The following is a 144179-nucleotide window of genomic DNA, read 5'->3' as shown; positions in this document are numbered from 1 at the left end:
AGATTACTGGTATGTTTCAGAAAAAAAACATATAAATATTTTTCCTAATACGTCATTAGTCCATTGCCAAGAAATGTCATTCAGGGCACTTGGAATGCCCTGATTTTTCATGTCACAATTTGTTTACTAATAGCTGCAGATTGTTTACTCAAGAGACATGGCAAGACCATATACAATTTGCTCCGTGTTTCGCAGTAAATAAATATTTTGTGAAAACACATATTTGGTCATGAAAAATTTTTGTGATGGTGAAAAATTTCTGATGACTGTAGTCAGCAATGTTTTAGGGATAAGTATTGATGTATTGGGAATTTCCTCTCTATTTAATGACAGTGATATGAATTAGTTTAAGATAGTAGGAATTAGAGATTTTTTTGTTGAGTCACATGTTGGAAATAACTAACAGATATGTAGGTGTGCTTTTTTTTTTTTTTTTTTTTTTTGCAGATGGACTTGATGATTTTTAAGGTCTATTTTGACCTGAGCTATTCTATGATTCTATGATTCTATAAAAAAATAACATTTTTATTAAAATTCTGGATAGTTTTCAGAAGCTATTAGAGTCAAACTGGTTTACCAAAACTCTAGCACAACTTTTTCTGTATCTTTTGTCACATGACATATACACTGGTCATTTCAGATATCATTATTTTACTTCTATGTCTCTCCATGAATTTTGTTTTCTTTCTAGTTTCCTAAAAATAAAATATCTTGTCAGAACTCTGAAAGAGTTTTTATTGACCAATATTTGCAGCACTGATTCTGCTCATGATTGCTGAAGCTCAAAATTACTTGCTACAATTGTTGTCAAGACAGAAATTTCACATTTCCATTGTGAAAACACATAATTCCACCCAACATTCTCAATAGAACATTGAGATATCAAATTTTCATTTCAAAGACAATATGTACATTTTTAAACATTACAAAAATCAGTTTTGCTATTCATATGTGTCTTGAAGAAAATATGGGATGTTGTAGATCAGCTGCAAGAGGAAATGGATAATAGACATTCTCATAGTTTTGAAGCAGCTTTGCAGACATGTTCCTGCTTCTGTTATTACCACATGCTTTCTTTACTGGGATATTCAGATTGTTTGAGCTATCTTGTTTGTTCACGGAGTTTAGTGCTATTTTGGTCCTATCTTAAAGAATGAATTGCATACACCAAACAATGAAGAAGCAAGACAAAGGTTAAGGAAAAGGTCCGTAAGCTACAATTTTCCTTTCAGAGGTGATTTCTGCTCTTTGATTTTAAATCACTGCACTATATTTTAAAGGTAGGATAAAATTATTTCCATAATTCTCTTTTTTCTCATCAAAGTATTTACGGATACTTCTACTGATACTGCAATTGTTGTACAGTAAGATAGATAGTTTCGAAACTTTCTAATCAAAGCATATCACTGTATTGTATTCAACATATACATAGGTTGCTCTGAAAGAAATGCCTTCTATTTATTTCCATGGAAATTACAACAGCTACAAAGAGTGCAATAACCCTGTTTGGTAAATTCTCACCTACATAATACTGTTTTTCATCATAGTCATATGCATTTTTACCAATTTGAACAAGAGCCCAAATGCTTCACTCATAAACATCTTAACAATGTGGAGATCAACTGCTGTCACAGTCACCACTGCTGAAACGCACCACCCACTGCCTGACTGTGCTCACATCCACTGTTTGGTTTTCGTCAGTGTTCAGCAAGCATCAGTGAATATCAGCAAGTGCCATTTTTTCTACATGGAGGAATTCAGTGACACACTGTTTCCTCATCTGCACTTCCATATCAGATGCCACTGAGCCAGAGTGCCCCTCTGCTTCCATCTGTCACTCAACAACAACACATAATGGAATATTGGCAGTAAGGTTCAACCTCTACTGCCATACCACCAATATCTGCCTCTGAAATTGCATGCCAACATCATAAAATAGCAGGTATTACTTTTGGACCTACACTTGCACTTACATGTGGTGACTACAGTCTAATTCATAGTGAAAAATCTGATCCAGTTGGGATGTTTAATGTATATTCTACAGTCTTTTGATATCATTGAACAAGTTAGAAATCCTAATCCTTTTAAAATAAAAACAATGCTGTGTTTTTTCAGCATTTATTTCCAGAAATTTTTATCCTTGAGAAATGGAGAAGTATGGTTCTTACTTTTTTTATAGGATAAATAAGATATATACAGTAAAATTTTGTGGAAGTCGTGGTGAAAACAGCCTAGTACTCTTTTGTAAAATTATTATCTTTCTTGGTTTAATAAACTTGTCACCTGCACAGCAGTTCATAAAATGTTTAAGCTAATGTTCCAGAATAACAAACTCAAATAATGATACTGCAAAAACATAATGGTAAGTGCACTTTGGTGTGAATAAATTAGAAAAGTCTCAGAGAGCACCAGATGAAGCCATCTGTGGAAGGTCTGAATGTTTCTGAGCAAAAGTCTGTTCATCTAGATGCTCCAAGGTAATGTGACCAGGTAAAGATTCTCTTTTATATCATTGGTACTGGTTGTCTCTAAAAATTTAGACTCGGGTTTCTAAACCCTTCCTTTGGATGAAAATCCTAAGAAGAAAAAAAAACCAACACAACTAGTTAGCATGAGATTCAGAGCTCTCGGCTGTGTCCGGAAGCAAGTATTTTCTTACTCCAAGCATGTTCATGAACCACTCTATCCCATCCAACTCTATAGAGAGTCTCACTGCAGAGCTTGGTGCAAGACAAACCACCTAGTATCAGATTTTGGTCCACACTGCTGGATATAGTGTAAATTTGTGGTTTTCCTTCATGTTGCTTAGTTCGGCTTCTTGCTGGGGTAAACGTCACTGTTACTTTCTTGCTAGGATGAACACCTTCTAAGTATAAATAATCTTCCATAGGTTAAAATTCAAAGCCTACTTAGCTCTTTCTCTTTGTTCACTTGCCCAGATGTATACTGCTTACCATGCCTTGAACTGTCAGAAGCTTGTTTTGTGTCTCAAGTTTTATTTAATTTACTGTCCAGTCTATTACTAAAAAGGGCAATGTGATCCTGGAGCAGAAGTGGCTCTGTACCCCTTGTCTTCCTCTCAACTCCTCTGTTGCCACAGAAGCAAAATAGCATGCTAATGATTTTGTGTCTAGTGGATAGCACAACAAAGAGTCCTTCACTACTCATCCTCTCATCTCCTGGGGAGTACAAGTGGAAATGGTGCCATAAAGAGATGATTTCTTCACTCCCAGGTTGTTAAATAAATGGATCAAATAGATCTTCCTGGATAATGAATCTTTAAATTCCTCAGTACCACCACATTTTCCTTGAAGAAGTCAGAGGTTTCCCACCAATTTTTATGACTGATATTACTGCACATGCTGCCAGATTAAATCCCTACACATCACATATGTGTTATTAAGTTTAAGTGATCCCAGCTGGATGAAGCTTCCTGTTGTCCTCCAAAGAATGTATCTCAAATCCTTTTCTCTCCTGTGGTATTTCTCACAATGTCTGTCATATCTGGCCCCATTCATAAAGGACTGATTTACTGACATTATTTTACAGCCAGGATAGATCAGGTGCCGTAGGGAATACCAAATTCACAGAAGATTAAACAAGTTTATGAAAGATATATATATGGATGGCTATTAAATGAGGCACAACTTTATTTACAGAGTTCCCACTGATTGGCAGAGACTGAGGAGGTTTAACAGTCTATACTTGTCATATTATTTTCCAAAGGATTGGTACTAGCACATATCAGAGATAAGACAAAAAACTTTGGATAAATTCTTGGTCTTGCATACTGTGGCCATACTTCTGTTCTTGTACTGTAACAGACTGGGGAATAAATCTCTTAGGAGCATAATAGGTTTCTCCAAGATTTCTCAGTGCCAGGATAGGATTTCTTCTTCACACCTTTTCATTTCTATGTTTTGTGTTTTTAATTCTATTACTTATAAGACCTACTTGAAAACCTGCTTGAGTTTATATTCCACTTGGTGCATTGATATTACATTCCATGTGGCTGCTCCCCCCCAGAATGAATTTCAAGCATATAAATAAACTCTGTAAACTCTTTCATGGCTAAACACAAGTGAATTGCGAAGTTGGAATGAAAAAGAAATTGGGAAAATTGCTCAGCTTCTTGGGATCAAAAGGGTCCAGCACTAATCATTGTCCAGTTAGTTTACACACGTTTCTTGCTACGTTGTTATTACTTCTGTCCTTTTTTTAATGAAGCAAACATTAAAGTAATATTATTTCAGTTGAGGGTTGGTATCTATAGCTTATACCTTGTGATGTTAATTAAAAACATAATTTTTATGTACTTATCACAAAGGAAATATCATTTCATTAAAATCCAATTAGATTCAGACAATATCTGTAAAGACTACTGAATAACTGCTGTTTGAACATAGTCTGCTTTGTTCTATTTTCATCACCCGAATAAAAGAAACCACAACAAACAAACCAAAGAAAAGGATTTTTTTTTTATTAATCTCTGAGGTTACAGATCCACTCGCATTTAGAACAGTGTTTTATGTGAAAAACATACCAAAGATTTCATGTTTCATAGACTGATGCATGAATGACCTTATTTTAAAAAATTCCTATTTTTCCTCACATACTTATGAATTAAAATATATTTTGGTAGAATGTCTGCTTTTCTCTCCGATAAAGTGATCTGACATTCTCACTAGTATTACTAATAAAGTACAGAGTTTAATGGATTGCTGCCTGCAAGAGTAATGAGAATTCTGGATAACACATGCTAAATGCAGTATGGAGTAAGAGTTGCTCCTCCATTTTGTCTTTCAATAATTAGCCATCTTGATGCACAGCCAGTTACTTGCTGTTGATTCCCTCATTGAATTTCCTTGAAAATAAGTATGAGTTTTATGAATTAGCTGGATCAGAAAATGCATAGTTCAGATTACTTTTTCCCTACGGGTGATATTTTGTGGGATCATACTTTTGGCTTTCAGTACAGACAATCAATAACTGAAGTAGTGAGGCTGTCACGTCTCTTCCTAATAGATCAGAAAAACAGTAGGAAAGAAATTGCTGATGGCTGTTGAAACTGGGATTTGACTAAGTGGAATTTTGTGCGTTGAATTTAAGCTGGAAAAATGTTGATCCCAAGTATAAAATGTGCATTGGACTTTTTGTTTCTGTGTTTAGAAGTTCCCTTAAGTCCTGCCACCAAAAAAAGCCATCCAGTGGAAAGGTAGGCAGCTAGTGATGAAGTTTGAACTGTCTGTGTCAGAAGGGTAGCTCCTTTAATTCAGCAGTTAAGAACGAGTGCCACAGAAAATAAGATGCCCACATAAGAACAGCAATTACAGCATTTCCTATCAGGACAATCTGTAATCACTGAGGCAGGAATGCTGATTCAAGAGGTTTGCAAAGGGATACTGATGTTGATGAGAGCTGAAACAAAATGGTTTTGTTTGTGCTAAGTAACTGAAGTTACAACCAAATACAGGTTAGGAAAAAATCTACGGTAAGATCAATGTTTGTGTTTTAACATTTTGTGGACAACAAATACAGTAATTGTCTGACACTTGCCTTATCTGCTTTAAAAAAAAAAAAAAAATCAGTAATTCTGTTGGAGAGTAGATTGTATTTTGATGATCTAGGTCATTGGGGAAGAAGAAACAATACTGCCAATCTGCTGTAGCAGTAGTATGTACTGTAAAATGGGATTTCCTAGTTTTGATGTCACTAGTGGTCTAGTGGGAGAGAATATAATGAGAGAATATCAGATAAGAAAAGATTAACAGAGAAGTTCATATATGCTGAGACCAGAGGGAGGTGCAGGAAAAGTAAAGGAAATTATATTAATGGTTAAATAGATAATTTATGAAAACAGCTGCAAAGTTATGAGACCAAAGTTCTATTATAAACTATTATATAAAAGACTATTATAGAAAATGAGATGTTGAAAAAAACTGTATGTTTTAGTGGAAATACAAATCAATATAAACTTCTATCAGAAATATTTTACCTTGAAATATATTTATTTGGGCCTCAAATAAATAATATCACTTGATGGTGAAAATAGAATCCTCTTTTTTTACTCATACATGCCTATATTTTATGAAGTGGCAAATAATTTGATTTTAGCTTCAGCTCCTAGCTCTTGTAAAACTTTCCAACGATTAAGTTGTAAATCTTAATCCAAAATCTGCTCCTTAATTCAGACTCTGAAATGACGTTTATAATAGGAAAAGGTTCATGGATGATAACAAGAACAGAATGTGACGCAGGTCTGACAGAATCAGCTTGGTTTTGTTGTGAGATCATTTGTAGAGACAAATAGTGTTTTCTTGAAAAGAAAAGCAATGGAGAAATGACCCCTCTCTGACATATCTGTTGGTACCAGGGCAAAGGCCAACCACATGCCTAATCCAGCCATCATGCAAGAAGTTTAGTAAGTGAAAAAAATCCTCAGTGTACTGCATATTATTATTGTAACTCTTCATTTCTAGAAGTCAGCATGGAATTGGAAAGCTGCTGCACAATTACTAAATAAATAAAGCTTAATAGATGGGCTTCACCAATCATCTCTGGCAGAAAAGCCATATTAAGCTCCATGTATTCTCCTCTTTCATTTAGAGAATTGCAGCTTTTGTTTCCCTTGTAAAGCTACATATTTTGCCAAAAGTCAAGTTGCGATGGATGTTTAATAGGAGTCTGACCTGATAGAAATGCTTATTATGTATTGTCAAGATGGAAATAAACCCTGGCAATACAAGCACAGAGCCTGATTCAACTCTCCTGATAGTCCAAGTAGTCTTTTTCATTCTTACATCAATGGGTATTTTTGTTGCACAAACCCCTCAGAATACAACCAAATATTATAATGCAGACCCCATTACAACACAGTAGTATTCACACTGGCTTCTCTGAGCAGTAGGCAATTTTTATATTAGCAAATTAAACTTGGAGCTGTATGAAACTTTTATTGTTCGCTTATTTGTCTGAGAGAAGTGATAATTTCATTACTGCTGTATTCAAAAATTGATTCAAGATGGAATGACACTTTCTTTTCTTCAAAACTGTCATATTTTATGTGATATAATTCAAAGTAAAAATGATTGTATTCTTTCTGTCATCTTGTAAAATCTTAGGTTTTCCAGAGTATTTGGAGAATTTGCAAAGAGATATTTTTCTCAAAGCTGAGGTTATGAATATAGAACTTAATGAGAGAAGCCAACACATTTTAGAAAGATCATTTTCTATAGTACAGGTGATGGTCTTAGTTCAGAGGTGCTGCAAACTTAGGCCTGTTAAAAAAGCTGTTCTGTTGCCACCTTCTTGTTACATCAACCCAAAGCATTTTGTCCATTAAGTCAACTTTCTCTGTTTTTAAAGGAAAAAGGATATGTCTGGAGGGCCAGATCCAAACAAGTGAAAATCATCAAAGAGTTGAACACTTCAGAAATCAGCTAAACAGAAGTGAATCAGTAGATCTAAACAATTTACCTTCCTTCTTCAAAGTTGATAGGTGATCTGAATTTGACTATTGAGTTGAAATACAATCTGACCAGAATATTTAGCAGAAACTGAAGCAAGAACCTGAAATAAATTCAATCCAGATTCTCCCGAGACTGAAAAGCTTAATAAGCTGTTCCAGTGAATGCATTTCTTCATTTTAAACTTTTGCTTGTGTGGTCAGCTGGTTGGTTTGCCTCACTCTGCTTCATGACATGTTTGATACTGAGGATAAACATGCAGTAAAAAAGGCTTTGAGCAAACATAGAAATTACTGGAAATACTTCTCAAATGTTTCCCTGTGAATTTTTATGAGCTATAAATGGTCTCAGATAATAATTTTTGCCTCCAAAATTTTGATAGCTACCTAGATCTTTTGAGACATATTTATCACTACCCAGAAGCTAAAAGGCTATGATCCAAGAAACAAAAATGTTAAATAAATTTAGGAAAAAAAAAATCTTTGAAGAAATACATGCTTTTCCTAGTTCTTCAGTGCTGATACATAGAAGTTTGTTTTGTTGTGTTTTCATCTTTTTCTGGTGACTTGTATTGGAAACATTCTTTAAGGGAATAAAACCCAAGCAAACAAATAGACAAAAATTTGGGCAGACACATTCTGATATTATTTAAGATGCAAGAAAAAGCAGATCTATGTGAGACTACTCGGAAAAAGCAGCAAGTGTGTCACTGACTTTGTACCATAGCAAAAACAGAAACATAACAGAACATGCAAGTTTGTCTAACAGTGTGTAGTATTCAAGTCTGATATTTAAAAATGGTTTTTTTTGTTTTTTTTTTTCTTTTCTCTAAAGGAAAAGCAGGCAGTTTTCAAGGAAAGCAGGGACATTTTAAGAACTTGACAAGTAGCCTACAATTGTGTCAGCAAATGTGAAGAATGGATGATGTGAGGGATCTTGAAAATGCTCTGACTAGACAAGGTACACTGCATCATAGACAAACAGTTTAACAATACTGGTGGCCAGTAAAACTGAGAGAACTGAGTTATTGGCAGCTTGTTTTATTTGTTTTTATTCTGCTTTGTTTTCCAATGGTCAGTGAAGAGCTGCAATAATAGAAGAGTGAGCAATATTTCATACTGAGTCATCAGAAGGACATTTAACATCTTCTCAAGCACCCTATCAAAGATCAGTTGGGATTTTAAACATGGTTCCTTCACTCATTATGAACATCTGTCTATATACTAAGAACATTTGTGTTAAAAGCTATTTTTTTTTGCCCTAGTGACAAAGGAACAGCAAAGCAATATGGAGACTTCAGACCTTCCTGATCTCTTGTTTGTGTATTATCCTCAGAATCCAGGAAAAATGTGACATAGTTAAGAATCTGCAAAGTATTTGTTTAGTCAAACTTTTTCCTGCACATGGTTATGTTGATTTTTTCCTATCATAAGTAAAGATTTCAATATTGGCAGCCTTAGCTTTCCCAAAACCATGAGGGTAGCCCCTTAGATCAAAGAAATTACACTACAAATTGCAAGTTTTCTCCTAAGCAGGGCTCTTTTTATGCAGTGTATGAAGTATCTTATAGACTGCAAGATTCTTCTGTTGAGTTGAATTTTTCCTTATTTGTCATCAGGATTTCTTTGAGTTCTTTCTGTTCCATGGGTTTTGTTCTGTTTTGCTTTTTTTTTCCTTTTTTTTTTTTCTCTCTTGTTTTGTCACAGTCCTTGAGCCTGAAAGCTTTGATTTTCTATATTTATTTATTTTTAATGAAAGCAGAGATTCTAATGTTACCAAATGAGTACTGGAGTTAGGACTTTAAATATCATGAGACTCGTGATAAAATCACTGGAGCCGGCAACGCTGCTTGAATTTGGCACGAGATCCTAAAGCTTTAAAGGAAAAAGCGTGACTCATCAAACTTGCCTGGAGAGTTAAGGGAGCTGGGGGCAAGGGCTAATGGGGGTATCCTTCCATTTCAGTACTTCAGAGAAAAATCTACAAGATACAGTCCAGTAATTGTGCCAAGAAAAGAAACTGCTTGCTGTACAGAGAATAGCAATTTCTAATTATGTACTGAAAAGAAGGGAATGTAGAACAGCAGTTTTATTAAAACAAACAAACAAATGAACAAACAAACAAACAAAAAAGGTGTAAATATTGCCCATTATCCAGAATTCCTTTAGGAAAAAGAAGGTAGTTAATAGACTGGACCTATATGTAATACATAACATAAAATCCTAAATGCTCTTTATACATTTGAAATGTTCTTCTGTAATAAGTCTTCCTATTCAGATGAAGTGAAATACAGAATTTAATCTTACATTTTCTCAGAGGAATTATATATATATTTGTCATAGTTTTGATCTCCTCTAGACGCTAACCTTAACTTACTGAATTATACATGATTAAGCATTAGATTAAATACATTTACATGTGTTAAGTCATAAAAAATCAAATCAGTTACTTACTGCTTTAAATTTCTGTAGATGTTGTGGTGTTTTGTTACTATGCTAGACTACCTTCTTAAGATTAGCAAGCCTAAATGTGCAAGAGAAAAATAGATAAACATTCCATCAAATTGTTTTATCATTCTTAGTGCTTGAATTCTTAAAATGGGGAATTTTTCAGGAAAATTTATATTTATCAAAATTTTTTCAGGGAAATCTTTTGCCATGCAAAGAAAATACTGGCTGTGTCCCTAATGCAGAGTCTTCAATGAAGAGTGGTAAGGATCTAGCTCATCTCTTTTTCAGGAAATGAACATGGTGGCCACCAATTTTGAGGGTTGCAATTTAACACCCATTTAGCTGCATACTGACTGCTGGACAAAGTGTCACAGTCCTTCAGAGACTCTGCATATCCACACTGCACTCTGTACTGCAGGAGAGACATGGATTCTGAATAAATGGTAGTTGAAGAAAGAAGTAGTCTCTACATATGGAGACTACAATCCTACCTTGCTTTTCTGAGCAAAAGATCCTGAGATCATTCCCAGAGCAGCCCATTTACTATCCTACCTTCCTGCAGGAGCACAGCATGGCTTCTGCCTAGTCAGTAAGCAGTTTTCATAACTGTACCGCGGAACAGAGGCCCCATTTCTAGAGGAGTAGGTACAAAGATTGCTAAGTGAAGAAATAGTTTCCACTAGCTATCTAATTCTCTATTTATCAGATTCTAATTCCATACCATGTACTAATGACCTGCAAAATGTCAAGTTAAATAATGACGTTTTTAAGTTAGTACTGCACAGAGCAGCATTTGAAACTAAAGGAAATAAGTTACTTTGTACTTGCTGATTAATAAATGCTAAATCAAATTAGTATGTATAAAGTTTATAGGGCATTTTTTTTTACAGGTTAGTAACTTATATACCAAACTTCAAATTCGGTGTTAATTTTCATGAATTCAGTTTCCAACACTGGAAAATAGTCTCATACAGTGTGAGTGCTGATAGTTCTCTTATCACAGAGACTCTAGTAGGTGCCACTGTAATAATCCATGCTCCTATAGTTATAGTCAACTTTTTTTATACCCTATAGAAGTGGTAAATAATATTGGGACAAAATGAGTCAGGATACTTAGGATTCACTGTAGCAAAGAGAATCAGAACAACAAAAGCACTCTCACTGATGAAATTGGAAATGTTTTTTTTTAATTAACACTTCTAATTAGAATTTAACATCTCACTAGCTTCGTATGGGATTTTTCGCTTCCTTAACCTCATGGAAACCTATCTATTGGCTCTAAATAGGCAGTCACTTACCATGCACCACTTGAGGATTTCAATTAATCCCAAATCCTCTAACTCCGGTGTGTGAACTTGCATTTTTCTCTGCATGCTATTCCCTCCTGTTTCAATTTTCTTACTAAGAACCTGCTGAACAGTTTTTTTCTTCTTCAATTCTTCCAGCCTCTCTATTTACCTTTCTATTTTAAAACAGTAGTATTTTGATTTAAAAATGATGGGACAATGCAATATGTAAGTAAGTACTGGAAAAAAATAGCTTAACATAACTCTGGAGAGACATGTAGCTAGAGAAACTGTATAGAAGCCTGAACCTAAATAAATTCTATCAGCTCTGAAGTAAAAAAACACAGCTTCTTAAAGATGCTTGGTTAAATTAATTTTGAAAGGCATTTAATTTGTTTAAAACAAGAAGATGCATGCTAATATTTTTACTGTATTTCTCTTCATATGATATATCTGAATATTTTTCTACAGCCATCTTTGAGCCTGATGAAACTTATCCCTCAACAACTAACTGGATATGGGGTTTTCAAGTATAACTTAGTTTCTTTGAACACTCACCCTGAAAGAGTCAACTTCCTTACCTCTTAAATAGGGTTTTTATTATAAAAAACAAAGATACTAACAAACAGCCAAGAATGGAAATGTAAAATAGTGTAGCTCAGAGTGGATTGAATTAATTCCCAGTACTGCAAACATGGTGGTTTCAAAGATATGAGAAGTTTCTCATCCTAGAGATGGGATGGATTATAATTTTTCCTTTAACAGTATCAGAAAATACATCTTCCTTGTGTTATTAATTAACGTTCCTAACAGGTTATACAATGACAGCCTTAAAGGCTGATCTTTTTTAGTACTCTTTGTGTATTTGTTACTTTTGAAATGAGTTTACTCTGACAGCAAACGAAATAAAATCTTCCATTCTAAGGATTCTATATGACTTGTTATTCACAAATAGCCCAGAGTTTGGCTTGTGATTTATTCACTTGATAAAAATGTGTCCACAGTGACATTAAATAACACCACTGTAGTCTAGCACCTACAGTCCTCTTGAACTTAAACATTTTAAGAATGATACTGCATGTGTTATAGACTTTTTTCCTTGTGTTTAGTTGAAAAATTTTCACCAACTACCCAAGGAAATCAAAATTCAGTCCCCCTAACCATAAGCATACAAACTTCCAGCTTAGAAGTTCTTCATGAAAATATTTACTGGACCTAGTGGAAATGTTTTTGCTAGGTGTCTTATAATACAACCTGAAAATTCCAGAGGGAAATAAATTACATGTAACTCTCTAAAAAACGCTGATGTAAATGTGCGAATGTGATTACAAGCGAAATTTCCTCCTATGGCAAGTAGTAGCAACAGTTTTCTCGCACCTACTACCAGCCATAAAATCATTAATGAGTGTTCTTAGTCTTACATAATGAAGGAAAGCAATAATGAAGTGAGATCTTTTATTTTTTTTTTTTTACTTTTTTTCACCTTTCCTGTTAAGTGGTTTGGAAGGGCCAAACTAACCTGGAATTAGTATTTATCCCAGAATAGATTATTATGTTCATATGATCATAGCCTGGAGTAATTTCTATGTTGACATAGGCTTCATTTTCTGAACCACTTTCCTCAGCATCAAGGTCTTCATCACTCATTACACCCAAAGATGCAAAAGCTCTCTAAAAAATGCTGTATTGGTCTTGCACGTTCTTGGATAGTCTTAAGTTTCTTCATGTACAGATTGCTTCTGAAATATAGCATCCATGTTTTCGGTCATATGAAAGGAAGATCATAGGATCATAGTGTAGAATTATGTTACTTGGAGATAAATTCTAATGAATACCACTTTGCTTTTCGCTGGTTTCTTAGTTCAGAAAGTGGATTGTTTTTATGCTTAGGCAAATTTAGCTAGGTAGACCACAAGATAACTTGTGTTAAATGAGCTTCCATGTACATGAAGTCCACAGAAATGTATGTGGAAAGCTGCTCGCACCATGATCTGATGGATACCATGGAGCGTTTTCCCTCTAAGACAAAGAGATGGATGACAGATGAAGTATCATTTATTCGGGGTTACATGCAGCATTATGGTTATGTGAAAAGTGAAAACAACCAAGACAAAAAGAGAATGCTAGTAGACCTTCTTAAGAGGTAGTGGTATTGGTACTCAAAGATATCACATACAGTATATTATGTGGACATTCCTGGAATGCTATGTGTGTACACAATAGTTTTATGGACGCCAAAGTCTGAAATGGCTCAGATACGCACCATAGATAGTAAAGAAAGAAGGAAAACTATGTCTTGACTAGAAAGCCATGGCTGATTGTAGCTGCTGTACTTTCACAATGTCCTTGAAAAATGCCTCAATTAATCACTAGTCCCCATGAATCTTCCTACAGATCAGTAGAGACCAGCTTTTGGCCCAACCTTCTCCAGAAATGCTCATAGACAAGCCCAAGTTAAATTTGGACTGGTAATGAGTCATGCTGGTCTTTGGTGAATGTTGAGAGATGTGCATAGTCACAGACAAAACATGATATGATGGAGAAGGATTAGGATTTTTTTTTTTTTTTTTTCCAACCCCCAAAAAGCAATTGAACTTTCTGGGGATAGAAAACTATTTTTGGAGTGAAACACATTTCTGGAGATTATATGGTTCTTTGAACAAGCATTCCAGATTTAAAATTTTGGTGTCAGTCAAGAAAACAGAATAGGGAAATGTGGGGAGGAACAGTCTGGAAATAGAAAAGGTGAGGCACACAGGCCATTTCACTGTCCTTGTGTTATTACAGAGTATAAACTTTTCTCTGTCTGCATATCCATGTATATGATTGTTGATTGTGGATATAGCAGTTACTTGTTCAGAAATGAGGGCTGTGATGATCACTGTCAAATTTTCAAAAAAGTGAAGTTCAAATTAAGCAAGCATCCTCTGACCGAGTACGAGCTGATACATTATGATCTGACATTTCATGAGCTTGTTTTTTTCTATATTAATTGTTGTTAGAACACCACCTTTCTAAAGAGCTCTTCAGTGAGCATGCCTGTAGTCATTAGCAAATTGGGTGCAGCTTGCCTGTTCAACTTAGTATCTTCTGACACAATTATTTTGGTGTGAAATAATCCACAGAAAACTAATCGTGGAATAATGCACCATCTTTAATGTTCTTTCTTCCCTCAGCTCTGATTCTCACTGCTGGCAAGTTTTAATATCAAAAGTTCCTTTTTGGCAGGTCAGAGAGATGCTAACACAAACCACTCCACAGAGACATATTGGAAGTGTTAGCTTTGTTTCCTAAATATTGGATCTTTTAATCAAATAATGCATTTAAGAGATTCTCTTGATCCTATCTTGTTTTCCAGCTAGCCATCACAAAGGTTGATATGCTGCATGGGGATAAGGAGTCAGAGATATATAGATGGAATCTGCTGAAAGAAAAACTTCAACAAAGAATTGCTGGAGGCAGCTTGGCACTAACATATTAGCTTAGGAAAATCAACCTGCAAGTAGATCAGAAAGAACCTTTCTTCTTCTGTTGCCTGTTTCCAACTCCTAGGAAAATAATCAAGGGGTAACTTTCTTTAAGATGGAATTGGATTTTGAACTCCCTTTGAAAAAGCATCAGCTCCTTTCCTAAATTCCCAGTAAAAAACAACTGTATTATTTCTTTTATCAACCTCTATCCTGCCCATTCTCTTTTTCTCTTAGGTGCTTGTTGTGGATGACTCACTGTTAAAAGGCACTGAGGCTCCTCTCTGATGCCCTGGCACAGTCTCAAGAGGTCCGCTGCCTCCTGAGAGCCAAGATCTCGGTCACTGCTAAAAGGGTGTTGCAACTCATCAAGAGCACAGACTACTATCCCCTGTTGCTCTTCTCTGTGGGTACAAATGATGCTATAACATGGAATGTGAGAAGAATCAAAGAATACTACAAAGCCTTGGGAGCAGAAGTGAAAAACATTGGAGCCCAAGTTATTTCTTCTCTGTTTTAACATTTGGAGGAAAGAGGTAAGCCAGGCAGAGATGTATAATACACACCAAACCCTGGCTATGTGGCTAGTGCTGTCAGGGCCAATTGAGGTTTTACGATAACAGGATCTTCTATGAAGATAATAATCTCTTATGGATGGAAACTACCTAACTAGAAAGGGCAGGGCAATTTTTGTGAACAGGCTGGCTAACTTATTGAGGCACACTTTAAACTGAAGGAACTGGGGAGTGGAGTACTTACTGCAACACTCATACTATTACAATTGACTGAATGAAGAATAAGCCAAGACAACAAATGTTTCTTAGCTGCCTTTAATGACAAAAGCCAGAAGGCAAGCCACCTCCAGAATGAATATGTTTAAGTGACATCTTCTTGTATCCTTCTAGGGATACATGCACTCTCTTCTTCCATAAAACTTCCATATGCTAATACACGCAGCATAAGAAAAAAACAGGAAGACCTAGAGATCTGCAAGCAGTCACAGGGCCACAAACTCACTGTGATCACAGAGACACAGTGCGACTGCTCACATGACTAGAATGCTGTCACAGATGGCTATGTCCTTTTAAAGAAAGACAGGCCAGTGAAACAGCAGAATTGCTCTTTATGTGAGAGAGCAACTATAAAGTATCAAGCTCCACCTGGAGATAAACAGTCACCAAGTGCGCTGCTCCTTGGTGAGAACTAAGGGGCAGACTAATATAGGCGATGCTGTTCTGGGTGTGTACTGATTGGATGTTGATGAGGCTTTCTGAAAACAGCTGGAAGTAGTCTCACAGTCCTGGGCACTGGTTTCTATGGGAGACTTCAACCATCCTGTACTGGATTAGCAACATAACTAGGAATGAGTGGCCTAGGAGGTTCCCATTATGCATTGAAGATAACTTTCTAAGGTTCTTACTAACAAGGAAGGGCTGGTTGAGAAGGTGAAAGTTGGGGGCATCTTAGGAGGCAGAGACGGTAAGATCACATAATGATAGTAGTATAGTGTTTGGAAGGGACCTCCAGAGACCATTGAGTCCAGCTTCCCTGCAAAGCAGGCCCCCTACAACAGGCTGCACAGTGGTCTTGAGTATCTCTGGAGATAGAGAATACAAAACCTCCGTGGGCAGCCTTGTGTGGAAAAAGTAAATCAATAACTTGGATTACTACCTTGAACTTCAGAAGAGCCAACCTTGACCTCTTCAAGGACCTACTTGATGGTTCTTGCGCAATAGAATTTTGGGAGGAAAGAGAGCCCTTAAGAGCTTGGCAAAACTCCAACTTCTTCCAACCTCAAGATTGGTGCATCCCTAAAAATAAGAAATCAGGGAAAGGTGAGATGTATATGGCTGAGGAAGGATCTTGTGATAAACTTAAAGGGAAGAAAAAAGGCTCACAAAATGTGTAAAAAGGGCTTGTCAACATGGGAAGAGTATAAGAATGCTGTCAGCGCCTGTGAGGATGCAACAAGGAAGGCTATGGCCCACATGGAATTTAATCTGAGAAAGGAGGCATAGGATAACAAGAGTTTTCTTTAAGTATGTCAACAGTTAAAGAAAAACTAAGGAAATTCCAGGCAATTGGAAGAGAAGAAGGTAATCAGGAGTAGTCAACATGGATTCACCAATGGGAAATTGTGCTTGACCAACCAGGTATCCAGTTAGGATGCCATTGCTGGCTAGGTAGGTGGTGAGAAAGCAGTGGATGTTGTGTACCTTGACATCAGCAAGGCGTTTGACGCTGTCTCCCACAACATCTGTGTAATGAAGCTTAGAAAGCGTAGGATAGATGAGCGGAATGTGAGGTGGACTGTGAATCGGCTGACTGGCAGAGCTCAGAGGGTTGTCAACAGTGGCACAGAATCTGGTTGGAAGCCTGTAACTAGCAGTGTTCCCCGGGGCTCAGTCTTGTTCAACATCTTCATCAGTGATCTGGATGATGGGATAAAGTACACCCTCAGCAAGCTTGCTGATAATACGAAGCTGGGAGGAGTGGCTGACACACCAGAAGGCTGTGGTGCCATTCCACAAGACCTGGACAGACTGGAGAGCAGGGCGGAGAGGCACCTGATGAGGTTCAGCAAAAGCAAGCGTAGATTCCTGCACCTGGGAAGAAATAATGGCATGCAGCAGTACAGGTTAGGTGCTAACCTGCTGGAGAGGAGCTCTGCAGAGAAGGACCTGCGTGTCCTGGTGGGCAACGGGTTGGCCATGAGCCAGCAGTGTGCCCTGGTGGCCAAGAAGGCCAGTGGTATCCTGGGGTGCTTTACAAAGAGTGTGGCCAGCAGGTCAAGGGAAGTGATCCTCCCCCTCTACTCTGCCCTGGTGAAGTTTCATCTGGAGTACTGTGTCCAGTTCTGGGTTCCTCGATTTGAAAAAGGTGGGGATCTCCTGGAAAGAGCCCAGTGCATGGTGAGAAAGATGTTAAAGTGCCTGGAGCATCTCTCTTATGAGGAAAGGCAGAGACACCTGGGACTCTTCAGTCTGGAGAAGAGAAGGCTGAGGGGACCACTTAGCTGTTTATAAATACCAGAAGTGTTGGAGCCAATTGATGGGGGCATACTCTTTTTGGTGTTTGAACTGAATAGAACTGGGGCAATGGACATAAACTGCTATGCAAGAAGTTCTATTTTAACACAAGAATAAATTTTTTTACTATGAGTGTGACAGTACTCTGGAGCAACATGAAGGGCAATATCTGCATTCAAGAGAAGCCTATATGGGGAATGAGAAACGATTGATGGGGTCTGCAAGCTTGACTGGGCTCAGATGCAGGAACCAGCCACAATGCTACATTTCATCACTTATAGAAGGATGCCTATGCTGTTACAAGTGCTGTATTTCAAGCCAAATTCAGGCCTGCTGTGAATGGGCACAACTCCACTGGCTTTGTAAAAAGCATGCCTTCCTGAAAGCAAGACAGGGAAGACTGTTTGAACAGTGTCAATAATTGCTCCTCTTTTTTTTTTTTTTTTTTTTTTTAATGCATTTTAAAAGGCATTGGAAGATCAGAGGCAGCAGCTAAAAGCTATGGTCTACAAATAGCATTAGTAAGAACTCAAAATAAAGACTTTGTACCACGGTTACATAGCACATGTAACACAAATAGCTAGGCACTGAGTGGTTGTTGATTAGCTATGAAAGAGTGGAAAGAAAACATGGAAAACCTCTTCTGTGTGTGTCTCCTATGATCTGAGGAGGTAGGTGCCATTCTTGATGAGGGGCCTCTGGAGGGAAAAAATGCAACTATAAACATCATTTTAAACAAAACAGCAGAGGTTTTGAGGCAAAATTGTTCCTTTGCTGCTTTTGGAAGTAGGACCTTGCATTGTGTTCCTCTCAGAGACCTTGGAAAGGTGAGCTCTAGTCTAGTGCAAACAAGGCTGCGGATAGAACTCTACAAGCATATGTGCCTATCTAAATTAGGGGTCCTCCATCTGCAGCGCCTTTGACATAAATTGTGTAATGGATGTAAGACAAGCCCAAACATACTGCTAGTGTTGCCACCAATCTATTGAAGAGCTCTTAATATCTGGTTTAATAGTTGATGTTAAAATAATAGTTCTACACAAAAATGTCAGTAAACCTAAAAATCTTTCCCTTCCCCAGCATTGCAATTGTCTTCAAAAATAAAAAAATTAAAAAACAAAAACAAACAAACAAAAACTACTCTGCATCTCCAAATATATGGCAATTATCATGTTAAACTGAAGATGATTTTATGCCCCTTTTATGACAAACTTCACATTAGTGTGCCTATACATTCCTCATTAAAACCACACTTATGATGAACTTTTTACAGGAGTATGCTTTTATTGAATATTGTAACCTGAAAAGCTTTATTTAAGTCAGTGATTTGCCCATATTACAGATTCCACCATCTTTATATGTTCCACATTTGGCTATTCCTCAGCTTGTTCCAGCCAAGTAGACACAGTACTGGTTATCTCCCATGAGCCGTGGTGCTCTAGTTTACTGGAGATCATAACTCTGGAGTACAGTTTGTTGCAGCACTAGTTAGCAGGTAATTTACAGACCTGCAGTTTTCTCAAGACTTTGCTTAAAAAGAAAAATGAAGGGCAAAGTTTTGTTTATCACATAATTGGATGTGTAGACCAAACTAATATGATACAAAATGTATTGCAAATTTATCATATCATTAGTGAAGGAATATATTTGTCTGTTGTGTATATTACTCTGTCACCAAAGTCATGTTTTTAGGATTGCTTTATAAAGGAGAACATAAATAATGTCCAGGAAACATGCAGTCAGATGAAAAACAACGTGATTGCTTTCATTGTTGCCAGCTTCCAAACAGTGGACATCACAGACTTCATTCAAGAGCAGCCAAGAGCTCTTTACAACTTTGCTCACTTCTAAGTCAGATTTTAAAGGAAGATTTGAGAGTGGGATAAATTATGGCAAAGTCTTCTTTCTGAGAATGAATGACCCAGTGTTCTACATAGCAGAGTTTTACAAGCACACTTCTTATGTGTGAACCTAACATTCTCTTACAGAAACTTCTTTTCTCCAGTCTCCCTGGGTAGACTATTTCCTAACAGACTTGGAAAGCTATAAATGCTTTCTTATGTTGCATATATGATATAGGATGCCTCACCTCAAGTCAATTCCAAGTTAATGGAGAAAAATAAACAACTGAATAATATCAAACAGTTCCTGATATTATAAAACAGGATGCCTCATATGCTGTTTTTGTAGGGGTGTGGGGGTGTGGGGGTGTGTGTGGGGAAACAGCACTGTCCTAAGAAAGCTATAAAGTCTTTCAATTTAGTTATGTTGAGCCAAGTAGGAAAAAAGCTGACAGAAGTTCCTCTGCCCTGAAATGTTATATATAATGCAATATACTGGTCCTGTAATTAGATATTTTGATGCCTGGCCATGTTGAGCTTCTCTCTTCCTTGATTCTTTGTCTGCTGCTACTTCCTGACCCTCTCACCACACACGTACAATCCCTTTTCTCACAGGCTGTAGCATTCAATGGAAATAGGGCATATTATCTCAATTTTATGCCTCCTTTTTGCTTTGAGTCTGTTCATGCTGGTTTGCCCTTACTGTGGCTCAGATCTGTAGTAGTAACTAGGTATTCTGTGCTCAGGTAACATCTGTATTTTTTTTACTCCTTACTATTGCAGGTATGTGAATTATAAATGTACAAATTCTATTGAAATTGTGATTCTTTTGAACACAGCATTGTATTGGTTGATTTCTGTTTCTTTTGTTATGTGGTACACCATGCTTAGCAATGGAATATGGACCAGTGGGGAAATTAAATTATGTATATAGTATCTGTGAGTGTGATAAACCTCCTCAGAAATCTTTGGATGTGCTTTTCTTCATTTTTTCTCCCTCTGGATGTTATTATTTTGCTTTTCAGAAGGACCTGCACAGGTTGCCTTTACAGCTCAAATTCTTTCCAGCTGAAGGTGCTGGAATGTCACCCTCTCACTTGCAGCAGGAGTTTGTATTTCTCGCTATTTTAAGGTCAAAGAGAAAAACAAACAATATTTTATAGCACTGATCTTGAAGATAAACAGGAATCATATTGCAGAATAATCTTGCTCTCAGAAAAGAAACAAATAAATTTAAGCAAAACTGACCTTGAGGTTGTATGAGGAAAGTAATATATGAGGGATGCTCTGAAAGAAATGCCTGCTATTTTATGATATTGGCCCTCGACATCAGAGGCAGATCTTGGTGGTATAGCAGTTGAGTCTGAAACTTCTCACCAATATTCTGTTACATTTTGTTGCCATGTGAGAGATGGCAGCAAGCAGTGGTCTTACACACTGGCATCTGACATGGAAGTGCGTATGAAGAAAAGGTGTGTCACTGTGTTAATCCACGTGGAGGAAATGGCACTCAATGACATTTATCAACATTTGTTGAATGGTTATGGAGATCAGACAGTGGATATGAGCAGAGTGAGGCAGTGGATGGTGCATTTCAGCAGCGGAGACAGTGGCTAGTGCTAGTGCAGGTTTTTACAGGCATGGCATCCAGGCTCTTGTTAATTGCTGATAAAAAAAAATGCATAGCTAATGGTAATGTCTGTTAACGAATAGTATTTTATAACTGAGAATTTTCTCTATCAAATACTGTCATTGTACTCTTTGTAGCTATTGTAATTTCTAAGGAAATTAATAGAAGGCATTACTTTTGGAACAACCTATGTAGATCCCCTTTAAAGCTAATCAACATAAAGCAGCTCAAAACTCCCACTTCTGAAAATTTACCTATTTTATTTCGGTGACCTCACATTCATGGAAATTTGTAGGAGCTTCCAGACTACAGAATTCAGAAAATCCTTGACATTGTGCTTTCCAGCAAGCCCAAACAGAAGAAACAGTTCCATTAGCAATTTGGCTGCTGATGCCCACAGGTATTCTGTAAATATGCTGTCCATCTTCAGTCGGACACAACAATTCTCTCTGTTCTTGGCCAAAATCTTTTGATGCAGAGGCCCCTGTCATCAGTTCTGGGCAGTTTGTATAGAGTTACAGCTCCTCCTTGGACCATTTCTCCCATTTGAAAAGTTGCCACAGTGAGTTCTCCAGCCTGCCAAGTTGGCAGATTCTATCCTTGAAACTGGAGAAGAGCCAGAAATTGTTGCAGCATTGTGAACCTTCCGTCTCAGTCAGTCATCAGCCTCTATCAGCACTCTTGCTTATGTTCACAGAGGAACTTCCTGATCATAATTTGCACTCAGCCAAAATCCCTCTGTCTTCATTTTAAGAAAGTGCTGAGCAGGGTCCTATTCAAATATTTGGATAGACTCATATAGGAGACCAAGTCTCTTGATAGTTTTCTTGGAGAATAAAGGAGACTTACTAATAAAATTTGGTTCAGCTTTCTTTCTCATATCTTTTCAGCATGAAGAGACATAGTCTAAATAACAGTAAAGGACTGAGGAATTGCCTGCCACATTGAATCTCATGTGTTTATTTACAGTAAAGTCAATTGGTAATCTTGCTAATTTCAGCAGCTAGAAAGTTTTCTGGTACTTTTCCATGCCAGCATTTCCTAATTGTTTGGATACTTTGGGACCATGAAGAACTATTGGAATGCTAAGCAATATACAGCCACGTGCAAAAGCTTATGATAGCTCTATTCCTTATCTTGAAATGCATGCACAATGGAAAATGAAGAAAATAGGAGAAATGATTGAGATTGCTCTCCAAAAAATATGTAGATATAGCTGAACGTTTTAGACTTCTTTGTGAGGTTGGAATGGCAAGTTTTCCTCCTACTGGTTTAACAAAATACAGGCATTTTCTAAGGTAGTTATTCTCTGCTTTAACTCTAGGCATCTGCTTGCTCAGAGGAAGGACTGAGGCCAGTGGTTACTCTGGGAGATTGTCAGGACACACTTACTCGAACGTCTGGCTCTATTCAAGTCAGTGGCCAAAGTCCTGTTTATTTCAGTGAAATCAGGATTGCAGCCCCAATGTTAGAAGCAGCTGCTTGTTGCAAATCACTCAGACAGCAGCCGGAATGCTGAGACCTGCAAGTGATTTAACAAAAGAGGAAAGAAATAAAGAAAAAAAAAAAGTAAAATGACTCACATTAGGTTCTGTGATTAAAGGCTTGTCTACCTAAATATGGTGGAGCCCTGAGGCACCAGGACAGGCAGGGAAGTTACTACATCCCAGAGGAACAAGTCCTGATCCATCTCAGAGGGATGGACTCACTGTGATGACTCAACAGAGGGAGTCTCGTGGGGCATCTCAGGATGTCATGGATCATACAAGATCTGGGGCATGGGATGTCTAGGGGAGAAATGTGGGGAAAAGAAGCGAACAGAGTGATTCAGGGAGGAGCAGGCATGGAAAAACGGAGAGAAAAGGGGTAAAAGTGGCTGATCTCAAGTATACAGGTACTGTTAATTCTCGTGTTTGTCCATGCCCTGCACCTGATCAAAGCATCCTGTCCTGTCTTCGTAATATAGTCAATTTCTAACAACTATTTTTTCTGGGTGAGGGCACTCTAATCAGGGTGCATGTGTGTGTATGGGACCTGAGTGCTAGCAGCAAAAAATATGATCCCCAGTCACGGGGACCTGTGTGCCTCTGTGTCAGCAGATGGAGAAACTGGAGTGCATGTGTATGGCGTGGGTGCATGTGTCGTTGTGAATCTACTACTGGCAAACAAGCTGGCCTTGCCATCAAGTTGGATAAAGTTAAATTCAATTCTTTTCTTCCCAAGCATTCCTTCTGGAGATAAAAACAGAAGCTGGTTCTTATGAATTCTTTTCTGTCATACCAACACAAGCATCACTGTTTAAACTCTATCCATAGCAAATTCTTCATGCCTTATTAAACTGCTCAGAGCAATATGTTCTTAACACAGTTATTACAAAACTCTCCTGACAGCATTTTCAGCAGCTGGAGTAGAAGAACATCAGTGTAGAGAAAGAGTGGAATTCACTTCATAGATTAAACACCTAAATCTGGTGTTGGCCCTTGGGTGACGTGAGGTAGGGCATCTGTTTTCTTACAGGCAATGGAGGACTCATCACTACATTTTTTCTGAAGCTGTTACACCCAAAGCATTCATGCAACTATCTGCACTGTGTGCAATTAACCATTAACCGTACATCTAAGTGGTGCTATAAATGCATGGCTATTTTTAATCCTGTTTACTCCTAGCACACATACCCTAAAAATAACAGAAAGTGTATTTGATAGCAGATTTCCCATCACACATTTGTCTTTCAGGACACACAAATACTTACTTTTTTCAGTTTTCTATCTCTTTTAAACAGAGATACAAGCTGCTGTCATTTTTTTATGCACCTAACTGCTGTGAATCTTTATCCCGTTTTAAAAAAAATATATTGCTGTTCTATTTTTATACCAGTGTTATTCAATTTCTCATCTGGAGAAAAACAAGGAATTAAGCAGGATGAGAGTCAGGCTCAAGATTGTAGTATTTGATGGTGCAACTCAGCTGTATGGAAGAACTGATTGACTGATTTCACATTGGAGCTATGAGATTTACAAAAGCACATTTTGATTTTGTATTTTATATCTTCTGCTATATTCTACATATGATTCTTTGACTGTGATCTCTATACTCAAGTAAGACAGTAGTTTTATTTTCATACATACCAGAATTTTGTAATGATATCGTCTTTACATGTTAGGCCCAATGACTGAAATAAAAATGACACATTTCCAATAGCAAGTCTGTTTGTCCTGTTTGGTAGACAAAAACTAATAAATAGCTCTACTTTAACAAGTTAACTTAATGTACATTAGTCCATATGCAAAGAACATCTAATTGATAATTTTCAAAGCAGAGTTATTTCTGTTTATTTTTCTTCATGTACAAAGTTTTTCTTGGTTGAGATGCCCCTGCTTGGGTTGTGAGTTAAGCAAAGTCACAGTCCCTATCACAGCCAAAACTGAACAATAGTAATTGAATCCTTTTCCTGTGCTTTATGAGTATTCTGATATTTGTGACACCTGGATTTCAGGTTGCTGCTCTTCTCTCTCCACACATTTTACTGAAACCTTTTATCATTTCTCAGCTTTCTTGCTGCCTTGTTGTTGTTGTTTTAAAACCTCTTTTCAACCAGCTGACTTTGAGCACTTGTCAGGGTCATGATATACCTATGTCATTTTTTATTTTTAGTTGAGAAACTAATTTTTTTCTTCTTCTAAGGCAGATATTTGCTATGGAATAATTCAGTTTGCGACAATATTACCTTCATCATTTCTTTGACAATCCCATCTGCATTTGGGAGGCATCCAAGTGTTCATGCCAGTTGTGTTCATTGCACAAGGATTTTGGCATCAAAACCACTGATGACACATATATATTTTTGAGGGGAAAAAAACCAACACAACAGTTTGTCAGTAGGCTTCTTTCTTCTTATTTTCAGTTCTGGCTGTCATCCCATAATATCATCAAAGTAGCTAGGTCTGTTGAGGATCGAGTACAGAGAGAAAGAAGTCAAGAAGCTTCAGAGGAAGGAAAAGAAATAGTGCAGAGCTGTCCAGTCCAATAGCCTGGGCTGGAAGTATACAGAAAAGGAAGCCAATTAAATTCTGAAGAAGAAGAAAGGATAAATGGGTCACAATGTGGGAGATGGGACGTTTCCCTTTCCTTGCCAAAAGTCTGCAAGGACTGAACAACAGCAGAGCTGGATTCCGAGGAACTGCATTTATTACGTAGTTGTAAATGCCCTTTGCTGAGATTTCTGACTCCAGAAATTTCTGTTTGACTGTCAACAGAGACAGTCGATTACAGGGATTATACAATATTTAAAGCTATGTTGCCAAATTCATTTTCACCACTTTCTCTTTTCCCACTGAAATGAAGGAGAGCATAAAAATTACAACTGCATCACCAAACTACGTTTCAATGCTTCACAATAAATGAAGCTGGAAGATACTCAGCAAGTTATTTGCCTCAGTATTCATTGGCAGCCAGGTTTCCTTCTCATGTCCATGAACCCCTAGGCAGGGTTTAGGGGAGCAAAATCCCTCCCACTGTATGAGCTGAGCAAGTCAGAGAGCTCCTCATGAGACTGCATACAAGTCTATGGAGACTGACAAAATGCATTGCAGAGTCCCAAAAGAAGTGGCTGACGTGGTTAATAAGCCACTTGTTGACATATTTAAAAAGTCATGGCTGCCAGACACAATCTATGGTGACTGGAAAAAGGGAACCATCAGTCTGGTGGCCTTCTATGATCGAGTAATGGCATCAATAGACAAAGGAAGGGCAACTGATATTGTCTGCCTGGATTTATGTAAGACCTTTGACAAGATCCTGTACAACACTGCTGTCTCTAAATTGGAGAGACATGGATTTGAAGGCTGAGTTATTAAGTAGATAACAAATTGGTTGGATAATCTCATCCAGAGATCAATGGGTTCTATTTCCACATGGAGGCCGGTGACAAGTGGTGTGCTCCGGAGATCTGTCTTGGGACCAATGATCTTCAACATATTTATAAATAACAGACAGTGGGATCATGTGCAACCTCAGCAAGTTTGCATATGACATTACAGTGAGTGTTGCAGTTGGCACCTTAAAATGGAGAGGTGCCATCCAGAGGCATGTGGACAGACTGGTATAGAGGAGGACCATGAAGATGATCAGGGGGTTGGAGCACCTCCCTAATGATGAAAGATTGAATGAGGTAAGCTTGTTTAACTTGGAGAAAAGGTTCAGGGAAGACTTGATTGCATTCTTCCAGAACATAAAGGCAGCTTATAAACAAGAGCACAAACAACTTTTCACAGAATCACAGAATTAGAGAATTACAGAGACTGGGAGTGAGCTCCAGAGATCTATTCAGTTCTATTCAGTTCAAACACCAAAAAGAGTATGCCCCCATCAATTGGCTCCAACACTTCTGGTATTTATAAACAGCTAAGTGGTCCCCTCAGCCTCCTCTTCTCCAGACTGAAGAGTCCCAGGTGTCTCTGCCTTTCCTCATAAGAGAGATGCTCCAGGCACTTTAACATCTTTCTCACCATGCACTGGGCTCTTTCCAGGAGATCCCCACCTTTTTCGAATCGAGGAGCCCAGAACTGGACACAGTACTCCAGGTGAAACTTCACCAGCCCAGGGTAGAGGGGGAGGATCACCTCCCTTGACCTGCTGGCCACACTCTTTGTAATGCACCCCAGGATACCACTGGCCTTCTTGGCCACCAGGGCACACTGCTGGCTCATGGCCAACCCGTTGCCCATTGGGACACGCAGGTCCTTCTCTGCAGAGCTCCTCTCCAGCAGGTTAGCATCTAACCTGTACTGCTGCATGCCATTATTTCTTCCCAGGTGCAGGAATCTACGCTTGCTTTTGCTGAACCTCATCAGGTGCCTCTCCGCCCTGCTCTCCAGTCTGTCCAGGTCTTGTGGAATGGCACCACAGCCTTCTGGTGTGTCAGCCACTCCTCCCAGCTTCGTATTATCAGCAAGCTTGCTGAGGGTGTACTTTATCCCATCATCCAGATCACTGATGAAGATGTTGAACAAGACTGAGCCCCGGGGAACACTGCTAGTTACAGGCTTCCAACCAGATTCTGTGCCACTGTTGACAACCCTCTGAGCTCTGCCAGTCAGCCGATTCACAGTCCACCTCACATTCCGCTCATCTATCCTACGCTTTCTAAGCTTCATTACACAGATGTTGTGGGAGACAGCGTCAAACGCCTTGCTGATGTCAAGGTACACAACATCCACTGCTCTCTCACCACCTACCTAGCCAGCAATGGCATCCTAACTGGCTACCTGGTTGGTCAAGCACAATTTCCCCTTGGTGAATCCATGTTGACTACACCTGATTACCTTCTTCTCTTCTGATTGCCTAGAGATGGCATTTTGAACAAGTTGTTCCATCACCTTTCCAGGGACCAAGCTGAGGCTGACTGGTCTGTATTTTCCCCGATCATTCTTCTTACCCTTTTTGAAGACTGGTATGACATTGGCTATCTTCCAGTCCTCTGGCACCTCTCTCCAAGACTTTTCTAAGATGATAGAGAGTATTTCACTGATCAGTTCTGCCAGGGAGCAGAATTACCTATGGTTTTAGAATACACAGTTTCATAGAAAGATCTGTAGTCACAGCAAATATATTGCCTGCTAGTGTAACAGCACTTGCTTTGACAGGGACCAAGTTACAGGTTTTAACTCTCAATACAATAAACACACCCATAAACTTTTCTGTTTATAATTACATATTACATATTTAAAATTGCTTTTATGTAGAACATTCTGTCCTCAGATGAGCTAAGCAATTCCATATTCTTCAAAATGTATATAATTATTTATTTATTTACTTATTTATTTTGTATAGTGCAGTAAGTTGTCATAGCTGCAGATTGCATTTTTCATTCCACTGTACTTTTGGTTCAGGATCTGTAAAAATCCTGGAGAACATGGGAAAATCTTTCAATTGCCTTTTCCCTATTGCAATGTTTCTCAATTTTATTCAAGATTATAGGCAGATTTAGTTGAGGGTTCATAAGACAAGAGTTTTTCTTGTATGATTATCAAGTGGCCAAGCACATAATCAACTTAGCACTGAAATATCGTAAGAAGTGTGACAGTAGATTACTTACGTCCCATTCTTTTTTTTTTTTTTTTTTTTTTTTTAGTGGTGTTATTAGCTACTAATATTAGGTTAGAGATAAAACCCTATCCTTTCATATCAACTTACATAAAATTTAGAGGTGAAAAACTGTCATCTATTACGTCCAAACATTGTTCAAAGAAATGTCAGCTGAGTAACTTTCTTCTTTACCCTTGAAAACTATCAAAATCAGCTATATTTATTTGGTCCTCAGCCTTTGTCTGTGGAAGAGTGGGATAAAGTGTATATGAACTGCCCAGGACTCTATTACAGTCAGTTTGGAAACAGACCCCAGAGAAAAAGTGTTTTAGGCAAAAGGAGAGAGGCTAGGGCACGCCCATAGTAACAACTAAGCATGAAAGAAAAGCATCATTGTTCTTTAGCACAGGAGAAGGTCAGCAATTCAATCTACTGTTTGTGTAAGAGAATGAGTAGGGGATATATATCCATGAATATAGGCAGGAGGTGCAATAGAGAAGAGTGCAATTGGAAGCAGAGAACATCTGTGGAATAGGAGGTGGTATCAAAGACAGACAACTGACTGAGTGCTTGTGGTGTCATTTCATCATTATTTATTCCTAGGTAACTCACATCTTATTCAGGTATTCGGTTGAGAGTGTTATATGTTAGACAGTATGAATTCAAGCTGCCTGTGAATTAGTGCAACAAAGTGTGAAGAAGCATTTCCAAAGGAAACAAAATAAAGTGAAATACATCTTGTAATCTATACGCTAAAGGCAAAGGGCCACAAAGACAACACTGTGTGTCAGTGCTACCTGCCTTAGTAAAAGACGAGGGGTTTGGAACTAAGAAATATGCTGATGGAAAATAAAACAAGTATACAAAAAAAACAAAACAAAACAAAAAAACCCTCTACCTCCCACTGATAGATGTGTGGTATATATTTTTAAAACACATTAGAAAGAGGTATTCTATATTTGAGGAAAAAAATAATATTTAGCAATTTTTAAGATTCTTGATAAATAAATCTGATGGCCATTAACAATTCCAGGATACATATTTCTGTATGTCATGTTTAAAATATGTTCCTTTTGTGCATTCTAAGCATCCATATACATACAGAAAAGCCACGGACACTTGACAGGTAAAGGCTGATAAAAAAATAAATAAACAAACAAACAAATAAATAAATATGTGGAAAACTGTCATAGTATAAAAAATTTAGTATTTTATATCCAAAATAACTTCCTTCAAGGAAAAATTTAACAATCTGATTCAATGTCAGGTAATAATAGGGTATAATATATTTCAAAGTCTATAGTGTTGTTTCATGTCAAGTGGCATGAATTCCGGAAACAAGATCTATACCCATTTGGACATAAATTAGTCTTCTGAAAATACAAAAGGTTGGTCCTATTGCTGTTGTGTTGATCATCTGTGTATCACATTAAAAGCAGTTCCAGTGCTATACGTGACATCTTAGTTTCTTCTTCATGCACTGAAGACTGAGACATTTCCATACACATCTGGGATTTCCAGCTGTCTACAGCTTGCATAGACACTTTCCACTGACTACCCACTGATCAAGATACTTATCTGAAGGAAAAAGTCTGGAGTACAAGGCACACATAGCTATTTGAGCCACAATGCTGATTTGCAGTATCAATTATTTTCATAGTCATGAGCGCATGAACTAGTCTGGAAGATCAGGAGAAAGTTATTAAAATTATTTGAATATCTAAGGAATTTATATTCCCCAGAAAGTCAACAACACATACAAGAGCCTGACTGAAAGTGATGGAAGCCAGAGACAGGAACTGTCTTACCTACTAATAATTCCAGTAAAAACAGAGCAAAGAAACTGAATGTCTACCATTCCAACAGGTTTTGGTACATTGATTGCTGTGAGTACTATGTACAAACACAAACAATGATATCTACCTACTGAACTTCATTTTATGTATGTTTGTGTGTGAACATACACATATTTCTGTATGCTCGCATGTGAGTGATCATATAGCACAGCTGAAGGCAACAAACGAAAGAGGACCACCAGATAATGAAACATCTATGGGAAGTGAGTTATGACACTGTCAGACACTTAACACCTAGTTGTTGATTGTTTTATTTGTTACATAAACATAAAGGTCCTAATAATGGCAATCTCATGTAAATTGTACTATAGAAATCAAAATCTGAAAGATTATATATTTCTTGCCCAGCAAAATCTGAAAATAACTCCATTATGAGAAGATTAAGTGACTTCTCTATATAGACCGTATAAAAAACATGGCTGATATTAACACATGGGTGCATCTATTACCTTGTATACACCTTGTATATTTTCAAACATCCTCGTCCACTGATCCTGTTTAGCAAAACACAAATCTTTTACCTGTCCACTTGTTGCCTTGTTTCTGTTGTCAAGCATCAGTCTTCTTACAGAGATTTGAAAAAGAACACATAAAAGAAATTCTATTATAACTTGACTCTGTCACATAACAGGTCAAAAGTGGTACGTGCCATCAAGGACGGGGAATTTTTCTGTGTGCTGTTTTGCACACCGCATTAATTCAACTAATTGAATTTTCAGAGTTTTCTTATGTTAACAGAGAAATGTGAAAATATATTGCCTAATGAACAGAAAGACTGCTCACATTTTAGCAACTCGTTGACTTTTACAGTTCATATTCAATTTGTTTCAAATTTTAAAGGAAAAAATATTTGAAGTAATTAAAAATATTTAAGATATTTTTTTACAAAACCGGTTTCTTCACCGGTAGGTGAAGTTAATAAGAGTTCCTAGATTTCAACTTGTATTTGTGGTGCTATGGCAAACAATTCAAGGTAAATGAATGACCTAGATAACTAAATCACTGCTAGTCATTAAAGGGGAAAGAACAAAGGACTGTAAGTGGGAAGGGAAAGGGAGGGTAAAACAAAGAAAAGAAAGGGAAAATCATTTTTAAAAAGAAGGAATAAATGCCAACCAAATCTTGCATTGTGTGTGTTAGCTACATTATGTATAATGCTTTATCTTTTTATTTAGTTTATCAGTGCATGAGTCACTATACTTGAAGCTTTGTTTTCAAATGTCCTTAACTTCATCTTGCTTTTGTCCTGAAATTGGATTGCTTCTAAAATTTCTGTTTATGTGATAGTCTATTATTTTGCTGGGGGCATTTTCTGTCCTTCTGAGTCAAAAATATAATTTTCTTTGCCATCCTGAGGCATTTGGTCTAGCTCCATGGTTAAAGTTGTCATTCACCTCTGAATCAAAAGATCAATGAGAAAACAAAGAACTTCCTGAATTAACATGAGAAGGTAGACAGAAAAGATGACAATAAGGAAAGCATCAGTCAGAGATAACATTTGTGACTGTGGATGTCATAAATATATACATATCTTTATATAACTAGAGAAAAAAGTAGGCCCTTCCGTAGTGTAGGCTGAATAATTTATTGGGAATAAATTACCCAACAGATGTACTCCCCACACACTGCTTTTTGTTTGTTTGTTTGTGAATGGTTTCTGATCAGACCATTTCTTCTTCAAATGTATTCCATATATAGAAATGTACACCAGAGTCTTTGTGCAAGGCAAGAATATTTCCAGGAAAGTATTTAGTAATGATGTCACCACTCTGAGTCAGACCTGTAGTTCACTGAGCTCAGTGTTCCGTTGTATCAGTGATCACAGTAAGAAAGATAGAGTATAAGTAAATAGCGTATCTCTTCCATAGTGATTCTTCTCTTCTGTAAACCATTGCAGGCTGAATGCCAATGATTTTCAAGTTTCTGAGAGAAAGACTTGATCATGGTTTCTTTGTAGAAGGCTTTGAACATTTTCTTGCCATGAATGTACCAAGACACTTTTTTTTCTCTTTTCATATCTTTTGTCCCAGTGGCTTTGATTCCTCTGATTTAGTTTCACCTGAGGAAGCAGGGTTGCTTTTCCTGTTAAATTCACTGGTTGCTCCATTTCTTTTGTGGACAGCCATAATATATTCACTTTTACTATATCTTTCATGATGGTCACTCAGTAATCATACCAAAAAAAGGTTGAGAAAAGACCTGATATCAACAGAAATGGCATGAGTCCTGGCAGCTGTTGATCTAAATAATTTTTAACATCCTCTGGAGATGGAGACTCCACATTCACTCTTGTCAAGTTGTTCTTTGCTACTACAAAGTTGTTCCTGAGGTTTAATTTCAATCTCTCTTACTTTTAAGGTCATTTGTTATCCTTATTTGATATGCACTGATTGATCATATTCTATACAGAAGATTTTGCATGCTCAAGCCTCCAATCATTCAGTTGTACTTAATATAACAAACTTGAATCTTTTTTTTTTTTTAATTGTTCACTTTGTAGATCTCTTATTTTTCTTTCTAGTGATCCATGTTCTCCCCCTGATCTGGTTCATGAAGTATGCTGACCAGAGCTGGACAAAGTACTCCAGCTGAAGCTCTACAAAGTGGTGTAAAGCTGAAAGATTTGTTCAGTTTTTTTGCAAGCTATATTCTACTTACACATCTCAGTATGATTTTGCCGTCTTCAGAACAGCATGATATTTCTGATTGTGTTCAGACTGTAGTCTACTTTATCCATTGGTTCTCTTTCCAAAAACGGCTATCTAGCCAGCTGTTTCTCATCCTCTGTTTTCAAAGCTGGTTATTCAAATCTATTTGTAATACTTTGTAACTTCTCTGTTAGATTCAACACCATTTTCCAAGACCATTTCTCTAATTTATGATTGTCATTGCAAATACTGAATCTCTCTCTTACATATCTTCTTACGTATCTTCAGACAGTATAAGTTTCATTTCACATGTAGATTTTTATAAACTGCTCATTGTTACTTATTTGTTTATTTATTTGATTAGCTCTCTATTCTCTTACAGAGATCTTAATGACTTGTTTAAAATGTCTATAACCTGGAAATCCTCTTTTCCAAATGAATAAATCGTAGTGAATTCAGTCTTCTGTTCCTGATTACTTCCAAGTATGGAAAACATTTGAAGAAAATGAATGTACTGTCATCTCAGATAGAAAAAACAATCATCTTTCGAGTTCTGTAATATATTTTTAGTTCTAGAACATAGTTTTGCAAGGGGGATGGGTTGTTAAAAACACTCTAGATATTCTCATGTAATGGGTTTAGATACTCGTCAATGGTGCTGTCTAAATTTGTTTTAATCGTTTTTCTTCTAACATGTCTTAAACTATATTAATATTTGTGTATCACATAGTGCAAGGCTGATGTTCTTAGAGAACTACAACAATGACTGTTGATCGATAATAATTCATTTAGATCCCCATTTTCTCAGTTAAGTCACTGGATGCCATTTGATGTGCTGTCTGCAGTTGTCCTTCATGAATCTCACTGATTAGTCCAAGTTCAAATTACAGTGAGAAACAGCTGCACAGCTCAGATATAACTTTCTATGAGTTTATACAGTAAAAAATTGTGCTTGTAATGCTGAAAATTTCAGTTACAACCTCTGTTTCTCTCCTTTTCTCACACAGCCCAAGTTATAGTCAAAATGAATGCTTTTTAAAAAGGAAAATAATAAACAAGAAATGAGTAATTTTTAAAACAGAAAATAATAAAAAATGAATACTGTGTAAATAAATAAATAAATAAATAAATAAATGTTTTAGCGTTCCTAGTAAAAAAAAATCCTCCTAATATTTGTAGAAGCAAGAAACCACATTTATGTTCTGTCAGATTGAATGTACATTCAGAATTTGATGTTTGTTTTTTTTTTTTCTTTTGACAATTTCTATTTAAATCTTGTCTGTCCTGAAGGTTGCAAACTGAGTCTGTCACGCATAGGAAACACAAATACATGCTGTACACGTAATGTACTACATGCTAGTAATCACTGTACTTTAAAATGCAATAATGAGGAGTACCTATGGAATAAATGGAATTGCAGTAATGGTGAGGGGAAAAATACTGTTCAACTGTTCAACAGCTGATGTTGCAGTATTATGTTATGGACAAACTGGGACATATAACTGAATTACTAAAATTAAAAATGTATTATGTTGATGAGTATTTGCTGAAGTTCAGCATTGTCACTCAAAAAAGTTTACAGTAGGTAGTTCATTCACTGTTCATCACAAAAATACCAAAAACTTTATTTTCCAAACAAAATATATGTATCTACAAATGTTTTAACCTTCTGTTTTCTCCTTTAATAAACTTGACAAGAAACTGATATATCTATGTGATGAATGAAAATATGTCACTTTTTATTTTTCCAATCAAAGACTGGGTTTAAATTAGAGGTACAGATTTAAAAAAGTCTTGCTTTAAAAAAAAAAAAAAAAAAAAAAAAAAAAAAAAAAAAAAGTTGCAAAACTGTTTTTGTATCTTTCTGCCTCCTGAATTCCCAAGTCAACCTTTTATGAATTGTATCTGACGAAATTTCTGAGTTTGCTTTTATCCAGTGAAGGTTAAAGCCGAAGTGCTAATTATCTAGTTCATTTTTACTCTGCTTTGGAAAATACCATCCTCTAAATGTTTGCTCTCCTAGAAAATCTCTTTTAATATGATATCCCAACAGAATGAATCTCACTACTGTGGTTCTTCCAGTGCCTGCATTAGAATGTTCTCTAAGTTCAAAAAATAAAGAAGTCACTGAGCTACTACTCACATTGCCTTGCTGCTCCATAACAACATCCTCAATCTGGATTTTTTTGGCCATTGACAACACAGTGATTGGTAAAAAAATATGATGAAAGTATCATTTTTCTTGATGTATTGCCTCTTCTGTCATCAGGTTCTTCACACTAGCATCTTCTATTATTGCCAACATAAATGTTTTACGTCATCTAACTTATTCAATGAAAGTAGCTCCCATGAGTATGTAAGAGAAAATTCATAAACATTACACTGAATGGCATTTTGTCACTTGGCATCTAGACTACCTCCTAACATCTCAACTAAACTTCTCCTGTCTTAGTTTAAAACTATTCCCCCTTGTCTAATTACTATCCACCCTCATAAACAGTTCTCCCTCCCATCCATATGCTCCTTTCAAATATTGGAGTGCCACAATGAGGTCTCCCTGGCGCCTTCTTTTCTCCAAGCCCAGTTCCCTCAATTTTTTTTTCATAGGAAAGGTGCTCCAGTCCTCTGATGATCTTAGTGGCCCTCTTCTGAACCTGTTCCAAGAGCTCCACATCCTTCCTGTACTGGGGGCCCCAGGCCTGGAGGCAGTACTCCAGACGGGGCCTCACAAGAGCTGAGTAAAGGAGGACAATAACCTCCCTCTCCCTTCTCACCACTCCTCTTTTAATGTAACCCAGAGCATAGTTGGCCTTCTGGTCTACATCTGATTAACTGTAGAGGTTCACCATAGAGATATACATATCTAAATGAATAGTTTTAGTTTACAATGAGTTAAAGAAACTGTTTCATTACAGAATCACAGAATTACAGAATCATAGGGGTTGGAAGGGACCTCCAGAGATCATCGAGTCCAACCCCCCTGCCAAAGCAGGTTCCCTACACCAGGTCGCACAGGTAGGCGTCCAGGTGGGTCTTGAATATCTGCAGAGAAGGAGACTCCACAACCTCCCTGGGCAGCCTGTTCCAGTGCTCTGTCACCCTCACCGTAAAGAAGTTCTTGCGCACATTTGTGTGGAACTTCCTATGCTGCAGTTTCTGGCTGTTTCCCTTTGTCCTGTCTCCACACACTGCTGAAAACAGTCCGGCCTCGCCACTCTGCCCCCCACACCTTAGATATTTATAGACCTGGATCAGGTCCCCTCTCAGTCTTCTCTTCTCAAGGCTAAACAGACCCAGCTCACTCAGCCTTTCCTCATAGGGGAGACGCTCCAGGCCCTTCACCATCTTTGTGGCTCTCCGCTGGACTCTTTCCAAGAGATCCCTGTCTTTTTTGTACTGGGGAGCCCAGAACTGGACACAGTACTCCAGATGAGGCCTTATCAGGGCAGAGTAGAGGGGGAGGATCACCTCCCTCGACCTGCTGGCCACGCTCTTTTTAATGCACCTCAGAAGTAAGAAACCAGATGAAGTTTAACAAAAGCAAGTGTAGAATCTTGCATCTGGGGAGGAATAATTGCATGCACTGGTACAGGTTGGGGGATGACCAGCTGGAGGGAGAGGGACAGCTCTCCAGCCTGTCCAGGTCTCGCTGAATGGCAGCACAGCCTTCAGGTGTATCAGCCAATCCTCCCAGCTTTGTATCATCAGCAAACTTGCTGAGGGTGGCCACTATCCCCTCATCAAGATCATTGATGAAGATCTGGAACAAGACCAGACCCAGCACCAATCCCTGAGGAACACCACTAGTTACAGGTCTCCAACTGGACTCTGCACTGCCAACAACCTTCTGTGCTCTGCCAGTCAGCGCATTCTCAACCCACCTCACTGTCCACTCATCTATCCCACACTTCCTCAGCTTTGTTATAAGGATGTTGTGGAAGACAGTATCAAATGCCTTGCTGAAATCAAGATAGACTACATCCACTGCTCTCCCACCATCCACCATCCACCCAGCCAGTGACAACATCATAGAAGGCTTCCAGGTTGGTCAAGCATAACCTCTCCCTGGTGAATCCATGCTGACTACTCCCGATAACCTCCTTTTCTTCCAGTTGTCTGGAGATGGCATCCAGCACAAGCTGATGGCATCCAGCACAATTACATTACACAATTACATTCCTTCTGTAGTCTATTCATTAGAAAGGATGTTCAGATGAAGACAGTTACACATGCAACTCTGAAATTAAAAGAGATCTAAAATTAGAAGACATTAATCCCACCTTGACTCCCTGAATGAACTCATGGTATGTCTACCAGTAACTTTTTAAAATAAATTTGTGCAATATATTTCTTTATGAGTAATGTACTTTGATATTTGCTATTAATTGATAGCACCTTTATTTAAATTCCATTTAGTGACAGAAGAAAAAAGACAGCTTGATTTAGGGAGTGCTGCTTTCGCCAGAGCTGTTAATTAGCATATCTTTCTTTTGTGGAGTTTGATGAGAAGCCAGTGAAGGAAACTAGTGATAGTTTCCTGTTGTTAGGTTCAGGCCTAAGTTTTTTGTTTTGGTTTAAATACTCACATTAGGTGTACAGGGTTGGATAAAAGATTTATTTTCTGACATACATATTCCTAATATGTTGAAACATGTTTAAAAATAAATGTATCTATAGAACAATGAGTTGAACTCAATCTCATGATTTGATGATACATGTGATATCTGATTGATCTTGTTGTATCAGAAAATTAATAAAGAACTCTTCCAGAATAGATTAGTTATTAGAGTTTTTGCTGTTGTTTTTAATTTCTTTATTCATATTGCTTTTCTCTATAAAAGTGGATTGTCGTCTTATCCCGAAATAAAAAAAGGCAGAAAAAAGATTTTAATTAAAGAAAGCATTCCTAAATAGGTCAGTACATAACTGAGGTCCAGATTCATCCTCTTACATGAAATTGCTTTAGAGGGGAACAAAGTTAGTATAAGGATTCTTTCTACAGACAACAGAGAGAAATCAACTCTTGAATGGTGGGTTATTCTTGAGAACTGCATTCCTTCTGGAAATCTCTGCCCCTCTCCATTAGAAAGGAGATTAGACAACTAATTTATGTTCCTCATCTACGTAGAGTTTATTTATAAATGAGTAACTTATTCCCACTAAAAAGTACTTTTAAACGTTCAGCATATGTTCAAGAGCTGCCCTGTGATGACAACCATTGTAATTCTTATGGCCTAAGGTAAATAAACAGCCTAATATAGGAACTATGCACATCTCTGAGTAAGTCACTTTTTGTGAGCTCAGTGAGCACAGGCCAGCTTTTTAGGGACAAAGATAGAATGAACATCACACCATGATATTGCTGGATGCACGCTAAAAAGAATTCAGGGGTTGTTTTAAACATAAGTGGATTTGAGGGTGAAGTAGTCTCAGTATGAAATTCACTCACAATGTTAAAATCAAGCTCACATGCATGATATTTCAACAAATTTTAGCCACATTTATTATTTCTACGTAGACTTGTTTAATCTTATAAAGCAAAAATAATGTCAGCACTCAGACTCTTTCATCTCTGAACACCTTATTTGTAATGATTTTTTGAATCATGTGAATGAATATTTTATTAAATTTAAAGAGGCTGTTTGTTCATGTCTGTTAATCCATCTGAGCCCTGAAACAGTAAGTGATTTTAATTTAAATATGACTATGCAAAATCATAATTGTCATTGTGTGTAAAATAAAGTCTCAGTGTAGAAGACTACATAGAGGGTTATTGATCCTTAGAGAAGAGTTACATTCACTTTTTTCAACACTGTTTTCATGTATGCAATGCACCAGCTTCCTACTTCATTGGCAATTACACTGCTTTTACATGCCTTCTGTTTCAAGATCACCTTGCAATAGTATTTTAAAAAATTAAGTTCAGTACATTGATTATTGCTGCAACAGGTAATACAGTTCAGCTAAAAAATTTGCAAGAAATTCTCCTTGCAAGCACAACTTTTAATAGGTCATTGTCAGGCTCTTCCAAATAGAAACAGTATTTTATTTGCTTTTTCTGAAATCAAAAAACTGAGCAGGCACACAAACAGACAAATACATGTAGGGAGAAAAAAGAAAGAAATAAAAAAAGAAATTAAGTTGTATGTGTTGTAGGGATTTTCATGTCCCTGTAACTGGTGATCATACATAACCTGTGTTCACATTGATGGTCCTGTTATGTTCCATTATGGCTGAATCTTGTTCTGCATGCTCACTGAGTTCTACAAGGCTAATTGCAAAGCCAACTGTTAATAAGAGGCCAGCCAAAGAGAGTTGATTTTGGGCCTATAATGAAATATAAAAAACTTCTATTTAATTCAGTTGGGATAGAATAGACTGAATGGAAAATCTTAACATTTATGATTCTGGAAGCACATGGGTCATTATTATTATCAATAGAAGGTCGACAACTATTGAGTGATACATCAGGAATAACTTATTTTTAGAAATCCTGGTATGTGTAAGATACCAATAGACTTGTTCTATCCTATGAATTTCTGAATGATTTTGCAATACCACATCTGCCATCAACAGTAGACACTGTGCTTTAGCAAAGAATGAAGAAGTTCATGGGAAATACTTCTCAGTGTATTGTATATAAGAACCAAAATAATTTATAAAAATTTAAAAAGTTACTTCAATTTGTAAACATAAAATATCTAAGAATATCTATGTTCAGGTAAATTTACGAATTTTACTGGGGACCAAATAAGACATATTCCAATTTAAATTTATCGTTCATTCCTTTCTTGCTTTTCAACATCAAGCAGATTGTCAAAACATTTCACTGTAATTTAAAGGAAGAATCAGATCAAAAAGATGCTGCCATGATACAGTTCCTTCCATGCCTTTGGCATACGTTTTTATGACAAGATTTTCTAGATGTTAGATCATCAAATTCCCTGTTAAACATTGAGTATTCACTAATGTAAAGTGAAGAACACACTGGATACTGATGTGATCTACCACTCACCAGCATGAGTGTCTGTATTAAAATCAAACTTTCCACATGCTATTTGTCTGTTTCCTAATGGCTACAACTTAGCAGAAACGGAATTCTAAAGAAAAAGGACTTAAGGCAGGAAATCTGGTGAACAAACAAAAACATTTAAATAAGAATTTCCTTTGTGGTACTGAAGTGACAGTGAGAGTGTCGCTATAAAGTCATAAACTTAAATCACTAATTCTGAATTAGATAATCTCTGAAGAAAACAATTATGTACAATTTTTTTTCTTTTTTTCTTTTCTTTTTTTTTTTTTTGTTAATATAAATCCAAATACTTAGCAGTGTCAAAAGGTCTTACAGCCAGTAGCCTCTCATATATAATAATTTTGTGCAAGAAATAATGTAGTACTAACTAAAATCTATTCTGATCCACCTTAAAATTGAATGAGCTTGCTTCATAAAAGTAAGGATTCTATGGGATGCTCCTTTAAACGACAAATAATGTATGCTGGCACACCATGTAATCTCAATAGTAACATGTTTGTTTACTATTCCCTTGTAGTACAAAATCCCCAAAAGCAAACAAATTTCTGACGTTATCCAGTTCATGTAAATGCAAAATCTTCCTAGAGTGTCATCATCCCAAATGCTCTAGTATTTAATCCACTCTGCCAGTTTAGTCATTTTTATGGAAATGCATCATAGCTGGTTTTCACAGCAACTCAAAACCATATTTTGCATTGAATCTTAAATATCATTGAGTAAATATATTAAAGGAATGTGTTGAACTTGATAATTGAGCAATCAAAAGTAGAATAAATGGTGTGTCCAGCTAGGCATATTATTTCTTTGTTTCTAATCCTTTTGTTGTGCTTCATTTTCTAAGTCCTCCATAAGGCTGAATAGAAAATGTTATCAAGAAAGGCAAGCCATTAATCCACCCATGACAAAAATTAAGATATATTTGTCCTTTAAGGCTGACTGCCTCTGTTCTGTTCAGCTATGGAGGTCAATAACCTGTAAGTGTTTAATGAATATTACTATAATGTTACTTTCATTATTGAATTAGAGATGGCTTTGAAGAAGTCATAATGGTTTGATCTGTTTTGTTTTATATTTATTAAACTTCTGAAAATGTGTGTGAGTTATATTTCTTCCATTAAGAATTTGAAAGAATATGAATATTTACATAAGATTGGCATAAGAAAAAATAAAACTAATAATAAATAATAATCTTCCTGTCTGTTAATGAAGACTTTTCTTCACTTTCGTGAATTGTAGCAAATCTAAAATAGATTTATTACTATAGACTATTTCACAGTCCTGGGATTAAATTATTACCATGTAATTTTATATAAAAATTATATATTCATTATTTAATGTTAGTTTATTGTGGGCAGATTAAGAAAATTGAAGGGCCAATTAAGATCACAAAGATGTCACTGGTAACATAACATGAAAAATTCATATTTAAGGTTGATTTTGAAAATGAACTTAAAACTCAGATGTGAATCATCTGTTCTTCATGGCCTTAATGAAAGATCTGAAAGCCATAAAGCAAACTGCATCCAATTCTAAAACATTCAATGAACACTTCTGTGAGCAGGTTTACCTCTCAGACATAAAAGTTTTGTATTTGTCTAAAGCTGCTACCTTCTTTAGCACTTCTCTCATACATTTGAATGAGGAAACATAAGGAAGAATTTACCTGAACTTCAAATATAGATAGCATTTAAGTGATACTCGAGTGCTGGTCTCTGAAATCACCCTACGTATGTACACTACTGCATATTTTGCAAGGTCCAGCAAAGAACGGAAGGGAGGACCTGTCCTTTCTTTGACCTCCATAGATACAAGTATTCTGAGAGAACAGGTTACATAAAAGCACTGATAACATTATCAGATAGAATATCTGGTTATAAAGGAGTTCTCTGCAGAAAGCCTAACATGTTCTGGTTTTCTGAGCAGAGTAGAGATTAAACCAAATTTCTTAGAAATGTCAATTCAACTCTGTCAAAAGCTTTATTATCTCATGAAAGTGAATAACTTTCAAACCAGCCATTAGGTAATAACATAATTACACAATGAGGAAAAACAGAAATCTATAAAAACGTAATAAAACAAAACAAAAAGCACTACATTTTCCTGGACTGTCATCATTCAGTGTGCAAATACGCTTAGAGCAGGCAATGCCATGGAACAGGACACTAAAGAGATAACAGACCAGAAGATTCTCTGTGGACTGTATGCATTGATGCCGTTGCTACCTTAGGTTGCTCAGAACCCACTTATGTTATTTTGCTTATATAACAGTTTCATTGTTATGTTCTTTAATTGTTCTTCCCTTGAATTAAACTCTTAAATGTGTGCATAATAAAATAAGATCTGATAAGAAAAAATACCCAGGAAACAATAATATTAAAATGCGTGTACATATTTTCATAACGGTAATATATATTAATGTGAGACTTGCATTCCAAATGCTGTTATAAACACATTCAACGAAAAGGTAGAACTGATAAAAGGAGTAACAAGGAGTTGTAGACAGACTTACCAATACTTCAACATTTTCGTATCTTTTCTAATATTGACTATTAGATGTGTATAATTTTGGTTAGAAACAATACTTATGTATATGCTTTCAAAAAATCGTTCCAAACTATTGACAAACTTAATGTGAAGTTCAAATCTGTTTTCATGTGTGTGAACGGATAATAGCTACAAGCCACTTTCTCAGCCCACTGACAGGCCACCAATCTAGTCTTTGTGAACAGCTACCTTTCTGACACAGCTGTTTTATTTAGTAGAATGTTTTTTTATTTTATTTTATTTTTTTTTAGCTGTTATGTTGCAAAGAAAATACTAGAGATGTGAAAAGGATATTAAATGGAGCAGTGTCCTATTTCCCGACATAATGCCAAGTGAGATCCATTCATCAAAGCAGGCTATTAACCTTTATACCTACAGCCTTAGTTGTCAATATCCTTAACTTTCATTCCAATGATCATTTTATCAGAAAAATTTGATTTTTTTACTTCTACATTGCTGGCTGCCAATCACATCTGTTGAAACATCTAGCCTTCTTGATGACCTTCTTAATGTTATGTGTTGTAAATAAAATGATCTCAAATATATGAATCTGTGGAAGAGTATAATTTAAAATGAACAGAATAAAATAAATATCACTGCTTCTATTTTGCTTGATACTGATATTACTATTTACAATGTTATGAATTGCTTTTATATATTATTAGGCAAAATCTTTTCTTCATTTAATGGATTCTTCCAAAGAATTCCTAGTCTATCAATTTATAATGCCATACATCTCAAAATCTTCCAGGTCTCTACAGCTTGCTTTATAACTTAACTTTCAAACAGTTTCTATTCTGTGCTAATACTTTTAATCTCCCTTAAATGTGTCTAGACACAACTTTTACTGTCATCATTTTGTAGTGCTTGGGATTGTTTACTCTTCAGATACAAGTTTCCCAGTAATTCCAATCTTCTTTCTCGCATACTTTATTCAGTTCTATCACTTCTTTACCATTCTCCATTCATGGGATTGAATTCCATTTAGTCTAATTTTTTAAAAAAGCAAATTAGATCCAAGCTTGGACATATAAACTTGGTTGACTATGGTTAGGCTAGTTCCTATTTTAGTCACTGGAAAGATGGGTCTCTGTTTATTATATGTATTTTTCTAATACCATTTCAAATACCCAGGACCTAGGAATATAGTACTATAATATAATATAATCTGTAACAATTGATGTTTCTCTGATTGCTGTTGGGACAGAGTTAATTTTCTTCATAGTACCTGGTATGATGCTCTGTTTTGACTTCAGTAGAAAAATAATGTTGATAACACATGGATATTTTAGCTGTTGTTAAGCAGTGCCTGCACTAAGCCAAGGACATTTCAGCTTCTTATACTGTCCTGATAGCATAGAGGCTTGGAATTGGGCAAAAGTTGCTGGGAGGGGATAGAATTAGGACAGATGACCTGAACTGGCCAAAGGGGTTTTTCATACCACATGACATATGTGAAAACTATAAAACTGCAGGAAGCAGATGCTACGTCGTTAAACTGTAACAAAGTTGTTTTGCAGTTGATGCTCTAAAATAGGTTCCTGTTTGACACAGGCCTGGGAATCAGAGAGCAATTCAGTGGACTGAAATTAGACATTTAGTATAGGGCAAAGTAAAAAAATACGTATGTTGACCAGCTCTCCACTGACTGCAGTAGATGCTTAGACACCTAGGGCACACATATACAGCTATACTATGCACAGACGTAAACTAGAGTAATCTCACCCATACCTTCTGCTCCTTTTCTTCAGACTCTTCTCCCAACACCATTCTCCTGATCTTTTTAATATAACATTTTCTCCCTGTAAAAATGATCTTTTCTCCCATTGATTTATTATAAACCTAAATAACAATTTTCTTTCATCTTCACATATTGTCCTTCCCTGCTAATTTTCTCTAAGTCATTCACTTCCTTCCCACACAAACTGCCATAGGTGTGATCCACTCATCCTAAATTAGATGTTTGCAATGTAGATACTGCTCAAGATCCAACTTTGCCTCCCTTTATAATCAATGCAGAAAGACAGGTGCTTTTGAAAGTGATCCATTGGATTCACTTTAGGTAATGATATATATATGAGTAATTAGTTCTGATTATAACACAAGACTTCAAGTTGAAAAAATTCTGAAAAGTTTGAGCTTTCCCCTGTTTTAATGGTAGTATTTAATGCTCAAATCACGGATGAACTATCCATTTTTAATCTCATGCTGATTATCTAATAACATACCTATCAATTTTTTTTCTTTTGCACATAAAACCACAATACTTGACATACCAATCCCATGTGTTATTAAATATTATTCTTTTAATTAAAAGAAAAAGAAAATAAAAGAAGTAGAAGAAATAGAAGGAGTAGAAGAAAAGCACTTATGCTGTTGTTTGTGTGTATTTTGCTGTTTGTTTTGGCATACTGAAAAACAGAGGAGCCCAGGGAAAGCTCGCTCATCCTCTGCAAACTTGCCACTTTGCTGCCAATATTTGATCTCCGATCTTACATCTTGTTTATTTTGCTTGTAGTGAATTATCATTATGGCATTGTGCCTTTTGAACAGACTTCATTGATATAAAAATGTGCTTTGATCTGGCCAAGTAAAAAATATGTAATATCTTCTAACAATGATTCCACTGAGAGTTCTTTTGAGACCCTTTTTTGAAAATAATGAGATGGTCATAACTCCAAACAAATGAATATTTAGCAGTGCAGGCATTGTCAGTCCAAAATAGCTTGCACGTTAACAAGAGTGAAAAGCAGTTCTTGATCAGCTTTTGATTATGATTTTCCAAGTGATCCAAACAACTCATTTACAAGACCATATTTATAATTTGCTTACTGGGCTACAAATAACTATAGGTCTTTTGTGGCAAATGCCAAATAACGTAGCAAATTGTATTAACAGTGTAAAAAACATTAAAAAAAAAATAAAAATAAAAAATAAATCCAAATTGTTTACCAAAAAGGTTACAAAAGGAATCACTTAAATACAGTGAAAATTTTCAACAAAGTTGAAAGGTACTTCAGCAATTCCTCTTCACACCAATGTGATATACAGTTAGAAATTCAACAGGCAACAAAAAAATGCACTGTAATCTGTAGCAATACATTACTTAATTTCCAAAAGTCTAAGTAAGCTGAGAGGAGATCTCATCTCTCTCTATTACTGCCTGAAAGGAGGCTGAAGCAAGGAGGATGTTTGTCTGTTTTTCAGATGACAAGTGGGAGGTGAGAGGAGGTTTAGGCAGGATATGAGAAAGAATTTCTTCATGGAGAGAATGGGCATATATTGGAATGGGCTGCCCAGGGAAATGGTGGAATCCCTATCCCTGAAGATGTTTAACAAAAATGTGGATGTTGCGCTTAGTAACAAAGTGTACTAATGAACTTAGTAGTACTAGGCAATGACTGGACTTGATGATCTTGAGGGTCTTTTTTTAACATAAATGATTCCCTGATTCTATGATATACCTTGGAAAATACTAATTTAGTTTTTAATTTTGTCGTATAATTCAGTGTTCTTTCAGATTGTCTTTCTTTAAGGAGATTTTATAAGATACTTATGTTTGGTCCAAACTGTCTACAGTTCAGACTAATGATTCTCGCATGTTCTAGTTAAAGTGCAACCAATGAATTCTACTAATAAACAGTCCAGAAGGATCTCTCAGATTAAGAGGAGAAAACTACTTTTTGTTGCTTCTCACTTATCTCATGCTCCTATCCTGAAAAGAGGCTTATTAAACTTATTAAAAGCTCATATGAGAGCTATGAATGAAGATGAATATCACAATTCAGTATTTGGAGAAAGCATACATCTAGTTGCCTCAGCATGGTCACACACATTAATCTATTACATAGATAAAAATGCAACAAACAAACAAACAAACAAACCCAAACCAAAACAACAACAAAAAAAACCCACTTTAATATTTAAGCAAAAGGAATGTTATTTAGAATTATGTTTACTTGAACCAATATGCAACTTCTGATTAAGCACCACTGATTTACAGTCAAATTCAGAAGAACCTTGCTGAAGAACCTTGCTGGAGAAATGGGCAGGCAAAAAACTCATGAAGTTTGACAAGGGGAAACAACAAGCCTGCCATCTGAGGAAGAAAAGCCACAACACGCACCAGTACACACTGAGGGATGACCTTCTGGAAAGCCGCTCTGTAAAATAACCAGGGAAGAGGGGTCCTGGTGAACATCAATTTGATTATGAGCAGTGTGCCCTGATGGTAAAGGCAATAGCTTAATGGCCTAAGTGACCCTTCCTCTTTGTTCAGCTCTCACACATCTGGAGAGCTGTTTCCGAGTTTGGGCTTGGCACTTCATGAGAGACATGAACATACTGGATCCAGTCCAGAAAAATACTAAAGTACTATAAAGATGGTTACAGGACATATCTCCTATGAGGAAAGTCAGAGAGAATTGGAACTCTTCAGTCTGGAGAAGGCTTTGGGGAATCTCACCCGTATGTATTAAAACCTGATGAGGATAAAAAGACAACAGAGATTGGCTCTTCTCATTAGTGCTCAGTGACAGCACAAGAGACAGTGGCCACAAAACGAAATACAGAAAATTCCTCCTAAACATAAGGAAAACTTTTTTTTTTTTTTCCTCAGTGAAGATGGTCAATCACTGAAACAAATTCCTAAAAAAACCCTGTGAAGTCTTCATCCTTTGTGATATTCAGAACTAAACTGAACATGGCTCTGAACAACCTGCTTTAGCTGGCTCTGTTTGAGCAGGGTGTTTCTGGAGGTGTCTTCAAGCCTCAGCCATTCTATGGTCGTGCACAGATACTGCTAGTGAGTTTTAATGATAAAATCAGTATGTGATATAACACTCATTATTATTGTCCTATCCACAAATAAAAAGATACACATAAAAGAACATACAGTATATTTTTTCTCTCAGATGTAGGGTTTGGGTTCTGAAATTTTAATGGGAAAATTTCCAGTCAGTGCAAAGGGAATCTTGTCTGGGAGTTTTCTTAAATGATAATAGTAACAGAAATGTTGTACTGGATCTAGTTGGGATGGAGTTCATTTTCTTCACAATAGTCCCTATAGTCCTGTGCTTTATTTCTGTTGGCCAAAGCTGTGTTTATAAGCACACCAGTGTTTCAGCTGTGGCTGAATAGCGCTTGCACAGTATCAAGAACTGCTCTGTTGCTCACTCTGCCCCTGAGGATAGAGCACCATGGGAGTGAGCAAGAGCCCAGTGGTGACACAGTTGGGACAGCTGATCTGTAATGAACAAATAGATGTTCCCCAACATATAACGCCGTGCTTAGCAGTAACATTTGTGGTGAGACTTGTTTTTCCAAGGTAGTTGTTTCTTGGAGACAGGCTTTGAGATCCACTGGTGGGATGAGATGAGTAATTGCCTTTGCATAACTTGCTGTGCTCTTAATATTGTTTTTTGTAATTTTTATTATTAGTAGTAGTATTTGCTTTCACTTTTTAAACTTTCTTTATCTCACCTCACAGGTTTTTCTCAAATTTTGCCCTTTGAATTCTCTCCCCATCCTGCTGAAAGTGAGCAAGCAATGGAGTAGCTGTAGCTGAGTCCACCCATTATGACCATTTAGATCATTTACATAGAATACAGATGTGAGCTCACACAGTAATAAAACAAGAATCAAAGCTATAAGCACCATATGCAAACACATTAGCATTTGAAATTCTTCTATGTTAAAAAGCAACAGAGATTTCATGACACATGGAGCTATATTTTGCAGCCGCTGGAGTGAGATTAGTAATATAAATGACTCTCAGACACACGGATTATCTAGATATCATTCACAAAACTGCAACAGTTCCAGGCTTGTACTATTTGAGTATCTTTTGATGGTATTCTATTTAGTTGACTGAACACAACCTGAAAGTGGCTGTTTTGCAAAATTGCTTTTCATTTTCCCTTTACATTTGTGTCTCAGGGACCACAGTCATGAACAAAAGGGAAGTAAACATGGCTTGAGGAAAACTGCAGGAGACAGTCTTACCTCTGCTGTCTTCTGAGTTCCACTGCTTCCTAACGCAGGGGAAACAAAGTTATAAAGTAGGCATAGAACTTACCTGTTAGAATGAGCCTCGAACTTGTTAGGTATGGCTGATTCTTTTTTTTCTCATCCCCTCATACCTTAGCTCCTTGCATCCTCCTATGTCACCTATCTTCTAAATGGATGTGCAGTTCAGCTATGTGCTCATCAGTTTATCTTCAGACGGTGTCTGAAGACTGAGGACTGAGTTGCATTTTTCAATTACAGGTAGTTGTGAGTGGGAAGCATGGTGCCTGGGTCTGTCAGTTCAGAACAAAGCTGGCTTTGTAAAGTAGGCTTCAGGCTGAGTATTTACTGTAGAATTTACCCTGTTTCAATTTCTTAGCTACTGTATTTTAAAAGTCACATTCAGAATATTTGGGGCCATATTCTTTCCTTAGTGCTAGTTAAAAAATGCCATTGTAATAGTACAAAAGATCCTGTTTTACTGAAAGGCTGGATTTGATGAAAGCTGTCTAGGCATTGCTATAAAAGAAGACAAATGTCTTGTTTTCAGAAATGACAGAACCAGATGCAACTGGAATGGGAATGATTGTCCTCAGACAACTTTAGCATGAAATAATTGAAGTTAAAGGCACATTTAGAAAATTTGGGCTAGGAGATATTAACTCAAGTTATCCTTGGTTTATATATTTTGTGCTGCTACTGTGAAACATGTATCTAGGCTAGTGAAGGCGCAGGACTGAGTCTTTATTGATGCTGGTACTATTCCTTAATCCTATAGCAAAAGGTATGTCTGCATCAGATCCTGCAACCTACCCAGAGTATAGTGAATATTTACCACCATGAATGCCACTTTATGTTCAGCTCAGGTATTATCAAGCATTAGGTACTTGGCCTAAAATGAGTATTCAGAAATTAATTTCCTAATTAAAATTAATTTGATATAAACATTTTGTAGCATTTGGGTAAATTCATTGCTTTTTCTAAATCTTCTGCATATCTGATTAGACTACATGAGACAATTCAAGGAAAGCTAGTGCACAAGAGGGCAAGTCCACACACAGAAATTCAATTCTCTTTACTCACCTGCATGTGTGTCTAAAAATGTCTTGCAGACTTTTTTAGATACTTATGCAGCTCTTACTGGTAAATTTGAAGAATTCAGCACCAAAGATCTTTTTCTTGGCAAATGGTTAAGTTTTATATTTCACCCTTACAGTCACTCCTACTGTGCTTTCCCAGTGGTAATGCTGAAATCGTTCTGAACTAGTAAAATAAACTTTAAAAAGTTTCAAACAGATTTTCTTGATTTAAAAATGATGATTTATGATTATGCGAACTAGGTTTAATATGCATTAGGAATTCAAATGCTGTTGCAATAATTTTTTAGTAAAAGCTGCTTTTTAGAACTACCTTTGCACATTCTCTCCACAAGCAATAATTCTTCATCTATAGAGTAATTTATTTCTTCTGGTTTTAATATGTTACAGATGAATGGTTGTATGTCTTTCCTGTTAGAGCATTACAAGACAGGCCACTTTTGCATTAGACTGGTACTACAACAGATACCTGTGGTGCTCTTCATGGTTCATGTGGTACTAATTTAAATGGGAAGTTGCACATATTTCATTGAAACACTTGGTAAAGCCAGCTTTCACAGAAGGGTGCAAATGATGGACTGTTCTCTGTGTGCAGCTGAACTGCTCTAAATGTGTCAGTGAGGGTTATGGATCATTTCATTCACCCATCAGCTCTGGTCCGCTGTGTGTACAAATCACAGTATAGTGTCATCCAACAGAACATTCCTGACAATACTAGAACATTTATAGTACTGCCATTTTTAATAGGAGTTCTGCAATCTTGTTTAAATAGTATTACTTCTTTAACTCTTTAAACTCTGAATTTGAAGTCCTTTTTTTGTTGTTTCCCATGCTATTAGTCTCAGTTTGGGGTCTTTGCTTGTTCTTTTTTCTTGTCTGTGTAGCTACTGGGAGAGGAAATAAGATACTTTCAAGGTTAAAAATAACGTGCGGCCAGGACCTGTATTTAAGACACTTTCCATCTTCATAAATGTTATTTTATCATCCATATTTTTCTGTAGCAATGATCTTTGGATAATTCAATATCCCTTGTGCATATGGTCCTTTTAAATATCAAGCAGTGCACATTAATTCTCTTTCAAGAATTGATAGAATTGATGATAAATGTTACATGATTGCTAATTCTTTTGTCTTTCCACTGTCAGAATATGTATATATGAATTAAAAAAAATACAGTGGCAGAAAATTATTTTCCCATTATTTAGACTTTACAGCTGAGAAAATAAAGAAATTTGCTTAAGTTTAAGGGAAGCTTTGTCAGTGGCTTCAAATCTGGGATAGAAGAAACTGCAGCAAGAAACCTAGCATAATTATAATCATAGCTAAAGCAAAGATGTGTATTGGTAGTTAGGGAGTGGCTAACTCTTTGAGTACCTATATTTACTTTTATTTTTCAGGTAGAAATGATCCTTCCTAGTCTTGCACAACAGTGTGACACTGCACATCAAAATGGTGCATACAAATATGTATGTACAGGCTTCCCCTTGTTCAGTAACTGACAAAACCAAGAGTAGTGAGTATGTGTTTGGTTGTTTTTTTTTTTTCCTGATGAAATGATGACTTATCTGGAAGTTGTTTATACTGGCAAAGGTAAGGTACTTTACTTAATGTCTTAAAGTTATTAACTCTTGCTAAACCTAAATCTACAGTCACCAGAGATTGACAGGCAAACTTCCAGCTTTCTCAATGGACTACAGGAAGTCTCATCATCTGTACTCTGCACCAAAATTAAATGTTTATACTTATACAATGTGAATATCTCCTACGTGGCCAAGTATGGATTTGGAAGTCTGTATTTAAGAACTGCAGTTTGAGATGTTTAACACAAATCTTGATAGTTGATGATTTCCCAGACCAGTTTACTATGTTGTAGTCCTGTCGTAGAGTAGACAGTTTTGGACCAAGGTCATTTCTCTTAAACATACCTCATTTCTGAGTTTATACAAAGCATTGATTTTCCGGTAATCTCCTAGATACATCAGAAGTGCTCTCAAACCAACCATCTTAAACAATGCAAAACTGAACCCAGCAATAATTTTCAAGTTCAGTAATAGAGGATTTTTGTTTTTGAATGTGGCTAAGCTCACAGATCCATACTGGATGAAGTTTGCAGTAGAAAAAATATTTCTAACGTTGTTTTCATCATCAAATCACCAGCAACAATCCTAGCTTATCACTATGAAACATCAGTATATGTATTAACAATTGAATCTGGTTTACTTTTTGCTTTCTCACTGTGGTGCCTTTCCTTCTCTCTGTAGGGTGCAATAGCAACTTATGAAATAGAAAAACGTCAGCCAAATGTATTTGTCTCCCTGTCTGTTTGTGGGATTTGGTTCCTAATGATGATTGTGATGATTTAGGAATATCTTCAACCCCAATTTTTCCCAAGGTAAAATATACTTTAGTCTCATGTGTTAAGATAATGCTCAAGTTCTGCAAGGGTCAAGCAAAGCTCCTTGCATAGATTTTAATTTAAAAAAATTAGTAGGCATTCTGTTTGACTTGTGAGTTCAGTACTACTCCTTGCACTGTCTAAATCCAGGGATTTAGTCTTTGATTTTTCTATACTTTTAAACTAAGTTAAACATTCATTTGCTAAATATATTTGAAAAAAGAGCATTTCAAAAAATAAAAAAGGTATTCATTTCTTTATGAAGGTAACTTTTAATTTTGTCTTCCTCTTAGTTATATGACAGAAAGCTTTATCCCATTGACTTCAGTGAGTGCACTGGGAATCATTATTTTTGTCTTCAAAAATTCATTAAACTTTGTCCATGGTATAAATATGCCCGTCAGCATAAAATAATCAAAGAATTTGACCATCTTTATGTCACTTGGCCCTGTGAGATTATTACTGCTTTTTTAAAATCTTTGTTGGCAAAACATCTCTCCTTTTACAGCAAGAGAGCAATGGCCTACTCTTGGCGCTTACAGATATGCATGCTGTGTTATGGAAACATTCCAGCTTTTCTGTAAGTAAACCTTAACAAGAATATTCATCCACCCTGGAAGAAAAAATAAAAGCCATTATACTTTCCAGTTTCTGAAAATAAAATTGACAGACAATAGTGATATTCTCTGAATATATGATTGAAATTATTCATGAGATTAAAAAATATAAATTACCCCATTTCACACCATGTGTAAATAATGTTTCTTTGTGCCCCTTTATTCAAGAATGTATGTTTAGGAACAGTCACTTTTTCTTTAAAAAAATCCATTTGTTAAAAATGAGACATGATTTCTTGCCAGGGAAGCTGACAGAGAAAAAAATATGGGGATGGAGAAGATTCTTTACATCTGCTTCTGAATGATCACTGTGTGATACTGCTTCCTAAATTCCCTAGCTAAAAGTCAGCCTCACTGCAAAAAAAATTACTTGTATCCATTTCCCACATTGAGTAATGGCAAGCACAGATTCTAGGAATATGTCTACATCCCACAATGAAAGGCTGTGTTAGATGTACTTTAGCATACTATGAGCAAGATGGTAAATCTGTTTAGCAAGGATATAAGCCTGTGACGTTATAAAGCCACATTAAAGTAGCATAGCCCTGACAGACAGGACTAATAAGCCCATATGCAGTGCCTGCTGCTCCAAAGATAACCCACTCCCAAATTGCTTGGGTACCTCAGCATGGGACTTCACACACAGACAGTCTTGTCAAATGCCAAACAGGAATTTTATTCTCTTTCCTGATTTTTGCAAGGGTAGACTTCTGGCTTCATCTTTAGACTTTAAATCACTATAGCTGGATGAGGGAAAGGCTGCACTGAGATGGGACAAATCAAGAAATGAAAAAAAGAAAATTTTGCTGAAGGGGAAGTTCAACATGTCTCTTTGGAGTGAAACCTACTTCTAAATGGCAGTGGTTTTTTTTTGCAGGGAGCGCTATTTAGAAAGTTTATGGACTGGGAATAACTATGATTTTTCCTTAACTGGCTTTTTGTTTGTTTTCTTCTGTTCAGTGTGTACCTGTGTACTGTGCACCAAATTGTTGACCTATATAAACCTGTAGAGAAACATGATTGCCAGCAATATGTGATTGTAAGAAGTTCGATGTTCTGTTGAATGCGTTCTAGTGATTATTTGACAAAGCAGAAGTAACACAAATTGTGTTTGACAAAAACAATAGTGATGAAAAATGTGTTTAAAACTTCAAGGACCAGGCCACATTTCACAGATACCGATTGCTTAATTACCACTTGCTCACTGACTGACACCTCTCTAACAACTAACATTTTTTTTCAAGCGAACATTACAAGATCCAAACTGATTAGCAAACCAGTGAATGAGTTTTCCCTACCCTATTTTACAAGTGTTAATTTTGAGCCTGAGTACATCGTATTCCAATATCTCATGTGGTTATGTAACGTTCAGGTTAGAATTAGTGGAATTCCTAAGCCATGAGAGAATTGCAAACTCTTTCCCCATTGATATTTCACAAAGGAAGTGAAGTTGGAAACTAATGTGGTTTTGGGGGAAAAACTGAATAGAGCCCTTAGTGGTGTTCAGTTTTCAGGAGTTGGCATGTTGTTCAGTTTTGTCCAATTATCAATAAATAAGAGGGATTAGCTGCTGGTAATGGCACAGTGGACAAAAGATACAGGTCACATGCAGTGAATTCAGAAAAGTGAGAGTGTACTTAAGAAAAAAAAGCTTTTCTAAATTAGCAATAAAAAGTGATGATTAGGTTAACTGTTTAGTTTCTAAAGTAGATAAATCCTGATGATATGAATTCACTGTTGAATTATACCCTGAGCAAGATGTCAAGGTTCATCTAACTTTCATTTTCTTACTACAAAATGATCATTTAGCTCTTCATGTAACTTGCAGCACAGAAGAAAAAAGAAAACAAACAAACAAACAAAAAAACACAGCTGAGTATGACCTTGAGAGCAGCAACCAAAAGAATAAACAAACAGAAAAGAAGTGAAACTTTAGCTGGTTAAAATGTAGATTATGATTAATGATTTTAGCAATCTAAATGCGTGTCTATCTTTTCTCCTGAAATTTTCCCTGAAAGAATTTGCAAAATTGCACAAGTCTCTAAATACAGAATGTGAGACTTAATGGAAGGACTATTGTACAAAAAGCATATTTTACAGTGTGAACATTTCCCTAGCTTTCACATTCCCTCTTTCAATATCATTTTTACCAGGGAGATCATCAAAGTTAATAAGGAAATGTTTGATATTTACTGCTTGGAGTTGCAAATACTTTGAGACTGATATTTTACACTGTCCAGAAATCCAAGAAATGGGAGATCAAGAGTGATTCATGCTCACAGATTAATTTAGAGGCTCTAATATAAGAACGGAAAAGCACCTCCTACCGTGTACATAGAGCCTCTGTATCCAATAAATCTTTGCCACCCTTGTTCTCCAGCTGAACAGCAGAAAAGGACAAAGTAAGACATACAAGTGCTCATTCACCAAAATTTTAACCAGCAGAACATAATCTATTACCTGACATTATGCATTATAGCATTAACAGATGAAGCTTATTGGGCAACTCATTTCCTACAGAACTTTGTACATAAGTAGTTTCTAACTAATTAACTATACCTCTGAATGGATAATTTTTGGGAGAAGTGCGAAGAGAGTTTATAGTTTTTACAAGATATTTTCATTTAAAAATGCCAAATGTTCTGCAAGCTGGCATACTGGACATTCTCAGATTCTTTTCAGTAAGAGGAAATTGATATTTCAAGTTAGTTTAAAGCTATGGATAACATGACAGGCACATAAATGTCCAATGGTAATTCTGTTGTTAGAAATAACCATCATAACCTACCCTCTAAACATCCTTTCATTGTGCTTGTACTAAGGGTGCCAGAAATGCAGATACCTCTGTCTGCTCTATTATTTTTCACAAATAAGCAGGAAAAGAAAGGAAATAAAGACATGGCTGGGCAAATTGTTCTAAGAAGAAATTAAGCCCCCAGCATCCAATAGATACTCTTTATGAGTATTCTGTGTTCACAGCATAAACATTCAAAGTTTGAGGGTGTAGAGTAGATGAATGGGTGGAAGTATCAGAGCACAGTTCCACTGCTTCTTCCCATAGAGCTGACCAGAATTCTTACCATTTAGAGGCTATACTACTGAAGTTCCAGGATTTTACCACTTTCTCAGTTAGCTACCATATGGTAATAAACCTAACACGTATAGCAAGGGATGTTGTTCATTTTTGATTAGAGGAGGTTGGAGACACATATTCCATTTTATGAACAAAAATACCTGCTGCAGTTGGCTTGTGGATTGTACTTTTCTCAGGTATATGGCCTGGAAAATGGCTGATCTGTGCCAAGTAAGTGATGTTTATCAACTTGCAGCTTTTTATGAACGCAGGGGAGAAAAATGTTTATAACAGGATTATAAAGACTTGAATCAAATCCAAACAAACTGTTCTTGTTTCTTAATCTGCAATCACGCAAATACTTCTACAGCTCTGAAAGTAGAAAAAACCGTAACTTTCCAAATAAAATTCCATTAAAGTCTTAAAAGTTAATTAATGTAACAAATATACCTGCACTATATTAGGTGACAAACCTAACACCATTATCTCTTCCTATTTTCTTCCTGGGTAACTCATACATCAGTATTCCAAGGCCTTTAATTATATACAGTGCACTCATTTAACTATCAACCTAAGCCAAGAATTTCAGCAACACACAGTGGTGAGTTATAAACAAAAAGTGATTATGGTTATGTTTAGTGAAGTTTGGAGTCAGTATTTTCTATCACATTTTTATAGCAGAAGGTAGTATAAATTCCTTATTAAGAGGTTATAATTGCTGAAAATGGCATACCGTGTTTGTTTTACATGAAGATAATTGTTTAATAATGTGGCAGCAGAGGAGATGACTGAGAAAAGTTGATGACACACATAGGTGAGAACAAAATCCTCTATAAGGTATGCAGACTATATCTATATTTTGTGAAGACAACTAACTTTGTCACTTAGTCGCGCTCCACTGGGTTGTAGAGCTAACTAACTGATTCACTAATCTGGAGAACAGAGATCCATGGGCTATCTTAAAATAGTGAATTTGTTCATGAATTCAATACCCTTAATTCTTATTTCGGAAAGAAATTAAAAATAGGCTTAAGATGGATAATTTACTTATTGCCTGAGTTTCAATAATTCAGAGACCTGTCCCTTTTCTCACCTTTCTCACGTCTACTTTTTATAAATGATTATGCTAAAGACTGACGACAAGCAGGTAAATATTAGCACTCCTTTTTCTTCCCCTTACAAGAATAGAAATATTTTGCATAGTATTTGTTAGGGCTTTTTTGTGTTTTTGTTAGCTGAACAAAATCAGTTGTGGTGAATTCTTATTGTTCTGTATTTCCTCCCACCAAGGTAGTAGGTCTCTGTTAAGAATAATGTAGTACTGATTATTAGTAAAGGCATCTATAATTCACTCCTGCAGCAGTAAGTGTTGAACAGAGCTGTCACTAATGCATGTGTGTACAAGGCAAAAGACCCAGATAAATACTACCAACAAAGCTGAGAAAAGGTTTAGCTATGAGAGTACTCTCTGCACACTTATATGTGCATATGCATATAAAGCATTCCTTAGCAACCTGATCAAAACACAATTGTGTTAAAAAAACAAAATAGTAAAGCTTGTTGCATAGAAAATGCTCATTGGCAGGGTGCAACTATTCCCAAATTGGAGATGTGCAACTACGATGGAAGTCCCTGATGTGTGATGCTCTTGCTTTAGAGTGAGGAGAATCTCGGCTCTGTGTGGTACCATTGTCCTTGGGCATGACAAATGTATCCATTTGTATCCTAGACCTGTCCTTCTTCCATTCCATGTTTCACCTATATGCCTAACGCTGGCCACCTTGCACATGACTCCTGGAATACTTTCTTTCCTGCACAGTTAGTTCCTGATCTTCCTGTTAAAAGGCTCCTGAAGTCTGGAGAAGATGCCCACACATGACAGAGTGGAGAACCCAATTAGTGGTGAAGCACACAGCAGTGTGGCCTGGCCTGCATTGCCTATCAGGTTATGTGCTGTTGGACCCACGCGCTTTAAGCAGATGTGATCTCTCCAATTATGATCATTTACCCTAAAGCATACCATAATATTAGAACTTTTCCCTTGTCACAACTGTGATCATTAATTTCAGCCCAAAGGTTGTTCTCAGCAATGTAGGCAATCAGGAAACACCTTAAAGCACAGCCAGTCTGTCTCAGGCTGTAAGACGTATGGCACAGTGCACTGTAGATTCAGAGCGCTAAAGTCTTTGGGACACAAAGGATGCAGGTAACATTATGTTTGAATGTGAGAGGCATTCTAAACTCCCTGATTTTCAATCTTCACTTGACTTCCTCTTCCACTGACCCCTTGATAAATGGACAACATATGCATGCATGTTGACATATATGTGTATATTTGTAAAAGTGCATATATATGCATGTGGCTATATTGGCTATCAGGCTTCCCTTTCTGTTGACCTCACATGAAAATTTCAAGCCATGTCTCTTTACTTAAAATCTATGAAGATTATCTAGAAGATTATGCAAAAAGGGATGACCAAATATTATCAATTGGTCTGACAACCCTGCTCTTGCTAAATTATTATTGAAATGAAATCAAGACACAATATTACTTTCTGAGCAGTTTCAGCTGGAAAAGAACCTACTACCGAATGACTAAATATGAAAAAAAATAATTTTCAGAAAGGCCTATTGTTGTAAATGGATTTACATCTGTGGAAAACATCAAAGTCAACATGTCTTTTCCTTTGAACTGTATTCTCTTTTATCCTCCATTTTTCTTGTATATATTTATGTATAAAAATCCAGTATGATTAACACTCTAACACCTTTCCACCAAAATCATGAGTTAATACAAACTGAAGCAGTAGCTCAATGAAATAGACTTAGGGGGCATTATTGCCAGTAGAAGGTACTTCTTTCCTAATAGCACAAAGGCAACATTTTAAAATGTTTCCAATAGAAATCTAATTCTGCTAAAATTACTATTGTTAGTGATTACTTCTTAAAACTCCAGATCAAAATTTCAGTTAGTGAAATATATACTTTTACATATTTTTAGGACCAAGCAAGGAATAAATACATGCTTTTTAGAATGGAATTTAGAGAAGTTTTGCTTGTTTTGGGAGTAATTATTTGGAGAAAGGCTGGGTCAAGTACAAACATATTCATTAACATCCTTAAAATGAAGCTAAATATACATTCCACATCCATAATTCCACTATTAATTAAACAGTGTTGTTAAATTTTTCCTTTTTCAAGATTCTAAGCAAGTTAAATGAATTAACTTTAAGGCAAATTCTTCACAGAAGAATAACAATGTAATCTTGAAGTGTGACTATTCCTCTCAAAGAATCCATCAAAATCATATGTTGTGTGGTTTTTGTTTGTTTTGATTTGTCTGTTTGTTTTTTTTTTTCATTTGTTTGTTTTGTTAGAATATATAAACTAATAAAAAATAGGAAAATATTATTGAAAATAAACAAAAATTGAAGCAAGAATTGCCTACAGTGATTAAAAAAGAGTGCAACCTTTGAAGTCAGCAATACCAAGAGCAGATAGCAATATCAACCTTAGCAAAGGTGATTTTGAGCAGATTGTCAGAGCTCTGGTCTGCCATTTTTGCATTCTACTGTCTTTGCAGGGGTGCTGCAACAAGCTTACAGTTTTGGGGGTTCTTTAAAAAAAATTTTTTAAAAATCCATATAACTGTTCGTGCAGCAGAATTAAGGATAGGAGTCAGGCAGAAAAAGGATTTTGTCTTAAACGTTTCCTTTGTTCTACTGTTGTGCAAATCTCTTTTCCCTTGTTAAGGAGTATTTTGAACAGGCTAATATGTAACCTGTTCCGTTGGGAAGTCCCACTTTTGTTCAACGTTTGGTTATGAACAATTTATCAGTTCAGATCCTGCAGGGATTAATGAGTGGAAACACAGAGCATGCAGAGCAGTCTGACATAACAAACAGAGCTATTGGCAAAGTGCGTTTGGCTCTGAGATGCTTAAGAAAATGTTATCCTTTTTCACAGGATGCAACATACTTTGTACCATATTCATTTCTCTCTGCTAGAGGATGATATGTCGCATGAGCTCTTGCCTGCAGTAGACACCTCTTAGTTATTTTAAACACTTCTTTGGGACACTCATACAATGATAGCAGAATGATAACCACGGTGTTCCCATAGGTACAACAGATTACAACAGATCCTAAACTGCCTTAGGAGAATGTCTCTTCTGTAATGGCCTGTGAAACATCTAAGTTTTATCCATGCTAATAAGTTAAAACAGAGTAGTGAGCACTCCCTATGCTGAACGCCTGAGTTGAAAGTATTAGAAGCATCTTCTTACTCTCACTTTCATTTATTTCTTTCTTTTCTTTTTATTTTCTTTATTTCCTTCTGATATGTTGTAGACAAAATCTCCCATGAAGACGCAGACCGCAAGGGTAATACACCTGTTAAACATTTCTATGGTCTCTGCTTAAAGAAAATATTAAAAACTTCTTGTCTCTAGTGTTATTTGCAATGACTTTATTTTTACTCTTCTGAGCTTTTAGCAGCCTTAATCTGTGGTCCTGATGTGTTTAATTATAGATATACCTCATCATTTGTTCACTGGCAACATTTTCTTCAGTTAAATTAAAAAAAGTGTACCAGAAAAGCTTTGTTCTTATAGCAGACTGAATTCTGGTGCCCAATTGGAATGGTTTCATTTGAGGGGCCCTGAGATTGTAAGCACGTCTCATAATGAGCTATTAGATTACTTATATTTCCCAAAAGAAGATCAAAAGTATTTATGATATTTGCTCATGTAGATGTTTATATATGATTGCAGGTGTCTAAGGACACTGGTTTCTCCTTTGTTTCTAACTTCTGTAAAATGTATTGCACTGCTGACCTTACCTGCAGACTCACAGATTTAAATCAATTGTCTTTTTAAGTCTACTGATATGTGTTTATTTATTTTATGCATAATTTCTGCTAGTACATATAAACACACACAAAGTAAATAAGTACACCTGAAGAGTCCGAATGATATGAATTAGTTTGCATATATAAAACTGAGACACCAGTTCAAAATGAAAAGAAATTGATATAGAAATCTTTGTAAAATACATTTTTTTCCTTATGAAGACAGAACAAAAGAAGATATACTTTCATGGGAGTGTTCTTTAGCAAGGGTAATAACATAAGGGGAAAAAGAGAGATCAGTAATTCATTAGAAATTATTTTTCCTTCGTACAAAATATGAAATGAGAAAGTTAAAAAAAACACAGTAAAATCTCATTTACTCTGAGGAAGCATGGATTTGTCAGGAATATTATCATCAGGATTTGAATTTTCTTCCACAGTTAACTGGATTTCTTATTTTACTGAAAAGGAATTCAAAAGCATCATTAAGTAAAATACCATCCCCAGAACATAGTAAAAATATTTTTAATTCTCACAGAATAACTGTGATCATTAGAAAACTTGTTTTGGGGGCAAGTTCAGCTGCTTCCTTGCCTATTTTGGATAATATAAAGGAGGAAAGAGTACAGTAGGTACACATTATTATACTTCATTACTTATGAATTATTATTTCATTTTCTCATACTTCAAGAATCCAAACTGCAAGAATATCTTTAAGTAGATGTAAAAAATGTAGAATAAGAGACAGATACATCCTTGAAGTGCATGCATTAAGCAGACTTTAAAAATTACATCCTCGGGAAGTTTTGTTTAGTGTTCATTTTTAATGTTAATTCCTAAATATCATCACCTGTATCAAACACTAGAAAACTATCAGTACAGTTGGTGAGAAAGACATTAAAGGAATACAATTTTTTACTGATTTATACGATTATTTTCTCAGTGAATCCTTCTTTGATGTTCTGGAGAGTGTCATGGTAAGGACAACTGAACAGGATGATGCTTCCCCAACAAGAAAAGTTTCCAACAGCTGGAAATGTTTTTATATCAGGGCTGAGGAATTTTTTTAAGTGATTAACTGGAGGAAAAAGCCTGAATGGATGGAGCACCAAGTGCAATTCTAGGAATTTCTAATTGTTTTGCTTTGATTGTTTATATATAATTCTTATTCAGCACAGTCTCTCACATATGATAATTTTCAACCAGAGCTAAAGCTCAGAAATTTTCTATATAGACAAATAAATGGAATATTTGGCCATTTACAAACCCTCTCTGTGAAAGTCTTTTGAATGAGAATGTTGAAAGAAAATTTTTATATCTCACATACGGACTCATTTCAAACAAACACATATTTTACAATAAAAAAGTTGGTTTGTTCTGAACACAGAGCTTCTTTTTGTCAAGAAATATGAACTACTTTAGAAATTGTAGAATTGGTTTAAGCCATATTTCTTGAAGAGATTGGGATGGTATATCCACAACCAGTACTTATAAGGAAAGCTGCTGAGCTGTGGCAAGATTTATTCATCTTTCATTCACATCAATGGGTTGTGCTGCTGGCCTGCAAACAGAATTCTCCACTGACATCAATACAGGACACAGATGGCCTCCAGGACTGAAAGCGTTGCTTGCTGCTGTTGCCTGTGTGTAACCACAAATCAACCTGACATGCTGATTTCACTAATAGCAGGCAGTCTCTCATCTTGAGTTTGGACTCAAAGGTTGGCGAGATGTTAGAGAAGTAGCACAGAATGAAACCTTTCTTAAAAAGTACTGTTTTTCCTGAAGATGGTTGACACTGATGCAAACACTAGGTCACTTGTGTGAGCATCCTACGGTAACCAGAAACAGTATCAGAGCATATAAGACTACACAGATATGCAATTCCTGCACCTTTATGCTTTCTATGAGAGATTCTCCAAAAGTAATGCCTCCTATTTTATTAGATTGGCCCAGAGGTTGGTGGTATGGCAGTAGAAGTGAACCTTCCCATCAATATTCCATTACATGTTGTTGTGTGCAACCGATGGCAGCAGAGGGGCAGTCTGACACAATGGAATCTGACATGGAGAGTGGATTAAGCAAAAGTGTGCCATTTAATTCCTTCATGCAGAAAAAAAATGACACTTACTGAGATTCACTGATACTTGCTGAATGTTGATGGAGATCAAACAGCAGATGTGAGCACAGTGAGGCAATGGGTGGTGCATTTCAGCAGTGGGTCACCTCTACTGGTGCAGGTAGTTATGAGCACAGCATGAAAGCTCTTGTTCATTGCTTGTGAAAATGTATAGCTAAACCTCGTGATTATGTTGAAAAATTGTATTTTGTAGCTGAGAATTTTCTTAACTCCACTGTGAAGAACTTCCTTTGAGTAAATGCTATTACTTCACACGTTAGCAAGTGTTTGAAGTACTGCCTGCTGAAGATAATCTGGACAGTGATCTAAAGTTAAATGTATTAAATGTATATATGAGTGTATACAAATATAGGTACACGTATGTATATATTTTTATGTGTGCATATTTTATGTACATATTCGTGTATTTTAAATATTTTCTTCATATTTTAACCATATCATCATTACTTGCTACCCTATGAAATTAAATTAGGCAGAATATTCAATTGTTAATGGGAATTTTCTGCTTATACTATCCCACTGTAACAATCAGCTACTGGGACTTTGTCCCTATTGAAGAGACTATGCAGTCAACCCCTACTACCCCCATCCCTACCTTACCTGTCATTTCCAGCTATCAGACGCACCATGTACACAGAGAAGCTCAGCGTTTTTCACTATCTACCAAATAGCCTGAAGTGAAAGACAAACACAATGCCTGAAGCAATATTGCTTGATTAACACTGAATAGTTCTTTAAAGTGATCACATGAACTTTAATCTGAAAGATTGCTTTGAATTGTTAAGGGTTGGAATCTGTTGCTATGAGAGTTGTTAAACAACTGTGGTGAATTTAATGTGTAATAGATGATAACCTTTGTCTGTTTTAATATTGAATTCCATGTTACTGATCCTAGTAAATAATCCCTACTTTCCCCTAGTGAATACCTGCTATATCCCAAAGCCCCACACAGTACGCAAAGACATTTTAGCTGAGCGTTTTTCATGTAAAGCACACATACTGTATGGATCTGACCTCATCACTGGTTGCCTCAGGCTATCTCTTGTATACCGTCTGTTTTCTCGATTTTCTCCTGAGATTGTCATTACCTAAGGTTTGTAAATATTTCAGAAATTTGAGACTGGTATAACAATTGCAAATGCCACATTACTACTACACTGAACTTTCAGTAGTATTCAGATACAATACTTTTTTTTTTTTTTCTCTATTTTCTCTCATTTGGATCTGAATTATTCAAATTCTATTTGCATGATATTGCTTTAATTGAAATTACAATCCACTCAGTCATTTTAAGCAAGAGACTCCAGATAAGTATAGTTTGATCTAAGTCAACAAACGTGTATGTTGTTACTTTATATTATGTTATTTTCTATTTGTCAACATGCTATATAGATCTTATGGAATTTTATGCAAGTTTATGCATGAAACAACTGTTTGTAGAAGCTGCTGACCTCTCCATTGAAGGAAAAAAACAGAAGAAAAAAAAAAAAAAAAAGAGCAAAAACAACAGGAATGGATTAAAAGTACATGATTTATTCCTTCCCAGAATCTTAGCCTACATGAATTTCTTTGGATTAAAGATGGAGATATTTTATAAATTATGTACATATATGTATATGTATCTCTAAGCAAAGTATCTTGCATAAAGCTAAAAGATAGAGAAGCCCTTCAAAATCTGCTTTGAAACTCTTGTTTCATGTAGCATGAATTTTGGCAGCTGTACCATTGCATTCATTTTGGGAAATAGTCTCCATTTTTTATCAAATCCTGTATTATATCAATAATTTACTCAAATATTACATTATTATCCAGTCTTTCATATCAGATTTTTCATTTGATTATAATTTTCTCCAATATTAACTTACTCTCCACTACATTATTCTACTTTTGTAGGTGCCTTCAATAAACTCCTTTGTAACATCTATTTTGCTAATATTGTGATACATGACCAAATGGGAGAGAAGAATGCATGTGTATAGTGTAAAAAAGATGTATAGTGATGATACAGTGGCTTAAAAGGGTTGATAGATTTTTTAAATCCTCCTAAATACTATTCGAATTATTTAATTATATAATTTATATTAGGATCATAAAACCCGTTTGTTTTGCACTAATACAAGCTTTATAGATAACAGGGAGAATTCCTTGAAATTTTGCTTAGCATGCTTTTTACATCCAGTCATGTGGATTTATATACTTTACATGAAAAATTCAGAAGTGAAGGCAATAATTTGTAAATGACATGAGAAAAAGAAATCACAGTATATTTTCTTTTCAAAATATTTAGTGTCTACAATTCATCTGTGAACCGAGTAAATCATGGCTTCTTCAAGTGCAAGGATCGAAACCAATTACCATTAGTGACCATCGGGTGCAGCCGATCCTTTCTGTCCTGTTGCCTGAATCTCAATGATCTCCCAAGTGTGCCCATGCAATTTAACAGGAAGATCAATACGCCACAGCAGTTAGCAGCAGCTCTCTTGAAGTGCTTCACAAAACATGCTACATTTCTCTACCGAATAAATGTCAAAACATTCCAACAGCTACAATTCTTGGGAGAAATTGTTCTTGTGAAACATTATTGACATACTTTAACCCACATTTCCCGCTGCTCTCCAGCTTCCAACAGGCCAGTCAATTCTGATTTGGCAAGAGCCACATCTACACATGTCCCCTGCTGGCTTTGTCTGTAGGCATGAAAGATATCACGATGTGGTGTAGAAGTCCTGGGTGTCAGGGTTCAGTGGTCTTGCTCTGACCCAAGGTCAAGGTGACAACAACCTGTCTCCTGGGACTTGTCTTCATCTCTAATATGGCCTTGGAAGCAATCAATATCATTACAGATTTTGCTTTTAACAGGCAGTACCACCTGAACTAAGCATTTCAAGACTGACTTGCATGCCTTGCTACTTGAAAATGTCTTCATTTTCCCATTATACAGCAAAACATCTGAATTAGATCTGGCACTGGCTTTGTTTCATTTGTTTAATGTTGTAAATTAAATTGATTCTTTTCGCTTTTTAATGGCTTTCTGCAACCAGGGTGAGCTCCCTGAACTCTCCTGCTCTTTTCTCATATACAATGGCAGTGTAATACATCGTTCAGTACTTTCTCCTATTACCAGTCTCTGTTTCAGAAGCAGAATTTCTTCTTATTTTGTTTTTTGGCTGTTCTTGTCCTCTCCTCTTTTTCCTTCAAGTAACCACAAGTAACCATTTTCTTCTTTATTTCTCCCTAGCTTTCAAGGGACAAAATTTTACCACTCCATCTATAAGCTATATATATATATATATATGTATGTATGTATGTATGTATGTATGTAAACCTTCAAATGTATCTGTAAAAATATAAATAAAATGCAACATCCTTCCCAGTTTTGTCAGGCTGTGGAGAGTTAGTGCACTATATGAAGTAATTACACACATGAATAAGTTGATAACCATTCAGATAGACATTTTTATCACCTCTTTACAAGAGCTATTATAATTTCCAGTGCAACAAGATGTTGCCTTCTTCAAAAAGCTCAACCTAGTTGCCTCAGTACAAAATTCTACTTTCTTAGCTTTTGTGTTTGTTTCCTTTTTTTTTTCTTTTTTTTTTTTCCCTAATAAAAAGAAATACCAAATCAAAGAAGTCTATAGCTGGTCTAAATATTTTTTAGAAAGCATATGTGTTTCTATTGGTTGAAAAATGCAACAAAAGGCTAAAAGACTGAGAATCAAATGCAACAAAAACATTGAAGGAAGGAGAAGAACCTTCTCTTGTGTCTTCAGAATGACTTAATTGCTATTTCACTACACCAACTGAAAATTGGTCTTCATGTCTCTCTTTAATGAGTAATTGATGTTTCAAAGAGAAAACAAGATAAACTCTACCAAGAAAATCAAGGTCCTTACAAGGTCCATACAAGGTCTTTGGGTATGGTGCTCTCTTCTGTCTTGCTTGTATTGGTGAACAAAAACAAAACAAAACACAAATCCATAAATATTGCTTTAGATGTGAGTTACAGACAACTTAGAATGTCTGTAAGGTACTCAAAACATTTTTTGATATCTTTCAATACAACAACACTTTGCAAAGTAGAGAGTTTTCTCCACATTACTCTACTCTTCTTGCCATAAGGTGTTTTTTGTTGCTCAGCCTCAAAACAGAAGCTTGACTCAGTTTTATGCAAAGATAGTGACCCTTCTGAACAAAATTTGGTGTGTAACTCCAGGTTAGAAAATACAACTTCTGCAGAGAGAAGTCCTGGCAGAAGCTGGAAGTATGGGCCTCCTTCTTCCCTCTCTGGTCTCTCTCTATTTATCTTTTCATACCTGATTCTCTTCTCCAGTGTACTAGGCCAATGAGACAGCTCCATTCAAGTTGCATCTGAGTTACAACATTCCCAATTTATTCCCTTGAAAAAGGGGAAGATAGTCAGTCTCTTTACATGCAGCATCTCACAAGGGTTTTATAATCTCCAGGTCCTGTCATTGTCATCTGGGGAAACAAAAGTACTGACAGGATCTTAGATGAATGTATGTGGAAGCTAGCACAAGAAACTCCTGAAATTGGTTATATCTGTAGAGAAAAAGTGGAAAATCTCTTGATCCCATGCTAGAGGGACAGTAAAATTACCTCAAACTCTCAGTACTCAAGCATTAGCCTAGAAACTAGGAGGATATTGATGAGCTTGAATAATAGCCAGCTCATCTGTCAGTGTTTCCCCTTTCTCCTATCTCCTGCCTGTACAAGCCTTCAGTGAATTTTGTATGCAGAGCCATGGCAAGTGCTTTCTGTAAAGCTTGTGCTTAACATCATACAGTGGCAGAGATCCTCTTCCTTTTTTACCAGTCAGGCAGCATTCTTCCTCAAATGAGGCAGTCTAGCAAGGTGAAGAGAAAAATAAAACTTAACAGCAGAGTTGCTGTGGAAATCACAAAACTAGTGTGTAATATTTTAACATGGGTCTTATAAGGAAGAGCTTTGATAGATGCTCTGTTTGTTGGACCACACCTGATGAAGGCTGTCTTTACACTCCTCAATCTTTTTCACTATCTCTACTGAGGCATTCAGCAGTTGTAGAAGTCTATGATCAAATTTCTGCTTTCTAAACCTTGTAGTACCTCAAATGCCTTTTGGAGCTGTGCCTCCAGTCCACTTGAAGGCATAATAACTGCTCTTACTTTGCACAAAATTATAGCTGCTAGCTAAGCATTGCTGCTTAACCCTACTTCAAGCTAGCCGTACAAAGATGCGTCTTCCTATGGAAAGTTCAACAGTGTGAAAATCCAAGACCTCCTTCTCTCCCTATATTCCCTGAATATTCAAAAGCTGTCTAGCTTAATTTAATATCTTTTCTTTCTGGAACAAATGTTTTCAAAGAAACTTTCATTGCACTGTTGCTAAGGTTTGTTCAAGATTTTTCTCTTCTCTGAAGCAAAGCAGCTGTTCTCACTATACTCATGTCTCTTATAGTTCATACTCTATCCAGCTCTGACAGGACAAAGGAAGCCAAACAAGGAATGAAAAATAAAAATGGAAAGAAGGGAGGGGGAAAGAGGGAGAAAATGAGAAGAAGGAAGGAAGGAAGGAAGGAAGGAAGGAAGGAAGGAAGGAAGGAAGGAAGGAAGGAAGGAAGGAAGGAAGGAAGGAAGGAAGGAAGGAAGGAAGGAAGGAAGGAAGGAAGGAAGGAAGGAAGGAAGGAGGGAAGGAGGGAAGGAGGGAAGGAGGGAAGGAAGGAAGGGAGAGAGGGAGAGAGCAGAGAGGGAGAGAGGGAGAGAGGGAGAGAGGGAGGGAACAGGATGTGGTGAGGTGTCCTTTGCATTCTCCCTGTAAATGTCTTCACATAAACCTCCCAAAAATGCATAATAATAAATATTTATGTTCAATGTTTTTTTTAAAATACATATATCCTTACATCTCAGAGACTAAACCAAATGTAAAAAATGTTCTAAGCAGCAATCTCTTTCTCATCTGCCTTGGAGTACTGCCACAATCAATGAATTCAACTGTGGTAAGGAATGGCTATCTCTTCACAGCATTAGCTGGAAGAATGATATCATCTGTTTTAGCACTCTCATCATATATTTCACTCTCAAGTCTGGGTAGGAAAGTGTCTCCTTATTAGGACCATCATCATTTGTATTTTAAAACTAAAGTAGTGTAGTTTTAGAATCTAGGAAGTTACTGAGACATCTAGAGTTAAGGTCCATTAAACACTTTGACCTAAACCCTGTGAACAACCATTAGTTCAGCAGGAAGAACATTATTGTGCCAGCACACAGTGTGAGTACAAATCCTCTTCCCCTTCTGTCTGCTTGCCTGCTTCCCTCCCTCTAAAGTATTATGTTTTATATGAAAAAGCAGAGAACTATGTGAGGCCCTAATGGATTATCAAATGAAATATGATCACCAATGGTTATGTATTACAGTTAATGTTTCATTAGTTGCAGTAAGATCAGAAAAAAAAAGGTTGGATACTTGGTTTTTTTTTCAACTTTACTCAGTTCTACAGAAAATCTTTATTACATTATTTACTTTCTTACTCTTCAGAGTCCAGTTGTTTTTCATCTTTCTAGCTTTTCATATCTATTATAGCTCTCCACATCTTCCTTACAGAAACTGAAACTTTTGTTGAAGATAGAGAAGGGAATGGGGGATGGACGAAATGGTTCCTGAGAAGGAGATTGTTGGCTTCATATGACCATGATGTCATGAAACTTGTGTAGGAAAAAGTGTCTACCTCTGATTTTCCCCATTAGCAATCAGTGAAGAGTTTCTGCAACTGCCTCCTGTTGGTGAACCAAGAGCAGAAAATTAATTCAGGTGCTCTCATTCTCTTTACAGTTCTATATTGTGGAACCATAGATCTTGGTTCATTCCATAGCTGAACACCTAGCTTTCTTGTCCTCCTCTGGTTTCATCCCCTTGAACCCACCGTGGTAAAAAGCAGACTTCACCATCCAAACTGAACCTACTTTCATCTCAAGTGATAGGTTTGACAGTTTCTTGTCCTTTGTTTCCTTTCAGGAAGAATCAATAGTACTAAACAATGATCTCTAAAGTAAATATTGTTTTGAATTCATTATCTACACCCTGGAGACTGGACAATTCTCCTATTGTTCCAGTGGCACCAGATGTCTGTGCCCATACTGTGTCTACTACTCAAATAGAGGATTTCCGAGGAAATTAAACTTTTGTATTATGTTTTTTTCCTGTATTAAAATGACATTATACAATTATTACTACTGTGCTTCTGTGCATCTGTTACTGGTGCAAAACTGATTTCACTTACAGGACTTTTCTTCTGTGGCTCTTAAATGAAGTTTGCACCATATGTTGATATAATCTTCTCCGACACTGCTACCAGCCGTTTCTTCCTATTCTGTGAAGCAGAGATGCCACAGCGAAGCTCAAGGAAAGCAATCTGCACCCTGCCCTGGAACCCCCTGGCTTTAATCAGGTCCGGAGTATTGAGAACTTTGTTCATTTGTGCTTGGCAGTTTCTTATAAACTTATTTTTGAAGTCAGCAGTTGTGCTTCTCCATAAAATGCAGAATTTCAGAATTTGAGGCTTATCACCTGCGAGCTCAATAATAGCCTGCCCTTTGAAATATCACCTTGTTCTAGATACTAAAATTTAATACTTTACTTCAATCAGAAGGGACATTGGCCTATGATGTTGTCAAGACCCATGATATAACAGATGCAGAAAGGCTGACAACAGAACAGCATGTTACTTTTAAAATCAAACAAAGCACTTTTCCCTTTAAAAAGAACTAAGACAGCATGTATTTTGCCTCCTCTCTTTTAGCAGTTTTCAAAGAATGCTATAATATGTTTGATTTAGTCTCATAACTTTGCTATAATATGTTTGATTTAGTCTCATAACTTGTAACTCATAACATATATTTCTTTACTGCAGAAGACTGTCTAAAAATGTTTTCCAAGACATTATTCCTAAATAAGCTTCATTGTAATTAGCTGATTACTTTTCAAGGCTGATCAGTAGGAAGAACCATACGACAATTTTTAGCATATTGCTTGAAGTAATTGTCCAGTGTGATGCTCTTTTTGGGATATCCTTTTCTGTGGCATCTGCCTTGGTTATCACAGGTTGAGCATTTTTATAAGCACTTTTCTTAATTCATTCAGTTAGCAATGTTCCACTCCAGTGGTGGTGACAACAGTTGCTTTAGCAAAATGATGAGGTCACAGACATTTGTTACTGACCTTAGCAAAATAATCAGTTAATCAATTGAGAGGCAAAAAGAACAGTTCTATACTCATCACCATAGAATTTAACTGTCACATACAAAATGAGAGTCACATTAGTTAACTTTGTCTATTTTTTCTCTCCCCTCATCCTAAAGACCGAGTTTCCCTGATCTCCTTCAGATGTACTCTTTCCCAGACACTAAATCCTTAGTGTTCAGTCTGAGGGAGTATTCCACATTGTCCTAAGTATGACAACTTTTAATGTGTTTACTCTATTTGAAAAAAAAAATAGAATTATTCAAGTACAGTCCTTAACTCCATACCCAAAGGCAAATAATGTCAGTTCTTGCCCAAGCAGAGGCAGGAGGGCAGGATGACCTTGTTTATTGAGATCTTAAGTTTCTAAGAGGGATCCTCTGGGCATCTCCAATTCTGCATTTTATGGCTCCTTACTTCAATTATCAAGGAAAGAAAAGCAGTTTAAAAAAACCATCATGGGTCATGGCAACATTAAAACCTGGCTGGCGTGGACCACATCGTCATTTTCCAGTAAATTATTTTTGGACCCTTACGAAGTAGTTCACAAATGCACCCGTAGGCCAGCCAGATGCTTCTCCTCAGCACAGACACAGCTTCCATTTTCAGTGATCTCCCATTTAAACTGGATTATACAGCCAGACAAGAAGAGTGAAAAGCAGGTCAAGCAACTTGCCTGCAGTCACTCAGCAAGCGAGTGGCTTAGCTTCTATCTGATGGCAATTAAACAGCCATTAAAAATAGAGGAATTTCAGAGGGCTGAACAAAAAAAAATAACATAAATGTTTGAAAGTACAAAAGAGGACTGTTCAGAAACTCAAACAATCTTTGCTCTTCCCCTGAAGAACTAAGCATTTCTAGTATCAGTTCTTTTTTCTTTCATACCTAAGTTGCAAGTGGCATTATTTTTGGATCCAGTCCTCTTCTTTGGTTTTTCAGAAGTCTCTGACTATTGAAGCCTGAAATCCGAAGGAACCACTATGCATGTACAAATTGCAGGTAGTACTGAAAATTTGCAGAGAGATACTGGATTTATAATTGCTTTAATACCTACTGTCTGTGGTACAATATATAGTGCTTCATCAACATGCTCACCTTTGCTGTTTTCTAGTAAGTGCTATAATTTAATGATCTGGTTTTAGGGGTTAGGAAGTTTGTGTATGTAAGTACACTAACTCTGTGTTTAATGACACTTGTATAAATGGTAGCACCTGGAGACTTCGTCTCAGTTTCAGCAAAGCACTTAAGCACATGCCTAGCTTAAAGCAAGCAAGCAGTCCCATTGAAGTTAATTAGACTTCCCTTGTACTTAAAGTTAGGCATGTGCTTAAGTACCTTGCTGCATTAAGACCTTAATGAAGATTGGTGTATAACTGCCTTTGTTGCAGTGTGTGTAATGTGAGTCATTTAGTGTATTCAGTGTGGAGTTGGGAATACAGTAAAGAAAAGTAGAGTGAGTACAGTCAGATTAGGATACAGTTTTCTAGATGTTGTGGTCACTGCTCACACTCAGCTGCTTATTTTAGGTAACGGTGTATTCCAGGGTCTTGTTTCCTATTTCTTTCTTTTTCTTTTTTTCATTTTCATCTTCCTCTTCTTCTTTTTTTCCCGCAGCCAGAAAGACTCAAAGTAAAATGTCTTTGTTGTGGGTTAGGATTTTAGGTACCAATATTGATAGAGAGATATTGATCAAGAAGTTCTCTCCTGGCTATGTTAAGGATGCGCATGTGAGCATTAATATTTTTTCCTTGGGGGACTGGATCTGAGGCCTTCTGAAGTCAATGGGAAGGCTCTCATCAGCTTTAATGGGCTTCAGATCAGGTCCTTGCGAGGTTAGAGAATTTCTTTGAGATGTGTGCTATGTATCTTGGCCAGAAGTTAGCAGCAGCCACCCCTCTGCACTGGAGGGAGAGCTGGATGGGAAGGATGTGGGGAGGAGGGTAAGGATACACCTCAGTCTGAGCAGTGCCTCAAATTGCCACCACTCACCTCTGTAGCACCTATCAATAACGCGATCCACAGAGATTTCTCACTGAGGAACTGACTCAGTCCCAAACTAACTCATGAGGTCTGTGTGGATCAGAGCGTAAGGTGATACAGCTTCAGGCTGTTTGAACCGGAAAACTTTGTTCCTTGTCCTTTGCTGTAAACACACAAAGATACTGGCTCATGCTTTTTGTTATAAAAGGAAAAAAATGAAAAAAAAAAAGCTAGAAATTGTATAGGATATGAGGTAGAAATAGTGAAAGCAAAGATACAAAGAAACGCATCTTTCTGACTCACATTCCCATTGCTGAGACAAGAAATACCATTAGTAATCGTTTATAATCTTTACAAATAATAATCCAGTGCAAATCCTACCATGGACATTGGTTAGAGAACAAATCCCATGCTTTGTATGCTCATATTCTTATCTATTGCCTATTATCAGAAGTGTGAAGTAGAAGAAATTCTAAAATGAGCAGAGCAAATATAACCAGAAATCAGTTTGAAAACAAGCTGTAGAAAATTAACACCTGTATATACATATGCATCACTGTATGCATATGATTGTGGTTATCAGACATATTGCTTGAAGTTAAAACAGTGGAAGAAAAACAACACCAATATTTGCTTGAACATGTTTTTTGTTTCCTTTAAACTTTTAATTTTCAAGAGTTTGAGGCTTAATAATGGCAAGAGAGCACAATATGTACAGGACATAAATGCACTGATTTGAACAAAGGAAGAGGGGCAGTTTGGAAGCATTAAACTTCATATACAGAGCAGAATACATTAGACCCCATCAGATAGAACCTTTAAGATCCTGAATTTATCAAATGACAACATTCATTTTGTTCTATGTAGAAGACAACAAGAAAGTCAGCAACTTCATGTGCTGACATTGCAGTAAAACATGATTTTAATTAGCTCACACAGAGGACACATTGAGGAAAAAGTGACATTTCATTGAGGAATATACTATTAAACACAACCCTCCTTGACCTGCCATTTATCAGGGTGCAATCCAAAAGTCACATGACTCATCCTGTCTTTCTCATTGTCCTTTGAACTCTGGAAATACATGGTTCATTTGCAGAGATATGGAATCATCCTGCTTTCTTGACATACAGTAGCGTCTGCTGCTTTTCTGTATACAGTAGCAATGCACCTCTGATGGAGAGCAGGAGACTCCAATCTTTACAGCAGCAGCTGATTTGAGCACTGGAATAGCAGCGTGACAGACAGTTTAATTACTGAAGTTACCAACTGAGATGACTTGGGGAAAAATGGAACCAGAATAACACAGACTGTTCTCAAATTAGAAAAATGAACCACACACAAAAACAAAAGCAAAAAATAGACATAAAACAGCTCATTTAGGACAAACGTCATGGCTTAAACATGTTAGAGTTTGCCTACATAGAAGTCTAAAGCAACTCAGGTGTTTTTATTTAAATGAAAAACTACAATACATTAATATCCCAAATATCCAGACCTCTAAGATGAGGGAAGTGTGAGTTACAGATTTTTCCCTTCTTTTTTTCAGTGTGGATTTAGCCCATGCTGGACCCAGCAGTGCAGGAATAAATACAGAAGTTAAGTATGTCCATGTTGTTCTGTTCTCTGTATTTCATCGATCTCCCTGGAAGAAGATTTCTGTGGTTAAAGCTCAGGACTAGAACTCCTGGGCTGGTTGTCCAGTCCTTAATTCCCCTCCTGAATCTGAACAAGCTGGTGAGCCTTAGTTCTCTATCTATAACATGGGGATAAATAACACTTTCTACCTCAAAGAGAAGTTGTGAGGGCAGTTCTGCTAATGCCTCTAAGATGCTTAGATATGAGGGTGACGAGTGCCACAGAAAATCCTATAAATAAATAAAATAAGCTGTGAAAGCCTGAGGCGCTGGAAGCTGCTGCCAAGGCTGTGCATTTCCACACTCCCCTTCCTGCGGGAGACATGGCATGGAGCCAAGGCACAGCCTGAGAGCTGCTCCTGCATGGCTGGAGCCTGCTTGCTGTTTGTTTATTTGCTTCGTACAAAGGGCTCCCACCACATAATCCAGGTAATCACGGGCTGGGTGATACTCTGAAGTATTTGTCCAAGAGGGGAAAGGGGATGTGGGGAATTTGCTATGACAAGATCTGCCTGCTGTGTTGTGTTTGTTTTTTTGTTGTTTTTTTTTTTGTTGTTGTTCTATTTTGTTTTGTTTTGGTTTTGTTTTTTTGTTTTTATTTTATTATTTTTTAAAAATTAATTTTTAATTTAAAAATCCCTGGCACTGGGATCAGAGGTCAGAATTGTTTTCCCGACTTCTTTGGCAGAGTGATGGCACTGATGCCACAGTACAGAGAGAAAGCAATGCCCACAAAGAAGGAAGCATTTTCTGTAACACGGAGGAGGGGAGCCACCTAACTCCTTCATCTCTTGGCAGCTCTACCCTCCTGAATGAGCCCTGCTAATTGGCGAATGGGCATCACACTGCTCACACTCTAAGCAGCCAAGAGACTATGTATGTTCATGGCGTCTGATTTTATCGGTGGCAGGATTCCCAACTCGCAGCATCCAACTGTCTGTGCTGAGCTGACACCCCACAGTAGCGGGAACTAATTGCTAATACAGTCCCAGAGAGGATTAATTTTTCAGGACCAGTTAAAGCAGTTCCTGGAACCAGCTGGCAACTGAAAGCCCTTGCAGGAGGGGAGAGTGGAGCAGCAGTGCAGTCAGGCCATTCTGATGGAGTCCCTGTGGAGACATCAGAGGAAGGGCTACAAGACCTGGTCCCATATGCTAGCTAAGGAAACACTGGAGGTTTGGAGCCAAGTGTGTGCCCAAAAGGATGCGTGCATGTGTGAGTGTGCTTGTGACATCTGTGAGTTTCTGTATAAACTACTGCACCCCCAGTATCAATTATGAAACAGGAAAAGAAGAAACAAATATGGTAAGATAGTGCTCTGCTGTATGCTTTGTCCCAGGGGAAGAGACCATTGCATGAGCCGTGCAACAACATGTTATAGATTAAGCCAAGACAAGGAGGAATTCATAAACAGGAGAGGAGGACAAAAATATCCCACCCATTCTCCCAACCCCCCAAAAGAAAGAAGAAAAGTTCCTCCAAAAAATGCCCTAAAAAGCAAGTGATGAAGTACTCCTTTGAGACTGAAGGGTGAAACTGAGATCTTTGCCCCAGGAAACTAAATGGAATGAAACTCCAGGAGGTTTGAAAATAAGCACAGACTGAAATTGTACAGTAAATAAATAATCCATGGTTAAGCTGCCACCGCCACACTGGGGCATACAGAGACTATCAGCAGCAACAGCTGGGGCTCAATGGGCATCTCTGCTTTTCTAGCTTCCTGCAGCAGCAGATCCTGCTGCCCCACTGCTGCTTTCCCTCTCGCCTTGAAGTACAAAAGGAAGGAAGAGGTTGCAATTCCCACCCTTCCCCTTCAGACTCTGAAATCCCAGAAGAAGAATGGCAGCCTGTGGCAGTACCCAGCTCCGGGCTTTTCCTTTCTCTTCAAAGACAGAAGGGGGCAAGAAGGGAGAGGAGGCAGAAAGGAAATAGGAGAGAAAGTGAGAAGGTGCACTCTGATTGAAGGTAGGCTGGAAGACAAATGAATCTATAGAGAAGAAAATAAAAGAACAAGATAGAAAAAAAATCACAGGAAAAAAAAAAAAAAAAAAAGGCTTTAAAAAAAAAGAAAAAGGAATAGAACAGTGACCTGTGAGGAAACACTCAGATGTGAAAGCAAAGGAGAATGGAGTAGAGTTTGTAATCTGTCTAAATGTCATAGAGCTGGGGATGGAAGGTGTACAAGTCATTGCACTGACCATCCCCTACCCTAAGTCAAGATCATTTTATCCAGATGTTCAACTCAACTCATTCATACAAAATAAATTTTGTCCACTGCAGTGTCCCAGTGTCATCCAATACACTAAATTAACCAGTAGTATTGCTGCAAAGTTCTTGCCTATTAAAAAATTATTCTGGTGTTTGAGCAGAAACTTTCATACTGCAGTTTTAGACCATGACTTCCTGTCAGATTGACCAGGAATATTCCCTTCCTAGTTGACAGATTATTCCCTTCTTCTCTGAAAACTGTACCACGCTTTCCTTCTTTAACTTCTGTATGTAAGCTATTTTGCCTTTTTTTGAAGGTAAAAGGCATTTGGTCATTCTAGTTAAAATGACCTGTGACATTTTGGAACCATGGTACTCAGGCACTTCCACTAAGGCCTTCATTATGTTGAGTAAAGCATCGCTTTGGTTAAAATAGCATGTATATTGCCTCATGCATCCACAACAGAATAAATTTTACCTTTTCCTCAAAAACATGGTTCTCCTCGTTCATGCCAGCCTAGAGCAACCAGGACAACCTACAGCTACTAATTTTCTTGGATTTTTTTTTGCCTGATTTGGTGAACTCCTATCCTGAGTCTTGTCAGCACACTGCACACATCCTTCTTGAATTTCATCCTGCCATTCTAACTGTACTTTTCCAGTCAATTTTGCAAATCTACCAAGGTCATTTTGAATTCTAAGCCTTCCTTGTCAGGGCTTGTGTTTCTTCCCAGCCTCAAACCATCTGCAAGGTGAGTAAGCATATTTCTATCACTCAGTGTGTGTGTGTGCATGGATCTTCGGGAAAGAAAAAAATGGGAAAAGTGTATCTTTTCTCATCTGATGTTTATTTATGTGGTAGTGACAGGATGAGATGACAGATGTCATTTAAGAGAGTGGTGTTCTTCACCATTTTCTTCACTAACCATGAGTCATTCTTAAGGAAACCAGCACTGATGCTATTTGTTCATTTTTTTAATCTTAAAAGCTATTGAGCCCCTTAAGGTTACCTCAGTAACATGAAATTAAGGTAAGGAATAATACATATATTCATATACGTATACATACACATGCACCTGTAATTAGATACATATAAAATCTGTATGTGTGTATGTGTATAAATATTTATTTGTTGCTTATGCTGTTCATTATGCAAACAGTTAGCAAGTAAGACACAGAAATACAGTAATAAAATAAAATGCATCATTTGGAGGGATCCTGTTTTTCAGTGGAAAATTCTCATAAATTCTGACACATCAGTAACATCTTTGAAAACTATACTGTGTCTTTCCATTCTGAGCAGAGCTGAGACCTGAAAATGAATGTACTGAGGCCTATTTCTGTTGCTTTTGAGCAGAGGATTTTTCATTTCTTTCTCAGCATAACAGTTGGACTGCACAGAAGCACTGAAGCTTAACAAAAAAGACTCTCAGACAAAAACTGTAATTATCACAGGGGAACAAATTAAACAGAAAACCCTGCTGGAATGAGATTTCCACATATTTAGAGTGTGTTAATACCAATAATATGGCACGTACTAACAATAGAATCTTTTTGTAGCTTTTGTAGTATCAGATATGAATGAAAATATGTATGATTACACTGCGTCAAAAGAAACAAGGCTCTCAAACACTTTGTTGAACTATTTTTTAAATCTTTAGAAGGTGAAGAAATTAATTTGAGAAACATTAGTGCATTTTGTTTATAGGTGTTACCATTTTAATCAGCACTGATCTTTCTAATCTCAGTAGTACTGATTTGGATAATTAAAAATATTTTTTCAAAATATATTATAGGTTCATTTTAGTACAGTATACTATATTCAAATGTGCACTCCTTAAATTTATCTTTGCACCAGTCATGTCATCTGCCAATCATATATCTTAAATATACCTTCCATTTTACTGGGCATCTATGGAGGTAGACTCAGTGTATCCATTTGACATTTAGTAGTGCTTTTAATTAAGTTAAGAAAAACACCAACAGCAACAGCAATTAAACATATATATATGTAAGGTCAAGGTGTTAATAATGGAAACTACAGAAAGAAGACTATAAGTAGATTTATTCACTCCATATGTCTTATATGCAATAATTACTGTATAATTTTGTAGTATTATCACAGTCCTGCTTTTTTTCATTAATACAGACCACAATAAGATTTAGATTTGCTTTTCCCTTAACGGTTTGTGCTATATACATTTCTTTTTCTATGAATTTGAAGCTATGGTATGTATTAAGCCTGGCTATGTGTATGCACTTATATTTGTGTGTATAAATCTTTTCTGTGTGAATGGAGATGAATTTTAAAGCCTTCATCTTTTTTTTTCAGATGTGCTTAGTCCCTAGAACATTAACTTTTAAAAATAATGTTAGGCAACATCACTCACTTTTAAAATTACTCATGATACATTGATCATTTTCCTTTTTCTCCTTCCCCTAAAAATTATCTTATATGAACTAAAATGAATTTTATGTTTGTTTTCATTGAGAGAAATAAATTGTAAAGCCCTGTACACTGAAAAATTTTTATGGTGAAAGTATCCCGTTTGAATCTGCAGACGGTATCTATGCTATTTTCTTTTTCAAGGACTATTCTCTGTGACATTATTGGCACATTCCAATCAATACATTTAAAGGTTGTTTTTTTTGTTTTGTTTTGTTTTGTTTTTTTAATATCAAATACAGGAGTGATTTGTGTGTTTACCTTGATAATATACACTTGTCTCTTTAAGGTGACAGCAGATGGTCCAATAAGAAGTGGCAGAACTAAGTGCTGAAAATATAGCAGCCCATCTCAGGCTCCCTTAACCGTAAAATCTATGAATTTATGCTCAGCTGAGTGATAAGAAAAAGTCATGAAATGTCCAAGGGTGAATCAGGGTGGTTGGAAGTGTACCTATTTCCCCCACACAATGAGAAGCCCTTCCATGCACGGTCTAAAAGTATAGACAGTATTTAATTTATAGTATTTAATTTATTTTTCAATTAATTATTGCTTACATTCTCAAACAACATACATCAGGGTGTGCTGCTGAGAGCTGCCTCACTACTTTTCTTTCTCAGTTTTCTGTGGACTGCTTTGTTAATGCACATTTTGTAGCTCTCCAAGGTTAGTTTAGTACTGCTATTCCAGCATGAATATTTTGATAACCAAGGGATTAAATCCTCAGAGAATATGTCAGCCAACTCCACTGAAATCCTCATGGCATCACTATTTGCATCACAACACCATCAATCCCATTACTTAAAAATAATTTCAAGTCATATGTGATTTCCCTCACACGATTTTATTCTTCTCTGTGTCTGTATGCCTCTCTACAATACTCAGTGTCCTGCACTGAAGTTTATACTCTGCTTACTCTACAGCACAGGCTTGAACAGAATACGTTAATCAGAGGAAGCAACTACAGCAGAAAAAATATCCTAAATCATATAGGCATTGTATGTCAGAACTGTGCTTAGGCATCTCCATGGCCTTGTCCTCAAATGCCTTCAGATATTGCAGCCATGCTTTTTTTTTTTCTCTTTAGAGTGGTAGCAGTATCTCATTTCTTGATGTCTGGCCTTTTTCATTACGGTTTCCCAATAGTCTTAAGTTTACCAGAAGGCAAAATCATTGCCAACATCATCCAGTTGTCCCTTGGATACACGAACCAATGAATGATGTGTTTTGAAGAGAACAAGTCAGTACATTTTTTGAGGAAGCTCAGTGAAGGCGCATGTGCCATTTGGTGTAAGTAAAGCAGGCAGACAGACACAGCAGATTAGTGTACAAAGGAAGATGCCATGAGAGAAAAGGGAATTCTTCATCATCTTTTTCTGTCAAGAGATTATGGGCCTGGCTATGATGTAGCATGGCCATTTTCTGCATTAAGTTAATTTAAGCAGCCCGGGAAGGATTATTCCCCTGCAAGAAATAATTCCAACTTATTCCTGCCACTGCAACAGGAGAAAAGAGCAGAAGCAGAGGAAGAAGGCTGGGACGGACATACCTATTCAGTATATCATCCTTCATTCCAGGAATCTAAACTAAACACATGACTAAGATAGCCACAGTTATTTTAGAAGTAGATATTTTGAGAAACAAAAAAAGTTTAGCACCTTGACTGAGCTAAAATAAAATTCACAGATGCTAGAGAACACTGGGTCTCTCCATTCCCTGCTTTCTGGAGGTAGAAACTGGAGAGAGAATATGTATTATGTACTTTATATGCAAAACACAGTACAGTATAAAAACAAAGATCGCTCAGTTTCTCTCTCTATATATATAGCATAACATTAAAGAAATTACTCATCAAAAAAGTGCAGTGATTACACAATAAAACATTTTGAGCAACAGAGAAACAGCCTGAGCCATTCTCCAATGAAGAATTTTAAATTAATTAATGCAATTATTTTGACAACTGTAATGCCAGAAAAATTAAAGTTCTTGATGTTGTACTCCATCATTAACACATGGTTACAAGAGCCATATATGTCTCCCTTTTTATTTGTAAATGAAATATTTCAGGATGATTTGAAAATATCCCCATTTCCTGTAGCTGCAATTCACTCTGTAGTTTATTTGCCAGACTGTTTTTGAGCCTGCCTTTGTGATTTAGACTAATGTGTAGTGATACGTTGAGTAGGAGAGCTACCAGGTCTGTTCTTTGGTGATTATGCTAGTCAAAAACACCTCTGGGAAAAGCTGCAGCTCTATCTGTCTGTCCTCTTCTAAAAGAGTACTGGGCATTACCCCATCCTATCTCTCTGTAAATGACCAACCTTAAATGTGTGTCCCATTGCTGAACGTGGAAGGACTGCCACATCGATGTTGTGCTGTTGATGCCCACTATGAAGCTAAATTACTGAGGCTAGAAGGTATGCACTTGTGCCATTTTCTCTTGGAATTAGTCTAGCAGCTCTTGATGTAGAGAATGAAGGATGGAGAAAATGTCAGTCTGGGTCCCTTTCGAGGACCCTTTTACAAGTTTTGCATTTTCAAATTTCAAAGGAGAATTCAGTACAGAAATTAATTGAAAAATTGCCAGAGCTTAAGTGAAAAGCCTATGTACAAACAAGGAGGAAAAAATCTGCCCTATACTTAAGCAGAGAAATATATTTTCCTTTCAAATATCTGAGCCAGCAACAAATAATGCATCCTGTAAGTCCTGGACCTTCTCTTGTGGATCTTTGGGCAGAGGTTGGGAAATCCTCTCACACTGGGCCACAATTTCAAAATGCTGTTCCAGTAAAAACACATGTTATCCCAGCAGAAACAATCTTTCTGCTTATGTCCAGTTGATTCTACATTACATGTATTTAAGTCACTGGAAGTATGATTCTTCCACAAGAGGTGAATATCTTTGCTCCTGGAGTCAGCCTCCTTATTAATTGCATCTCCATTCTATGCAACAACTGACAGCAGAGACTGCTAGAATAGTTAACTGCTGCTGCCTGGTTTATTACAGTAGATCTGACTAATGAATGAGAAACTGGAAACTAATTGATTAATTCAGTATCTTTGCAGAATCTCTGAAAGTCATACTTGCAATAAGTATTTTTAAAAGATTATATCTTCCCATTGGGAAGAAAGAAATCATGTGACTATTCAAGACATCCTGCTCTAACATTCTGGAACACAATTTCTGTGGTTTTGTTTTTTTGTTGTTGTTGTTGTTTTGTTTTATTTTTTTCATGAAATAAAATGAATGGACATGGGAGGAAAGAGAGGAAGATACAAGCCATCCATTCACTTAAATTCAAACATCACATAACCTGAAGAGTGGAAAACTGTAGGACTGCTTGTCTTTTATAGGATAATGATGTATTCAATACATTTACAGAACAAACAAAATGAAGAAAAGAAATTTAAAAACTTTTGCTTGATTTGATTTAGTTTGGCTTCTCTTTTTGTCTCCTTTCAACAGTTTTTGTGGCATTTTAGGCACATAAGGGTACAACTGCGATGATGTAGGTGTATGAGAAGCTTTAGATTCCTATTCAATACATCTTTTTATCCACTTCAGAGATCCAGAGGACAATTGCTTGTGATTTGAGTGGAACTGTGATGATCAATTTATCAACAAATTAATCATAGCACATTATACTGCTGGAATTCCACTTTTCCACGCTTTCTTTCGTTTCTTCATTTTAAGAGTCTGGAGCTCATCAATCCTCAGGCCCTGTTTTCATCTCTTTCTCAAACTAAATATTTTCCTTCAGCATTTGAACTACTTGCAAAGAAAATTTTCCGTGCCATTCAGTTAATGCCACTGTATGAAATGGTCACTCAGTTCTTCAAATTTTTCTCCAGTGCCCATGATGCACGACAGAACTGATATCCTGCTCCTCAGCACTTGCAGTGTTTAACAATACTATGTCCCTCAGTTTACAACTCTGGTCAATGTAAGTGGTGCAGGCACCTCTCAAAGTTTCACATAATTTGGGGCATATCCACAGAATCTTTAGGGTAGACAGCTATTTTTAGTTCTTGTACATCAGAAAGAGTAAATCCCAACTGACTACACACTTGGGGGTTTTCTAAGCATTATTTTCTTCCCTATTTCTTTCTTCCCACCTGGTTCCTTTCCATCTCTGGCACACAAGAGCAACTTTTATTTCAACAGCTTTGCTGTGCGCAGGCTGGACTTGCAAACCACTGCAATGCAGACTGTAGGGAGCCTCCAGACACTCCATCACCCCTTTCTTGGCGTCTAGCACACTTTTGAGTTTGGAGATCCAAGCTCTGAGTACAATTTCAGCATTATGAGCAGTGAGCTGAGTAAAGATGAAACATATTTTTCTAATTTCTGGTCTCTCTTCCACAAACTCAACTTGCTCCCCCTGCTGCACTTGGGTCGGGGCAATCCCAGGTATTTATACAAACTGAGGAAAGATCTCCTTGAGAGCGGCCATGTGGAAAAGGGCTTGAGAGTCCTGGTGGACGAGAAGCTGGACATGAGCCAGCAGTGTGTGCTCGCAGCCCAGAAGGCCAACTGTGTTCTGGGCTGCATTAAAAAAGGAGTGGCCAGCAGGGAGAGGGAGGTGTTTGTCCCCCTCTACCCTGCTCTTGTGAGGCCCCATTTGGAGTACTGCGTCCAGGCCTGGGAGCAAGTTCAGAGGAGGACCACTAAGATGATCAGAGGGCTGGAGCACCTCTGCTATGAAGATTGAGGGAAAAGGGCTTGTTTAGCTTGGAGAAGAGAAGGCTCTGGGGAGACCTCATTGTGGCCTTTCAATACTTGAAGGGAGCATATGAACAGGAGGGGGAACAGCTGCTTATGAGGGTAGATAGAAATAGGACAAGGGGGAATGACTTTAAGCTGAGGCAGGGGAGGTTTAGGTTAAATATTAGGAGGAAGTTCTTCACACAGAAGGTGGTGACACATACTGGAACAGGTTGCCTAAGGAGGTTGCGGATGCTCCATCTCTGGAGGCATTCAAGGCCAGGCTGGATGTGGCTCTGGGCAGCCTGGTCTGGTGATTGGCGACCCTGCACATAGCAGGGGGGTTGAAACTTGATGATCATTGAGGTCCTTTTCAACCCCGCCCATTCTATGATTCTATGAATACTCCCATTCTTTCTGTTTCTGGTTTATTCAGGGAACTCTACATTTGATTTTCTTTCATTCATCACATCATGCAGCTTATTACAGGATTTGTTTGTCAGTCAAAACATTAGCCAAATGGCTGAACCTTGCTTTTCTTAGAACAGACATGCAATTTCAACAGATTCTTTTCAAGTACTGTATAATTTTCAATACTGATGATCTTTAGCAATTTGTAGCCCCATGTTCTTGCGTAAAAGCAGGTATCAGCCCTTTTCACACAGTCAGCAGACTTCAGGATCCTAATACAAAGATATTCTTCCTCCACGGTTTCATGCAGCCTCTGATAATACAGACACTTCAATCCTTCATCGTCATAGAATTCTTGAATTCAGGACCGATACACGCCCTAGGTCTCACTGCAGCAGGCAGTGAGACAGACATTACAAAGACCAGATTGGCTTTGTTCTGGTGACAGTTTGGCCCGGTAGGAATTTGCCCAGGGGCAGCTGTGCAGTATGGGGACAGAAGACAATCTGTGGCTTCTGACCAAGATAGCCCTGGAGTGAAACCTGAGCTTAGACTCCATTGAAGTCAGGAGTTCAAATGTTCTCCTTAATATGGATGAATTTCTGCATATGTTTAAGAACTTCCCTCTATTGAGCGTAAGAGCATAATTCTCTTTTTTATTTTCATTTCTCTAATTAACAAGCTGATTGTCTCCTATCCATGTTTTTCGCCTCTTTGTATGATCTTTTATTGGTTGTTTTCATCTCAGGCATTGTTCACATAGTTTCCTATTATTAATATTTTCTTGCACTTTATTGCATAACTGTTAGAAGTGAGTGAATGAGTGGATGCTGAACTTACCCAGTACTTGGTTTCAGAATAGATCATAAACCAATCTAGTGCTATGTAAAGATTCAGGGCATGCTTTCAATGCAAGGTAAAGGTTTTTTACATCTATCAATCCAATAAAATTAATGTAGCCTCTACTTGCCTCTCTCCACCTTAGTATCCCTTATTAAACTTAGGGCAGTTACGATCTGAACATTTTTAGTATGACAAACATCAGGGGGCATCTGGGGTTAATGTCAATTAATAGGTTGTGGCGGTCATGGAGCAACTGGCAATTTCGCTGTGAAAATGAAAGAAAGAGGGAAGCAGATAAAAAGGGAAAATGTAGTATCACTTAGAAATCAAAGATAAAAATGGAATAAATACAGATACTGACACAGGAATCTTGGAAAATTAAGTTCCAGAGCATCTATCAGTCGCTACTATTATGTCACACTGATCACTTCAGAATAAGAGCCGTAGCATATTTGCACCCCATATTGTGACAAGAACACATGGGTGTTGTCAGAGCCTGAAAAGGTGGGGAAAAGAAAAGAAAGAAAAAAGTAATCTATAGTAAAATAAATTAATGCTATTTTAATAAGACCTGAAATAATTATATTGTAACTCCTGTACATATCTGCACACATATTTGTGTAATATTTTAGAAAATTTCTTGTTTTTTAACCCAGATGCAGTCACACCAGGTATTTTGCAAATGTATTTGCCATAGTTCCTTTGACTCCACTGGTACTGTGCCATTTTAGACCAGCTGAAGCTGAGACTTCAAAGATTTTATGTCCTCTCGGTACCATATATCCTGAAGAAACAGATTTATGCAGTAGATGGTTTTCACCTGATATAGTACAGGTGAGAGAAAGGAAAACAGGCTATCAGCTTTCTCAAGTTAGGCCTCTCTCCATTCTAGTCAGGGATGTAAATAGTAAACATTATATAGAGAATTTCTGTCCTTTATTGAGACAGAACTGTGGTAAATTTTAAACAGAAATAGAATACGCATTTTATTTGTTTTTGTACATAGGGTACATAAAAAAGATACATATCATCTAACTTTTCAATTAGAAATGCATATGAGCTTGAAAATAATTAGGGCACTGTATGTCAAATTTATGTATATATACTACAATTTCATGTATAACAGGAGATCACGAGCTGTTTTCAAATCCTACTGGGCTACAGAGATAAAAAATGATTTCATGAAAAAACGTGTTATCCCTTGTTTCATAGTAACGGTACCCATAAATCAGGTACACAACTGAGCATACAATACATGCTAGTAATAAATTTGGATTTCAAGCAGTTAGTTCCTTCATTTAACTGTTTGTTCCTTTACATATGATTTTTGTCTGCTGTTGAAGGCTATGAGATATTTTGAAGCTGTCAAATGTCATTGCTAGATTCCTCATGCACCCACGTTTAGATCCATGAAACATAAGGCAGGTTGGGGGAAAAAAGAAGGAAGGAAGGAAGGAAGGAAGGAAGGAAGGAAGGAAGGAAGGAAGGAAGGAAGGAAGGAAGGAAGGAAGGAAGGAAGGAAGGAGGGAAGGAAGGAAGGAAGGAAGGAAGGAAGGAAGGAAGGAAGGAAGGAAGGAAGGAAGGAAGGAAGGAAGGAAGGAAGGAAGGAAGGAAGGAAGGAAGGAAGGAGGGAAGAAAACCCAAAGTAACATATAATTATGTGTATCAAGAAATGCCAACCCCTTCTGAATTTCACCATGTGTGTTCCAAAGGAATTTTTTTTCCTTTTTTAAAATTCATTTCTTTCAGACATCATCAGACACTGCCTAACAACACTTATTCAGTCATCCCCATATTCTCCTATGCCTCTGGTGAGTTTGCTGTTGCTGTTGTTATTCTCTTGCTATTATTACTGTCGTGTATGTTGGACTTTAAATTTATTTAAACAGGCTTGAAAGAAGAGTATAAATGTTTCTCTCTTTGATCTGGGTCTAATAATTAGTTTTTGTAAAGCATTTTCCATGTTTAGATTTCAAGGGAAAATTAGCTGATTTGGTATCTGTATTCACAGTGTTTAAGAAATACAGGGATCCTCTGCCTCTAATGATGATGGTGAACTTCAAGCCAAAACAACGATTTTAAATAGAAACAGGGAATCTTATTGCACTTAAATGGTTACACAGTAGAATATTCTGCAACTATTCGCATTTTGAGAAGTTTTAATTATAACACTATGATTACACTGTGGAATATTGTGAATGCCAGAAAAAGAAAACATCCCAGCAGAGTTTCTTTGTATCCACATATGTTTCTACAGCCTGAAACATAATGGAATATGTCCATTATTTTTATTTGAAATTGTTATTTTAAAAGAGAAAAATAAAATAAAAATGAATACATAAATTGTGTGACAACAACAAAACTCCATTTCATCATCTTACCCATGAGGTAACACCTATTAACAGCTACTTGGCAGCACTTGGGAGATACTACGTGTATTATTTTGACTTATTACATATCTTTTTACTTAGAATATAAGTAATTACATTATTACAGCTGACTACAAAAACAAGCAATAAATCCACATTAGTTTGTTGAATCTGTGTTAGCAGACATCCTTGATGTGTAATTCAGATTAATATTTATAGCTCTGCATGAATTTCTTGTACTTGGCTCTGTAAATTTAGCTTGGAGGACACCAACAACTGTGCTTACTTTCGTGATGAAATGAAAAAGTCCATACAGATTGAAGTCCAAAATTATTTTCAAATATAAATGCACATTTTTGTTTCTGTCTTTCCAAGCAACTGAGTGGAAAAAAAAAAAAATAAAAAAATTGTCCTCTATCTCCCAGAGTTTTGTGTAATAATAGTTACTATGCATAGCTAGAGTTTAGGAAGCATATCCTTCAAAAAAAAGCTATAGATATTATAATAAATATTATAAATAGATTAAGCTAAGTCAACGTTTGTACCTAATTTAAGCAGATCTCCAGAAATCTTTTGAAACTGCCTCGTCCTCTCAATGCTCAATACTCTTTAAAGTAAATGTCAGTATTTCCTGTTAAATTAATGGAAAGTTGAGGCATGTGTAAGCAATGATAGCCTAAGAGTCCTCTTAATTTAGAAAACACGTTGAAAAGTGAATAAATTGCAGGAATTATAGATAATACATCTGCACTGACACACTGATAGACCAGATAGACGTAGTGCTCTTAAACGTAGGTCCCAGAAGCAAAAGATGGTATCAAAGTTGGCAGTGTGTGTAGGGATGAACTTATCCTTAAAAAAAAAAACACAGGGGAAGGAATGGGGAAATACAGACAACTAAAATGTTTTAAAATTACTCTAAATTAATCCTAATACTCCTTAGTACCTCTCTCTCACTAATGTACAACCGGTGGTAATATATTTCCCAATTCAGTTTATCATCATCAATCTTCATAGTCATATGCATATTTTGAAATTTTTATAAAACTTTGAAATAATCAAAAAACAAATCACAAAAGATTTCTCAATAGTAGAATCTACTGAATGCTCCACATTCAAGATTTTTTAAGTCCCAAAAGGAAATCAGACATCTGGCTATGTCCTAGGCTTGACTGCATCGTTAGCAACCCACAAGTTGCTGTTGAGTCTTTGCGGTGTGTACTTTACACGCATTACCTATAGTGAAAGTAAAATATCACCTCATATCTTTATTACTTCACTTAATCATGTTTGTTTTATTGTTGTTTTTGTTGTTTGTTTGCTTGTGTAGCAAATTCCAGAGTGCAGACAAGCTATTCTGACAGCACATTAGCAGTAATTCCTGACTTTACATTTCTGAATTGTACAGAGATGGTTTCTGATTTTCTGCGGGTACACCGCTATTTTTGCATCATTAATTTGAGATGACATAGATAAGAGAAGAAGCTTCATTCATGAAATCAAATTCTGCTTGTGAGTACCTCTTTCAAGAGAAAGATCTGTATTCTTTTTTTCAAAGTGGTTGCAGGTAGTGTGTCTATGTTAACTCAAATAATGAAAATCGGGACTGATTATGAGCTGATTCAGTGTAGCTCTTGCCAACAATTTTCAGAGATTAGGAGGCTGTTGGAAAGATATCAGTGCAGGTTTAGGGATCACTGTCTGAAGTATTCTAAATTAACAGCTAATGGATGTTTTTAATAGCTCTTTTACAGATGAGTGCAGCCAAATGAAAACCAACAAGAAAGCTAAGCTTTGCCTAGTATCAGCTTTGACTGTTTCACAGATGATGACCTGCACCGCACTAGTTTTCTCACTGTGTTTCTCCATAGGGGAAAAATGCATTTATTTTCAAGTTGATGGACATATTCATACACATATTAATCTTTTTAATAATTATTTTAAGGTGCCAGAGATCACTTTCTTCCTCAGATACTGCATATTTGCAGTGCTGCACTATTCTTTTCCAAAGATTTGTTCATCCATCCCGCTGTTTCTGGCAAAGTTCAGGTCTTGCAGAAATGGTGAGCAGATATGAAAAAAATGAGCACTCTTTGATTATAGCTGGTGTAATCAAGTTGTCTGACCTTCCTGGTGCACAGAGAGACCTGACTTGGGTATTCAATATTCAATTTCAATGGCCCAAAGAGATGAATAAATATAAGTGAGGCAGAGTTCATATAAAAGCACACCAGTGGGAGAGAAAATAAATGTCTTCAGGTTGCATTTTTCAGCTGAGCTCCCACACTTCCTATTCTCTTTTCCACTGATGTCAATTGGCTGTCAAAAGATAGTTGGGTTTTTTTGTTGTTGTTGTAGAATAGGCAGAGATGTGACATCATTTCTTCTCCCTAGTTCACAGATGTTTCAAATTATCTAAGTGTTTTGACTGTCAGAATTCGACAACAGAGGTTCATCAACTACTTATTTGAAAAAATAACTCAATTTACGTTTTTACATGTGGCCTCTCTTAATTCTTCACTACTGACACACCAGATTAATAAATAATGTAAATTTAAATTTTGAATTTAAAACACAGATTGTACTAGACATTGGAAGAAAAATATTCATGTGACTAAACATACACTTCTTTGAAATGAACATGACTTTCAAGAGATGCCAGTTTAAGCACTTTTCAAAATTAATTGTTACATTGGAAAAATCTATTTTCATTCATGCACAGGCTGAGTAGTTCAAGAGCAGTGATACTAGATGTGCATGTGTGCACAGCTAAGTCAAGCTATGTATTAACACATGTAATGTAGTGGGAATATAGGCATCTAGGTCTGATAAGGAAGTTACATTTAGACAGCTCATTTTGGTATCTGAATCTGGAGTGAAAAACCATCATAGGCAGCTGCAGAGTATGCATTCATAAAATAATATTTTATCTTATTTTTATCTTGTGTCAACCTGGCGTATTCTGTAATGGTGCAATCCAAGAATTAGCTAATAGTGATTGACACTGTCCCACAAGAGCATAAACTTACCATCTTTGTACATAAACGTTGCTATGAAAAGCAAGAACTTCCTTGGCATTTCCTCATACAAGATTTCTGGGTTAAACAGATTTATGTGAATCTGAGTAAAGTCAGCATGGAGCAGAAACAGTGTATAAGGAAGCTTTACAAAAGATGTGAGCCTTTATTGTCAAACCTAATTTGTCTAAGAAGTATTTTTTATAAGAAGTCATTAACTTCTTAATGCGTTGTGGGCAATAAGATTCTCATCAACAAATTCTGCAGCATTTTTAAATGTCTCTGAATTAACAATGAAAAAAAAAAAAAGGTAGAAATGGCCCATACTGAAAAGAAAATATAAATTGATTTTTCTTCACACTACCATAATAAATAAAAATTGAAAAATGAGATCTTATTGAGAAATTAGTTTTCTTTTTCTTCTTAATTTTTTTTTTTCCCAATGAAAAAATCTTTGTAGTTTCATACTACATCAACAGGGACATGACAGTAGTATGGGCAAGATACTCCTACCCCAAGAAATCACCACATAGACACAGAGAAAGAAATATCATTAACAAAATTTGCATCTTCTTCAGATTTAGTTGTCTATATATTTCTTTCATTTTGACATGTAACATTTATACACATTGTTGTCAAGGCTGAATAGCATGATGCTTTTTTTTTTTTAAAGCAAAAATAAAAACTTTATTGTTAGAGTTTTCTGGCTCAAAATGCTATTCAGTCTTCCATATTCAATGAAACCTAGTTACCTGTCAGATAACTGCTTTGACTACTCAAATTCAGAAAGTGGAAAATTGTAATGGGGTTCTTCCCTACCCAAAAGCGGGATATGCCTACATTTTATTTTCCACAAGCATTTTTACATGGAAAACACCATATCACCTTGGAACCTTTGTAAATCTGTGCTTGAATATCTTAAATTGAACATATACTGAAGGATGAACTGCACAACAGAAGACCTGCAGTTCATTTCAATAAGCTTACCATCTTGCATATTTTTCAGTGATAGTGAAAGTCAAAACTGCACATACAACTCTGATACACTGGTTCTGTTTGCTCTTCTTCACTTGAACATTATTTAATAATATGTCCCATATCAGACAGGAACCCACACTGCTTAAGACTCTGAAACCTAGTGACAAAGCACTGGTTGCACTGGAGATTGAAATCATACGTGACCACAGAGTCCTAAGGATGAAGTGATGAAGTGGAAGCAATGTCTTTACTGCTTGAGCAAGATCGCCATATTTCTCTGGAGCTTAACATCAAATACATACTCTTCTGGACCATCAGAAACATCTGCAATGATTAGCAAGATCCTAGATGATTAAGTAACATCTCTTGCAAGTTCTTTGTTTCTTGAAGGAACAACTAATAGGAATAGGTAACCTGTATGCAGCCACAGTGCAGCTGACATTTCTCTTTCAGTGTGAAGCAGTGTAAAAATGTAGCAGCGATACCAAGAGTGATGTTCTGGTATCCACAAATCATAGGTGGCAAATAGACAGCAGATGTGACACCGAGCAGAAGTGTCCTGGAACTGAAACAATGCATATCCTGCATATCCTAGCTTCTTTTTTCAACCTCATTGAACTCAGGTTGCTGCAGAACTTTTTACTGAAGACTGGCACACAGGTTCTGGGATATCACCAGGCTCTGGCAACTTAGATCACTCACTTCACGCTCTGTGGTGGAGTAAATCAATGTGTAGGCATGCTGTGGGAAGGGATTACGTGATTGTATGACAATACACTCAATTCAACAAGAAATGTAGCTTTAGTGAGGCAGCCCAGGTGCCTGTAAAGCCTACAAAAGTGCCACCAGATGAAGCACACTGACAGGGGCAATCTAACAAAGCATTGTAGGCCTGGTCATTCCTATCACTGGGAATCATAAGCATGGTTCAAAGACATTTGTATTATCCAATTTGTATCATCAAATTAAAATACTGCGGTGCATAGAACTGGAAAATGGTATCTGGGAGTCATTAATAAATAGCTGGGCCAGAATAAGGCAAGGTTATCACCTTTTTGTCAAAGTAATAGAGATACTTCTCTTAATGAATGGCCTGAAACACAGTTAGGTACTAAATATAAAAGCATACAGACTGAAAGGTTTTTCAGACTATAGGACAATAACGAGATATTACTAGTTGGTTTCACAGAGACAGACAAAGAGAATTATCAGTAAAGATTCTTTTACTCATAAGGAATGAAGTAAGAATGAAAAAAAGATATACCTGTAAAAGCATTACAATTTCTCACACTCTCTTTCCAGAAATGGGGAAAATATGTGGCACAGAGTCTTCATTTCCTGACCTTGGTGGATCAAAATGCAAAAGGTTTTGCCCTCAAATGTCACCAGCGATTTAAAGTGAAGAACTTTATATTAACATTTTTAGAGTTTCTGGGTATATTCTCTTTAAGAACTTCCTTTCTAAAATCTACATGCTAAATTATTCTGCTGCCCCACCAGGTCACTTATATTCCATTGAAGCAGAACCCTTTTTTTACTTAAGTTATGCAGAAGAACAAATTCTCACTTTCCAGCATTCAATTGGATTCTGAAGAACTTGGCGTGAGAGGAAGAACTTTTCTGTGATGCTCAACAAAAACAAAACAAAATAAATATCTTTTTACATTGAATTTAACAAGCAAAGCAAAGCAAACACAGCAGTACCTCTGCTTGGCAAAACATACACTCCTAAGTATATATAAAATATAAATGCATTTTAACACTTCTCAAGAGACTGGTTATCTAAAGAAAGTTTAATCTTCTATCCTCTTTTATCATTAGAATTGAAAAATTCCTAAAACACCGAAACAGTTTTTTCTAGCTAAAAACAATATGATGTTGATTTTATGTGAGTATTGTCTTGGATTGTTACATTAAAATATTATACACAGATATTTTACTGGATGTGCTGTACACTCACACTATACAGTGAGAAGTCCAAGTACTTGAAATGGTAATCTCATATATTCAGTTTGTATCTGTATCTTTCAGTCTCTATGTTTTTATTTTTGTTGTCCAACTGTAATTTGGGTCAGCCCAGCTTTAGCTGACTAAATTATGTTTAATTTTTAAATGCTTTACCTTCAATTTTTCTTATATATATGTACGTGTGTGTGTTTGATAGGTGTGTTTAAGTATGCTGATATTTTGATTTTTTTTCGTTTATTTTTACCCCTTTCATCATCCTAGCTAGTATTTTAGAGAAACAAATGCTAGCTTAAATATATTCAACAGACTAGGCCTTTTGGTCTGAGAAATATTGAAGCATTTTCCAGTGATAAAAAAAAATCACTTCTTACAATTCCTTAAAAGAGGTATTATTTCTATTAAAACAGAACATGCGCATGCAACAGAGTTATGTATTTTATCTTGCTATAGTGTTTTGAATAAGGGAAAAAAAAAAAAAAAAAAAAAAAAGAGTTCCCTTAAATAGTTCTATAGTTGCCTACATTATTTGTTTAATCTTACAATTAACATCTAAAATAGATGCTTTGCACAAGTTTCTCAAAAAGTTCGACGAAGTACATGACATTATCATGCAAGATAGCAAAACTCTATCAATGTAAGGAAAAGGCAGAAATTGTTTCATTATGAGCATAAGACTTTAACCCAATTTAGAAAAGCCATCTAAATTTCTGAATGTGTAGCTGTCTGTATCTCATAGATGCCTAGATTTCTTATTTGATAGAAAATGTCTTTGCACTTCAAATCTTTAACAAGACTGATTCATCCTTGTGGAACTGCGTCAGCCTCAGTAAATATGTACAACCAGTATTTAGTGGTAATCTATATAAATAGTATAACAGCAATTCACTTTAGGAAAAAAAAACTATATGGGAAGTAGGTAAAATAGCTGAAATACAAAATTAAATATATTGCTGGTATTAAACACTTGGATTTTAAGTGAGTGCAGTCTTGTTTCAAGTAGATGTGTTTGCAGGTGCAGTTCTACATGTTGATAACTTGAGGTGGCCTTTTGAGCATGCTGGTGCACACATTTTTATTTATCTGTTTAAAAATAATCTACATTTACGAAATGTCATTTCTGTAAGAACTAATAATGTCAGTTCTATTCATATTAAGTGATTATGATTGTATGCATAAAATGTAGAAAAAAATCATGCCCTGACTTTATTGTACTGATCAGTTTTTCCTCTGAGTTTTAGCTTCAGTTAGAATAAATAAATTAGTTAATTAAAATAAGCAAGAAAGCAGTACTTGCATTTTATTATCTACAGAGAGGTAATGCAGAGTTTGGAAAAATTTCTATTTAATGATTAAATTTTCTTAACTGCTTATACAGCTTGCATTCTGGTGGTTTGACTGTACACTGTTTTGCAAATCTCTTGTATTTAGACAAGAATTTTCTTGAAATTAATTTTTTTCTAAGGGAGTAGTCCTTGAATCTTGGTTACAAGTTATAATACCAACATCAAAAGAGAATAGCAAATATTGAGAGATCCTTGCTACTCCTTTCCCTTCCCTTTCTTCTTTCTCTTTTGTTTCTTTTTTCCTTTTTCCTCTTTCCTCTTCTCTCTTTTCCCTTTCACCTCCCTTCCTCTTCTTTTTTCTTCTCAAGGATTTTAAGAACAAATTATTGACTTACCTTCAAAACATATTAAACCTTCAACTCAAAGATGTTATGACAGAGTTTTATGCAATTAGTCCCTTTGGAAAAGCAGAAATCAAAATTTCTCTAAGGAAATTACAGATTTACTGCTAAAGAAAGTCTCAGAAGTCTCCATCTCATCTGCTATTAAATGTGAGGCACTACTTCAGGTCCACCTCCCTTCTGTAATGATTTTCATTGCTGCACTCAGAAGGAAAAAAAAGGTATAGCTGTTTGGAAGAAGTCCATGAGAAGCAAAATAAGGATTGTAATTTTTTTGTGGTCTCATCTGACTGACCAAAGTAAAAGAAAGAGCATCAGAGCCAGTGAAGTCTCCTTCTGAGGCTTAAAAGGATGTTTGACGTCAGTCCAATAAGACTATCTCAAGGCAATTTGCACTGGCTGTGTAAAGCCAAAATAGTAGGAAATCATTCCAGCAAGAGGAGTTATAGAACTGCTCAAGAGGTGCATTTAAAAATGCCATTGAGCAGAATAGAATCTGTGATGAGAACAGGGTTAATTAATAGCATTGGGTGAAACTCAGAAATTACAGCACTAATGATAATGTCTCCCATGAGATAAGATCTCTGATACAACTTTTGGGGAAGCATCACTGTGGAGATGGTGTTCAACTCTATTCAGATGGTGAATAAATAAATAAATAAATAAATACCTCCTTTTTTAGACCCAGAAATAGTGTACATTTCAAAGTACTTAAATTATATTTTTTACATATAGAAAGATGTCACACGAACTACTTGATTTTATTAAACCATCTTTTTTTTCTTTTACTATTTAATCATGAAATCCTTACTAAAAACATGCAAAAGACCCATAGAATTAAAATAAATCTTAAAAATGGCCTTTTAGTTAACGGAGTATTTTACTCAATTAAACAAAGCATTTTTTACTTCCTAATGTTAGGTCTAAAACCAATTTGTTGATTGATTTTTAGAGACAGAATTGATCTAACCAGAACAACTAATAAAATCCCATGATAATCCTTTTAAATATAGGCAAGGTGGAAAGGGGAGGGGGGGGGGATAAGGGAAGGGGTAAGGAGGAGATAGGAGAGGGGATAGGGGAAGGGATGGGAGGGGAGGGGAGATGAGTGGAAAGGAGAGGAGAGAGAGGAGAGGAGAGGAGAGGAGAGGAGAGGAGAGGAGAGGAGAGGAGAGGAGAGGAGAGGAGAGGAGAGGAGAGGAGAGGAGAGGAGAGGAGAGGAGAGGAGAGGAGAGGAGAGGAGACTGTAGATAAGTGAATTTTAATCTGAAACTCGATATCTTGGAAGATGTAGGTAAAGGTGCTTATCATGAACAAACCTGATCAATCATCTGTGCACTCACTGAGCCTGACTCATTCACTTGCCTAAACTCTTCACCCATCTGCTCCAGTTCTACATCAGCATCCATGATTACAAGGGACGTCCTATGACAGCTATATTGCACCAGATAAACAAACCCTGAAGTGCACTAAGTGAATCTGTATCTGTTACTAATTTTAACAGTGATGTTTAGATGAACTTCAGTAGGATTATGTTAAATTATTATCGAATTCCAATGGAATCTTGTATTATATGCACCTGAATACCAAAAGAATTCATCATTATTAACATTACTGCAAGAAATTCCAAAGGAAGTAAGAATGATTTCCCACTTATTATAAAGTGTTGCCCATTTTGCAATAAGTGGCCAATCATTATTAATTCATTAGATATTCTTTATAGCATTAATCATGACTAATTCATGTGATATTATTAATGTAGATGTAACATGAAATTCAATTGCAATTTAGCTATTTACTTAAATGTATCATTAATTTAAAGAGCTACCAATCCAAAATGTCAGTAGTTTTATACAAAGACTGTAAGGCATATTCTTGCATTTGAAGCTGAGGAATTCTTTTCAAGCAAAATACATATAAACCATTTTACATTTATACTTTCTTTCTCTTAATGGTACAAAGTAGCACAGCATATTTCTTTCTATGTAAATTAAAAAGGAAGGAGCAGACCTTTCTACAGTCCAGAACTCCAGCCTTTCATTAGCGTTATATGTGAAAAGTCCTACTTCAAATGGCCTATTAATGTTTAAGCTCTGTGTATGTTTAAGGACTTTGCTTGCATACAACTCTTTTTTTTACAATATCCAGAAAATAAATTTAATCATTAGTCTGCCCAAGTGTCTTCCATTTTCAGGAAAATAATAGGAAAGAAGCCTTTATGATGGCTTGAAGACTATATGAATCTTATGGGAACTTCTCACAATTTGGAAATTTAGGCAAATGTCAAAATTCCACCTGGACAAATATATTTTGTCTATCAATAAAAAATCACTCCCATGTTTCAAGAGGATAAAATGTTCACTGTATTCTCCATTTGTTGTGCAGTGCTTCTTTTCTCTGCCTAGCAGTAAACTAGCTTCTACGTTTTTGTAGTAAAGAAAATTTTTCTCTTGTGTGTATATATAGAATGAAGTTTAGGGCTAACAAGAAATCAGAGAAAGTCCATAGCACAATTCAAATTGACCTTAAAAATTTCTGTGTGCTGGTTGAGGTTCAGCTATGTATGCACCATCATAGCACTATGGAGAACCTGAGGAACAGGTTACTCATTACCACACAGCAATGACCTCTACCTACACACGGCAAAATACAAGACTACATGAGAAAAAAAGAAAGACAAAAGTACAAATAAATGGAAGAGGAATAGAAGGACAATCTAACAGTGAAAAGAAGACCAGTGAAAATTGATGTGTTCCTTATGTTACTTTTGGGAAAACAGTAAGGACTTCTATCTTTTTGTTAACAGTAGTCCAACAGACATTTATCTCTTCCATGAGATTTTGCTATATCACTGTCATCAGTATGCTTGTAACACTGGAGATCTCATAAAAGACCGGAAAAGCCTTTTGTAAGTTCAAATAATAATTTCTGGCCATTTCAACACCATTAATGCCAGCACTGAAAGTCAGATACTCGTGGATAACTGGCCTTTCTGAGGACCTTAAGTGTTATTGAATGAAGTATAAAGGATTAGATAAAACTTGCAGGTTTATTAAAAACTCTCATTCTCACAATCTCTGTCTTTTTGTGTTTGTATTTTTTATTTTCAGGTTCTGAAACCTTTATCTAGAACATAGAATTGCAACCATTTAACGCACTGGTGATGCACCTGTTACTCTCACAGTTTACTTCATGAGTTTTCCTTAAACATTTTAGAAGTGAAAAAGAAACCCATTATATTCATATTAGCAAGAGGTATATTCTCTATAATAAACAACCATAGAAGGTAAAGATAGTATAGGTGGGCCCACAGACTCTTTCCTCTAAACCCATTTTGATGAGTCTTCCAGTAACTCCTGTCAGCAGATAACACTGCATGAAGATGTAGCTTTACAAAAGCCTTAATACTTTTCTTACTTTTATTAGAAGAATTGATACAAGAAGGGGTTATTTTTGTAATGATAACAATATTTATCATTGCCACTTAAATTCCAAAATAAATAGTTGCCAATATTTAGAAAATCCAGAGTAGACTTTAAAAATAATTTTAAAAATTATTATAAAATTATTTTTTGCAGCACATCTTCTGTGAGGAATAAATCTTTCTGTGATTCCTACTTATCGCAAGGTAAAAAAAAAACTGACATCAAACTTTACTATAATTCAACTTTACTATAGAATATAGAATATTCACCACCTTCCACCTTCATTTGTATATTTAACGATAACATCTAAAATTACTGTGGTCACCTCAGAGGATGTTAATTACAATGTGACTCAGCAGTCTTTATACAATATAATTGTAGGTTACTAATGTTCATAGTATCCACTGGGGTTGTAATGGAGAGTAGAATTTAGCTCATGGATTTTGTGATGGAGGTCTTGAAGCCATTTTCTTGTTATTAATTCCCTTTATCACTTTCCATGCATCATCCTTTGTATGTTCCCTTAATTTAGAGTAAATTTTATTTTTTGTACATAGAGAATATCATTCTTATAGACCTAACTGCCAGGTTCAGATTTACATATTGTAGATTTAATTGCTTCAATTTTCACTTTTTGATAAGGTTCTCAGATGTTAGGCTATATTAAGAAGGGGATGGAGACTAATACAGGAATTATTATAATGTCATTCCATAAAAGCAGGTTACATCCTCATGTTGAATACTCCACAGTGTTTCGGTCACTTTTCAGAAAGAAACAGTTGAAGAAAAAAAGGTCTGAAGAAGGGCAGAAAACATATATTAGTTGGATAGAGAGTATTCATATGAAAAGAAACTGAAAAGATTAAGATTATTTAGTGTGAAGCAAAAAGAATAAGAGATGACATATGTAATAATGAGTGGTACAGAGAAAAGCAGTGGGTAGTCCTCACTAGTCTATTCCACAGTAAGACACACAGGCATTCAGTGAAAGGAAAAGGCAATAAATTCAGAAGTGATAAAATGAAATACTTTTTTATGGTGTTGTACTATATAATTGTCCTGTTGAACTGACCACCATATGTTATTATTGAATAATAATTGAGGGCTGCTTGGAAAATTTCAAGGAAGATAAAGCAATTATGTTAATAAAAATAACATTTGCAATGGAACTAGGTAGAAAGTATTGGTAAAGGGACATCAGTTCTTACCCACTACAGAACAATGCAACCATGACCAGAGATTGTTCCTGCTAGATCCTCTCACTGTGCTAGGAACTGTGTAACTATACCAGGTCTTATCATGAGGACTTCCATTTACAGCCCTGGTCAAAAACAGCAACACAAGATTCTATATTTCATTCTGGTTCCATTTAACTCAGTAAAGCTTTGCATTACTGGATGTATCACAGGACAGGTAACACAATGAATAAATGAACAAGTTGCTCAAGATGGCAAAAGAAAAAACATTTAGAGTTTTACAGGTATCCATACCTGGGCCACTGAATACAAGCTGGTAATACAGTTGCTGACTTGAGAGATCTCTGTGTCACAAGTTGCTGTATGTTGGAAGATCTACAAGCAGCAGTAGCATTTATGTGATTTCCCTGCTAATAACTACTATAGAGGAGATTAAATAGATCTTTCTATTTCTATGTTTCTAACTCAGATCAGCGCCATTCTTTGCACTTTTGAATTACTGTTGCGTTGGGTAAGCTGATTGTTATCAATGGTAGAAGTAAAAGAAGTGCAATTGCTTTATGTCCCTGATGTTCATGGCATTGCATGCCAGTGTTCAAACTGCTGCTGGCAACCAACAGCCACATGTATTTCATACAGAAGATGTCCTTGCCATGGTTTATCTTTCACTGATGACAGAGGGTGAAATCTGTAAAGTCAGTGAATGACAGCCAGTGGATCTCCTCTCTCCTACCTCTTCATTATTCTCTCTTCTCTCTCTCCTCTCTCTTCTATCTCTTTTCTCTCCTTTTCTATCACCTTTCTCCCCTTCCCTATCTCCTTGATTAAGATTTGTAATAAACTGGTCAGACCAACATTTGAACCATTGTTTCTTAATCTCACATCGGGTCTAGCATTAGGTGGGAAGGTTGGTGGCCCTGCATGTGGCAGGGGGGTTGGAGATTCATGATCCTTGAGGTCCCTTCCAACCCTGGCAATTCTGTGATTCTGTGATTCTATACATATATCAAAGAACCTCCTCTCCCTCCTATAAATTGGAGTGAGACAATCTTCTCTCTCTGCACTTTCAGGGAGATAATCCTTAGAACAGGCACCTATGATGAAGCACAGGAGACTATTCCATTGCCTTAAATTTAGGATCCTGTGTTTTTACTAAATAAGAACAACAATGAAGATAACTGTATAGCTTACTTATGAAAATATTATCTGTTTTATGGCAGCTTCCATTTGATACCAAGTAATATTGATGAAATCTTTCTAATTTATAAAATTCACAGGATCACAGAATCACAGAATGGCCAAGGTTGGAAAGGACCTCAAGGATCATGAATCTCCAACCCCCCTGCCACATGCAGGGCCACCAACCTCCTCATTTAATGTTAGACCAGGCTGCCCAGGGCCCCATCCAATCTGGTCTTGAACACCCAGGGACAGGGCATCCACAACCTCTCTGGGCAGCCTGTTCCAGCACATCACCACACTCTCTGTAAAGAATTTCCCCCTGACGTCCAACCTAAATCTCCTCTCCCTCAACTTAAAACCATTTCCCCCTGTCCTGCAATTATCTAACCTTTCAAAGAGTTGATTCCCCTCCCCTTTGTAGGCTCCCTTTAGGTATTGAAATGCTGCAATGAGGTCACCCCGCAGCCTTCTTTTCTCCAGACTGAACAAGCCCAGCTCCCTCAGCCTGTCTTCATAGGGGAGGTGCTCCAGTCCCCTGATCATCTTCGTGGCCCTCCTCTGGACCCTCTCCAACAGCTCCCTGTCTTTCTTGTACTGGGGCCCCAGACTTGGACACAGTACTCCAGATGGGGCCTCACAAGAGCAGAGTAGAGGGGAACAATCACCTCCCTGTCCCTGCTGGCCACCGCTCTTTTGATGGAGCACAGGATCCCATTTGCCTTCCCAGCCGCAAGGGCACACTGCTGGCTCATGTTAAGTTTTTCATCTATCAAGACCCCCAGGTCCTTCTCCACAGGGCTGCTCTCAAGGACCGCTCCTCCCAGTCTGTATGGATGCCTGGGATTCCTCCGGCCCAAGTGCAAAACTCTGCACTTTGCCATGTTGAACCTCATCAGATTCACGTGGGCCCACCTTTCTAGCCTCTCGAGGTCCCTCTGAATGGCATCCCTTCCTTCAACCATGTCGACCGCACCACTCAGCTTGGTGTCATCAGCAAACTTGCTGAGGGTGCACTCGATTCCATCATCGATGTCATTGATAAAGATGTTAAAGAGCACCGGTCCCAAGACAGATCCCTGGGAGACGCTGCTTGTTACTGGCCTCCACCTGGACATAGAGCCATTGATGACCGCCCTCTGTCTGCGGCCTTTCAACCAGTTTCTTATCCATCGAGTGGTCCACCCATCAAATCCACATCCCTCCAGTTTGGAGATAAGGATGTGGTGGGGGACCATGTCAAAGGCCTTGCTCAAGTCCAGGTAAATGACATCGGTCGCCTTTCCCTTGCCCATCGATGCCGTCACTCCATCATAGAAGACCACCAGATTGGTCAAGCATGACCTTCCTCTGGTGAAATTCCTTCACTGTTTTGTAATTTGTTTTAGGAGTTTCGCATTTCATATTCAGTATAGTGGTAAATACAGCTGTTGCTTCAAAAAGGTTGTTTGTGTGTGTTTTCTTTTGTAAAATCACAGAACTCTGAACAGGTAACAAAGTATTAATTGAGAGACATGTATTTTTATTCTTTAAAAATATGTTTTACTTTTCCTTGCTGTGCATGATGAGTGGCACAAAGCTGTGTTATTGTACTAATTTGATTTTTATTGTCAACTTTAAAATATTTCCTGCATTATTGGTGACATATGAGAAGTTTGATAACCAAATGTTTTGCTTTGTTTTGTTTCTCTTTAAATAGCACCACTAGCAACCTGCAGTTCTAACGACAGAAATTTTTCCATGGCAAAGCAGCTGATTAAAGCTTTGGACTTGTTGAACTTATATCACATGTAAACTTATTTTAGTTTTAATGCGTACTTCCTGTTGTGTGGGATGATCTCTACTCTTCCATTTCAGGATGAAAAAAAGGATGAATCAAGCATGTGGGAACACAAAGGAAGATACAAGGTTATGTGCCTTTCAGCACCTTTCTATTTTTTCTCTTCATTTTCTTCCCCCAGAAGGAGAAATGGATGAATGTGAAAATGCCCTAAGTACTGAGATACAATTGCAAAGTTTTATGGCAAAATATTTCTCAGAATTTTCATGGTATTCATCTTTTTCCTCAAAAAGTTCTCTCTAGTGTGAGCAACATTTTTTTCTTCCTCATGACTGTTCCCCATACAGATTTCCAACAACCCACACCCAACAATCTTGCCAAACCCTACCACCTGCCCTCCACCCCTTCAACAGGCTCTCTGTACTTTCCTAGCTACAGTCTTCATCCACACACACCTGCTTCAGCTACTCAGTCTGTGATGGTTTTTTTTGTTGTTGTTAGGGGAATGAACTTCCTTGCATATTAAGTTCTGTTTTCAACATAAGAGGAAATGTCCTTCAGATAATGTCCCTGTGTCATTCCCTACAGTTTTCTTTGTGGAGGTTTGTGTAAGATGACTGATTTTGATACATGACACCTTAGGTATATACTGGGAAAAACATTGAAATAGGAGGTATTTCCAGAACACTGTAAAGAAAACAGCAACAAGCTAATTATTATTTTGGATTATGACTGTGTTTTACATTTTTAAACTGATGTGTTCGAAGGAATCTTTATGTTAGCTGTCATTTATTATATTCTCTTCTTTGCCTAGACTGGAAAAAACAGAAAAATTTATTTTGGTCCAAACTACAAATGTAATCTGGGAGAACATCTCTGTCCCCTGAGAAAACAAGATAGGTATAGGTCCTGCATGGAGAATAGAAAAAAAAAGCATCCATCACCCTCTAGCAAATTTTGCAGAATCAGGTTGTCATGGACCAAGTAAGTAATAAAACACATCCTGTCATGTTTATGCAATACTATCAATTCAAAAATTGACAGTTTTCTTCATTGCTACTCAAGATTAATGTGCATATTTATTACTTATTTCTTAACGTAATCTGTTCTTTATAATACCAAGAACAGCCACAGCCCCCATGGCAGTCTTGAAAAGAGAGGAGCCATATCACATACCACTATTTTTGTATCACATATCACTCTTTTCATATCACATAACTTGTCAGGAGGCACACAGTTTTACTAGGGAGTGGGATAATGCTCGGGCAGAAAGTACATGCTTCTCATTGCTGTCCTGCAGCCAGGTTTTCTCTCAGAAAGCAGTAATAAAAAGGTAGAGCCCTATTTTATGGAAAAACACTTTAAATCCTAATGGCCAAGTCCTGACAAGTGTGCCTACTAACTACCTCTAAGTCATCAGTCCTACAGTAAAGCCAATGAAGAATCAGGAGTATAAAGCTTTTGATTCGTCTCCCACAGTATTTGCCTGGAGAAGAAGATAGACCATGGCTTGAACAGGTACACTCTTTGCTGTGTAAAAAAACTGGCTGGATGGTCAGGCACAGGGAGTGGAGTTAAATCCAGCTGGTGATACTGATGGTATTTCTTGGGGGTTCATAATGTGGCTGGTCCTGTTTAATACCTTTATTGATGATCTGGATGAGAGGATTGAGTGCACCCTCAGTAAGTTTGCAGATGATACCAAGTTGGGAAGAAGTGCTGATCTGCTTGAGGGTAGGAAGGTGTTACAGAGGAATCTGGACAGGCTGTGGGCTGAGGCCAATGGGATAAGCTTTAGTAAAAAGAGATGCTGGGTCCTGCACTTTGGTCTCAACAATTTCATACGCTACAGGCTTGGGGCAGAGTGGCTGGAAGGCTGTGCAGAGAATCTGGGGTGTTAGCTGATAGCTAGCAGAACATAACCTAGAATTGTGCCCAGGTGACCAAGAAGGCCAACAGCATCCTGGCTTGTATCAGGAATAGTGCAGAAGGGAGGTGATCGTCCCTCTGTACTCAGCCCTGGTGAGATCACACCTTGAGTGCTGCGTTCAGTTTTGGGTCCCTCATTAGAAGAAAGATGTGGAAGTTCTGGAGCGTGACCATAGAAGGGCAACAAAGCTGTGAAGGGTCTGGAGCACAAGTCTTATGAGGAGAAGCTGAAGGAGTTGCAATTATTCAGTCTGGAGAAAAAGATGCTCTGGGGAGACTTTATCGCTCTCTACAACAACCGGAAAGAAGGTTGTGTTGAGGTGGGGGTCAGCCTCTTCTCCCAGGTAACTGACAGAATGAGAGGTAATGGGTGGGCTCAAGTTGTGACAAGGAAGATTCATGTCGACATTAGGAAAAACTTCTTCTCCAAAAGGGTCTTGAGGCATAATGGCACAGGCTGCCAAGGAAGGTGGTGAAGTCACTGTCCCTGGAAGAGTTGAAGAACCATGTGGGTGTGGTACTGAGGAACATGGTCAGTGGGCATGGTGAGGTTGGGCTGACAGCTGGAAAAAATGATCTGAGAAGTCTTTTCCAAACTTAATTGCTCCATGATTCTATGATTCTATATGGTTTAGACATTTTATGGTACATGTCCTAAGAATATGAATATTTTAGGAATATGCACTGCAGAAGAGTGAAGAAAAAAATATTCTTTTAATTGTAGCCTTTTTGCAGCTGGAAGTATAACTGATTCCCTTAAACACACTGAGTAATATTTTATTCTACAATTGTTTTCATAGACCCTACTGGAAATGCTCAGAGAAGGACTCTCGTTCCTTGGGGAGATTTAAGGTGAAATAGGAATATTATTGAAGAGACTGGGGCATTTTCAGAGATGGTCTCAAATAGTCCACATTATTTATTTTTTTTCCTACCACAGTCCTCTGTATTGACAAGGAAAGGGCAGTCTCAGATTCTCAAGCAGCCTCTGTATGAAAAAAAAAAAAAAAAAAAAAGTGTTCACAGTGTTCACTTGTGTTATAACCAGCAAAGAGAAAGCAAAATCTCTTGTTGCCCTTGAAATGAGGTCATTTTCAGATTCACTAATCAACAATAAAAGAATGCCCAAATTGTCTCATTGATCTAGGAGAATGTGCACCTCCTCTGTCTAAGTTATTAACTGAGGAATTAAAATGAGCTTCCCCGCATATTTATTCCTCCTGCTATGCTTTATGGATGCAATATTATGTTGGTTGTATTTTTAAAATATATATATATCTGCTTCATTGCACTAATGGTTGTTTTAATTTATTTTTTTTTTATTTAGTACCTGCTGTTGGGGAGATTTTGTGAGTTCCTTTAAAGTCTAAATGTATTGCAATAAACAGCTTTGGAAAAAAAGATGGTCTCTAGCCTGCTGAGTAAACATAAATTGCACAGTTAAATACATAAAATAATGATTACATCCAATGGTCATGAGGGACATGTTTTTAGGAGTATACTAATTAAACTACATCCTTCAGACAACATGTTTCTACACTTACTAGCAATGAACCATATCTGATTTGTCATTAAGTAATTATGAATGCTAATGCAAATAAAGCACCTTTCAAACAAGGCTTCAGAATAGAAATTAATCATATATTATTCTTTCTTATCCTACCACATGAGGGTCATTTAAACAAAAGCAGCCAAGGATATGAAGTATACATAACAAGAGAAGTTATTATTTCTGTTCAGGTTTCAGTTCATACCTCTTTCTTTGCTGTTTTGTTTATGTATGCATGTATATACCTCATATAATCTGAAAGAGTGGAAAAGAATTTTCGGTAACTCAAGCTTTGATCCAACCACTGCTGAAGCTTATTGCAGTCTTTCATCAATTCCATAGTAACAATAAAAATTAAAAGTTCTTACTCCTTTCCAGATATCAAAGCACACTTACAAGGCCAGAGAGGAAGATTCTGTAAAAAAACAGGAGTGGATGTGTGGGATGAATGAATAAACTTACATAGTGTGAAACACTGAACACAGCAATGTACCTGCAATTCCTTATGTTTATTTTTTTTTTAAGCTGGAAGCTCTCAGAAATGTTTTGATGGCAGAGCTAACACAATTTTTGACCAAGCAGGTCAAAGTCCTTCTCTTTACATCTCATTCGCCATCTTAGATACACCCACAGATCAATAAATTTATTTGCAGTGGTGTTACACACAAATCTACCTACCTTATCAGAGGGCCTAAGTAATTTTTCAACCCCAAAAACATGTCTCTAGAGATAAGCCCCAACACAGGTCTAGATAGAGCTCATGAAGTCTACTCCCTCCCCTGTGTTACTTTTTTGAACTTTTAATACTTGTCTAAAGATCTGAAATTTGGCATTAAATGTTTGGGTTCTTTAACCTTATGGTACCATATCATAACTGAAAACGGACTGGTAGAAGCACCTCATGTTGACAGCTAAAAGGGAACATTAGTGATATTTTCCATGAACCTATTTGCAGAAAATGCAAGCTGATTTACTTTCTCATTATGTTGTAAATGTTTTCCTTCCTCTTGACTTGTCTTTGTCCTCATCTTTGTACAGCCGGTAAAGTCATAATTCCTCTGAAGCAACTATCTGCAAATTATAATGCTTCACTGCATAAGCAAGTAAAAGGATGAGTTATGAAGAACAAAGTTCTCCTTGCACAAGCTTCAATAATCCTTAATTCTGGAAAAGAAAATGGCCAATAACTTGTGAGAGGTACTGTGAATAAATGTGTTTAAGGCAGAATAATATGCCTTTAAATTGTGATTGGCTGTTAGGACTCTTTTCAAGGTAAGGGACCATGAACAACTGATAACCTATGTGAGGTCAATTATTGTGTAAGGTACACTGAAAAATTATGTAGCACATCTCATTCATATAACTTATATTAAAAAGTGCTATTCAAAACCACAGATGTTAGCATGTAAATGAGAAACTTCTCTGTTGCACAGGAGAAAATGCAAACAAGAAAATGTCTGTAAATAAAGAAGTAAAATGTGAAAATGGCACAAATGAGGAATGCATGAAAATTGAGGATTTAGAAAAGAATGAAATGACCAATGGATCTTTTTGAAACTTGAGATCATTAGGTTAGGCCAATTTTTTCAACCACTACTAAGATGGGTTACAAAAGATATTAATAACCTTTTATTTAGGAAATCTATGAAAACAAGAAGGTTTGGGAACAATAAGATAAAGAATGGATTTTGTTAGCCCAGTATTTAATTTTCAGTGAAGAAATATGTGCAGGGAAAAAAATATAATTTGGGAGGGGAATCCCCTCAAATCAAATCAAGCACTGAAAATCTCCCTCTTCTACTGAAAGGTGGGAGAGCTCAGTTGCTAGACACAAATGCTGCTTGCTAGATGTAAGGGCATATGAATTCTACTTGAAGTGCTTAAAGTATGTTTGCCCGTGGTAGGGAGATTTATTTTGCTCTGATTGAATAATGACATTGTTAAATACTTTCCAGCTGTAAACACAGAAAATGGACACTCATTAAACAGAAACTGATGTTTTAAACACTGAGATCATCACTAGCAAGTCAGAAGCTTTCAGGAGTGTTGCCAATGCTACCAGTTATTTCCTAGCCTGTGGGTGCAAGAGCAGCAGTGAAAGACACACTGGTAACCTAAAACTTTCTCCTAACAATTGCTCTCAAAGTAACAGACTTTGTTCTTCCTCATGCATACTCTTTACACTTTATAATCTGCTTGCTGGAAGTTACCAGCTGTATTCCCAACCTAAGATCTTTCTGATACTTGCACTGAAGATGTTTGGCTACAAGCAATCATGAGATATTTGAGGTGCAGGTGAATAAGAATTTCAGGGGAAGAAGAAAAATTTAGAGATTATGACCTGTACTGTAGGCTGAATTACTCTGCAGTGAGGAAAGTCTCTGTAGGCATGGTGGTTGTCATCTTCATGTACACCGAGCTTGGCTCTGACACAGAGGCATAGAAGGTGGTCTCACCAATATTGTTCATCTAGGACATGCGTTCCCATTTAATTGATTTGGCTATTCAGAATATAGGTGGGTTTAGTGAATCATCTATTTATTTCAGGAATCTACTTTGAGATTAGATGAATTACACCTTTTATGTTCCTAATGCTTTTTGTTGTGTCTGATTTAAGTCATTATTTAAGAATAAACACCTGTAGGATAAAACTCATCAAATAATCATTTCAGAAAATCACTTAAAAAAATATCTCTTTGCAAGAATTATTTCAAGCTTTAGCAGCCAAGCATTGTGGAATAGTTTTGTAATCCTCTATACCTTGTGTACAATTTGATAAATGGCTTGAACAGTCACTAGAAACTTTTCTTTTTGTACCCTAGCAGTAATCATGAAATTTGTTCCTGTGCTAAGCCATAAGAGTGAATATGATACTTAACTGTAATCCACTGTGAAACATTTATTAAGGATTATTGAGACACTATTTTTCTGGCTTTTCTTATAACTTCCTTTGACTCAAAAGCAGTGTATCACTTTCAGAATTAATATGCTGCTGCAAACAGAAAGACAGTTATCAAACAGAGCATACAAACTAATGAACAGAACAGGGCTATTCCATTACTAAATCAGAGTTGTCTATCCAAAGCAAACGTTTGCTTTTCAGGTAGAGTTTAAAAACAAACCACCTGTTTCTATTCCCCTCAAGTGAAACCTAGGTGATTCAATTATGGATACACTTGTTCAGAATGTTTTTGGGGAGAATTAATAAAACGTCTAAAGATACTCAATTTAACTAAATTGCTTTACCTCAGAATAATAACAGCAGCATAAACAAAGTAAGGAATGTGCTCTTCATGCATCTGTGAAGAAGCAGTCAACAGGTGTGGCACTTGAAACGACACAGCTTTCCTGCCAGAAAACAGAGATTTTTCTGGTTCCAGCAGTGGTTCCTGGTTCCTCATGCAGACACACAGTACTCACGTGGAGGCTTGGACTCCACTTCAGATTCCGTTAACAACTGGAGTCACATTAATTTGTGTCAGTTTTTATTTATCTGTATTTTTTCAGATGTGAGAGCTACACAACAGATAACACATTTTGTTTCACAAATAGATTAAAATACATTGTATTTGCTGATTGGGACAACTTGCAGAAAACCGTAGAAAAGAAAGTGCTTAGACAAAATTTGAGGGAAGATGAGTCATTTGAAATACGTGGATTGTTCTTCCACTCCTCCCAGTAAAATGCAAAGCATGTCACGCATTATCTTTTTGGACATGCCTTTCACTTCACTGACAGCTATCTTATTTGTAACAAAACCCAACAACTCTCCATCTCTTGTACAACTCATGCAACTCATGACAATATTCATGATTTGATAGCAAGTCCAACACAGGAGAATCTGTATATATTTGGCCCTTGCTGTGATCTCTGACAGTTTCGGAGTATGATAGTTGGGATGATCTAACATGGAACATGTCAGATTAGCTGGAGGGACTCTTGCATGTCTGTAGAAACACTCATATTTCACTTTATGCTTTTTCTGGCTACTGAGATGAACAAGATGGCTGCAGCAGCAGATGAGGAAGGAATTTAAGGTTTCTGCATAGAGTGGAATAAAACTTAAAATAAACAAGATATATAACATGTGAGAGAGACACTCTTGGGAACTGTACAAACCAAAAAGTTGTTAATATCGGGGAAAAATTTCTGGGGAAAGAGTCAGCTTGAAAGCACCCAGACTGTTAAAAAATCAAATGCTGTTATTCTGTGGCACAGTAAGTTGTTTATATGAAACTTGCATGAGGTTTCACTCCAGTTAACAGCTACGTAATAGGCCAGATGTTCACATTAAATAGGGCCGTTAGTGTCGGCATTAACTGTGTTGGCAGTGTTTGCAAAGATACCAATATTTATTTAACTTAGACCACCTTCAAATGGTCAGACTTATGTGCAGAGATGCTTTCAGAAATTCAGATCCTTATTTTTTTTGTCTTTATGGAGAAAACTAGAGGACCTGCCCACGAGGTATGAAGAGGAAATATTAAGAGCTGACCTCTGGGTGAATGCAGCTCTCATCCAAATGCCATGTAGCTCTGGATGGGTGCTTCTTTCCACTCCTTGCCAGGCTAAAAGCTCTGTGTAGTAGAAGCCATAATATAACAAATAAGCAAACTCCTCTGGACAAAGAGCCTGGCTTGAGATCTGTGATTTGTCTAACTGGGTGTTACTATGCATGCTAGATGTGTCTGTGAATTCACAGATGAATTGTGGCAGCACAGTGTCCACTTAGCCTGCTCCCAGGCCCAGAGAGCAAGAGCACTGCTTTATTTCTTGCCAGCTTGCACAGTATTGTAAAATGCATGTGCAAACAGTCTAAATGTTTTATTTTCTTTTCCCCTGACAGACCTTCCTTTTAGAGCCACAGCTTGTTCCTGTCTATTTATGAGAGATACTGGTTGGTCTGTAACACTAGCCTGTTTCCTCATAGCTTTTTCAGGCAGACTCCTGACTTGCTGCTTACACAGATAAGTTCTCAAAGGCCACGAAAAGGTCTCAGGTCACACTAGTCTGACATAAACAAGATTTTTTATGCACTTTCTTATTTTAGCACTGTCATCAGTTATAGAGGTTCAGACATTAGGTTAATGTTTGTTAGTCACCTGCTGTTTCAAATCAAAAAAATCTGTGTATATATCTATGGGCCTGGATACTGGGGATATGTTGCCAATTTTCATTTTAGTTTGTGTTCTTTATTTTTAAGTTAATCTTACTTTTATTATTATTCTTTTAAAATATCTTTTCACAGCACTTCTGATGATATAAATACTATAAAATCGTAGCACGATTGGTTTCAAAAGACTCATGCCAATTTTTGACTGTTAAATAAATGGCTAAAGCTATAGCTAATCTGAAAGCTCATTATAATATTTTTAGCGTTCATCAATTTGGGTTACTAAAAATATTTGATTTAGTCAAAAATCTTCTGATGTCCATGCTAAAACATAATAAAAACAACAACAACAATAATAATATTTAATAAAAAAGGTATTGAGGATTGAATCAGACTTTGGATCAAGCTTAAGTGTAGCTCCTTAGGTAAGATAAATGGAGTGAAGAAAAGGCATTATGTACATTGCTGCATTTCAGTGGTGTTTCTGAAGCACTATGACATGACATCTGATGTTCTAAAATGGTTTTTAACTCTTTCAGTGTAACTTTGCCTCAGGACAAAACATCCTTTTAACAGCATATGTGAGGAAAATGGGAATGGCCTGTAGACGTGCCTGTGGGCTATGTGCTCTCTGTCACCTGCTGTATTGCCCTGACTTTGAGAAACCTTTATGTACTCACATTTTAAAGATTAGAACATTACCTTCTTTCTCACTTTGTCCACTACGGAAAGCTGACTAGACTGGTGTCATCAGTTTAAAAAAGCCTTTTTTGGATTGTTTCCTTTTTCTAAGATTACTGTGAGTAGATAAAAATAAAAGGCAGTATCAATAAAAGAATAATAATTACAAAAAATCTTTGTGTTATTCTTTGATCAGATTAAACTGTACTATCTTTTTCATGTGCATTGTCCTAGGTTTGAAATCAAACTCAATAAAAGTATTTTCCCTCACATCTGTCAGCATTTTGTCATATCCCTACCCAGCTCTCTACAACATTATTGATATTTATCTCTTCTAGAAAAAGTGATTTCTCAGATCCTGATCTCTTCTAGAAGTTTTCATATATTTTAACCCCTAGCTGAGCTGATAAAATTACCATGACTTATTTATCTCTATGTTTCTAACCATTTTGTCATAACATTTCACTTATTCATTGTTTAAGAAGCTGTTTTAAAAATATTTAAAACTGGCATCACTGTGATCTTAAAGAAGTTAGGAGAGTTTTGTCAATTGTTTCCAAAAAAACCCACCTTGCTTCTAAAGACTGATTCTCCTTTTAACATTTGAAGTGAGGTAATAAATACAGCCTGTGGCCTAAATGTAGATAGGTATACAATACATACCTATACATGCACACATATACACACACATTTAGAAGGTCATTTAGGTACATGATTTAGATACACAAACATACATTCACACACACATATATATAAATCTATCTTCCTATTATCTGTATATAGCTATATATAAATAAAATTACTTTCTGACCTTAAAACTATCACAGATTAACCTGTCAAGTTTACAGATAACCAAATACCAGGAAGAGATATACAGGAATAAACCCTACTCTCTCTCTCAGGGATTTCATATAAAAATTACCTCTCTAGAGAAAAAAAGTTGAAAAACTCTAGAAAATAATTCCTGCTTTTGTAGCATCTAACGTAACAAAGCATAGGTTCCTACAGCAGCCTTTAGTACTACTATAGTGCATATACTCTAATTTATCTGTATACTAACTGAACAGTTTCTAACTTTTTGAATCTTTTTCCATTGTAATCTTATTTTCTCATACCAATGTAATTGTAGAAAAGAAACCTCAGATAAACTAAAAAAATTGCTCAGGATTTGAGATGCTTGCTTTTTACTGTCATTTAGTGCATAAAAAAAAGAATTGCTTCGAAAAAATTTGTGAATTTTCTGCTTTTAGACAGAAAAAACACAGCTAATTTCAGCCAGATCAATTTTATTCAAACAATAGAGAATTAACATAAAGAAAAGATTGCTATGAATGTAGTGTTTCAAAAGATTATACGATCTCCCTTCTCTTGATGTAAGTTTTCTGTCAAAAGAAACCTGATTTAAAGTCTACTTTCAAATTTCTTTTGCACAGAGAAAATCGACTAGATCTTACTTCTGATTCATGCAACGTGAACGTTTTATTTAAATAACTCCTTGCAATTTCTCTAAAATCTTGTGAAAACTCATGTTGATATATTTACTCCTCCACAGAGCCCTGCTCCCTGAAGTGATGTCATTTGCTAGGCATTTCCTCCAAACCATTAACACAGTAGCGTGCAAATGAGCAAAGAGGAAATCGAAGAGTGAAATTGAAGAGAAGAAAAAGAGAGAGAAATCTGAAGAGGACCGAGTGATAATTTATTTTTAATTTCACATCTTCATTACAGAGGAATGACCTCCTTAGCCAGAAAAATTCAAAGGAGTAAACTCCTGCAATGTCAATTTAGAAATCATCTGCACAACCAATTATTATTCAAGCTGTAGTACTATACCTATAATGTAACATAGACGTTTAATCTCCAGATGCCATTGTACTACCAGAGATGTGAGTTACACACAACTGAGCCTTGCAAACCATAGCTTTACCTGGTGAATTGCCTTCTGTATAATAATTAAAATAGAAAATTATTTAAGGTCATAAAGGAAGAATAAAGAAGTCGAATTGAGGTTGGCATAACTTTTAAAAACCACCTCTAACTGCTCTCATTCTGAAAAGGTAGACTTTCAACAGCACACAGACGTTTGAAAACGCATAGGAAACACCCTGAATAGCTCAATACTTTAAAGGTTCAACTTTTCATTTGTAATATTCAATGTGCTCCATCCCTGTCAGCCAAAAATACCTCAGCTATATACATGGGTCATAATATCACTAAAATCAGCAGGACTCAAGCATGTACAAAGGTGCTACAACTGTACATTAGTTCTAGGTTTCAGCTTCCCTTAAAATGATAAGATGTACTGTCTGATTCTTCCATTAGCTTGTCAGAGAAATGGGAAAGGAAATGAAATTTGTGCATAGAACTGATCATTTTCAATGTTTGGAGAAGCTGAGATCTGATTTAAGTTGAAATACAGATCCTCTTCCAACCTCACTAATGTTAACAAAGCTTCAAGAGTCCCACACTCCATGTGCCATGGTTTTGCTCATAAAAATTATTCATATCTGCATAAGTATTTCATATACTGAAGCCACTTTACAAACACTTACTGAGTAAGAATCATAGACTGAGCCTTGTAAGGCTTATCATCCTCATTTTAAAGCAGCGGAGGTGAAATGACTTGCTCAAGGCCATGACATAATTTGGTGGGCAGAACTGGGATTAGAGAACAGACTTTCATGCCTCACACCTCATTACTGCACATCGCTCTGTCTCTCAGGTTGAGAAACTGGAAAAGATTTGGTAATAGATTTCCCTTTTACTTCTTCATGTTGCTGTGTCTTAGATGAGGTGTCAAAATGAAAGGTGGTCCACATTGTGTGAGCATTATTGATCCCAATTCACTCTTCAGCAGAGCTGGAACCCAGCTCCAAATTTGTCCCTTCTGGGGGCTGTCTTCTCTGTCTCAGAGACAGCTGTATTCGTACCAGTGTAACTCTGCAAGCAGTTGAGGAAAATCTTTGGGATTTTATGGTTGAGAGATACTATGCAAAAATAATATCCATTTTTTATGATGATCCCTGTTCATTCGGGACTCTTTGTTATTACTAGTATTGTTATGATGATTATTATTAGTGTTTCCCTGAACATCCCCCTTTGTTGCAAATTCTGTTCTCTGTCAAATAAATTGCTTGTTAAATGGACCTATCCATAGAGAAAGACAAAATAGAGGTAAATTTGTCCTGCTGCTGTCATTAATATGCTATTAAAAGATCTATTTGAAGGAATGTTACCTATTTGCTGCAAATCCCCACAAAGAAACAAAAAATGTTCGCAGAATCTTAAGGCATGCACCTGTGTTGTTAATTCCCAACATGTCAAATAAAGTGTTTCTGTAATGTATCTTTTTCTTTTCTTTTTTTTTTTTTTAAAAAAAAAGGAAAAAAGGTGATCTCAAAATGCATTTTCATTATGTCTGCATTTCATTTAATGTGTTTTTACAATACGTGTTTGTGGTGCATCATTCCAGAAAGAAAGAAAGAAAGCTCCATCTGAAATCACATTTGATTATGAGTGCACCCTCATACATTTCTAATAAACAAATAAACAAATCAGTTTGATCTGTTATGCAGATAACACTGATATGTAAAATATGTTCAGGAACTGAAAATGCATTTTCTGTGCAGAAGTTTTCCTTGTAGAATGTGCAGTGAATTTATGTGAACTGTATACAGCACTGAGACTCTTTTATGTAGCCTGTTTCCCTGGCTGATAGCTAAAAGAGGTTAGGCTGAATCTCAGTGGATCAATTAACAGAGGGACCTGTCCTTCAACAGAAGAAGATCTATTTCAGGATTTGCATATCACTGAAAAAAATTACAAAGCTGAGATAAATACAAGCCCGATAATAACTCACTGCAGGCTTGGCTTCATTCCTAGATTTCCTTGGCTGTTTGTCCTAATAAAGTGTCTCCATGGCACTTAGGGCAGGAAGGTTATTAGTAGCTGTCAATCAAAAGAAGGAGTATGCATCGGCAGGAGGAGGAAGAGAAGAGAGGTGACATTCATCCTCTTTTCTCACTTATATTGGGTATAAAAGTCATTCAGAGCAAGCAGTTAAAAAGGGACAGGTCCCTCTTCATCCCCCATGGAAAAGAAGAAGGAAAAAAAAAAAAAACCTGCCGTGGTTACCAACAATTTAATAATAAAATGGAATACATCAATCATTTTGCTATACCTTATTATTGCTGGGATGTTTATTAACACCAAGGAATATGAAGGACATGTATAAAAAGAGTAGGATAAAGGCTCCTGACAAAACACCTTTGGTTGATATTTTGGTAAGAACAAATGATAACTTTAAACAGCTCCAACTTGAGATAAAAGTTTAGAGCCATATAGCACATTGACCTGTAAGTCAATGTGGTTCTGGCATTGAACACCTTAAAAAAGGTATGAACAACATAGAATATGCATTTCTTAACTCGTTTTAATCAGATACACTGGTTTTAACTTTACTGAGTTGATACTTGGAACTGATCTATACACCAATTAATTAATACTTTAAAGGTCTTTAATTTACTGTACCACTTTCTTAATTAAAGTATATCTGCTGCTAGAGCACATCATCTCTATATATGCATATTTTCATAAGAAACAGAGTCCATAGAGTGCTAATTGATATCCTGGTCTCCAGACAATACTTTACTAAATGAAATGACAATTATAACCAATTAAAATTCACTTTACATACCACTTCACCTATTTTGTATGTATTATGCATGAAGACAGAGAGTACATTGCCTCGCTGCTCAGGATTTTTGTGCGTCTGTGCGACTGATGGACAGCTCCGAGGTATTTCTTTTAGCAAGCATTTTACCAAGGGTCATCTTCTAGGCTCATCTAAAACCTATACTTTGCTGTAACATAGGTACATCGGTTAATAAAAGCTATTAATTGCTTTGTGAAGATTTTATTATTATTATTATTTCCTTTGACAATTGAGCGTCAAGTTCGCTGTTACACCTTCATCTTGCTCTGAAAAAAAAAAAAAAAAAAAAAAGGTTTTAAAATAGTGCAATGCCTAATTAAAAAAAGCTAAACTTCTCTCAGACACATTATATGCAGCTTATAAATGGCACAGTGCTGCACACCTCCTGAGCAGAGTGTGGGAGTAACACAGGAGTGAAGTCAGTGGGAGAAGAGAACTTCTGGAACAGGCAGCTCATGCTCAGGGGTGCTCAGCTAAAAAGAGACAATACACATTTCTAGTGAGAAGGGGAGCTTCTCTCCATTCTCCATCTTCAGGCTACGGTTTTGCAACCTCTCACTATAGAGCAGGAACTGCCCTAGCTGGGGCTGTCACTCTTTGGTCTGGCCTGCCCGTGGAGAGCAACAGGTATTCCTTCTCTGTGGTGTGCACTTTTTGCAGCAGGGTTAGGTCCCAGTAGTGCTGTGGTGTAACTTACTGCATAGAAAGGTGTAAGCAAGCTAACTACAGTGTGGGGAAGCTGGCTCTGCAGTAGGACAGTATTGTTCTGTGCTCTGAGTCCACCATTATGAAGCCTTGGCACTTTCGGAAGCATAAGTGAATTTACCCTTTGGGGCTAACATAGCTAAATTAAAATGAGTAAATAAATGAATAAATAAAATTGCTATCAAAAATGAAAGGATTAAAAAGTTAAAAACAAACAAACAAACAAAAAAAAAAACCTGTTTTTGGGTTTCTTCTCCATCCTTTCACTCCATTTCTTGTGTTGGAAGGGTACACACAGGAAGACATTGATTCTTGGTGTTATAAGGGAAAAAAATGAAGAAAGTCTCTAAAAGAAATTCATGTTAAACAGAATAACTGTACTTTTCTTGAGTTTATTTTTTTTCCAAAATAATCTCTTTTCAATCTCTCCAGACCATCTTGTAATTCCATAGAGACTTTCCAGGTTGGCTTGCATTATCATCTCTTCATTCAACTGGCTATGACAAAACTGAAATTTTCATGCAAGATATGCCACTAAGTAAAAAACCTTTAGCCTATCTTATAAAGTCTTCCACGTTCACTCAATGAATTATTCTGAATACTGGATGAGTTAAAAACTGCAGTCAGATCATCTCCTCCTGATATCATAAGCAGTGGAAAAGTCTTAAGGACTGAATACATTCATTCCTGCACATTCTTTTGAAGGTGTATCTGATTACTAACCACAGGGATGAGATTTTTTTTCCAAGGCTGTTAAGCATGTTGACTTTTCATATGAAGAGGCCTCTATCATGCGACTACAGTTTCAACCACAGACAACAATAACATGGATCCAAAAGATATATACCTGGGTAAATCCCTCAGGACCCAGGAAGAAATTACCTACCCTTCTACATCCTTCTCAGCTCTCTTTACCAAACCCACTTCACTTCCCACTGAACTGCCAAAACACTACATCAATTTGTCCCTTGGAAAACACCTCCAGACTCAAGACAAGTGCAGAAGCAATGATGCAGAAGTTCTGCTGAGATACAGCCCTTTGACAGCTGGGGCAAATACATGAATGGAAAAGGATCCTTCTGGATTCAAGTTTTGAGAGAAAAGCTTGAATCCAAATGTCAGCATATCAATCTTGCTCCAAGTTATTTTTCCTGATCTTATACTCAAGTCTCTGACTTGAGACATGACAATAACCGCATGTCTCAAGTCAGCTTCATATTAGCAACAGATTATGTACTGGGAAGGGTAAAGTCAGCAAAAGTACAAAATATGGATATAAGAACTTTTCATAAGAACAGTTTTGTGGCATTAGGACAAATACAAATGTGTATATAATGGATGACATTTAAGAGTTCAGACACATTGTCTTGGTACTGAACATTTGATAAATTCCCTGTCAGCATTTGTTTTCATTCTTGTGACATTAAAATCAAGTTGCAAGCAGTAAGTAACTGCTTCTCATTTGTACCGATTTATAACACTTTTAAGTTATAGTTGTACACAATGGGGAGGAGTGAGTGCAGCTGTTGCTGTTTTTTGCTTTGATTTAGCATTTTATAAAATGCAATCAGTTTTTTAGATGAACAAAGGATTAGTGATTTTACTAGAAATTAAAACAAAATATGAAGTTCATTGGTGTAGTATGAAGCAGACTGGTATCTCTCCATTATGTTATGCCAACTGTGGAGCTAACCTACTGACTGCAGGGATAGCAAGATCAAATCTCAGTTTATTTTTTCTACTGTTAGGGCCACTTTAGGTACATTATTAGTAAATAAAACTTTTCATGTGCTTAATCAGGCTCTAAAATCAGGCTCTAAAAAGACTTAGATTGTGGATCTGCATAGTTTCAAATATGTTATTCAGTACGGACTGCTGAAACGTATGAAAGGTGCATTCAATTCACTGCATTGCTAGTATGATTTTATGAAAACTGAAAGTGCCTTTGATTTTCTCATTCTAAGTAGAAAGAAGTTATTCATGTAAAATATATGAACTGTTAAGGGATAGTCAAACGATAAGCATTCTTGGCAAACTTTTTTTTCTCATCCATTTAAACACAGTTTAAGTGAGAAAAAATGTTTTAAAGTCTCTTTAAAGTGATTCACTCAAAGACAGGAATCCTTCATTTATAGAAAGGAGGAGGGGAAGACAGAAATGACAGCCAACAGCTCAGGTTCTCTTTTTAACAGTGGCAAAAATGTGAATAACATTAATGTGTCAGAATTATTCTCAACTTTACACTCAGATATTTTCTTTTGGAGCATCTCTTACTATGTTTCGCTATGAAATAATGGAAATTTTATCATTGTTCTGTTAATACTGAAAGTAATCCTGAGATAGATTGAAACATTGAAGAAAGAATGAAGTTTGTGTCTCCTCTTGGAAATATTTTAAATTCCGATTTCTGAATTTCAAGTGTCTCTATTTTTTTCATTTTTTTTTTTCACATGAAATATGCTAACAATTTATCAGATGCAAAAATAATTATTCTATAACTTTATTCTACAATTATCAAGTATTTTACAGTAATTTTACAAAGACTGACTTTTTATTAAGTGCTGTTTTTTGTAGGTTTCTTTTTTTCATATACAGAACTTGTTTTGTGCAGTAAATGAAGTGCCAATGCAGACAAATGTAACCAACATTAAGCTAGCCAATAGAATTCAACAAACTGCTCAGGTCATTAATATAATTTGTTTTGGCACTGTTACATTTCCTAGTGCTACTCTGAGTAGTTTGCTGGGCACATCAATTTGTTTTCAGCTATTGTGAAATTGGATATCCTGGCTTTCATCCAAAGCACCCTCTCAATTTGCATATCTTTGTTATCATTTCAGGTTCTCAGAACATACTGTGGACTATCACACCATCTGCACCAAGATCCTCACATCCAAACACAAATTAAAAATGAAACTGTAAAATTTGCAAGGAAACAATACAGACCTTTTATCTCATTCTCCCTCTGTTCATTTTCAAAAGAGAAACTTGCTTGTAGCCAAGCATAGCAAAAAAGGCTTTTATTAATTGGACTGGCATCAAGCATGCATACATAAAATTGTTTATTTTTTCCCTATAAAGGGGTTGCCTGACATAAAAGGGTCTTTGAAGATGACATTCAGATTTTGACATTTGCATGATATTGAATAAATATCAGAGGTAGGAGACTTTTTGACAAACCAGATGGGTCAAAAAAAAGCACTTCCAGAGATAGATATTAGTCTTTTACTTAAAGGATATTAGCTTCTCCTCAAAGCTGTGAATTATTAGGCAGCAAAAACAAACATATTTTTTCTCAAACCATGGCTTATTTAATTCTTTTCAATCCAAGTAAGCTGGGCTTGGGGAAAATATAAAATAATGTCATTACTTTTCAGGGGGGTTTTGTAATTCAATTAAGATCACAGAATATAATTGAATCTTGTCTTTTGAGTGCCACAGAGATTAAATCTTATTGCTGAATTTACTGCTTCTTGATGGAGCTAATCTCGATTTTAACCATGGACTCTGAATGTTGTTTGAAATATAAAAAGGCATTTTAGGCCTTAATTCATCAATATTGGAATTATGCAGAGAGAGATTCTTCCTTTTAGCTTAATTCCCGGGTGCGTTTGATAGGAACCAACAGTTTCATTTTTTATCTGGGGTAGCAAAGGAGAAGGGGGTAGTAAAAAAAATCTGCCAACCTCTAACAATTGCAAAGGCGCTTAGCAGAGAGGTTTGCTGACTGTGTACTTCAGCAAAGATTTCAAATGAGGGAACAGGGAACCTCCTCCTTTTGATCATGGGAAAGAATAGCACAAATCTGATTCTATATTTTGACCCTTTTTTATCAACAGAGAATCAGCTGCCATCAGCAAGTAGTGCACAGGAACTACTTACTTTTACTGAGCAGGATGGGAGAATTGACCTGAACACCTTTTCTGAGATTGCTGCTTTTGATATGTTGCCATGCTGCTCAAAAAAAAACCCAAAAAACAACAACAACAACAAAAAACACAACACTGCACTGTGAGCCTATAGTGAAAGAAAAAGAATGGAAAAGAGAGAGGAAGGCAGGAAGCGTGAGGAACAGAGGAAGGGGGAGGAAAGGAAGAAAGAAGGAACAACTTTAAACTCAACTTCCACTTGATGTCTTCAGAAGGTCATTTTGCCTATAAATATATATATATATTTGTGGCAAGTGACTGGTAATAGTAATGGTAAAATAATAATAACAAAAAAAAAGATCCAGAGAAGCTCATTTTTTTCTCATAGTTGCATACCTGCATTGCTTTAACACTTTCTCTGCAATGAATGAGTTGCCTTCCTTGATATGATTCACTTGGCACAAGATAGGTACACACATTCCGAGGGAGGTTGTGAATGCTTCTTCCTTGGAAGCATTCAAGGCCAGGCTGGATGGGGCTGTGAGCAACCTGATCTGGAGGGAGGTGTCCCTGCCTATAGCAGGGGGTTGGAACTAGGTGATCTTAAAGGTCTCTTCCAACCCAAACTATTCTGTGATTCCATGATTCTATGAAAGCAGATTATTTAGAAGCCTAGAAAAGTTAGTTCAGTCAAACTCTCTGTTTCCAATCAAAGTATAATATTTTAAGCATTCTCTTGTAACTTGCCAGTGACACACTCAGAAGAAGTAGGCTGAGACACTGAGACCTACCCTCAATAAGATGATACTCATCATCAGTATGTCGATGGAAGATCTACAGCAAAAAGGCAAGACTTAAACCTGAGTGTCTGAATGCACCGTGCGACTAAGCACTGTACAACCATTCCCTGAGAGCAGAAAGTTCACTGCCACTCAATACATCTGAAGAAGTCTGTAATAGTGGCTTATCCTAATGAAAACATGAGACTGGTTGGCGTCAACTCATGTTATTTGTCTTTTAAGTACCAGTTCCACGAGTTAAAACAGCCTGGGATTAATCGAAGCACTGCATAATACTGTTTCAATACACTTTTAGGTGTTTCATTCCTGATTAGAATTCTTTATTGGTGCTCCCTGATTTTACTTCCTCACCTCCTTCTCTGAGAACACACTTGGTCTTTGATTGTGCCCTGCTACTTTAAATAAACAAATCTCCATTAGTAGGAGGTCAAACCACATATGCTGGACAAAAGCCAATTCAGGAAATTACATTCTGCCTACCTAAATAACACTTACAGATTCAACTTAGGAAAAGAGAGAGTGAGAGAGAAAGAGAGAGAAGAGAAAGAGAAGAAAATGTGTTCTTCAATTTTGATCCTGAACTCTGAAGTAGCATTAACAAGCCACAAGTGAGCTTACTGGCTCACAAGTTGAATCCCAGTTATCAATACTTACAACAAACTGTCTGAATTGTTTTCAGTCCGAGAATTGCAGTGAATAATTTAGAATAGTGAATATACAATGCTCAAACATAAAAGAGAAAGGCTTTCCAAAATGTTTTGTGCTAAAACTTATTCTCTCAGGACTAAGTCATCGACTTTCCAACCCCTTCAGTTTAGGGAATGCTAAAAGAAAACACAAGAATTATTCCATTCACTTTATATAGAGAACTTAATAGAATGACATCAAATATAGTATTGAAGTCTGAGATTAAAATGCAGCAAATATCATAGATGCGGTATATATATGCACATATATTCAAATTGAAAAATACTTTCCCCTGTGTGTAATTTTTTTCTGTTTCCAAAGACATTTGTAGCTCTTCCATCATATATTGTGGAAAGTTTGTCCTGCACTTACTTATTAGAACAGCTTTTTCTCTGCGTGGAGCAATCTGCTCAGATTTGGCCAGCTGAAAGTTAATAACAATAATTTTTTTCCTGAATAAGACCTGGTTACTCCCTCCTGAAAAAAAAAGAAAACACAGCATAGTGATCTTCTAGGAAAATAATACTGTCTGAATAAGATAGAAGCTGAATAGGGTTTTGATCACCATTAAAATATTTTTTATTTTCCCTATACTATTCCTTCATCTAAGGGAAAGTGCAATGGGCTGGGAATCAAAGGATTATTAATTTTACAGTTCTTCCTACTGGTGCTAAAGATTAAGTAATTTTTAAGTTAATGGTTAAGTAATAATCTCTCATAAATTTTGATTTTGTGCTGCATTGGGAAATTATGCATTATGAGTAGTGTTTAGGTCTCTAGTCCAAAAACCCCAAATCTGAGACAAATAGACTATCTTTCAGAAAATAGTTGCAAATATAAATATTTAAATCTTTTGCCCACAAAATTGAGTCATTCATTATTTCAGGAGCTTCATCAATCTCCATAATGTTTAGACATACGACATAAAAATCTATTACTATTGTAGATGCTATTGTTGATAATTCACACATCCAGAGGCTTGAACACATTCTAAACTTTCTTGAAAATCAATTCATACACAATATTTTTTTCTAAAAACAAACAAACAAGCTCCCCTCTCCCTCAAAAAACAAACAACCCACAACCCTGCAGTATAGTTCCTTATGTCCATATATTTTTCAAAATATTTTCTTATGGACAATTCTGATGGCAGAATTCAATTAATGGTTGTAAATTTTTTTCAGGCAAAGTATTTCCTCCAAGTATTGCATGTTAAGAACCTGGAGTATTATAACCAATTTTAGCTGCTTATAATAATGAGGGACTGGTCTACAAGCCTGTGAAGTGGCATACACACCTATGGTGCTATATAAGTACATAAAAAATAATTGTAATTAATGTGTCTAAACTTCCTGATCTGGAAAGGATTAATTAGTTGAGGAGGATTAATTAGATATTGTTAGCACAGTAGTTTGAAGAAGTAAAGTGCTATATATATAAGTGCTAAGTACTACTGCATCGTGATTTTCATGTTCTTTGTGCTATACTTAGTAGCTTATAAGTTCTAAAATTTCTTTTGCTGGAATATTTCTGAAACTGAATGTCTCTGTCCTGTGAGTCCACATAGTTATGTTTGCATACAGTTTCACATTAAAGCCTTGTGTAAACAGACCTGCTTTCAGTTTATAATTGTTGAAACCACTAGGGTCACATTGGCAACAAAATAATTTATAAGCTTCATGGTTGCAGACATCTGGTGTATAGTTTTATACAAATAAATACTACTTTGATGGAACTTGAACTTATACAAACTAAACAAAATGGTGCTAAAGAGAATTCCCACTGGGAGGAAAAAATAGGCTTGAGTTGCAGGAGGTTTCAGAGACTTCCAGGTGTTGTTCCAGTAAGTACTAGATCCCAATTTCCAGTCACCTGAATAAAATGCCCATTTTACTGTAAGTAAAATATATGTCAATAATAGAGTTAATATAGAAGTGAAGAGACACTTGAGGCATTAGAAGTAAAACTAAGAAGTTTGGCTAAAGATTCTGAGAAAATATGAATTAAATTTTACAGCACGCTATAGAACCTTGTGAGTCATTTTAGTCCTGCATCACAAGTGTAGAAAAAGGACAGAGGGACACTTTGTGACTTAGTATTCCCCTAAGTTTAACTACAGCCACTGAATCAGATATTCAACTGTAAAACATGAAATACTGAATGCTTCAGCTACACATAGCAAAGCATATACCTCCACAATTTAAATCTGGAAATTCACATTTCCCTTATCCTTCTACTTTTGTTGTTCTAGAAAGACAACCTGCATAAGAGTTGCTGAGTGATTCACTACATCAGTAGGAAACAATGGCGTCAAACTAATTGTAAGAGATGAAAGGGTTTCCTTTATACCATTGAAGCAGGGGAGAGTACAGTAGAACTCTATACGTGGTGTGTAGATCACATCAGTGAATGCTGAAGGTAAGACTAGTGGAAAATACCATTTTACTTTCATTTGGCAACCTAGAAATGCCATGTAACAATTAATGAATATCTTGAATCAAGGCAATTAACACCCTACATTACAGCCTGAGTAAAACATTTCCAAGAACGGGCATAATGAGGTGTCTGGTCTCAAAAAACTAACAACCCTTTGTGACCTAAATTTCACCTAATCTGATGTGAAAGGCTATATTTTTACACCACTTCTCCTAGCTCAATGTAAGTTGCTAGGTTTTATCATGTAATGGAAAGTTTGAGGAAACTTGATGAGTGTTAGTGTTATAATACCTAAAGGGAGTGTTTGACAGTGTTCACCACAAATTTACCTTTTTTAAACTTTTTTTTCCTGTATTTCTCTCTCCCTCACATGAGCAAGAGCCTTCTCACTGCTATAATTGTCAGTCTTGCTACTGAACTTTTGTTTACGTTCTCAGCTACCTACATGATGCAGGACACAGATGCCAGCTATCTCAAGAAATTCAGCCTGCAGATCATAGAAGGAATCTTAGAATGGTTTGGGTTGAAGGGACCATTAAGATCATCTTGTTCCAATCCCCCTACTATAGGCAGGGATACAGATAAACTACATTAAAAAATAATAAATAATGAAGTATTAAATGCAATTGCTGATTTTAACCCTCCCTAGCTGAGGAACATTCATTTAAATAATTAGCTTTTTACAAACATGATTTCATCACATCCATTTAAATAATTACGTTTTTAGAAACATGATTTCATCACATCTGTTATCTACACAATTATTTCACTGGTTTGCTTTTATTTTCCTTTAGACATTTTCTGGACGTCTGTCAATAGTGCAGTATGAGAAATGACATCTCCACACTTAATTTAAGTAGCCTTTCTTCAGTCTCTTTCTGCAGCTTTTCAGCTTCCATTTCAATTTATTTGTTAATATTTTATATTTCTTCCAACTGCTCATGCGTGCATATCCTTCGTTCAGCTGTGTTGACATGCTCTTTGCTTTGAAACATCGGTAAGTTAATTAGGGTGATGGAACCACTGTTTAGACTGGTCTCAGTGTGACACACTTGTGTTTCGAAGAGTCATGAGAAAATTATCTTAGTTTTCACAATACAATCGTTGTGGTTTATTTCTAGTTTTCCTCATTGGAGGAGGTATTTGTTGGTGGCAATACAGCTTAGACTAACTTCTTGTCTGAGAAATTTATATGCATATATTGCTTATTCAGGCGCTTGTAGTAAAAAACACAGGACTCTAAGAGCTTGGAAAATGTTCACTTCCTACATGGGAATGTCAGTGCCTCCATTACACAGACCAGCTCACACAGGCACCTTCACTGATTGCTAGTATTTATAATAACAATAATTATCTAGCTGGTAAGACTGTCATCTTCTCTTCAATGATTTGCATATCTTTTAAGTTTGCATGTGGGCTGTATTTAAAAATCAGTTATGAAATATGCAAATTCACAGGACATTTTCTTCAGGATGTCTTGAAATGAATTGCAACTTCTAAAAATCCAACCTCAAACAAATGCATGGAAACAATAAAAGCCAGCCTTCATTGAAATGATGCTTGATATATTTTGTCAACATATCCTTCTGTAGAACAACTGCCCACTTGAAGATCAGGCCAGATTGAATATCTGTCTGAGAGTGCAGCCATTTCATCAGTTTGTAACATCATTCATTTGTAACAAAATGTTGCTTGTGCAGTGAAGGACAGAAAGACTTCTCATCTTTTATCAGATGCTATCCAGTTCTTTCCTACAAACAGTGGCCACCATACTCAAATCATGTTTTCAACATGATGTACAATCAGTTTTGAACCCCTAATGAAAATCAAACAGCTTTGAAAGATAGATAAGGTCTAACGTTAACCAATGTCATGAAAATAGGCACCTGATCAGGAAAAAAAAAGCCTTGTAGATACTCTCACTAAAGAACAGATTTTATCATAAACTAAATCTTTGTGAAAATGAAAGATTATTTGTAGGAGAAGGGTATTGCTAATGTTTTATGTGTATATGCCCAGCTCTCATCTCCCTATTCCTTTTCATTTTCCTTCCCATTTTGTGGGGCTGGAGGAGCCAGGGGCCTACTCCCCCCTGTCATGTGCATAGACTGATCTAGTTAACTCCGTGACATATGGTTTGTCTTTCACGTTGCTTCACCACTGCTGAAATGCACCACCCGTCACGCCACTATACTCATATCCACTGTTTCATCAATAAATGTTCAGCAGTCGTCAATAGGTGTAATTTTTTCCACGTGGAGGAATTCAATGACATATCTTTTCTTCATACACACTTCCATGTCAGACATCATTCTGCCAGACTGCCTCTCTGCAGCCAACTGTCACACGGCAACAACATGTAATGAGATATTGTGGGAAGGTTCAACCTCTATTGTCATACAACCAACATCTGCCTCTGATATTGTAGGCCAAAATAATAAAATGAGAGGCATTATTTTTGGAGCAGCCTTCATGTTTAATAAGGGCACGCACACCAAAAAAAGATCCTGAACACTGCATTATGTCTAAGATTATCACCAAGTACTGGGGAAGACCGTTCCACTTACAGTGCTGAAAAAGCATAATTACTACAGTTCATCTGCCATAGACATTGTTTTCCCCTTCTTTACCCAGTCATCAATACAACTGCAGCCAGCCTTAGGAGAGGTTTTTGTTCCCACATTAAAAAAGTGAAGAATTTGGAATTTATTCACTAGTATCCAAAAAGAAAAAGGAAGAAACACTAATGTCCTTATGTGCCTGGAGGTCCACAAATATTTGTAAAATCTATCTGCATGACAGTGGGACAGCTGAACTTATTACATGTGTGGTAGTGATTGAACAAGGCTATGGCATCATTGAAAGACAGGTCACAGTTGTATGAGTCCTTAAGGTGAGGTAGGTGAGGTTCCCATGCTTTAAACCCAGGTACTAAAATGTAGGCTGTAGTCTGAACTAGTCATATTTGCTTCCCCTATCACCAATGCAAAGGGACAGATAATTCTAAAAGGTAGTTCAATCTCATCATTTTAGGATGGGACAAATCATACTATCAAAGATGTTTCCATCTCTTTTCACTGAGTGGAATAAATCTAGCAGATTAGCTTAGTCTAGCACCTAAACCTTTTTTTGATTATTAAATGTTCATATACTTTTTTGATTATTAAATGTATATGTAATTAAATGAGCAATATTTTTACTGTTTTTCCCAGCAGTTCCACAGGCAAAGCAACTCTGCATTAAGCATCCCAGTCCCTAGAAAGCAGATTGAGTGAAGTAGTTTTCTTTAGAGATAACCTCTGCTTGTGACATAGCAGAAGAGTAGTCTGAATTTCCCAGTCTGAACTTCCCAGCAAGGTACAAAGAAGATGCAGAAATAGAGTCACTCTGTCTTTACAATGCAAAAGTAGAAACCAATGCCTCCCCTTTGCTAAGTATGGAAGCCATTCTCATTTTTTGTCAGTTTTAATAACATAAGGTTTTACCAAACACAAATATTTTCCCCCGAAAATAATAAGGTCTCAAGAGATAACAAAAGAATATGCTGCTCCTTGTTTACTTTGCTATGTAGGTTCCAGAATGAGTACATGAATTTCAGTGGTTTCCTGTACAATAAAACACTTTGTGTGCCCGTATCCCCTTAAGATTTAGGACCCTATTTCAAATTGTTAAATTGCCCAGGAAGGTGATACCACATACAGAGACTTTAATTCTTTCTGTAATGAAGAAAGGGAACTAGTGTATTTAATTTTGGAATCATATTTTAGTAGGAGCAACAAGGTTTCTATTGACCAAGTAGATTCTCGTCATATTTAATTTACTGATCCAGAGTTTTATAAAAGCAAACATATATAAATGTATAAGCTTCATCTATAACTGGGAAGCATAGATAAAAATAATGTGACATTGAAATTTACACTTAAGAAGTAGTGCACTTCATTGCAATCAATTTTTCATTATGTTGTTGGGATCAATAGCTACAAATAAGATATAAAAAGTGTATTATTGATGTGGCACATGTCAGTATAAAATGTGCAATTTTCTGTAGCATTTCAGTGGAGGAAAATTGTATTATACAATTTCCAACATTATACATATTGGTCTGTAGAGAATGCTTATTAAAATCAATGTACAGTAAACTACACTCAGGGATATTTTACAAAATAGAGAAAGGTCAGAGCAGTTATGAAGGCAAAAAAACAACAACACTTGGTGTGTAAGCATTGTTTTAAATGCCTTTTTGGTAAGGGGATTGTCTAACTCAGGATTAGGAAAGGAACATATAACTTCTTTTTCTTTTTTTTTTTTTTTTTCCTGTTCAGAGTATCAAGCTAGACTAAGCTGCAGATGATTCAGGCTTGACTTAGGGGTAATGGTTCTGCCTGAAAGCAGTGATTCAGATCAGATGGAGTATGATAAACTGACATCTCTGGATATTAAGACATCGGTGAAATAGGACAGCAGAATATACCTACACCAAACTGCAGCTCTGTTGGACTAAACTGTAGCCCTTGAAAATAGCCATAAGATATCTAGGGAAAGTGTGGGCTCAGGATATATGCTGTCCTGGAATACTGCAGATGAAATCTGAACCAAGGACCGCATTTAGAACCAGTGTCTCTCTTTACAACAAACTTTGATTAAGCTAGTACAAAATACTGCCTTCCTGATTCAGAGTGTCATTGCAGACTCTGATGTCTTCCCACCACAAGATAGATCCACAATGAGGCAGAACTGATAGCATCAAATGAAAGACGAGATGACTAAAATTATTACTTTTTCTTTTTCCTTGGGGAATTATAAAAATATTTGAAAGAAAATGGTTTAATTTGGAAAACAAACTGGTGAACATTTTAGGTAAAAAGAATGCAGAAGAGGTGCAAGGAAATTTATAATTATATTTGGTAGAAGAGCAGTAGAGATTGTGGAGATTGTAGAAGGTAAGGCGGTGAAGTAATAATGAAATCTATATTAAGAAGAAAAAAGTCAAATTAATATACAATTATTATGAATCATTTCTACTCAGTGGATCAAACTACATCAAAGAAAAAACTGTAAAAAATCAAACCTTTCACATAGGCCTAGCAACCAATGTATTTGGTAATTCTTTAAATTAAAATAATTCTTTTGAATTCAAATGTTATGGAGGAGAAGTTGTGTTAATTTTGTTATTTCCTTCCTCTCTTTCACCCTTTATCCAACCTCTCAGGCATATTTCATACTACATAATAAATATGCTGAGCAATTAAGGAACAGCTTTAGCATTCACTGAATCAACAAATTTAGTAGTAAATAAGTAGACTGCTCCTCTCTGGCAGTTCACCATGTCATAATCATAATTATGTTGACATAACTGATATAATACTTGATGACAATATAAATGCTATTTTGTTTTTTTTTTTTTCCTAACAGAGTGCACGTCAAAGACACTGGAAGGTGGGATACTGCAAAAATAGAACAACTAAGAAATAGAAATTATATTGAAATGGATAGTTCCTTAGAACCTCATTCATTTTCCCAAAATACTTTTCAAGAGAAAGTAAATTAAGCACAAAAACAAAAAATATGATTGTGGGGCTGTTTATAGAGATGAAAATGCTTATGTTTATATGTTAGTTATCTATGTTAGTTATCTATAGGTAACTTCCTTTCAATTTTAGTGCATCTTGGCCAATACTTAAAATTTCCCTCACCTTCAATTCATTGACAATATATAGGTAAAATTAACTCTTCAGGTGGTTGGAATGAACTGTTGTGCTGATGTCAAAATTAAGTAGTACATGCTCTGTGAAACTAGAATTGTATGCTTTTTATAATAACAAATCTGTCTCCTTGTGAAATTCTCAGGAAGAGCAGTGAGGCAGTGGCACAGGTTGCCCAGGAATGTAACAGAGTCACTGTCCCTAGAGGTGTTCAAGAACTGTGTGGATGTGGGACTGAGGGATGTGGTCAGTGGACATGGTGCGGACGGGTGATCTTTTTTTTTTTGCAACCCTAGTGACTCTGTAGTTCTGTGACTTTTTAACAGAGATAATACATCCAGTGACAATACAGGCCAATAGCCATGCTCAGCATAACTCAGTTCAGTGTGGAGAGTAGTTTGGTCCCAGTTTAGGCTTAGAGAAAAAAAGTTTGAGGGAGTTGGCATACAATATGGGGCTCTACAGCACCCATTATTAAAATTGTTACAAATGGTTTTAGAAACGTCTCTGTGTTGACCAATTTAGGCAAACTGGATAAATATTTGTTAAACATTACAGAACCATCATTATCATAACAGTGGTAAATAGCCTCATTTTAATGCACTTGAAATTGTTGCCTTGTACATTGATTGAGGAACTAACAAGAACATTTGAAACAAAGCACAGATCGACATCACAGTGATTTCCATTAAAAGTGAGATGATTTGTTAAGATGTGCTACTGTGCATGTTAAAAAGCAGCTCAGAACAACTGAACATAAACTTTACTATCGTGCAGTAGCTTTACCTGCAAAAGCATTAGGATTTTTTAAATGTTCAACCTACACGCAGCATGAGAACTGAATGTTGAACTACCTCCTATTCCTCCAATTGTATTTGCTTTCAACAATCATTTACATTTTTCTCCTTCTCTCTACTGTTTTCATTTTCAACCTTCTTTCTATTTTCTTCCAGTGTTTTTCTCCAAAGATCTTGGATTCTGTGTTCTTTTTTTCAACATCTCTTGCTTATAACACTTTTACACAAAATCTTTCCCTTTCTTTTTAATCCTCAGTCACTTCATGATTGTTTAGAGCGTTTATTCACAGCATAAGAACTCCAAACCTAGGAAAACAAGGAACATGTTTAATGGTGGAGGTGGCATCATCACCGTTCCCACAGTTAAACAGTGTAGATGAACACTGTAGGCCCACTAGAATCACTGGGATCTTTGCCATAGCTTTCAGTGAGACAATAATCAGTTGGTACAATAATCAGTTTGACTTAAGTCAAGATCCTTGTAGTACAGATCACAACTAATCATTTGTTGTCAGATGCTAATCTTTGTTCATCTGAATTTCACAGCACTAACAAATCTCTAGGAGGAAAGTATGAGATTAATCTCAAGTTTCTCCTTTTACTCCTTTTGGGATAGTGTCGTAATGACCTCTGACACAAGTGGTATGGGGAAAACGATTCAAGTAATGAGATAAGTGTTTCATTATTTAATTTAGGTAAGTCTAAGAAGTTGACTTTTACATTTAGCTAGACATCTTTACACCTTGTTTTTTCTTGTAAGATAATTAGATCTGAAGTTCCTTGGATTTGCTTAAGAGTGTTTCGAGAGATTTTCTGCTTTTTAAATTTAGGTTGCTAATTAAGAGACCATACCATTGATACTCAATGTTTAAAGCATAAACTGACATGAAAAATCCTGTACTCAAGTAATGGTTTCATTTTCTATTCTAGAAGGCTCCTCATAAACGTTTCCAAGAACTTATACAAATCTTAGTATTGAGCATAGAGTAAACCAAAAATGTTTGTTTTATTTAAGGCCACTTTACAACTCTTAGTTTTTAGAGATTTCAAAGTCTTTTCTGTCAAGATGAGACAAAAAAAAAAGCAGCAGGACAGAAAACATCATGTATAAATTGGGCTACATAAAAACTTCTCAATACTTGCTGAACCCCTTCCTTTCCTCGGAGTAAACATCTTTCATCACAGTTGTGACGAACACACAAAACCATTGCAGATGACCCAAAATTGCAATTTTCAGTACTTTATTTATATTTTTACAAAAAGCTTCTACCAAATCCACTTACCGATGAACGTACACACATAGTTATGACTATATTTATAATATATCACACAACATGAATGATATGTTTGTAAATTATATTTTACATAGAATATCACATATGCTTTTCCCTAAGTCATTATTCACATGGTTTAGCAAATAGGAATTTCCTTTACAATATGGATATGCCCTGCCACTGGAACTAAATTTCCAAATCTATTTTTTTCAGAAGGAATGTTTTTTGCCTGAATCAAAAGAAAGGGTTGTTTTTTCTCCTGAGTTACATAAAATAACTTGGACTAATACTAAAAAGCTATATGCAAATGCAAGAAATAAAATCAAAGATGTTTACAGTAATGTTAAATTCCAGGAAAAAAAAAAAAATTGTATTTCATTGTGATTGATAAAGGAAAACTAGCACATATAGATTGGAACAATCAATAGATCACACACTATCTTTTAAAAAAAGACACATGTTAAAAATGTGTAAAATGTCACTGACTTATTTTCCTTTGCCACTTTGACATGATTAGCTATAATGCATTTTTAGATTGCCACTGAACGGCAGAAATTTGCTGACCCTTGGCATAAACGGAACAGCCATTACTCTGAGATGTAATGATCCAAACCTAACTGGTTTATTCTATGATTTCTACTAGAGCAGACTCAGTGTATTTCATTCTTTCTAAACACACCATAACTGCACCTTTCTAATTAAGTTGTTGTAGATCTGGATGTCATTTCGGTTGTTGAAACTTTCCTCTATGCAACATGGAGTCTGTTTGAGATACTCAGAGACCTTCCAATCCAGACTGACAATTGTTGGTTTGGATCTGATCTAAGGATGTTCCCACAGAAATCATGAACGAATTTTACTGAAATAGTTTTAAACCAGCATAAATGTAATGGTTTCCCATTCACGTGCAGATAAAACAGATATGTAAATAAAGACATATGCTCCTCCCCCATTCCTTTCCTTTTCTCCTGTAAAGCTGCCTGAGAACAGATACACAGATGCATACATTGCTCAGGTTCTGATTTATGCTTTTGAAAGTCATTCTGTTCATTTATTACCAAAAAAAGCTTGCACTTCATTCTGATCTTTACTGCACAGATGTAAAACAAAAAGTAATTCCATTGAAGCAACTGCATTTTAATTAAAAGAGCATATTACTTCAAATCTTCAGAACTTCATCAAGCTGTGCCTTATACTTCATGAGAGGAGCTGAGAGCATAGGTTCAATACTAATATTACTCATTCCTGATTATCCAAAGCTGATTCAACTCTCCAGCACAAGAGTAAGGCTGCTTTAATTGCATGGATATTAATGGACTCCGGTACTGGAGTACTGCAGTTGTCACTACACAGACAAATTAGTCTTTGACAACGAACCACAAGCTTTTTCATGACTGCAAGAAAATTCAGGGTATAGGATCTGTGTCAATATCTTAGCACAGGGAGATGCATGCAGATGCACAGCAAGTATAAATCCACTCAGTTATACTGGATGAAACGTAACATCACTGGCAAGACAAGCTAAGAATACCCACTGTGTTGGGTACCTATGCAGAAGCTTTACACCTCAGTGCTTGAGTTCTCTATTCATCAAAGATAGTCTCAGAATGATTCCAAAGTTCTGTTTTAAATACTGGGGACCAAACACTGTTTTCATTTACACTAGTGTAAATGTGAGTACTTTGGTGCTGGACAACTTCAGAATCAGTTCTGGTAAGCAAGCGGAATGGAGCCACTTCTCCCAGCATTTCAGAAGAGACTACTTTAAAATCTGCAGTTATAAACTAGTCTGAAGCCCGCAGAAGGAAAAGCATAATCAGCCCCTTATTGCCTATAATAATTTTCAAATGCATTCCTAAACTCTGTGTAGGGTCTCTCAATGCCAGTATAGCTTGTCAACAATGTTTTGGGGCATATGTGACAACAAATGTTTAAACAGGTCTTTCTATATAACAGAAGCATTAAAAAACAGTACGTCCTTGCAGAAATTCTCCCCTGTTTTTTAAATCCAAGAATCTTAATCCTCCTTTCACAGCAGGGTAAATCAGAACAACTCAGCTGATGTCAAAGGGGTTACGCTAGGGTAAATCTTGTGTAATCTATCAAACAAATCAAACTCAGAGGGTCTAAGATCTTTCCATGTATTCTGCACTATTATTTGATATGTCTATTTTGGAAAGAAAATGAAAATCCTTATAAACCCCAAGATGGAGTGCATTATCAATTTCAAAATGCAGTTCCAAAAAGATACCTAACCACTTTCTTTGGAAAGTAATTAAAATATCTGGTGGAATATTTATGACTCAATTAAACATCTAAAATATCAAAAAAGCTTAGTAATTATATCTTTGGTTTAAACACTAAATATGGCTATGTCAGAAATTACCTGCAGTCTTTATAGATTCCTGACAGGATTTGTTTTTCACTTTTGGTGAAAAAGCTATTCTTTGTAAAATATTCCCACACATGCCTAAGTTTATTTCTCAAAGCAATACCACAAAGGATATGACCTCTTTACTCCTAGTAACCTTTCATGGTGTTGAATTGACTTGGACATTGGTGCCAGTCAACACAGCTTGATTTGCTATGGTAAGAATAAGATTATATCTAACAGACTATGTCATTTCCAGGTTCAATAGGCACAGATTTAAAACTAGTCCTCTCTTTGACCCTCTGGATTCTCTTGAACTATTGCACCTTCTTTGACAATGTTTGTGAATGAATGAATTCATGACGATTCAAGGTTATTTTAATGATAATGGCAATGCACTCACAAAGGAAAAGGAAAAGGCTAGTAGTACTGGCACTAGTGCTTCTTCACCACAGCCGACTTCCTTTTTGACAGACTGACTGTGGAGTGAATTCCTGTTTATGGTCAAAGGCTGAAAGCTGTTGTGTGTCTGCAGCAGTGCTGCTGCTACTGATCTGTGAACATGACATGCCTGATAATATTGCATTGCCATGGCAACAACAAACATGGGGCAAAATTCTATTAGCTGGAGTGACTCAGTGAGTCAAACAGATAATGTGATGGGCCTGGCCAACTGCCCAACAAAGGCTTATGTGAAAGTTGTGATGAATTAACTTCGCCTTGTTATGTCTGTTTTTGTATAAATTCTCTTCTCGTTACTTATTAAGTCCTCATATTTCTGGTGGCTGCTCAATATACACTGCTAGGAAATATTTCTGTAATAATTAGCCAGTCTGATGTCTAATATGTGGCTTATGCTGCTTTGTTTTAGAGGTGTTTTTTTTTTCTTTCTTTCTCTTTCTTTTTCTTCACTTCTCTGCAGGTGATATATTTGGAAAGACAAGAGCATTGTTTCTGCAAAAAAAGAGATCCCAGTCCCCTCCAAAACATTTGACAGTATATGAGAGGTAGGTGTGGCTTGGCACAGTGTTACATCTGCTTATATATTCATATGAGCTTCTCTTTTAAATAGATGTTCCACAGAGCTGCTCTCTAATCAGTATGAGGGAGTAAAAAACCTACACCAGACATCATCTGGATCACACTTGCAGTATTTTAGATTACCACAACTTCATTAAGTGCAAATTAAACAAGGAGGGCAGATTATGTTCATTTTCATCACCATGTAAGTTAAAAATGGTATCACTGATTCCCTATCATTTCAGAGGAGGAACTAATAACCAGCAGTAATCCAGGCATCTGTCCATGGACCTTCACTATCACTTCTATGCACAAATATCAAAATGGTGTGAGTCAAGCCACAGGTGCCAGCTGACAAGAAGGAAGGTCTACCCAGGAAACAGGTCACTGTTGCATGCATCCCTGGAAGAATTCCTTCTGCAGAGAATTTCCCATAGAAAGGGCAAAAGGTCAAAGCAGACACTGAGGTCAGAAAGAGAAGAAAATCAATATAAAAGACCAAAAGACAGCAGGGGGCACTAAGTACTTGCAGCCCTTCAACCCTCGATGGGAAATGTCAGATAAAAAACTCCAAAATATGGAGCTTCAGTACATCAACACCAGTGTTGAGCCAGAGAGCTTGCAGTTGTGATACTTACAGAACAGGCTATTAACTTGAAATAAGAAGCATGGTCCAAGAGAAGCTCAACTAATAATATGCTAGTTTACGTGCTACAAAGCCATATTTTCTTTTGCTATGGCAGAAGATGTCCCACAGAAAAGTACAAAAGAGAAGAAAAGCAACGTTCTTAGGGCATTTTCTTGAGTTTATTAGGGGTTTGAAGTCATCTCCTGTCATATCCATGCTCACATACATATACCATGATGTTAGATCTTGAGACTCGTGCATTTAGAGGGCATAAACATAGAAAATACTATTTCTGCCAAAATTTCCCATTCTCCTTCTTTTTTCTTTTTCTTCCCTACATCTCCTCTCCTCTCCTCTTCTCTCCTCATATTGATAGGAATTTTCTGTGGCACAACTGAGTTTGCTACCTGATCTCCCATGCAGAGAGATTCCAAGTTCATACAAAGAGCAGTGAGAAAGTCAATGCAGATTTAGGCATAATTAAACCTACCGTGAACATTCTGGAATAAAGTCTGGCCTACAGGTTTACTCATTTCCTGCTGCCTTCCTCCTGACAAGAGGAGGATGTTTTTTACAATACAGAAAAAGAAATGATATGACCTTGGTAAACAGCCTTAATGACAAAATGGTGAAACCTACATATCCAAGTTTCCTTTAAACATGCAGGTGGTATAATATTTTCTGGTTTTTGAGAATACAAAATGACCTGAAAGGCATCTATGATACTTTATTGAAGGTTTCAGCTTTAGTCATTACTGTCTCCTGATCTGCAAATTTTAAGGCAAAAAAAAAAAAAAAAGAAAGAAAAAAACAGACTCACCTATGTAATTCTCTCACTGTTCTTATCAGCAGTCCCTAGAATCAAGTTTAAAATTTCTGTTTGACCTATCACCAGCCTTCAAGAAAGATTTTCAACTCACAGATTGATAACAGAATACACAACTTTCCTAAGCAAACTCTTTAATTATTCTCTGTTAGAAATAAGCACTTCCCAGGACTACAAAGTTCTTTCCAAAACTCTGACACTTTCTAAGCAGTGTCATTTAAAAAAGCCATTCAATATCTGACCTTTTGAATAATTTGTTTGAAGGTGTCCTTTCTGCCTTACAGCTCAGAGCCTGAGGAATATACCACAGCCATTTCACAAACAAAGATTACATTAAATTATAACTATTTTTATCCTATTAAAAACAGCTATATAACTTCAACTTTACTCCAAGCTGTTGGATAATGATATTATCTAGGTCACAAATGTATTGAAATAAAGTAACCAGAAAAGAGTTTGTTTGAACTGCTCCCTCTTCCTCTAGGCTTAGAGATAAATGCATAAAAAGGAAAGTTCCAGCCATTCTAATAGGGAGTCTCTCCCTTCCATCCTCACCTGCAGGCTCTCAAAGGAATTTGCAAGTGATCTTTAAAACAGTGTGTCTTCCTTGGCTAAAAGCACTCCAGCAAGGGAGGGTTAATCACTGACACCTTGATCACCCTATTCTGAGACCTGCAACAGCATTAGGTAGTGTTCTAAACTGTTTTGTGATGTTTTTTTTTTTCACAACTGCATGCAGTTTGACCATCAGTAGGTAAGAAGGATCAAAGAATAATTCAAAGTATAATTAAGAAACAAAAAGTTTCTCTTAATCATTTTTCCTCTCCCTTGCCCCAGGTTATATTTTCACAAACTGTAATTAAGCTCTGCTTAATCTTGATGAACTTTGGTAGCAGGGAAGCATAAGGTTACCCTTTTTCATATATACTATATGAATGTGCTCAGACACATTCCTTCTGATCCTTTTCTGCTTCTTGTTTGGATGCGCACGCATCTCTGGAAATTAATTATGCTGGGAGACAGCAAAACATTGGGCTGAAGTACATTGGTTTGGTGTGTTATATAGGTTGTCAACAAATCAGATTTACATGCAGCAAAACATGCCTAGAGCAATGTTTTAATATACTCCTTTTTTTCTGAATTTCACAAATCGTATGTTTTCCATTTTTTAATTAATAAGTTATCAGGGATGCTCATGAAAGTCAGAGAGTAATAGCATTGCCTAAAACTAGGCACAGTGTTGATTAGACATAGCTCCTACTTCTTATGCAAGACTGTCAGACAATGTACCTGCTTCTGAATGGAGACTGCCCCTGTTAACCCGCTTGGAAGTTGTACTGGGGCAGATACGCTGCTGAGCTGAACTGCAACAGATTATGCAGTCCTTCAGCATATTTTAAACAGCTAGTATGGGACAGAAGCTGTCTTTTCATTGCTGGTTCAGTCCCCCATCTTCAGCATCCTGATTTGTGACTGGGACTCCTACGTGACACAAGAACAAGATCAACAAAGCAGCTGCCTAAAAAGCAATCAAACTTGTATAATTTAAGCTCTGTTCTGACCCAGTTCTCTGAGATAAGCTGTTATCACACTAAACCCTGGTGCCAGCCCAATTTCAGAAAATTTCCATCTTTTCTATATTTAGCTTAAATATAGTTAGAAAAATGAAGTTATTTCAAATTACATGCATTTGAAACATATAAATAGAGCAAAGAAGGCACAGCGCCCAGAATAGCTTTACCATACTTGCAAAGTTACATTTTCATTTTAATGAAAAAATATCATTAAATAGATGGTAATATTTGCCCATGCAGATGAGAACAATATAACCACAACACTGTATTATTCTGCAGCACTTAAAGGAGATTGCCTCCTTGGCTGTCGAGTGTGGTGTCTATTCTGACATCTTCAACAAATAAGAGAGGCCATTGTAGAAGATTTTGAGATGTTTTCAGGTATAGCAGTCAGGCACATCAAGTCACTGCCATCTGTCCAATGTTAGATTTGTCCTCAACACAAAAGATAAAAAGAGGATTCAGTATTCTAATTAGACAACAAATAAGGTGCAATTTTTCGTATTCCCGGGAGACCTGGGATGCTACTGAGGTTAGTTAAAGTCTTCCTGTGTGATACTCAACTCTCATCCAATCTAGTAAAACAATCTTTAAGTTACAAAGTGGCAAAAAAAGAGATGCCTACATTTTTGATGCCTTTAAATGAATCTGACTTACAGAAAAGACTGAAAATTCCCTCTTGAAATCATCAATCCATTTAAGATGACTTTAAACCAAAGTATCCAAAAGATTACTTAATTTCTCAGTGTATAGACAAAAATATTTTGGATATTTCTTCTGTGAACAGATGAGATTGATTGTACTAAAACTTGTTGCATCTTTATGAGACTCTTGTACTTTCTTGCACAGGGTTCCAAGTGCTTTTTTTCTTTCATTAAAGACCAATGGTAATGTTCTGGGACATGACCTGCAGTGTCTAATGAATATTCTTTTGGAACCTGATGCCTTATTTCTCTACACGATGCTGGATTTGTTATCATTAATTCTTGAGTTTTTTTCATTTCCTGAAAGACTTTGACTCTTACCAAGCACATGAATATCACTGATTACAAGAAGATACTTGGTAGTCGGTAGCAGACCTGAAACTAAATTTAGCAATCCTGAAATTAGTTGACAGAATTTGAAGGACAATTGGTGAGCTCTGGTCTCTGCTGATGCTGTATTAAAAGAAAACACAGCAGTGGCACATAATAGGAGGATCATTACGTAGTATATGAACATATATGAACACCAAAACCAGAGGCATATTCCAAGGAATGTACAAACTATGAAAATATTTTGCTCAATAAAGATCTGAAAATCCAGACCTATGTAAGGTTTTTGCCTCACAAGCACAATTTATTTTTTGTAGTACTAGTAATATTAATTATGTATCCAACTGCATTGAGAAAAATATAAATTTTAATATTGAGTACAAAGGTTGTTGATTTATCTTAAAAATAAACAAAATGAAAATTTTGATCAAGATGTTGAATACATTAAGTCAAGATGCATTTTGTTGTAACAGCTGATGATATTTTATGTACCCACTCATAAAAAATGTTACAGATATCTAAAAAATAAATATATTAAATACAAATAGAATTTACTATGGAAGGTAATTTTAAATATTTGATGATATAATTAAGGATTGTTAATGTTCTTTTTTTTCAGATTAAAAATTCATAGGGGTTTTCATCCTTTTCATCTTTATTAGACAATGTGTTAGTCATAATTATTTGTTTCATATATTATAAACATTTCATGAATAACAACTACTTAAAATGGAAAAAAAATGTATTTTAATTGTATGGAGATACTACATTGTACAAAGTTGCAATGTACATTATGCCATTAATTTTTATGCATTTTCTTTGAATGAGAATCAAAGACAGAGACTTTCCGTTTTAGTAAGCTAAATAATTTCACTGTTTTCTTAAAACCACAAAGAAAAAGAAACTTTCCTGAGTTCATATTTGAAAATAATAACAATAATAATAAATTAATAATATATATATCTATTCTCTATTTGGCTCATTTGACTTTTTGGGTATTGAAAATACTCTGGAAAAGTGCTCAAATACAGTTAGAAAAAATTACATGAGAAGATAACTTACTATACAAAGAACATAGCGATTAAGAAGATCCCTTTTTGCCCAGATGAGCCTTTGCTGTTAAAAGCTTGCAGAGCTGGGTGTACATTATCAACGTCATTTGTGTCCCAGAATCTCTATGGAAATGGCTGGGAGCATCTTGGTTAAACTGAAAAGAAAGTGTATCAGAAATAAAGAAAACTTCTGGCAGATCCAGTACCTCCTTAGTACTGGACTCTCTTCCAGTGATATAAATTAAAGTAAATCAATAAACAGGGCAGGAGATGGCTTGCCTATGTTCTTCCTTGCCAATGAATTACAGTAGAGAATTTTAAAATGCTCATTGAGGAATATTGAGTAAATTTTTAAAATATAAATTCTACATTATAATTATCTATAGTATATATAGTAAATTGATTCTAATGTGATTGGAAGCTACAACATACCCATTCAGCCTAGTGGCTGAACTCTGCCATTTTGCTTCATTCATGTAAGAGCTGATGGGCAATATAAATTCTTATTTCCCTACATCAAGCACTTCCACAGTTTCCCCTCCCATACATACATGCATCAACCTCTCTCATTTCACATTTGGCACCTGTCTGAAGTATAATTTCTTGATTTATACTTAAGATTGCTTGCTAGTTCTAAAGGCTGCCTTACCAGCTCTCGTCAATGCTTAGGAGAAACAAATGGAAAATCCACAGTGCATTGTGGAATTTAATGATGATTTTTAAGCTTTCGGTGAAGAGCGAGGCACTTCCCTCCTTGGATGACCCTAGAAGATGCTGGACTCAGGATGATCATCCTGCCAGAAACAGGAGAAGGTTGCACAAACTTTTAGTGTACAGAAAAGACAAACACAAGTGCTGTGGGCTTCCTTCCAGAGACATCCTAACAAGGCTCCACTGAATGGAAAGAATGGAGGAGATTTTGAAGGAAAGATCTGTTTAGGGTAAATATCTCCAAGGAAAGCTAAAGTAAGGTCAGAAATAAAACAATTAAGAACACTATATGCATTTTAATTTCAAAGGAACTCTTAGAAATATTTCTCTTGTTTTTGAATATCTTTTTGTACATCTTCAGATCTTCTTATTCTTTTTTCTATCATATTTTCATTTTTCTACCATGTGTCCTTGGAAGGAAGTTAGAATTAGGAAAAAAAAAAAATCCAAAATAAAATGTGCTATAATGTTTTCAAGTGAAAATGTAATAACTATTTTGTACATTTTTTTTCCCTCTCAGAAGACTTTCACTAACAATAAAGATTTATTTATTTTTCCCCTAGGAGAATGAAAGAGCTCTAACTGAGCATTTGTATTTTTTCTGAATGACAAAACATACAGTTGTTCAGATTTTCCTTGTTAGAGTAGAAAGGCCAGGGCCTGAACCACAAAAGCATTCCTTCTAATCCTTCTGTCTTCTCAGTTTGCCAAAAGCAAAGCTGAGGCTTTGTTTTCTCTGAGTTCAGTTAGATTTCAACAGTGTAATCTGTGCCTGACTTTGGCAAGTTATCTTGGATAGGGATCACCTTCTGTACCTTTGATTTTTAAGTCTAAGGTAATCATCTAGGTTCCTTCATGGTCAGAAACAAAAACTTCTTATGCTAAAATCAGTGACTAAAAGAAGGCAGATGAATTATGTCTTTTAAATTATAAGGGAGCCCAAGGTGATTTTTTGAAGCCTAAATGTCTAACTTTTAGTCAGCTAAAGTTAGGGAAGATTACTTTTTTTTCTTACTTTCTCAGACTCGGTTTCCTTCTCTGTACAAAAAGAGATTGTATTTCTCTGCTTCCCTGAGATGCTAGATGCCTAAGTTAATTAAAGTTTGTAAAGCAGGTTGCATTTGTTGGATAAAGGCATTATATAAATGCAAAGTATGACAGACAGACTGATTGATTGGGTTAGATAAGATAGATATTGTTTGGCATGCTAAAATACTATGGATGCCAGATGATATTATCTGAAAAAATTCAGAATACAGAAGTCAATGAGGTCTGGGCTGAGTTGAGCCACATAACACACTCCCACCAAAGAGAGAGTAGGTTTAGTTATACCATCATCCGAACTCTGAGGAATTCAAAACTTTGCCCATTTTTATTAACACACGTAATTTGCCGGAGTTACAGAGGGAAACATTATGAAAAATTGGTGAGTTATACTGCTTATGCATCCCTTAACTCATCATTATGCAGAGTTTCAGGAAACGTACTATATTTCTTATTCCATGTATATCATTGTTCTTTTGATGTTTTATCATATTGGTTGTATGAAGAGAATGGCAATTTCAGGTGTGAAATGTAAATTTCACTTAAGGTATCGATGATGCCTATAGCATAATTAAATACACATTTTATAATGCCATATAATTCACAATTGTGTATACAAAGTAATTGATGTAGTAAAAGACAAATACATACAGAAACATCACATGATACATAAAGGACTGTTAAAGAGATTAAAAAGAGATTCCATGGATTAAAAAAAAAAAAAAAAAAGGAAAAGAAAAGAAAAGAAAAGAAAATCAGGGAAACTAGGCTATAAATAAATAAAGACAGAATTAAAAAACAAGACCTAAATATTATGTAGCATGTACATATATCTCTGGAGACAACAATACTCACGCAGTCCTTACCAATAGTCAGATCATTTTGATACGGCAGAGGAACACAATGGAAGCAGACAAGCGTTTGCACCGCTTCTTGTTTCTGTTTCATGGTGCTTATTCCATCACAAGACTGTGAGGTTTCTCCCGAGTGATCTCAGTAGCAAATCATAAATTGATCTGTGCATTTGACAAACAAAATCAACTGACATGAACAATATAGTCATAAACACAGAATGTTTCTTACGTAT

The sequence above is a fragment of the Phasianus colchicus genome, chromosome 1 (assembly GCF_987193195.1).
Source record: "Phasianus colchicus chromosome 1, bPhaCol1.hap1.1, whole genome shotgun sequence".
In the NCBI taxonomy this organism is placed as follows: domain Eukaryota; kingdom Metazoa; phylum Chordata; class Aves; order Galliformes; family Phasianidae; genus Phasianus; species Phasianus colchicus.
This window is presented reverse-complemented; position numbering follows the sequence as displayed.